Source organism: Salvia hispanica, chromosome 2 (assembly GCF_029641045.1).
Source record: "Salvia hispanica isolate PSC_SH4W2 chromosome 2, Shi_PSC_v1, whole genome shotgun sequence".
In the NCBI taxonomy this organism is placed as follows: domain Eukaryota; kingdom Viridiplantae; phylum Streptophyta; class Magnoliopsida; order Lamiales; family Lamiaceae; genus Salvia; species Salvia hispanica.
The window spans coordinates 38,861,674-39,005,852 of record NC_142693.1 but is presented as its reverse complement, the minus strand read 5'-3'; the positions used below and the strand labels follow the sequence as shown (position 1 = coordinate 39,005,852).

At 38.7% G+C, this 144,179-nt stretch overlaps 7 protein-coding genes, 2 long non-coding RNA genes, 2 other non-coding genes and 4 pseudogenes across 13 annotated transcripts; 8 read left to right on the top strand and 7 right to left on the bottom strand.

The window, feature by feature from the left end:
- Positions 1-9,870: 9,870 nt before the first annotated feature.
- On the bottom strand, positions 9,871-11,860 carry LOC125201391 (3-hydroxy-3-methylglutaryl-coenzyme A reductase-like). The gene has a single exon (XM_048099475.2). The coding sequence runs from the start codon at positions 11,777-11,779 to the stop codon at positions 10,097-10,099; it is 1,683 nt and encodes a 560-aa protein (XP_047955432.1). The 5' UTR covers positions 11,780-11,860; the 3' UTR covers positions 9,871-10,096.
- Positions 11,861-25,031: 13,171 nt separating this feature from the next.
- LOC125207128 (FCS-Like Zinc finger 3-like) lies at positions 25,032-25,434 on the bottom strand (annotated as a pseudogene).
- A 1,696-nt stretch (positions 25,435-27,130) lies between these two features.
- LOC125198417 (3-hydroxy-3-methylglutaryl-coenzyme A reductase-like) lies at positions 27,131-29,090 on the top strand. The gene has a single exon (XM_048096764.2). The coding sequence runs from the start codon at positions 27,250-27,252 to the stop codon at positions 28,930-28,932; it is 1,683 nt and encodes a 560-aa protein (XP_047952721.1). The 5' UTR covers positions 27,131-27,249; the 3' UTR covers positions 28,933-29,090.
- Positions 29,091-33,106: 4,016 nt separating this feature from the next.
- On the bottom strand, positions 33,107-35,082 carry LOC125198418 (3-hydroxy-3-methylglutaryl-coenzyme A reductase-like). The gene has a single exon (XM_048096766.2). The coding sequence runs from the start codon at positions 34,999-35,001 to the stop codon at positions 33,319-33,321; it is 1,683 nt and encodes a 560-aa protein (XP_047952723.1). The 5' UTR covers positions 35,002-35,082; the 3' UTR covers positions 33,107-33,318.
- A 7,231-nt stretch (positions 35,083-42,313) lies between these two features.
- Positions 42,314-43,015, top strand: LOC148932367 (secreted RxLR effector protein 161 pseudogene; annotated as a pseudogene).
- An 11,452-nt stretch (positions 43,016-54,467) lies between these two features.
- On the top strand, positions 54,468-54,574 carry LOC148932366 (small nucleolar RNA R71). Its single transcript, XR_016136081.1, has one exon. It is a non-coding gene; the product is annotated as a small nucleolar RNA R71 (small nucleolar RNA).
- A 6,662-nt stretch (positions 54,575-61,236) lies between these two features.
- LOC148932365 (3-hydroxy-3-methylglutaryl-coenzyme A reductase-like) lies at positions 61,237-63,149 on the top strand. Its single transcript, XM_089065368.1, has one exon. It carries the CDS (start codon positions 61,315-61,317, stop codon positions 62,995-62,997), a length of 1,683 nt encoding a protein of 560 aa, XP_088921494.1. The 5' UTR covers positions 61,237-61,314; the 3' UTR covers positions 62,998-63,149.
- A 24,948-nt stretch (positions 63,150-88,097) lies between these two features.
- On the top strand, positions 88,098-90,054 carry LOC125201139 (3-hydroxy-3-methylglutaryl-coenzyme A reductase-like). The gene has a single exon (XM_048099090.2). It carries the CDS (start codon positions 88,220-88,222, stop codon positions 89,900-89,902), a length of 1,683 nt encoding a protein of 560 aa, XP_047955047.1. The 5' UTR covers positions 88,098-88,219; the 3' UTR covers positions 89,903-90,054.
- Positions 90,055-105,859: 15,805 nt separating this feature from the next.
- On the bottom strand, positions 105,860-107,821 carry LOC148932364 (3-hydroxy-3-methylglutaryl-coenzyme A reductase-like). Its single transcript, XM_089064718.1, has one exon. It carries the CDS (start codon positions 107,692-107,694, stop codon positions 106,012-106,014), a length of 1,683 nt encoding a protein of 560 aa, XP_088920844.1. The 5' UTR covers positions 107,695-107,821; the 3' UTR covers positions 105,860-106,011.
- A 2,223-nt stretch (positions 107,822-110,044) lies between these two features.
- LOC125211792 (uncharacterized) lies at positions 110,045-114,557 on the bottom strand. Of its 3 annotated transcripts, XR_016135069.1 has the most exons (5): positions 114,127-114,557; positions 112,978-113,308; positions 112,512-112,822; positions 111,500-112,441; positions 110,045-110,819 (listed from the first exon to the last, which is right to left on the bottom strand). It is a non-coding gene; the product is annotated as an uncharacterized LOC125211792 (long non-coding RNA). The 3 variants fall into 3 exon arrangements; XR_007174566.2 differs by having other exon boundaries at positions 112,512-113,308; positions 114,127-114,556; XR_016135068.1 differs by having other exon boundaries at positions 110,045-110,799; positions 112,512-113,308; positions 114,127-114,556.
- A 1,030-nt stretch (positions 114,558-115,587) lies between these two features.
- On the top strand, positions 115,588-116,333 carry LOC148932363 (cyclin-dependent kinase G1-like; annotated as a pseudogene).
- A 3,989-nt stretch (positions 116,334-120,322) lies between these two features.
- LOC125205173 (Protein kinase superfamily protein) lies at positions 120,323-122,467 on the bottom strand. The gene is made up of 3 exons (XM_048103999.2): positions 121,759-122,467; positions 121,602-121,685; positions 120,323-121,511 (listed from the first exon to the last, which is right to left on the bottom strand). Exons 1-3 carry the CDS (start codon positions 122,465-122,467, stop codon positions 120,454-120,456), a joined length of 1,851 nt encoding a protein of 616 aa, XP_047959956.1. The 3' UTR covers positions 120,323-120,453.
- Positions 121,372-122,747, top strand: LOC148932362 (uncharacterized). Its single transcript, XR_016135159.1, has 2 exons — positions 121,372-121,501; positions 121,682-122,747. It is a non-coding gene; the product is annotated as an uncharacterized LOC148932362 (long non-coding RNA).
- A 3,062-nt stretch (positions 122,748-125,809) lies between these two features.
- Positions 125,810-135,160, bottom strand: LOC125194765 (uncharacterized; annotated as a pseudogene).
- On the top strand, positions 134,911-135,017 carry LOC125202874 (small nucleolar RNA R71). The gene has a single exon (XR_007173211.1). It is a non-coding gene; the product is annotated as a small nucleolar RNA R71 (small nucleolar RNA).
- Positions 135,161-144,179: the final 9,019 nt, after the last annotated feature.

Here is a 144,179-nt window from a genome sequence, read left to right as displayed (position 1 = left end):
ATAAAGAGTCTTTAGGTCTAGTTTTGTTACGACATGATCCCCTTAGTGAAAGTAATTGAAAATAGGAGGTATTTCAACTTAGAAGCCTTTTCCTTTAATAAGCCAAGTCAATCTGAGTGAAGCGAGAACGATAGAGGATGCCTTTACTTACTTAGTTGTGAAGCCCTACTGTAATAGCGAGTTATAAGCCTTAAATAACTTCGAGCTAACACATGTTAAAGGGCCGCCACTGAATGCTTAGGGAGAAAAGTTGTGAAGGAGATAAAATAGGGGGATTGGGTTATGAAGGTATAAGCTGGAGGAAGTCCAGGGTAAGGTGTTATAAGCTGGACGAAGTCCAGAAGAGAGGAGGAAAATGGAGGAATAAGCTGGACAAAGTCCAGAGAAAAAAAAGGAGGGGGGGGGGGGGGGAAGAAAAGAAAAAGAAAAAAAGAGGGGAAGAAAAAAAAGAAGAAAAAAAAGGGGGATATAAAAAGAAGGAGGAATAAGCTGGACGAAGTCCAGGGGGAAGGTTTTTAAAGGGCAGGAACAATAATAACCTGACCCAGGAAAAAGGAGGAACTCTCATAACCCGACGCTTCAGTGGCGTGACAATAACTTAAGAGAGAATAGATCCTAACATCCCTGGTGAGGAATGAGTGATCGAGTGAATCCAATAATTGGGTAAGTAAAAGGCTATCTTGACGAACTGACAGATTGGCTAGGTAGAGGAAAGGAAAGGGCCTATTTGGAGGAGTGCAGCCTGTTGGATTGACCTTAATCTTGTGGGGACGGTTGCCTAAAAGTTGAAGCTAGCTCATGCATATGTGTTTGTGTGTTTATGTGTTTGTATGTTTTTCTTTAAGTGTTTAGTTTCAAAATTGTGTCTAAGTCTAGGAGTCTGTCTAGAGTCTAAAGAGTCGGTCGGGGGATAACCTTGCTTGAAATTCGCCTTATTCTTTTTCTTGTCTTTATACTTGAGGACAAGTATGGTTTAAGTGTGAGCAGTTTGATAAGGCTAATTTCATGCATCGGTTATATAGTGAAAAGCATTACATTTTGCTGGGTCTAACACAGTTTCTAAGCCAGGTGTGTGACAGAATCGCTAGATCCAGGGGATGCTGAAGGAAACAGTCTAGCGAAGAAATGAAGTAAAAGTGAGCAGAATCTAAGGAAAAGAAGGCTAGAAGAAGGGAGTCAATAGCTGAGGGCAACAAAGTCTATCTATACCTCGTTGGGCCCCACTTCAACGCCTATAAATAGAGGAGCATGCAACACACAAGATATCACTCTTTTTCGTTCACTCTTAGCTCACACACAACACACACTTGGGAAAAGGGAGTTCTGGGGTAGTTTTAGGTTTCAAGGGGTCAATTCTTCAGAGAAATTCCGTCGTAAAACCGTCCGCGTGAGGGCGAAGATACAATCGATTTACTTTCAGTTCTTTTGCACTTTTTTTTTCGTTCGAACTTCACTTTTGGAAGTCGATTTGGCTGTTGATGTTACTGATTATCTATGCATTTCTTAGTTTTCATTATATTTGTGTTATTTCGTGTTGATCTACGTTGATCCTGCTGTTAAGAGTTTTTGTTTCGGCGAGTTGTATGTTGATTTCTTTTTCTGTCATTTTGGTGCTCGATCTGGGAATTTGGCTGTAGATCTGCGGTGTTGTTGTTGATCGGAGGTTGTTGGTTGAATCTGAAGTTGTAAAATGTTTCTGTTGGTTGGAGTTTGTGTCGGATGCTTGGATCCGGAGTGGATTTAGCGTCCGAGGTTGGATCTGAACAGGGGAAGTCGAGTTATGCATGGATTTTGAGTTTTCTGTTTGCTTTCTGTTTTGCTTCGTCTAGGGGGATTGGGTTATGAAGGTATAAGCTGGACGAAGTCCAGGGTAAGGTGTTATAAGCTGGACGAAGTCCAGAAGAGAGAAGAGGAAAATAGAGGAATAAGCTGGACGAAGTCCAGAGGAAAAAATAAAAAAAGAAAGCAAAAGGGGAGAAAAATAAAAAAATAGATATGAAAAGAAGGAGGTATAAGCTGGACGAAGTCCAGTGGGAAGTTGTTTAAAGGGCAGGAACGATAATAACCTGACCCAGGAAAAAGAAGGAAACTCTCATAACCCGACGCTTCAGTGGTGTAGCAATAACTTAAGAGAGAATCGATCCTAACATCCCTGGTGAGGAATAAGTGATCGAGTGAATCCAATAATTGGGTAATTAAAAGGCTATATTGACGAACTGACAAATTGGCTAGGTAGAAGAAGGGAAAGGGCCTATTTGGAGGAGTGCAGCCTGTTGGATTGACCTTAATCTTGTGGGGACGGTTGCCTAAAAGTTGAAGCTAGCTCATGCATATGTGTTTATGTGTTTGTATGTTTTTCTTTAAGTGTTTTAGTTTCAAATTGTGTCTAGGTCTAGGAGTCTGTCTAGAGTCTAAAGAGTCGGTCAGGGGATAACCTTGCTTGAAATTCGCCTTATTCTTTTTTTTCTTGTCTTTATACTTGAGGACAAGTATGGTTTAAGTGTGAGCAGTTTGATAAGGCTAATTTCATGCATCGGTTATATAGTGAAAAACACTACATTTTGTTGGGTCTAACACAGTTTTTAAGCCAGGTGTGTGACAGAGTCGCTAGATCCAGGAGATGCTGGAGGAAACGGTCTAGCGAAAGAATGAAGGAAAAGTGACCACACACCAGTTCACGTCTCTTCATCCATACCTGTTGAAAATATTGGCCCGTAGAAATTTAGCTACCTCATTTGACTCGCAGGTGGGTGTAGCCTTTGCTTCTATCCATTTGGAGACGTAATCCACAACAACCAAAATGTATGTGTTCCCATATGAAGGTGGGAATGGGCCCATGAAGTCCATGCCCCAAACATCGAAAATCTCACAAACTATTATCGGATTCTGCGGCATTTCATCTCTCCTGGAAATTCCCCCGGTCAGTTGACATCTTTCACAGACTTGACAAAACTCAAAAGAGTCCTTGTTCAGGGTCGGCCAATAAAATCCACTGTCCAAGACTTTCCTGGCGGTTTTCCTAGGCCCAAAATGTCCTCCACAAGCTAGAGCATGGCAATGGTTCAAGACATCTTTCTGTTCCCACTCCAGAATGCATCGTCGGATAACCTGGTCTGAGCACATTTTCCATAGGTAGGGATCATCCCGGAAGTAGTATTTGGCGTCACTCTTTAGCTTCATTCTCTGGGCCCGGGAAATTTCATGGGACCCTGGTAGTTCTCCAGTGACTAAGTAATTCGTCAGGTCAGCGAACCATGGCTCTGCATTCATCAGGCGCTTCCCTTTGTCCGATGTTCCTAGACCTGTTGCTGTGAACACTGCTTCCCAGTCAATACACCCGGTATGGCTTCGTCTGTATCCCCATAGAAAATTCGGCTAAGATGATCTGCAACCTTGTTCTCCGTTCCTTTTTTGTCTTTTACTTCCCAATCAAATTCTTGCAGCAACAGCACCTATCTAATCAACCTTGGCTTAGATTCCCTCTTGGCAGTAGGTACTTAATCGCAGCGTGATCAGTGTAGACTATCACCTTCGACCCTAGCAGATATGGTCGAAATTTCTCGAATGAGTACACCACTGCCAGCATCTCTTTCTCTGTGGTATCATTGTTCTTCTGAGCCTGGTTAAGGATCTTCGAGGCATAAAAAATGACATAGCTTTTCCCGTCAATTCTTTGACCCAGGACTGCTCCCACTGCAAAATCACTGGCATCGCACATTACTTCAACATCTGGAATGCCTTCTTGCATCCTTCATCAAAATCAAATTCTACATCATTGTGCAAGAGATGCGTTAGCGGTTGGGCGATTTTTGCAAAATCCTTGATGAACCGCCTATAGAAACCTGCGTGACCCAGGAACCCTCTAACCTCCTTCTGATTTGTGGGGTAGGGTAGTTTCGAGATGACATCCACCTTAGCCTTGTCCACTTGAATCCCTCTCTCGGAGACTACATGACCAAGGACTATTCCTTCTGGTACCGTGAAATGGCATTTTTCAAAGTTGAGGACTAAATTCTTCTCTTGACACCATCTTAATACCAGATCCAAATTTGCCAAACATGCATCGAAAGAATTCCCATACACCGTGAAATCATCCATAAAAATTTCAATGCATACCTCCAACAGGTCTGAGAAGATGCTCATCATACAGCGCTGGAACGTTCCTGGTGCATTGCATAGTCCAAACGGCATTCTTCTGTATTCATAAGTACCAAATGGGCAGGTAAAAGTTGTCTTCTCATGATCCTCTGGATCCACATATATTTGGAAGTATCCACTGTATCCATCTAGGAAGCAAAAATATTGCTTTCCAGCCAACCTCTCCAACATCTGATCAACGAATGGCAAGGGAAAATGATCCTTCTTAGTGGCTTCATTAAGTTTCCTGTAATCAATGCACATCCTCCATCCAGTTACCAATCGAGTAGGCACCAATTCATTCTTATCATTCTCCACAACTTGTATTCCTGATTTCTTTGGTACCATATGAACTGGGCTGACTCATTCGCTGTCTGGAATGGAATAAATGATCCCTAAGGATAGAAACTTCAATACTTCCTTCAGAACTTCTTCCCTCATGTTTGGGCTCAGCTTGCGTTGTGGGTCTCTACGCGACTTCGCACCTTCTTCCAGTCGGATGTGGTGCATGCAGAGATCAGGGCTGATTCCCACCAGGTCGGAGAGCGTCCACCCTATGGCTTTCTTGTTCCTCCGGATTACTTCCAACAAATCATTCTCTTGTTCCGCTGTCAAGTGACTGTTGATTATCACTGGGAATGTTTCATCTTCTCCAAGGTAGGCATACTTCAGTGTCTCAGGTAGTTTCTTCAACTCCTTCTTTGGTGTGATGGCTTCATGGGGCAGGGGTTTTTTCTCCAGACACTTTGTTGCTATCTCATCCAAATTCGTTCCTTCGTCTGGACCTTTCATCTGAACAGTTCCCGTAGACTCGAATGACAGTGGTTGGTGGCAGAATGCCATGATCGCTTCATTGATCTGCTCATCTGTCAGGTTCCGAGTCTAAAGGGTTTCACACCATCCCGCCACCTCCTTATCAACAGACTGGCTCAGCTCCGAATTATCAAACTGTTCCTGCATTAATTCAGTCTCAAGATATTCTTGGACCAGGGGGTTAATGATATCAATAGAATGCAAATTCTCAACATCCAAGGGTTTCTTCATGGCTTCATCGATGTTGAATGTATATTTCTCCCCATGATAATCCAGGCATATTGTTCCATCAAACACATCTATTATAGTCTTAGCGGTGCGTAAGAATGGTCTCCCTAATAGCACTCCGCTAGACTCAGCAGACTCGTTATCACTCATTTTTATTACATGAAAATCAGCTGGGTACAGGAAATCATGCACCTTTACTATCACGTTCTCCAGCACCCCTTCGGGTGAAATGCATGTTCTATCGGCTAACTGAATTACCACTTTGGTATCCACCAGACTTACTCCTATCAACTTCTTATATATCGAAAGTGGTAACACATTTATCGAAGCTCCTAGATCACACATAGCATGCTCAATTTTTATGTCACCAAGAGAAATAGGCAAAGTGAACATACCTGGGTCTGTGCACTTTGATGGCATCCTCCTTTTCTGTATCACCGCTGACACATTTTCTCCAATTACTATCTTCCCGTCGGGTTTGTTTTTTCCTGCTATGAACTCCTTGATGAACTTACTGAATGTAGGCAGCTTCAAAGCTTGTAGGAAGGGCAGGTTGATCTCCAGCTTGCCGAAAATCTCCATGAAGTCTTCGGTGTCGTCCTTCTTCTTTTTGGCTTCCCCTCGATGAGGGAATGACTTTGTACGCTTCAACGTCCCTGCCAGACCTGAGACGGATGGCTCACCGACTTCTTTCCTTCCTTCCTCAATCTCCACTTCAGGCTCCGGGTCTAAGAAGAATAGATCGGCCATTCGAGGTAGTGGTTTCTCCAGATCCCCTTTTTGAAGACCGTCCTCCATCCTGACATTGCTCACCTCAGGCCCCTCTAGATCGAGGGTATTGCCTTCCTTGCCCATTGATGGAGGTGTATTTTCATCCTTTCTCATCTCCAGACCCTCATAGCCCCGTCCTGACCTCAAAGTTATCTGACTAATATTTGCCCGGTCGGGTGGCTTTACTGAAGCTGGTATCCTTCCTTCATGTCCCCTCATTTCATTCAGCGAAGTGGCCAATTGTGACATTTGCTTGGCTAACATATCCATGGCAGACTTATGCTCCTGTTGAGCATCTTGGATTTTGTGTACCACATCGTTGTTTGCTTGCATATTGTTCTCCATGTGTTGTTGTGAGTTGACTAGGTCATGTACCATCTCATCCAGGTTCCCCGGCGGTTTGCAGTTCGACAGGTTCCCCTGATTGTGGCTCGGTCCGCTTCCCTGATTTGAGCGATAATTACCCTGACCTCCTTGACTGTAGTCGAACTGGTTCCCTGACCCTTGATTCCCTTGGTGTGCATGCTAGAAATTCTGATTGTTTCCGGTGGCGTTCCTCTGATGTGGCGGCACATAAGAGTTCCCTTGATTACTCTGGCTCCTGTTGTTCCAGCTGGGCTGGCCCCCTTGGTTGCGATAACTCCAGTTGTTTGGTCCTTCCTGGTTTTTCCATGACCAGTTTGAATTATGCTGGGGTCCATCCTGACCTCGGCTAGGCCAGTTCTGCTGGGTCTCTGCTGGACCTGGGTACTGTAGCTGGGGCTGTTGATTTCCATCTGCCCATCTAAAACAAGGGTTGTCTCTCCATGGTGCCTCCTTGATCTTCCACTGATTCCAGTTTGTATTCTGATTGCCTTGATTCCAATTCCCCACAGCGTTTGCCTGGGCTTGGAACTCTCCATCGGGCGGTGGACCGTAATAGAGCTGGAGTTGATTTTCCTCTGGGCCTGGCGGTTTCTCTTTCTCCTGCGAGGTCAGGGAACTCTTTTTCTCAATCGCACTAAGAAGTGCCTTCTCCAGCCGATCTATCCTGTCCCCCACTCCTTCTCTCTCTTGTTCCTTGATCGCGTTTGCCGAACCTCTCCTCATGATACGCGGTTGATCATAGGCCTTCTTTGCGTCGATCAATCTTCCCAAAATTTCTCGTGCTTCACTTGCCTTGTTCTTTGTGAAATTCCCACCGCTCGAGGAATTCATTAGGTCCTTTGACTCAGGATTAGCTCCTTCATAGAACAAGTAAAAAGTTTCAGCCTCCATCATCCTATGGTTGGGACAGGCGTCGAGTAGCCCCTTAAATCGAGACCAGTATTGACTCAAGGACTCATCGTAATCCTGTTTGCATTCCTGAATCTCCTTCTTCAGGGCATTTGTTTTGTTGGACAGGAAAAAATAATCCAGGAATTACAGCTTGAAATCCTTCCATGTGTTGATCGAGTCTGGTGGGAGCCTCAGCAGCCAAGTGTTAGCCTCCCCCTTTAGGGCAAACGGGACTGCACGCAAACGGTAGTCCTCCTCAGTAGCCTTGTTGGGTCGCTTTTGGATACTGGACAGCTTACTAAACTCGTTTAGGAATTCGTAGGGACATTCATTCCTTCGTCCAGAGAATGTAGGTAAAACACCCAGCACATTTGTCTTGATATCAATAGACCTCTGGCGCTGGTTCGAAACTATGGCACGGGCGGGCTCACCATCTAGATGCGTGGTGAGTGAACCTATCTCCGGATCGGGATCCTCCAAGTGTGCCATATGTACGTCTTCCTCTGTTTCAGAGTTCTCTGTTTCTATAGAGGACTTCGGGTCCTCTCCTCCTGACGAGTACCACTCCTTCTCACTTTCTGATTCGAATGGGAATGGATCTACTGTCGTAAACCCTGATCTGGTGGTGATGGTGGATGCCGATTCCTTAACCTGACCTGAGCGTCCTTTGATCCAGACGGTTTGCTCCAGTTCCCAAATCGTGAGCCCTTTCTCATAAACTGTCAAGAAAAACAAATAACATAAATTAAACTATATACACCAAATCGTCAAACACGTGAACAATTTCGCCATCCATCCCCGACAATGACGCCATTTGAAGTTCCCTTGTTTAGACTGTGTGCACAGTAAGGAATATCAAGCTTCCTGAGTCCAGCGAATCCACTAGATCACAGGGTCTAGGAACTCACGGATCGTTGAAAGATCTCGGTCGTCGGACACACAGAATACCGCTTCAAAACCCTCAACCACGTATACTAAAATTAGCACATGGAAGTAGGGATCGATCCCACAGAGATGAATGCGCAAATAAACATGTTCAAAGACTCGGGAACTATTTTTGTTGGCTGCTGCCACGCATTTTTAGGGTTGAGCTTTACTTCCTAGACTTGGTAATAGAAATATGTTACTCTAACAGCTAGATCTAGGCAAAAAAAGGAAACATGCATGTAAACTGGAACAAGCGAGACAATTACTAGATCTAAGAAAACTATTCCCTAAATTACCCAGACCTAAGAAAACAACTGAATGTGGGGACCATTTTTTGAAAAGGTAGAGTACGATTGAAAAGCTGCAAAATATCTAACTAAAGGACCAACTAACAGCGACATCATCTTCTTCAACATTTACCAGGAAATAACCAGTTAAGAAACAGAGCAAAAACGTAAATCGACACGAAGCAGATGGAATTAAAAGCAGTAAAAACGAAGAATAGTTAAAACTAAGGCAGATCTACGGCTACTAGACGAGGTAAAACGAGAATGCAGAATTTAAACAACTAAATGAAACTTCAAACAAACAGATCCAGCCACGGGATGCTTAATCCACTCCAGATCCAAGCCATCCACAACAACCAAACATCATTTCCACCTCAGATTCTCACTGATCTACGTAGATTTTCCCGATCAACAACAGATTTCTCACAAACCAGCTTCAAACTCAGATCAACCAACAAAGATCAACACATCGATCCCAAAACAACACAACAAGATAAACGAAACATAAACAGAAATATCCATTGCAAAATACGAAAATATCCAACGATAGAAACAACACAAAAGCCGAGCCTCGAACAGCGAAGACTCGGCGAGTACCAAAAGTAGAAAATAAAGGATAATTGTTTCTTCGCCCCCGTAGAGACGGTGTTGCACCCAAACATCCTATGAAACGAGAACCCCCCCAGAAAATTTCCCCCAAATGAGTGTGTAGAAAAGTAGAAAACTAAGCTAGGAGCTGGAAAATGTGACGATCGTGTTTTCTCATGTTGGTTGCGTGCTCCTTTTATAGTGGATAAAGCTCTAGACTGTTCTTGTGATTCCTATTTTTCCCCTTCAATCGATGCTCCTCAGTCTAGTGGCTTTTCATCCTTCTGCTTAATTTTCCTTGCTAGCTTCCTTCACCAGGTGATCTCTATCTTCTTCCTGGGGCTGGCATTTTCTCTACACACCTGGCTCAAAAAAGTTTGTTAGACCTAGGAAATCATAGAATTTATCCTTATAACCAATGTATGAAATTAGCCTTATCAGTAAGACGTTACGCTAAAGTCATAATTTATCTCAAATAACATCATAAATGCAATAACAATATTGAAGAATACTTAGCTAATGTTGTTGATGAAAGAAGTAAAGAAGTTTGGATAGAGAATAGAAAGAGGAAAATAACATGATGTCTATCAAGCACTTTGAACTCAGCCCATAAATGAATGTCATTTCTTTCATCACTCACCCAAAAGAATTGTTCATCCCATGTGGATTATTCTCGAGCTTTTTTCCCACACTTAGTTGATTATATTTGTTGATAATCAGTAGAAAATTATTTGTATATTCTTGGTCTTATGGAGGGTGAGGTAGGAGAATGCAAAGGTCAGACTAGGTGAAGAAGTTCTTCTCCTCTCCGTTTTCCATAAAAGTTGTTCGTATCATCCTATTATCTCAAAAAACACAGTAGCTTAAATATTCGCACATAATGAAATTGATAGTGTTCCTTATAAAAAATAACAAAAGTAATTGACACAATTTACCAAAGAATAACTGATTGAATAATTGAATCAATAATAAAATTAAAAGTTCTAAGCTAGTACTATTTGATTGAGTCTATCCCCTTCATTATTACAACGGTTAGCATTGTTATTGTATGAAAACAAGAGTCTCACTGGTCTTTTTCATTCAGCAGCTCAAGACTTGATACTAGCAACATCTTTATTAGACCTGTTGTACTTCATATGGCTCTTGACTAGTTGGCCGGCTGCGATGGCAGACATGAGAGACAATTCTCCTGCAAGAACTGAGCCGGCGACAATGGTTGCCAAAAGGCGGGCGTTGGATCCAGGAGCCTCCTTATTGGCTCCCTTGACACCGAGCAGATTGAGGCAAGCGGACTGAGAGGCGAGTTGAGTCCCACCACCTACGGTCCCAACCTCAATACAAGGCATGGTGACAGAGACGTGAAGGTCCTTGCCATCGTTGACAGCTTCCATCATGGTTATGCAGTGGGAGCTCTCAATGTTTTGTGCTGGATCCTGTCCGGTGGCTATGTAGATTGCAGAGACAATGTTGCTAGCATGAGCATTGAAGCCCCCAAGAGCTCCAGCCACGGCAGAGCCAGTGAGATTCTTGAGCATGTTAAGCTCCACCAAGGAAGCAACATCAGTCTTGAGCACCTTATTGACAATGTCTCCTTGGATTACGGCCTCACACACAACTGACTTGCCACGGCCCTCAATCCAGTTGACTGCAGCAGGCTTCTTATCGGAGCAGTAGTTTCCAGAAATACCCATGACATCCATATCAGGGAACTGGTTGGTAAGGAAGTCCAAGGTGTTTTGAACACCCTTAGAAACCATATTCATTCCCATGGCGTCGCCCGTGCTGCATGAGAATCGAATGTAGAGATTCTTGCCAGCGACGGCGCATTTGATGCTCTGCAGCCTGCCGAATCTGCTGGAGCTGTTGAAGACGAGGGAGAGGGTCTCAAAATTAAGAGGATCTTCAAGGAAAAGCTTAAGCTCAGCAGCCCTCTTGGCAGAGCCGAAGCGGACGACAGGAGCCCTTGTCATGGCGTCTCTGTAAAGGGAGCTGGTGGCCCCTCCGGAGGCATATATAGCTTTACACCCTCTGTTGGTGCTGGCTACTAAACAGCCCTCTGTGGTCGCCATTGGAACAGAGTACTCACATTCGTCCAACAACAGCGGCCCAGCAATGCCCACTGGAATCTGCACATACCCCACTGGCATTTCACAGCACTGTCCAAGGATCGACTCGTAATCCAAGCCCTCCAAGGGAAGCCCCTCCAGGGATTTTCCTGTGATGCGTTGCAATGCCTCGCGGCGGATGGCGGCCGCACGGTGGCAGTCTCCCAGCTTTGATTCTAGAGCATAAGAGGGGATCTTCCCCTCCACCACCGACTTGATAATTTCCTCGTCGTCGGCGCTAACCTCAGTCTTCTTAAGAATATCATCATCGGATTTGGGAGCGGGAGCGGCAGCGCAGGGGAGTTTTGGTGAATCTTCCTTCACCATCAAGCGGTCGAATTCTTCCTCGTCATCTTCTTCGTCAATTGGAGCGCGGGGAATGACGATGGACTGGACGAAGCCGATGCCGAAGAAGCCAACAAGGTAGATGAATGAGGCCACGAACGTCACGATGGCTCCAATATCAGACAGACTAACCACGTGGAGAGGTGTTGAGTTACGGATCTTTTCCCGCCACCGGAGAAGCAGAAAGTATACCACCGAGAAGAACACAGTGAAGAAGAAGGCGTTTGTCAGGTATACTGGTACTGATACGGCGTCGGATGCCTTCTCATCAGCGGCTGCGGCTTTGGCTTTAGACTTTGACGGGCGGAGGCGGCCTTCCATTTTTGAATAATGTCACTTAGTTAGAGGGAGAGACCGTTGGTATTTGTAGAATAGGCTGCACTCCCACTGTTGGCAAACTTAAGTTGTAGTGAATTGAATTGAATGATTAGTGATGTATTTATATGGTAACTTTGTTGGTCAAAAGGAAGGTGCAATCCAGTTTCAAATTGTGGAGTAATATTTAAATGAATTTGCGCGTCAATTAAATGCACTCTTCTTGTATATGTATTGAACTCCGTTTTTTGGCGTGCTATAGTAATGTTAAATTAATTCAATAATCTATTTAATTGCATGCATTCAGCGTGGATACATAGTTTTAAATTTGCTAATATAGAAAGCATCTAACTTAGTGATGAGTGAGGGTTATTATAGACTGCAAGTTGAGCAATTATTATTGTCACCCATTCAACTATAGGTAAATATGTCCAAAACTAATGCTGCCAAAAACTAATACTTTTATTTTCGTTATAATTCTCCACTAAAACAACCACAATTCATTTGAATTTAAAATTTCAATCAGGTAGAGTTAATCGCACAAATCAATTAAATATGTTTTACATGCATGTCCAAATTTGATATAATTTTTATTCATTTTTAATTGATCTACTAGATTTTAATTAGTCAAACTTCTTATATGCTTACAATCCAAATTAAATTGATGAACATTACGTACTTAATTAGCATCTTCCAATTCTAATACAATGGTGAATGTAACTAGCATAATACATGAAATCAACTGACATTATATATGTAGTAATTAAATTAGAACCACCTCTAAAATATTAGTACGAAGAACCAATATTATTTATTTGATTTATTGATCTAACGATATCGAAACATATCATATGTTAATATTTTCTAATTAATTTAAATAGAAAATGATACAATTGTCCATATTGACCGATATAGTTTCTGTGTACATGATAGGCCTATTTTTATCAATTGATTTGATCACTGTTTGTGCTTTAAATGGAACTAATATGTATGAAAAGATTATAATTTAGAAGGAACTGAAGGCCGGTGACGAGTGCACAAGAAAGAAGTAGAAAGAACGAGAAGCAAGGGAAAGAGGAAGAAAAATGCCAAAAGACTATACTATTGAAGAAAGAAAATATATGTGTCTCAACTGCCCAAGCAGCGAAGCTGGGCAATTTGGTTATTAGGGCTATTAATGATGAAGTTCTTCAACTGCAGCTGTCTACAAGGTCCTTAGCTCTAATAAGGATTTGTTGCATGCAATATCATGCCAAATAAAAAATGATATACTTAAAGTGAGACGGAGACGAGAAAGTATTACTTCCTCTGTTCGTAAATATGAGTCTCATTTTTTTTCGACACGAGTTTTAAGAATGTTAAGAAAAAAGTGGGTAGAAAAAAAATTAGTAGAATATAAGTCATGCACTCATGCTTGTATGTGTATTACTCCCTCCGTCCCGCAATTGGAGTCATATATCTTGTGTAGTGTCGGTTGATTTCTAGCAGTGCTAGGATTGCTATTATATTGTAACGCGCGTCTGATGAGTCTGGTTTGATAATGTCTTCAAGAGGAGCTCGAAATAAGGTTTTATTATTTGGAACCTAGCTAGTTGGAATTTAATTATCCTATGAATAATAAATAAGTATCTCTTGCTAAGTCCACTCTTGGAATTAATAAGATGTTAATTAATTACGTCTATAGCAGATATTAATCAATTAGTGGACATTTCTATCTCAAGCGCGAGAAATAAATCTTTAAACAAAAGAGGAAACCCGGATTACTTGTAATTTCGGATTTGGATGGACAGTGCAATATTATTATTGTAGTAGCTGATAATAATATTTCAATATAAACTTGTATTAAATTGTGGGTTCAATTTAATTAGTAAAGCTAATTGGGTGAGGTCACATACAAACCTCTATAGATCTCAGGAAGGGGCCCAAATATGAAGTTAATATAAATAGGAGAATAAAGGAGAGACAGAAATACAATTTATTTTTATCAATATTTTCATCCACTCCCTTCTCTCTAAGAGGGATGATTTTTCCTCCCTCTCCTACTTTGTGTGGAAGTTTTGTCTTCTTTATTTAAGTCCTAGTATCCTGATAAGATCAGCCCACACTGATTTTAGAATACAGTTCGGAACCAGTTAGAAGATTCGTGGTTGAGTATTGAAGATCATCACATGGAGAAGCAACAAGCCATCTTTGATTCTTCAAAGAATCAAGAAGGTATAATTTCTATCTTCGTAGAAAAGCATGTTATAGGTTTCAATTAATCAAAAGCATGTTTTGATTCAAGTTATGAGCATGATACATGTGATAATTACGGGAATAGAATTTGTCTGAATAATCTACTAAATAGATCTAATTCTACGATTTATTTGTGCTTCCGCTACAAACCTCATCATGGGCCTCAAGTGTTGTAAAGAAAGTCAGGATGGTTGGTTAGACCCTCTCTTGAGTGCATCTAACGCGTTGGTCAGCCTCTAATGTCAGAGTCTCCTCCCTACTAGTCAAAGTCGACTCCTAAGACCTACAGACTCAAGCCCTCTCTCTAGCACATGCATCTCTCGATCACATGGGTTGCACGGAGTTGTTGATTACACATCTATCCTAATCATGCATTTCCCATTGACAACAATTAAGCAAAAAGATGTATCTAATTAGTAGCTAAACAATTAGATAAGGAAAACTCAATAATCAACAAAACAAACAAAATGGGATGGATAAGCATTCAACCGTAGGATCTATCCATACAATCCATCCAAACTTCACCAATTTCCTACTAGAAACTTAGCTACTCATGATCAAAGTCAAAACAAAAAGGAAAACAAAGAAATCAAAGCAAAACATGGATGAAAAATGAAACTAGAACTCCCTATAGGTGGAATTGATGTTGGGGAGTCTTCTCCTTCAATCTCTTGAGAGGGGGACCTCATTGCCTTCAAATCCTCTTCAATCTCTAGATTTCTTGCTTAATTTTGGTAGTGTGGGAGTTAGGGTTCAAAATATCAGAATTCCCTTTTGAACTCGGAGTGAAAAATGGGCGAAAATGGGCATCCATTGTCATCGCTTGGTCGGGCGATGTGTAAGTGCGAAAATGCCCGGCCGGGCATTTCCTCAACATCGCGATCTCATCTCCAAACGCGTGACCGGACGAACTTTCTGGAATCCGCGGCGGTACGACCGGGTCGTGCGTTTTGTGTCTGAAAAATGCTCGACCGAGCGAACTTCTGGAATCAACCCGTTCCCTCCGTTTTGCCCGTTTCAACCTATTTTCACTTCAAAACTCCGACAAACTCATTACTTCTTCTAATTGGTGACTAAATGGGTGTAAACCTATAATAAACACCTTTATTCAACAAAAACATGAGTTAATCACCTCTAAAACAATCATAAACTATGAGTTTTCCATAAACAAAAACATGAGTTAATCATCTTCTTGCCTTAAACTTCCCTAAGTATTTGATCTTTGAGAGTTGATATCTAATGTTGAATTTGATCTTGAATGAGATATTTATCTGGCTGAAATCGTCCTCTTCGAATTTGTTTAAACTTGGAATGCAAATGATAAGATAGCTTCAAATCCTAAACGAAATCGGATATGTTTGACTGAGTCAACGAACCACTAAGTTCACTGCGCGACTAACTTGATGGACCGCTGGCATATCTCCTTTTTCGGCGACTCCCCAGTGGATCACTGAGTTCGGCGATGTCCGACTTGGAGGCAAACCAATAAACTGCATCATGCCATCAGCTTGGCTCCAAATTTCCAATCTTTGTTATGTACTTAATCTTGTTTTAACCATTTTTACTATGAAAACTTGATAGATTCATGATTAATCATAATACCAAAAGTTAGAAGTATAAACTAAAGCGCATGTAATTCAGATATGATTTGTATTCATGTTTTTATAATGTACTAGGATGGCTCAAAGCAATAGCAACATCTAGGTCTGCTTATTCGGCCGGTTCCAATTCTAATCGGACCGATTGACCCGTTAACCGATTTCAATTTTTATAAATCCTAGAAGCGGAACCGGCTAGTTTTGGTTTGGAACCGACCGATTTCGGTTCCGAACCAGAACTGATATGTAATTTCAATCCAAATTTATTTATAATTTTAAATCTTTCGATACAAATGAAATAATAATCCAACATCTGGATATAAAAGAAATAATACCTAAAAAATCAAATAAATACACTAAAAATACAAACAAACAATACAATAATATTCATATATGGATAAGAGTGATGCCAAGTGTAGTAGATCGGACTAGTTTATGTTGGCAATTTTTTTATAAAAAAATGAGTTCTAAAATTTAGCATTTTTTTAAAAGGAGTTTTAAAATTAATTTTCATTTTCCTTTTTTTTCCAAATAAATATTCAATGAAATTTCCAATACTAATTGATCTTGTTGTTGATACGCTCAGATTTTTCACTGTTTTAAGATCATTATTTGGTCTATTTTTTATGTCAAAATCACATTACATGTTCATTATTTGCATATTTTATACATTTTGGTATTTTGACGTGTTTGTGTGAAATGTGCATATTTGAGCCGAAAAAGGGAGTCAAAACGCAAAGTTTGAAAATTTGGAGTTCAGACGCCGACCGGCGACCACCGCAACATGTACGGCGACCGCCGACGCCCGGCGGCCAGTGAAGTGTAGCGCCCGCCTTGGAAATTTGTGCTTGAAACGGAGTCTCGTCCGGCGAGCACCGGAGGACGCGCGGTGGCCCGCCGCCTAAGAGGCAGAGACTCTGGTCTACCGCGCGGCGATCGCAAGCAATTGTGTGGCGGCCCTCCGTGGAAAGGCGGCGAATCCGATTGCCCTAGATTTGGCTCCAAGATTTACCATATTTTGAAGATCTTTTCATTCTATGACGAGGAGTGACTTTCCCCTATAAATAAAACCTTAAGCTTCATCAAATCAGAGCCTCTTTTTGCAACATAATTCCCAGAGATTAAAAGCTAGAATACTTCATTGTGCAAGGAGTTGAAGGATTCAAGAACATCAAGAACGACAATGATTCAACCTACGGATTTTATTTGTTTTAGTTTTATGTTCCAATTGTTTTCCCTTCAATCTATGTGTTTAGATTATTCCATTATGTGTAACTAAACTCATAGGATTCTAGGGATGTATTAGTAACGACTTTGATTATACAATTCCTTGTTCTATTTAATATCTGTTTTGTTTTTACTTTGTTTCTTACCTAAGTTATTCTTAACGCTTCACGTTTGAGTGACACATCCTGTGTTGATCCAACATAATTTGCTTCAAAACTGTGGGAGAATTCTAGCGAATTAGCTCCACTTAGTAGACACTACAATTAGCTTCCTTTAAAACGACATTGTTAATTGAGAGTGAGGACTTTTTAAGGGTCTTAGGAGCTTTTCGGAGTTACGTGTTAGGATTGACAACTCTAATGTTAGTAATCAACGTTCGCATCGCATGAGCATAAGTTAGATGACTCGTCCTATCAAAGTAATAATTGTGCTAGGGTATTGTAGTTTGGAATTCGTATAACCATAACTGTGAACGCACATCCCTGAAATTCCCTTATCTCTATATTTTATCTTTGTGTTTTATCTGCATCAAGTCGTTTATTGCTTTCTATTGTTTTCAGTTTTTAAAAGTTTTCAAAAATCTTTCGGTTCTCCAGATAGTAAATGAGTCTCAGTAGAAGATAGACATTCCGTGTTTGTTTTCCCCGTGTTCAATATCGAGGTACTAACCTTTAGCTATACTGTTGCTACTCTGTATACTTGCAGGTATTAATATTGCTAAAAAATAGTGCATCAGTTGTGACTTTTTGGTTTAATACGAAACTGTTAATAAATCATTCACAAACATGTTAAAATAGTATATTAAATGAATTGTTACATAAATTTGTTATAGAGTTAAATTTCTATCATATGAATTATATTGTTGTATAGTTCTTTTGGAAATTAAAAACAAACTTATGATGTTCTACACATAATAGTTAGTTCATAAAAAATGGATTGGGAACTAATTGTAGATTCAAAGAATCACGGTATAAACATTTTAAATACATTAGAAAACAGAGCTTCCAAATTTAATATTATTTAAATCTTAAAATTACTTGATGTTTCAAATTATTTTATTTCAATTCAATATTAATTCAATTAAATTAGATTTATTAGTATATTAACATATAAAAAAAAATTGAATTGTATTCTGGTTCCCGATTAGGAAACCGAAACCGATTTTATATAAAAAGTTGGACCCAGTTCCGGAACCAGAACCTGTTATAAGATTCCTGGTTCCTCAATTAACCGGCCGATTCCGGTTAAGCGAGAACCAGGGAACCGTTTAAGCACCCCTAGCAACATCCTATATTGAATACTTCTCCCTTGACGAAAAGTATCGCTAAAATATGGATCACCAAATCATGCTATTTTAGAAGTCCAAAATGTTGGCCTATTTCTATCCTTGAACTTGTAATACTCCCTTCATTCCAAAATGTCACTTATTTTCATTTTTCATCCGTTCCTAAAAATTATCATCTTTCATTTTTACGATTTATGATAATGTACTTCACATTCCACTAACTCATTCTTAATCACATTTTATTATAAAGCTAATATATAAAAGTATGACTACATGCCACTAACTTTTTCAACTCACTTTCTAATATATTTCTTAAAATTCATGCCGAGTTAAATGATGACAAAATTATTAAGGACGAATGGAATACTATTTTCTAATTTTTGGGAATGAAAATTTTTCATTTACATAATAATTTTTGATTGATTTTGATCGATCTCAATAATATTTGAAACTAGGTAATTAAATCAAAAAAAATTTAAATGAGATTTTATTAGTCAAGTGGAGAGAGTATATACATTATGAGTATACAAATCAAATACTCCTTCCGTATCATAAACATAGGGACACTTTTCTCTTTCGTTCATTACATAAAAATAGCTTATTTATTTAAAGCTCTCCTCAACTCATTATCCTTATATATCAATTTATTTACAACTTATACCATTGGGGTCCACCATTAAACACGAATAATAATGTGGATTCCACTATCTACCAACACTATTTTAACTACCCTTCTCCTCCTCTTTCGTACTTTACTAATTATGCGTTAATTCTCGTGTCGTCCCAAATTTCTCTATTTATGGAATGGAGGGAGTATGTAAATTTCACAAGTATCCGTCACGCTCTTTGTGGCTTTGTCCCCATTATATATGTCGACTTTCCATTTTTGGTTTGTCCCTTATTAATAGTAAATCATTTTTACTACATTTTATTATAATACTAATAGTATATAAAAGTAGAAATCATGTACTGCCTCCGTCCACAAAAAATAGGGCAATTGGTGTATGACACGAGTTTCAATGTAGAATTGGTAAAGTAAGAGAAAAAGTAAGAGAGAAGGAGAAAAAGTAAGAGAGAAGGAGTGTTAGTGTAAGAGATTAATTTTTATTCTAATGGCATAAGTGGTAAATAAAATGATGTGTAGGCTTATTATTTTGTTGAAAACTTTCCATAAATGAATGTACTCTATTTTTTGTGGACGGCCAAAAAATTGGTAAATGTACCCTATTTTTTGTGGATGAAAGGATATATGCTAATTTTTTTAACCTACACCCTTTTGTCCACCTCAAAGATTTCCATTTTTGATATTTCAAAATAAATCACACCCTTCTCATTAAATATTCAACTACATTTTTCTCTATACTTATTCTACCTAACAACTCCTCCCACTAAAAAATGTGGACATCTTGAGTGGGACAGAGGTAGTACTTTTTCTTATACTCTCTCTGTCGCTCAGTAGTTAAGTAGTATTCCTTTTTGGGTTGCCCCACTGTAGCTAAGTCATTTCCTTTTTTGGCAAAAAGTATTATACACTCTCTTACTTTACTCTTTCTTCATTTATATACCTTTTTCCTTCCTACTTTATTCTCCTTTTACTTAAAACATTTAAACCAATTTTCTAAAATCCTGTGTCAGAAAGAAACGCCTCTACAACAGAGGGACGAAGGGAGTATTTCTTACTCCATTTGTTCCATAATAGTAGAGCCATTTTGTAATTTTGGTACGTTCTATAGTAATGGACTCATTTCCCTTTTTAGTAAAGTCAAAACATTTCCTTTCACTTACTTCTTATTTTATTCTATCTTCATCTCTCTACCATTTTCATTTTCTATTTTGTTATTCCTTTAATGTAACTCACGTAACATAATTTTTCTTAATTTCCATGCTGGAAAGAAATGCCTCCACGAAGGAAGTAAAATTTATGCTTGATCAAAGTGGATAGGTACTGGGGCACAGAGAGAGTTATATTGACAAGTAGACCTGTCAAATTGAGTAACCGTGGATATCCGATCCGAAATTTTAGGGTATCTGATCTAGAAACTCCTAAAATCCAATACCCAATACCCGACCCGAATTTGATTTCGGGTACCCGGATTCCCGACTCGGCTATCCAGCCCCGAAAAAATGGGTATCCATTCACGATTGTAATTTTGATTTTTTTTTTTTTTTTTTGAAAATTAACTACAAAGATTTACAATTTACTTTAATAGTATTATTTAGTTCTAATTTAATACAAAGTTGAAGTAATATTCAAGAGAAAATAACTACAAACTTTTAGACATGCATTAATCTTGTAGTAGTCGAATTTAAGAGAACAATAACTACAAACTTTGAGAAATACAAAATTCATAAGTTATAGTAACATGGAATAACATCTTTCATCCATCCAAAATAAGAAAATAAATTACATTAAGAAATTAAATTACGTATCACCATCTTTCATCCATCCACATATAATTAAGGAATTAAATTACATTTTTCATCTTTCATCCATCCACAATAAGAAATTAAATTATATTATATTACATCTTTTATCCATCCACATGTAATTAAGAAATTAAATTACATTTAATTATAATAAATACATAATTTATTAATTTAAAAAAAAAAACAAATCGGATTATTTGGTTATACCCAAATTGGTAACCCGATACCGATCATCCAAAATTCTCACCACCCGATAATGATCCGATAACCGAAAAATCGGATTCAGGTATCTAATTATCCGACTTTTTCGGGTTTGGATATCGGATATCCATTACCCAATATCCATTTTAACAGGCCTATCGACAAATCATATTATTGTATTCAATCTAAACATAATTGTTAATGTTAATTATATAACTGAATGCAAACTATTTCAAATTAATTTTCTTTCAGTTAGTCTCTTAAAAGATAGTACTACATTTTTTTTTAAATAATTATTTTACATCAATATATAAAATTACATTTTCTCTTCATTTAACATTCAAATAATATATCTTCAAATCTTCACAATATGATACACCTTCCATAAGTGAATAGAAATTTCATTTCTTTTTGGCAAAGATTTTAAGAAATGTTAAGAAAAGTGAGTGTAAAAAAGTTAGTGGTATATGAGTCTCCTTTGTATTTATTACTCCATCTATCCCTGAAAATTTGTTACTTATTTTCATTTTTGGCCGTCTCTAAAAATTTTTCATCTTTCACTTTTACCACTTTTGGTAGTGGACTTCGCATTCCACTAACTCATTATCACCACATTTTATTATAAATCTAATACATAAAAGTATGACCCACATGCCACTAACTTTTTTCAACCCATTTTCTATATATTTCTTAAAATTCATGTCGGGTCAGCCGATGACAAATTATAAGGGATGGATAGAATAGTTTTAAATGAAATGTGAGTTGAATGAGTTAGTGGAAAGTGTTTATATTATAAATAAATCATGACTTCTATTCATGAACGTTTTCTTTTTTTTTTTTAAATAATTATTTTACATCAATATATAAAATTACATTTTCTCTTCATTTAACATTCAAAACAATATCTCTTAAAATCTTCAAATATGATACACCTTCCATAAGTGAATAGGAATTTCATTTCTTTTTGGCAAGGATTTTAAAAAATGTTAAGAAAAGTGAGCGTAAAAAAGTTAGTGGTATATGGGTCTCATTTGTATTTATTACTCCATCCGTCCCTGAAAATTTGTTACTTATTTTCATTTTCGGTCGTCCCTAAAAATTTTTCATCTTTCACTTTTACCACTTTTGGTAGTGGAATCCGCATTCCACTAACTCATCGCACCACATTTTATTATAAAACTAATACATAAAAGTATGGCACACATGCCACTAACTTTTTCAACCCACTTTCTATATATTTCTTAAAATTCATGTCGGGTCATCTAATGACAAATTATAAGGGATGGATAGAATAATTTTAAATGAAATGTGAGTTGAATGAGTTAGTGGAAAGTGTGACATATTACTTTATATCTATCCAATATATAAAAGGGGAGTTTTGAAGAAATTTACAAGATTGCCATTTAATTTAAAAAATTATTTTAAAATAAATATATATACATATATAGAGTTGCGATCAATGTCGAACCCTTCTTAAAAACCGAACTAGAGACTAAATCTCATCCATGCATTAATCACATCTAATGGTTATTAATAATTTCTGAATTTTTTACTCAATTAAATTGGTAAAGGGTAGTTTAGTAATGTGCAGCTCATCCTCACTTCCCAATTCCAACCAACTTCTTTCTCTACAATTCTCTCTCATCGTAGAGAAGGCGCCACCATATCCTCTTCTCTAGCTCTCTTTCTCTCCCTCATTAGTGCTTCTACGACCACCGCTCCCTCCACCTCGCTACTTCGCTGCCCGCTTGCCACCGCCAGCCTGGCCGCTTCGCTATTGGAATTCTCATCGGATGCATCCTTGCCTCCGCTCAATAGCTCGGTGAAGGAAGCAACATAAGAAGATTTCTCTTTCTCATTTTTCTTAACCGTCTTCTCAGATCTGGAAATCGAGGTCTCGAAGCTGCTGCTACCACCGACCGCCGCCGGAAAGGGGGAATTGATCGGCGGCAGCTCTGCAATCGAGCTAGCTGCTGCCGCGAGCAGCCACTCCACCGCCTTGCTCGGCTGATCGTAGCCTAATCGGTCCTGCAAATCATAGAATTCGATCGCGGTGTTAACCGCTAATCGAACGCAGCGGTCTCTTAGCCCTCGCGATGTCAGGACCTTGCTGTGGCTGTCCTTCCCGCCGGTGGCCGTCAATTCGCTTTAAAGTAATAATACATAAAAATGAAGTAAATCACAGTAAAAATGAAGTAATAAAATATTATAATGAAGTAACATCTTTAACTGATGTGTTGTTTGCACATTAAAGTATGCCATCAATTCGACTCTTATTGAACTAAATTGTTGTTACAACACATTAAAATGAACTACATATTCTTTTTGATAAAATAGTAAATTGATAAGATGAAGTAATAAATTATGATAATAAAGTAATATAAATGATCTGTTTTCTTATTAACTATAATCTAGTTAGTATGAAGTATTGGATTCATACAATGAAGTAATAAGTTATGATAATGAAGTAATATAAATGATCTATTTATACAGTAGGTTTTATTACTAAAATGAAGTAATAATACATAATAATGAAGTAAATCATAACAAAAATGAAGTAATAAAACATTATAATGAAGTAACATCTTTAACTGATGTGTTGTTTGCACATTAAAGTATGCCATCAATTCGACTCTTATTGAACTAAATTGTTGTTATAACACATTAAAATGAACTACATATTCTTTTTGATAAAATAGTAAATTGATAAGATGAAGTAATAAATTATGATAATAAAGTAATATAAATGATCTGTTTTCCTATCTACTATAATCTAGTTAGTATGAAGTATTGGATTCATATAATGAAGTAATAAGTTATGATAATGAAGTAATATAAATGATCTATTTATACAGTAGGTTTTATTACTAAAATGAAGTAATAATACATAATAATGAAGTAAATCACAACAAAAATGAAGTAATAAAACATTATAATGAAGTAACATCTTTAACCGATGTGTTGTTTGCACATTAAAGTATGCCATCAATTCGACTCTTATTGAACTAAATTGTTGTTATAACCAATGTTTTAAAAACCGGACCGGACCGGCCGGTTCGACCGGTCGGACCGCGAACCGGTAGGTAGTCCGGTCCGGTTCACTCCTTTAAACCACCAATGCATTGAACCGCCGTGAACCGGCAGAACCGGCCGGCCGGACCGGTTGGACCGTGAACCGGAAACCGGTTTAATATTGTTTTGTTTAAAAATTTTTAAAATTTGTTGTTGGTAGGGGTTGAACTCATGACCTCTCTTCTACATAAGAAGACCTCTACCACTCCACCACATGAGCTCATTGAACAATTTGAACATCAAATATTTTTATACATTAACCATTAAATTTTTATCTACAAAAACTAATAATTCGTTTTAATTTTATATTCTTTAATATAATTGTTAATTATAATATAAATAATTATCATCCTCTATATTTTAATGATGCTCTACTTACCATCTATATTATTATTAGTACCATATAAGATTCATTATTTACTATAAATAAATTTTTTATATTACATACTTAATTTATATACCCTAGCTTTTGACATCAATGAATATTTTTATCTAAACTTAATACCTAATTTGTATTTAATTATAATATTATTTTACGAAATAATTTTTCTTAAATTAATAAACATCATCTATTTTAATACATAAAAATATTAAATTTCTTAATTATATATAATATATGTGTTTATTATATATTCCGGTTCAACCAATGGTTCGACCAGTGAACCGGTTGAACCAGTGAACCAGTAACGACGCCGGTTCGCCGGTCGGTCCGATTTTTAAAACATTGGTTATAACACATTAAAATGAACTACATATTCTTTTTGATAAAATAGTAAGTTGACAAGATGAAGTAATAAATTATGATAATAAAGTAATATAAATGATCTGTTTTCCTATTAACTATAATCTAGTTAGTATGAAGTATTGAATTCATATAATGAAGTAATAAGTTATGATAATGAAGTAATATAAATGATCTATTTATACAGTAGGTTTTATTACTAAAATGAAGTAATAATACATAATAATGAAGTAAATCACAAAAAAAATGAAGTAATAAAACATTATAATGAAGTAACATCTTTAACTGATGTGTATGCCATCAATTCGACTCTTATTGAACTAAATTGTTGTTATAATGAAGTAATAACACAACTGAATGAACTAAATTGTTGTTATAATGAATCCAGTTGTTGCGAATTCACCGATGAACTTATCAGTAGTCTCTTCTCAAATACTGTATACTTAATTATTTGGAATCAAGTTTATAATCTCAGGCCACAGCCACTACTCCAGTGCGTACAGCTTTATTGATGTCAGATTCGTCGGAGCTCTGTCTCGCTGCGCTCGATCTCTTGGAGGAAGAAGACCTCTTCCATTTCTTCTTCTCCATCGCCTCATCCATCTATATCTGTTCCTGCCTGCACTCCTGGCTACAGAACGGCGTGTTCCCTCTGCAAAAATCCACCAAATTAGAAACTCCGCTAACCAATTCAGCTCCAAATCTCTTGGATTTTCACCTAATTTTACCTGTACATGAAGATGTCGTTGTTTTGGCAGAGCGATCTGCCGCAGAGGGAGCAGGAATCGAGGAAGTGCGGCTCGTAGTCGTGTTCGCATCCGGTGTAGTAGTATGCTGCTGCTGCAGCTGAGCTCATCGGAGGAGGAGGAGATTCAATTCAATTGATGATAAGATCCGTTGATTTGCAGAAGATTCATCGATTTGTAGAAGAAATTCGTCGATTTTGGAGAAGAAGATAAAGAGAGAATTGAAAATGAAGAAAATCACGTGAATTGCATGAAGGTTGCTGCAAAATTTTTACCCTAAATGTATTTTGGCCAAAATACCCCTGGATTGAAGTAAATTGTTTACCTAATGAAGGAGTGAAATTAATAAAGCATGGTCTATTCTCATCCATTAAAAACTACATCTAAGGGCCCAAATTTAGTCTCTAGTTCGGTCATTAAGAGATGATTTGTGAATAATGGGACTCTATATATATATATATATATATATATATATATATATATATATAATTTAAAGGCTAATCATATGATTAAGTGGATCCAACCGATAAAATTAAAATAAATTGAATTGATTTTAGATTCTCTACTGCCTAAATACTCCTCCACTACCTAAATAACCGCTTCCCACTTTTCCCATTAGTTTGTAATTACCACCCCACTAATATGTCTCACTAATGACGAACGAACAAAAAAAAAATAGTAAAATGAAAATGGGTAGAGCCATTGCGCTCCTTTTTGTGCTTGTGATAGCTCCGGCGGTGTACGGGCAGACGACGCACATCGTCGGCGACTCCACCGGTTGGGACAGCAGCGTCAACTACGTCAACTGGGCAAGGGGCAAAACTTTTACCGTTAGGGATTCCCTTGGTATGTTCATGCTCTATTTTCGACTTAATTAATTTTCAACTAAATTATTAATATACTAAGTCATGTTTAGTATACATGTTTCACTTTTATTCTGATTTCACTTTTTATACCTATATTTTCTAGATCTTGTATGGATGAAACTTAAAACATTTATTCTGATTTTAATTTTTATACCTATATTTTCTAGATCTTGTATGGATGAAACTTGGAGCGTTGCTTGCTTGCTTGAATTTGATTAGATCAATTGTATTTTGTACCTCGGTGGCCATTTGCAATATAATTATTTATCAATGTGATCTTTATCTTCCTGCTAGATGATTTAATATTTAAATATTATAATTATATTATATGATTTGTTTCAAAATTTATTATTTTTTATAGATGTTTTATTCTTATATAACTAAAACATTATTACTTATATTGTTCATTGTTAATATTGATTCTAATTTTATTTAATTAATTTAAAATTGAAAATTAATATTTTAAAAATATATTAATCTGTGCATAGCACATACGTGATACTAGTTATAAATAAATCAGAACTTTTATACATGAACGAATTAAAATATAAAATGAGACTCATATTCATGAAAGGCTGGAATACTTTTCTAAAATGGAGGGAATACTTATTTAATGATTACGTAGAAGTCATCCACTCACTCAATAGTCACTACATCAGTTACTTGTTTTGAAAATAATGGACTCCGACTATCTGAATGGACTTTAATGCATTTGAATATTCATCAAATTCCATTTGCAAGCAGAACCAACATCAGCGCCTTCCTTTTGACCATCCTGTAAACAGATAGTCATAATTACACGTTTAATACACCGATTATTTAATTTCATTCACACCCAAATTTCATTTAAAGACTACAAATTAAATTGCAGCACAACTTTCAAGGCCACGAACGAGCTCAGCACCTTCCTTTTGACCACATATTCATCATAGTATAAGTAGATCATCATTAAGCATTCAATTCAATTCAATCCACACCAAAAATTTCCACTTAAAGCAGCGTTAGCAGTGCAGTCCGGCCTACTCTGCACTCCCTTTCTCTGCAACACACAAACATACCTCTAAACATTATTCAAAAATGGAAGGCCGCCTCCACCAGTCAAAGTCTAAAGCCAAAGCCGCAGCCGCTGATGAGAAGGCATCCGACGCCGTATCAGTACCAGTATACCTGACAAACGCCTTCTTCTTCACTGTGTTCTTCTCGGTGGTATACTTTCTGCTTCTCCGGTGGCGGGAAAAGATCCGTAACTCAACACCTCTCCACGTGGTTAGTCTGTCTGATATTGGAGCCATCGTGACGTTCGTGGCCTCATTCATCTACCTTGTTGGCTTCTTCGGCATCGGCTTCGTCCAGTCCATCGTCATTCCCCGCGCTCCAATTGACGAAGAAGATGACGAGGAAGAATTCGACCGCTTGATGGTGAAGGAAGATTCACCAAAACTCCCCTGCGCTGCCGCTCCCGCTCCCAAATCCGATGATGATATTCTTAAGAAGACTGAGGTTAGCGCCGACGACGAGGAAATTATCAAGTCGGTGGTGGAGGGGAAGATCCCCTCTTATGCTCTAGAATCAAAGCTGGGAGACTGCCACCGTGCGGCCGCCATCCGCCGCGAGGCATTGCAACGCATCACAGGAAAATCCCTGGAGGGGCTTCCCTTGGAGGGCTTGGATTACGAGTCGATCCTTGGACAGTGCTGTGAAATGCCAGTGGGGTATGTGCAGATTCCAGTGGGCATTGCTGGGCCGCTGTTGTTGGACGAATGTGAGTACTCTGTTCCAATGGCGACCACAGAGGGCTGTTTAGTAGCCAGCACCAACAGAGGGTGTAAAGCTATATATGCCTCCGGAGGGGCCACCAGCTCCCTTTACAGAGACGCCATGACAAGGGCTCCTGTCGTCCGCTTCGGCTCTGCCAAGAGGGCTGCTGAGCTTAAGCTTTTCCTTGAAGATCCTCTTAATTTTGAGACCCTCTCCCTCGTCTTCAACAGCTCCAGCAGATTCGGCAGGCTGCAGAGCATCAAATGCGCCGTCGCTGGCAAGAATCTCTACATTCGATTCTCATGCAGCACGGGCGACGCCATGGGAATGAATATGGTTTCTAAGGGTGTTCAAAACACCTTGGACTTCCTTACCAACCAGTTCCCTGATATGGATGTCATGGGTATTTCTGGAAACTACTGCTCCGATAAGAAGCCTGCTGCAGTCAACTGGATTGAGGGCCGTGGCAAGTCAGTTGTGTGTGAGGCCGTAATCCAAGGAGACATTGTCAATAAGGTGCTCAAGACTGATGTTGCTTCCTTGGTGGAGCTTAACATGCTCAAGAATCTCACTGGCTCTGCCGTGGCTGGAGCTCTTGGGGGCTTCAATGCTCATGCTAGCAACATTGTCTCTGCAATCTACATAGCCACCGGACAGGATCCAGCACAAAACATTGAGAGCTCCCACTGCATAACCATGATGGAAGCTGTCAACGATGGCAAGGACCTTCACGTCTCTGTCACCATGCCTTGTATTGAGGTTGGGACCGTAGGTGGTGGGACTCAACTCGCCTCTCAGTCCGCTTGCCTCAATCTGCTCGGTGTCAAGGGAGCCAATAAGGAGGCTCCTGGATCCAACGCCCGCCTTTTGGCAACCATTGTCGCCGGCTCAGTTCTTGCAGGAGAATTGTCTCTCATGTCTGCCATCGCAGCCGGCCAACTAGTCAAGAGCCATATGAAGTACAACAGGTCTAATAAAGATGTTGCTAGTATCAAGTCTTGAGCTGCTGAATGAAAAAGACCAGTGAGACTCTTGTTTTCATACAATAACAATGCTAACCGTTGTAATAATGAAGGGGATAGACTCAATCAAATAGTACTAGCTTAGAACTTTTAATTTTATTATTGATTCAATTATTCGATCAGTTATTCTTTGGTAAACTGTGCCAATTACCTTTGTTATTTTCTACAAAGAACGCTATCGATTTAATCAACTCCATAAAAAAAAAAGAATTAAATTGCTAGAAATAGGAAATTCATCGTCTAGAGAATTAAAATCCAGACAATTCATACTACAAATTAGAAGTAATCCAAAAAATTAGCCACGCATGGCCTAAATACAAATACCACCGTGGACAAATATTCTGTTGGATGGGATAAAGACCAGTTTCGATTCTTTCTTGTGTGGATCCCTGGGTTCTCCGTCTGGGAGTGTAAGATAAAAATAAAATAAGAGAAAAATATGATGGAATGGGAGATTGAAAAAAAGATGTAAATTATGAACCCAAAGGACCCTTTTTATAAAGGTGAAAAAGGTCTAGATCTCATAGGATTTGAATTCTTGAAGTTATCTCAAGTAGGAAAAGATTGGGCTTCGAAAGGCATGTATATCCTTATATCCCAAGTTTTCACCAAAATTCTATTACTAGTTAACTATAATGCACAACTTTCGTAAAACAACTATAATTTTCTCTACCGAACTTCAATTGAGCGGTGCAAAGTACCTACGTGAAGATATTTTGAAGATGATAGATTCATTGTCTTATAAAAGAATTTAGAGATCATATTGATACTATTTTCATGCACGGAGGAAGTAATTAACATTTCATCCAACACAAGAGTGGTTGTCACTTTTATACAAGAAATCCCCAAATTATTATTAAATTGATAGAGTTCCTTGTAGAAAATAACAAAGGTCATTCGTACAGTTCACCAAAGAATAACTGATTGAATAATTGAATCAATAACAAAATTAAAAGTTCTAAGCTAGTACTATTTGATTGAGTCTATCCCCTTCATTATTACAATAGTTAACAATGACCCGTATATCTAGTACGCATTCTCTAATTTTTTTCCTCTCATTATTTATCTCTCTTGTAACTCTCCATTGCTCATGTTGCAACAATTCTCGACCACGTCGACACTAAAAAAATACTTAAAATTTGGGCCCCCCAATATAAAATTTTTGGCTTCATCGTGACAATAATTTCATCAATACCTCTTGAATTTTCCCCTAACTTGCTAGAAGAGGGCTTGATATTGTTCCACATGTTTCTAGCATATTTCAGCCCTAGTTGGATCTTCCCATAAGCCGTTTTAAATCAATGTATCACTTTATTGTCAGCAAAAGTGCGGTTAAATGTGAGGCCTTACATATATCCTCACTATCAAAATTAGAAATAGAAAAACAAGTTAAAGAGATGCTTTTGTTTGGGTAATTGACTTTAGATTTAAAGACCGCGCCACTGAGGACTCGAACTTGAGACCTTTGGCCTCAAGCGTTGACCTCTCACCGCTTGCCCAACTCACACACTCAATCAAAGAGATGCTTTTGCATAACATGATTTAGGTAAGTCAAATTGCATTTTGTTCTCCCGTATTATTTGTCTGCAGAATGTATGGTTCTTCTCGCATGTGTATCAACTATAGGGCACCAAATGCAGTCACAAACCATGATAGGTTTCACATCACTACATCAACAGTCGAAATCCATGATAGGTTTCACATCCCTACATCGATGAGTTGTTTGGTGAGATGGCATTGCAGGTCAATTCATAAAGCTTAATTTAGGATCTAGATATCACGAAATGTGCATGAGACGAAAGGATATTTACAAAACAACATTCAAAACTCATGAAGACCATTTTGAGCTCTTGGCGATAACACTTACTTGTCAGGCGTGTATGAACCATTTATTCTCCCCATATTTGCGAAGTTTGCCATCATCACTTTGGTGTACAATGCAACTATAACATTGCACTTGGAGAATTTCGACCGCAGTTTTCAAGGTATATGAGGAGCAAAACCTTTTAGTAAAAATTACTAAATGCTTGTTTTTGTTGTCAACCAGAGTTATTCTCACCTATTCATAATTTTTCTCCGTTGCTCTCTTACTTTACTAACTTATATGCTCCATCTGTCCCACGTTACATGAGTCAAATTTTTTTGGCACTCGTTTTGGAAAAATGATACTCCCTACGTCCCAACAAAGTTGAGTTGTTTCCCTTTTTGACAAAAAACAAAACATCTAATCACTCTTATATTTTTTCATCATCTACTTTACTCTCTCTTATTTCTCTTACTTTTTTCTCTTTCCTATTTTATTTTACTTTCATTTAATCTATTCAACACAATTTTTTAATCTCCGTGCCCAAAAGTTTCAACCAAGTTAGTTGGGACGAAGGGAGTAATAAATAGATAAAGTTGAGAAAGAGTAAAGTAAGAGAGAGACTAACCTAGAGAAGAGTCTTCTCATTCATATTTTCTCTCTTGTGTTACTCTCTCTCCACTTAACTATTTATTAGTATAATTTTTTTTAAAATAAATACAAACGACTCAAATAACTTGAGATAGAGAGAGTATGTAATTCATAAAATGCTTAAAAAAACGTAAAACAGATCCCAAATCTTCAGGTTTGAGTGGTTCCATTTCTTAACTACTCAAACCATTAATCTTTCCAAGCATCTGAAAGCCACAGACAAAAAAACCATCACACAAAAAAACCGAATATTTATTCAATTCAACCCTGCAAAAATTCTAAAAAACGTATAAATTCACTGACAAATTTTTATAAGGAAGATTCACCTTATAATCGAATTAGCGTTATAGAATGGCGACTTGTGAACAATTTGAGGTCGTCGTTTGTCAAAATTTCTTCTCCTTCTTGACCTATCAACTATCTGTAATTTCAAGGGTGAGGGAATTAGAACTGACTTTGCCGCTGTGGAAGAGTGGGCGGCGGTTTATCTCAATTACTAGGTTTGCCGATTGCCGCTTATTTCTGTAATTATGAAACTAGATGCATTAAAATTTAAAAACTAGTCCAAAACTTCATAAGTACTGTACTTTAAAAATATACATGTCTATATTTTTGTCTTACAATGATATGTGTATATTATACTATGATAAAATAATAATATAATATTTAAGTTAATTAATAAAGATCTACATTTTACAGAAATCATAATCGTCAATTTTTAAAATAATACTACTAAGTTATTTCTACTGTATGTATATATTACTCTCTTTGCCATATAATTTTAGAAGAATTATTATTTGTTTCAAGTAAATTTATAAATACTAAGAAGTACCAATGCAATTTAGGTCAATACTAGTATTATTTTTAAGTTAACCATAGTTTACGTTAAATACCAAATTTGTTTACTTACATACTCCCTCCGTCCCGGAGTATTAGACTCACTTCTTTTGGGCACATGATTTAAGGAATTGATATTTAAATAGTTAAAGTGGAGAGGGTAAAGTATGAGAGAGGGAAAAAGTAGGGGAGAGAAGAGAGAAAAAAGTAGGTGGAGAATAAAATAAGATAGATGCTTTTTGCTAAAAAAGGAAATGAGTCTAATATGTTGGGACATCCCAAAAAGGAAAGTTGGTCTAATACCTTGGGACGGAGGAAATACTATTTTTTCAATAAAATTAATTTGTAAAATTGCGTGTGTGATTTTATATTACTAGAATTATAAGATACACGATAAGTGTAAGTACAAGAGTCTTACCCTGGCATTTTCTCTGATATGCAATATCAGTATTTTGATATAAATGCAACAGAACGATGGTGTGGCGATCGAATATTTGTGATGGCACCTTTAGTAAGGTGTTATAAGTAAAGTGTAAGGATATCCAATTTTTCTAGTAGTGTTATATGTAGGCAATATTTCGTGGACGGAGGGAGTATTTTCATGCAGTCTTTCATTTCTCTATTTTTGGGCCATGGGCTGAGGCGAGTTAATATGGGCCAGGTACTTCGGGCCAATTACGTTCACCATGATGCTATTACTGGCAGTTGAATGTTTAAGTTAATGATTATAAAAAAAGGGTATTTATTCTTAATTACCCTATATAAAATACATTACACTTTATTTTACTTCCTCCGCCCTAAAAGAATATGCATTTTGGGTTTGGCACGGGTTTTTAATGCAAAATTGGTAAGTAGTAGAGAGTTTTGTACAAGGAAAATCCAAGATATATTATTGAATTGATAAAGTTCCTTACATACAATAACAAAGGCCATTGATACGGATTACGAAAGAATAATCGATTGAATGTAATCAAAGTGAAAACAAAAAGTTATAAGCTCCCCTTCGTTATTACAATGGTCAGCATTGTTATTGTATGAAAACAAGAGTCTCACTGGTCTTTTTCATTCAGCAGCTCAAGACTTGATACTAGCAACATCTTTATTAGACCTGTTGTACTTCATATGGCTCTTGACTAGTTGGCCGGCTGCGATGGCAGACATGAGAGACAATTCTCCTGCAAGAACTGAGCCGGCGACAATGGTTGCCAAAAGGCGGGCGTTGGATCCAGGAGCCTCCTTATTGGCTCCCTTGACACCGAGCAGATTGAGGCAAGCGGACTGAGAGGCGAGTTGAGTCCCACCACCTACGGTCCCAACCTCAATACAAGGCATGGTGACAGAGACGTGAAGGTCCTTGCCATCGTTGACAGCTTCCATCATGGTTATGCAGTGGGAGCTCTCAATGTTTTGTGCTGGATCCTGTCCGGTGGCTATGTAGATTGCAGAGACAATGTTGCTAGCATGAGCATTGAAGCCCCCAAGAGCTCCAGCCACGGCAGAGCCAGTGAGATTCTTGAGCATGTTAAGCTCCACCAAGGAAGCAACATCAGTCTTGAGCACCTTATTGACAATGTCTCCTTGGATTACGGCCTCACACACAACTGACTTGCCACGGCCCTCAATCCAGTTGACTGCAGCAGGCTTCTTATCGGAGCAGTAGTTTCCAGAAATACCCATGACATCCATATCAGGGAACTGGTTGGTAAGGAAGTCCAAGGTGTTTTGAACACCCTTAGAAACCATATTCATTCCCATGGCGTCGCCCGTGCTGCATGAGAATCGAATGTAGAGATTCTTGCCAGCGACGGCGCATTTGATGCTCTGCAGCCTGCCGAATCTGCTGGAGCTGTTGAAGACGAGGGAGAGGGTCTCAAAATTAAGAGGATCTTCAAGGAAAAGCTTAAGCTCAGCAGCCCTCTTGGCAGAGCCGAAGCGGACGACAGGAGCCCTTGTCATGGCGTCTCTGTAAAGGGAGCTGGTGGCCCCTCCGGAGGCATATATAGCTTTACACCCTCTGTTGGTGCTGGCTACTAAACAGCCCTCTGTGGTCGCCATTGGAACAGAGTACTCACATTCGTCCAACAACAGCGGCCCAGCAATGCCCACTGGAATCTGCACATACCCCACTGGCATTTCACAGCACTGTCCAAGGATCGACTCGTAATCCAAGCCCTCCAAGGGAAGCCCCTCCAGGGATTTTCCTGTGATGCGTTGCAATGCCTCGCGGCGGATGGCGGCCGCACGGTGGCAGTCTCCCAGCTTTGATTCTAGAGCATAAGAGGGGATCTTCCCCTCCACCACCGACTTGATAATTTCCTCGTCGTCGGCGCTAACCTCAGTCTTCTTAAGAATATCATCATCGGATTTGGGAGCGGGAGCGGCAGCGCAGGGGAGTTTTGGTGAATCTTCCTTCACCATCAAGCGGTCGAATTCTTCCTCGTCATCTTCTTCGTCAATTGGAGCGCGGGGAATGACGATGGACTGGACGAAGCCGATGCCGAAGAAGCCAACAAGGTAGATGAATGAGGCCACGAACGTCACGATGGCTCCAATATCAGACAGACTAACCACGTGGAGAGGTGTTGAGTTACGGATCTTTTCCCGCCACCGGAGAAGCAGAAAGTATACCACCGAGAAGAACACAGTGAAGAAGAAGGCGTTTGTCAGGTATACTGGTACTGATACGGCGTCGGATGCCTTCTCATCAGCGGCTGCGGCTTTGGCTTTAGACTTTGACGGGCGGAGGCGGCCTTCCATTTTTGAATAATGTCACTTAGTTAGAGGGAGAGACCGTTGGTATTTGTAGAATAGGCTGCACTCCCACTGTTGGCAAACTTAAGTTGTAGTGAATTGAATTGAATGATTAGTGATGTATTTATATGGTAACTTTGTTGGTCAAAAGGAAGGTGCAATCCAGTTTCAAATTGTGGAGTAATATTTAAATGAATTTGCGCGTCAATTAAATGCACTCTTCTTGTATATGTATTGAACTCCGTTTTTTGGCGTGCTATAGTAGTGTTAAATTAATTCAATAATCTATTTAATTGCATGCATTCATCGTGGGTACATAATTTTAAATTTGCTAATATAGAAAGCATCTAACTAAGTGATGAGTGAGTGTTATTAAAGACTGCAAGTTGAGCATTATTAGTGTCACCCATTCCACTATAGGTAAATATGGCCAAAACTAATGCTGCCAAAAACTAATACTTTTATTTTCGTTATAATTCTCCACTAAAATACCATAATTCATTTGAATTTATTATTTCAATCAGGTAGATTTAATCGCACAAATCAATTAAATATGTTATACATGCATGTCCAAATTTGATACAATTTTTATTCAATTTTATTTGACCTACTAGATTTTAATTAGTCAAACTTCTTATATGGTTACTATCCAAATTAAATTGATGAACGTTAATGTACTTAATTAGCATGTTCCAATTCTAATACAATGGTGAATGTAATTAGCATAACACATGAAATCAACTCCGACGTTATAAATGTAGTACTAATTAGAACCACCTATAGAATATAACTAAGAACCAATATTATTTATTAGATGTATTGATCTAATGATATCGAAACATGTCATGTGTCCATATTTTCTAATTCGTTTAAACAGAAAATAATACAACTGTCTATATGGACCGATATAGTTTCTGTGTGTGTATATGATAGGCCGATTTTTATCAATTGTTTTAATCACTGTTTATGCTTTAAATGGAACTAATTTGTATGAAAAGATTATAATTTAGAAGGAACTGAAGCACAAGAAAGAAGTAGGAAGAACGAGAAGCAAGGGAAAGAGGAAGAAAAATGCCAAAAGACTGTACTATTGATGAAAGAAAAAATAAGTGTCTTAACCGCCCCAGCAGCGAAGCTGGGCAATTTGGTTACTTGGGTTATTAATGATGAAGTTCTTCAAGTGCAGTTGACTACAAGGTCCTTGGCTCTAATAAGGATATATTGCATAAAATCTCATTCCGAATAAAAAGTGATCTACTTAAAGTAAGATGAAGTTTTACTTTCTCTATCCGTGAATAAGTGTCTGATGCACTATTTATTAGTACTAAAAATACCTGCAAGCTTACAGGGTAGATCTAGTATAGCTAAAGGTCAGTATCGGGATATCGAACGCAGAGAATAAGATTGTTACTGACTATCATATACTAAGCGTCATATACTATTTAGAGACACAGAGTTTTTGGTTTGATTTTATAAAAACACATAAATAAATAAAAAGTAAAAGAAAGCATAAAACAAATAATACAAACAGTCGAAAGAATGTAGAGTTTCAAGATCCAACTACTACGACCTAGTGATGATTAATCTCACAGAACCCTTACCTTTATATGTCTCTAGGATTATTAGGAAAGTCGCGATTCTAGGATAAGCCCTCTCTCGAGTGCACCTGTCCAGCAGATAGACTCTAACTATCAAAGTCTCCTTCCAATAGATTAGATTCTAACTCCTTAAGTTCCTAAGACTCAAGCCCTCACAAAGGATCCCCTCTCTCGAGTGCAGATAAACCTATGTGTTGTACTCGTTCGTTTTACCACGTAAAACTAGCTATCTCTCGATTAATCTAGTTGGACGGACATAGTTCTAAAGTTGGCCAGACAAAAAAACAATAAAAGCACAAGAACAAGCAAAACAATCATAAGAGCTAGGAAAAGGTTCAATTCAAATGATGTTTAACTACTCATAGACAGGTAGTAAAAACAAAAATAAAAGTACCAGACATGAAAGAAATTGATAAAAGCCAAGGTTGAATCTTCAATCTTCAGTCTTCTCTTGCCTGGATCTGCAGAGCTCCGCTCCAATGGAAGATGATGAATTATGTATGGAAGATGGAATAGAAAAATGTGTAGAGGGGGAAGGATTGGAGGCTCTGAAATAATGATTATGAATTAGGTTTGGGTATTTATAGGAGGAGAAAGGTTTATTTTTAATGATTTTCGTGCCCTACAAATAAAAGGGAGAGATTTGGGCAACAATTTATTTTATTCCTTAAATTTCCGCCTATATTTCCGCCAGCTTTGACTGTACTGCGCAATGTTTGTAGAAGTCATAACTTTCTCTACAAAACTCTTATTAAGACGTTCAACGTATCCACGCGAATCTATTTCAAAGAAGAAGAGAATGGCATGTAGTAAGCACTGATTGGACTTCAAACTTGCTGGAAAAATAGGCTCGAACAGAGGCTGTTGCACCTTAGCCTTTTTACATTTTTTTTTCTATCATTTATCAACACACACATAAAAAATACCAAATTGTTAGATTTATTGGGTGGACTTTTATTTGGGCTGTGTTATTATGTTAGCCCGGATGTGATTAATTGGGCAGAGCCCAATTACAAGTCCCCTTGCACCAGATGCTGCCACGTGCCCCCTCACATGGATCCTGCTCCTCAGCCGTTGGATTTAGGGTTGTGTTTGTTATTGAGAGAAGGCTATGCGCCGTTCTCATTCACTCTCTAAACTCTCTCTCTCTACACTCGATTCAGTGTATTCTCTCTTCTCTCTCTTCTTCTCCGATGAGTTTCCGGCCATCTCTTGGTGATCTCTCACGGTTCTTTGAGTGGTTGATCTTTTGTGAGTGCTGGTATGAGGCAATCTCTTCGATTGCTTGTTGCTGGAGAAGAATTAGGGTTTGTGAGACTCAGAGGCTCTGTGCTGAGATTTGTTCGGTGGAACCTGATCTGGTGTGAGGGGACTTTCTGGTTGAGGTATTGGTGGTCCGAGGGTTTACTCTATCTAATCCATCTGTGCTCCCTTGGATCTTGTTCTGGTAGAATAGATCAATGTTGTTGTGGCGGGTTCTGAGCCAAGAATATTTGATCTATTGTCATTCTCGTTGTTCTTAGTTAGTAATCTGTGTTTAGATCCGAGAGGATACTTCTTGTTATTACTACTATTTTGTTAAGTGTGCAGATTATAGAGCTAGCAAGGATAATAGCTTAGATCTATTCAAGATCTTGCCATAGCTAGGGTTCCTAGTTTCTTGTACTTAATCTGTAATACTTTGGTTCGAGTTGTAACATCAGCCGCGTGGGTGAGATTTTGACTGAGCTCTCTTGTACAAGAACAAAGAGGTCTCGGTAATTAGTGAATCTAGACTAATCTGATCCCTACAGTGGTATCAGAGCCACGGGGGGATTAGTCTAGCACGCCGAGTCGCTTAAGGAGGTGGGCCAGTGGAATCCTCCTTCGAGAGGGGATTCACTCTGGTAAATTGGCTGAATCTTCCTTGTTTTACTTTTCTGTTTAGTGCCATATATAGGCTTGGGATCTTGTTTTCTGGTAGACAGTCTCTGGCAAAGACTTAGGACTTTCTGTGCTTTCTGTTTTGTGTTGCTTCCGCTGGTTCTTGTTCTCTGTGATCTTGTGATCTCATTTTACTTGACCACCAAGCATCTTGTACTGCCCAAATGACCCCCGCGCCCTCCAGTAGTGAGTGATTGGGAGCTAGGACAGCCTTGGCCAATTTTGCTCGTGACAGTCAAGGATTTGAGGTCCTATCTGTTGTGTGAAAGCTGTGTGTTTGTTCTTGTGTTGCTTGTGTATGTCTCTGTGTTTTCAGGTGTGTAAGGCTTTGTGTTCCTGCCTTGCTTCATGTGTTCTTGCAAAATTTCTTGCTAAAATGTCTCAGCCTGTTGGTTTGGTTCCCTATAATGGTAAAAATGATTTTGCTATTAGGAAACAGAAAATAAAATGTGTTTTGATTCAACAAAAAGTTTTCAAAGTTATTGATGGTACTTTACCTGAGGATACTGCTCAGGATAAAATAGATGAAATGAATGAGTTGGCTAGGGCTACTATTGTGTTAAATCTGTCTGATTCTGTGATTAGGAAAGTTGATCATGAGGAATCTGCTGCTGAAATATAGAAATTGCTTGATACTCTGTATACTGAAACCTCTATGTCTTCTAGAATGTATTTTCTTGAAAAGTTGTTCAAATTTAAGCTTGATCTTGCAAAGGATATTGATGACAATGTGGATAGGTTTCAGAAGCTTGTTCAGGACATCAAGAGGTCAGGTGATAAAACTATAGATGAATACACTAGCATAGCTCTTATGAATGTCATACCTGATTCCTATATTGATGTTAAGGCTGCCATAAAGTATGGTAGGGATTCTGCTCCTCTAGACCTCATCATTAGCCCCCTGGAATCTAAGGAACTTGAACTTAAGGAGAGAGCTGCTGATAAGAATGCCTATAATAAGGTTTTGAATGTCAGAGGAAGATCTAAATCTAGAGGGGGCAATAAGCCCAGTAGTGGTTCAGGTAATACCTCTAACTCTAGGAAAAAGTTTAGGTCTAGGTCTAGAAGTAAGGATCCTAAAACCTATAGGAAGTGTTTCAACTATGGAGATGTTGGGCACTATAAGAAAGATTTTACTAAACCTAAGAAGAATAAGTTTCCTAACAATAATGCCCAGGTTGAAACCCTTGTCAATGTTGCTACATATGATAATGTAAATGATTCTGTGTTCATGGTGCATGATGCAATTTGTGAATGCCTCTCCTTCTTGCCCTTTTACATCTAATGATTGGCTATGTGATACTAGATGTACTTATCATGTGAGTCCTTTCAAGGAAGTGTTTTCTGAGCTGAAACTTGTAACCAAAACTTTTGTGTCAATGGCTGATGACAAGAAATGTGAAATTCTTGGTATTGGCACTGTGTGTTTGAAGTTTGGAAATGGTTATGTGCTCAACTTGAAGGATGTGAGATATGTTCCAGATCTGTGCTATAACTTGATGTCTTGTACTGCTCTTGAAAATGAGGGTATGGGGGGAAAGTATGGGGGAAGGCTGTAGGAAAATTTGCAAAGGATCTATGTGCCTTTTCAAAGCTAAAAGGAAATATGGTTTATATGTCTGTACTGTTGTGCCTCTTACATGTGAAAAAGCTTATGCCAATGTTGTTAAATCTGATAGAACCATGTTGTGGCATAATAGGCTAGGTCACATGAGTGCTATAGGCCTGAGTATTCTAAAAAAGCATGCCATCCTGTCTGATAATGATGTTCATAGTGAGTTTCCTTTCTGTGATTCTGGTGTGCTGGGTACATGTATTCTGGAATATTTGCATATGGATGTTTGGGGGCCTGCTTCTGTGTCTTCTCACTCTGGATGTGTCTATTTCTTGTCTGTGATTGATGATTTTTCCAGAAAAGTGTGGTGTTTTTTGATTAGACATAAGTCTGAGGTGTTTGAAAAACTGAAAACCTGGAAAATTTTGATTGAAACTCAGACTAGCAAGAAAATCAAGGCTATTAGAACTGATAATGGCCTGGTGTTTTGTAATAATCAAATGGATGACTTGTGTGATGGTTTTGGAATAAAAAGACATAAAATTGTGTCTTATACCCCACAACAAAATGGGGTTCCTGAGAGAATGAACAAGTCTCTGCTTGATAAAGTGAGATGCATGCTTTCTAAGTCTGGTTTGTCAAAAAAGTTTTGGGATGAGGCTTTATTAACTGCTACTTATTTGGTAAATAGGTCTCCTTCTGTGCCTCTGGTTGGTCAGTGTCCTGAATATGTGTTTTATGGAAAGCCTCTTAACTTTTCTCACCTAAGGGTTTTTGGCTGTACTGCTTTTGTGCATACTAAGTCTGATAAACTTGAGCCTAGATCTAGGAATGGTGTTTTTCTAGGTTATCCTGAATGTGTCAAAGGTTATAGAATCTGGCTAAGAGATGAACCTGGGTTCAAGGTCATAATAAGTAGGGATGTGGTCTTCAATGAAGATGAATTCCCCTGCTTAAGATTGAAAAGTAACCTAGATCCTATAGATGTGGACAATGAACCCCTCAATGAGGTGGAGTCCTCAAGTACACTAACTGGAGTGGAGCATCCCGGTGATGCTCCAAGTGAGGTGGAACAGCCATTCTGGAACACTTATCCAGTATTTACACCTAATGAGACACCTAATGAAGGAAATCCAAATGTGATACATGATAATCCTGCCCAAAATGTTGCTGACAATGTGCCCAACATGCATGATAGTCCTGTTAGAAATGCTCCTCCTGTTCCTGCCCAGAATGTGATACATAGCCCTAGTGGCATTCAAAATGCTATTGATAATACTAATTTGCAGGATTATGTGTTATCTAGAGATAGAACTAGAAGGGTCAATGTCAATAGACCTTCTAGGTTTGATGGCTTTGTTGGTTTAGTTGCTCTTATAAATTTGGCTTTCAATGTGTATGAATCTGATGGGGATGAGCCCCAAACTTATTAGCAGGTTACTAAGTCTAAATTCTGGAGTCAGTGGCTTAAAGCCATGTTGGCGGAGATGCACTCTCTGAAAATTAATCTTACTTGGATTCTTGTACCTTTGCCTCCTGGTGCATCTATGGTTGACTGCAGGTGGCTTTACAAACTGAAAAATGAGGTGGAGGGCCTTAGGTATAAGGCCAGATTAGTGGCAAAGGGTTTTACTCAACAAGAGGGGGTAGATTACACAGAAATTTTGCCCCTGTTGTTAAATTTACTACTGTCAGGATGATGCTTGCTTTGTGTGCTTATTTTGATTGGAAATTAAAGCAATGGATGTTAAAACTGCCTTCTTGCATGGTGATCTTGATAAGCCCATTTACATGAAACAACCAGAGGGCTTTGTTGATCCCAAGTTTCCCAATCATGTATGCTTGTTAAAAAGGCCTTGTATGGTTTAAAACAGTCTCCTAGGCAATGGAATATCAAGTTTAATACATGTATGCAGAAGTTAGGCTTTGTTAGAAGTACATTTGATGCATGTTTATATGTTAATATCTTGATGCTTTGCCTGTGTTCTTGCTGTTATATGTTGATGACATGCTTATTATGAGTCCCAGTTTGAAAACCATAAAAGGTGTGTAAGCTACTTTGAGTGAGAATTTTGACATGAAGGATCTAGGTGATGTTCAGAAAATCTTAGGGATAAGTATCTTTAAAGATAGGAAAGCCTCTACCCTTGTGTTGCATCAAGAGCCTTATGTGTACAAAATTCTGAAGAAATTTAACATGTTTGATGCTAAGCCTGCTTCTGTGCCTTTAGCTGCTCATTTTATGTTGAGTAAAGATCTGTGCCCTAAGTCTAAGACTGAAATTGATGCTATGAAAAGAATTCCTTATGCAAATGCTATTGGATCTGTGATGTATTTGATGGTTAGCACTAGGTCTGATATTGCCTATGCAGTTTCTTGTCTTAGTAGATATATGTCCAATCCAGGTCCTGTTCATTGGGAAGCTCTGAAATGGCTTCTTAGATACTTGAAGCAAACTGCTAAGTATGGTTTGTGCTATTCTAAATGTGATGATGGTGTCTTACTAACTGGTTTTGTGGATTCCAATTATGCTAATGACAAGGATAAGAGGAAATCAACTACCTCCTATGTGTTTACAGTTTGTAGGTCTTGCATAAGTTGGAAATCCCAACTGCAGCATATAGTGGCTTTGTCTACTACTGAGTCAGAGTATATTGCTATCACTGAGGCATTGAAAGAGGCTGTATGGTTGAAGGGAGTACTTTCTGAACTTAAGTTTGTGAAAACTTCTCATGTTGTGTTCTCTGATTCTCAATCTGCTATTCAGTTGTGTAAAAATCATGTTTTCCATGATAGAACAAAGCATATAGATGTAAGGTTTCATTACATTAGGGATATTATAGAAAAGGGTGAAGTTTTTCTTCAAAAAGTGCATACAGATAAAAACCCAGCTGACATGGGAGCTAAGCCTTTACCATTAGGAAAAACATCTTTTCTGCATTAACTACTTGCATTTTGACCTAGGATAGGTTGCATGTCCCGGGGGTAAGACCTCAGCCACCTTATCAGCTGTGGTAAGGGTGGTAGGTGGCTGGAGGCATGAAGTCCTTTTAGACTAATGGGTGTTAGCCCCTCTGGTGTCTAAAGGCAACCTGGTGGTTCCCAAAATGCTTGTGGACTTAGTCCTTTGGTGCTGAGGGATCTGCCTTGTAGGCTGTGATGAAAATGCCTTAGCCTGTAACACTTGATTTGTTTCCCAGAATAAAGTCCAAGGTGGAGTGTGTTAGATTTATTGGGTGGCATTTTATTTGGGTTATGTTATTATGTTAGCCCGGATGTGATTAATTGGGCTGAGCCCAATTACAAGTCCCCTTACACCAGATGCTACCACGTGCCCCCTCACATGGATCCTGCTCCTCAGCCATTGGATTTAGGGTTGTGTTTGTTATTGAGAGAACGCTATGCACCGTTCTCATTCACTCTCTAATATCTCTCTCTACACTCGATTCAGTGTATTCGCTCTTCTCTTTCTTCTTCTCCGATGATTTTCCAGCCATCTCTTGGTGATATCTCACGGTTCTTTGAGTGGTAGATCTTTTGTGGGTGCTGGTGTGAGGCAATCTCTTCGATTGCTTGTTGCTGGAGAAGAATTAGGGTTTGTGAGACTCGGAGACTCTATGCTGAGATTTGTTCGGTGGAACCTGATCTGGTGTGAGGGGACTTTCTGGTGGAGGTATTGGTGGTCCGAGGGTTAACTCTATCCAATCCATCTTCGCTCCCTTGGATCTTGTTATAGTAGAATAGATCAGTGTTGTTGTGGCAGGTTCTGAGCCAATAATATTTGATCTATTGTCATTCTCGTTGTTCTTAGTTAGTAATCCGTGTTTAGATCCGAGAGGATCCTTCTTGTTATTACTAACTGTTTTGTTAAGTGTGCAGATTATAGAGCTAGCAAGGATAATAGCTTAGATCTATTCAAGATCTTGCAATAGCTAGGGTTCCTAGTTTATTGTACTTAATCTGTAATACTTTGGTTCGAGTTGTAACATCAGCCGTGTGGGTGAGAGTTTGGCTGAGCTCTCTTGTACAAGAACAAAGAGGTTTCGGTAATTAGTGAATCTAGACTAATCTGATCCCTACACAAATGTATAACATATGTAATTTAAGAACATAATTTGCATAATTGACATTTAAAATTAGTCAAATCTAGCCCTTAAAAACATGCAAAATCCATATTTGTCATTGTCTCATTTCTTTTCGTCACGAGAAAGTGGGTAGAAAAAGGAACATATGTCTCACTTTTATATATATATTAGTTTTAAATGAAATGTGAGTAGAATGAGTTAAAAGTGAAATGTGACACCTATTACTATTTATAGGGAAAAAATGAATCGGATCTTCTATTCGCAAATAGGCCGAAATATAAAAATAGGAATCCTAATCTCGAACGAAAGGAATACTATTTATTCAATTTTTATTGATCTACTAGATTTTGATTAGTCAAACTTAGTTATACGTTTGGTGTCGAAATTAATACATCAAGATTAGTGTCTTATTGTGTTCCAACTCGAATACCATACTGAATTTAATTAGCATAATACTTGAAATTAACTCTGATTATACATGTAGTAGCAATTAAATGAGACCACCTCTAAAATAGAACTAAAAACCATTCATATTTATTGGATTTATTGATCAAAAGATATCAAAATATGTCAGGTGTCAATAATTTCCAATTAATTTAGGGGCGTGTTTACTATAGGAGATTTCCATTTCTAACATTTGGAAGAATTAAATCTTCCAAGAATTGAGCAATAATTAGCCACATTTATAATTCTTTTCACTATTTTTAGTATCCTAGAATTGGCCCAAATATTACCCAAAATAAAGACTTTGACCTAATAGAATTATGGATTGACAAATTTATCCATCCAAGTGGAAAGATGGAAAAGTGGGACAAATGTGTAAAACCAAGTCCATTTATTGGTGCACTTTTCATGCACAAACAAATCTTTACATATATGACAAGATTCCAATTCTTCCTCAATCAGTATGAACAGTGCGGGCCGACTCCAAATTGTAAGGCCCCCAACAATTAGTAAGTGAAAGGTGAACAACCATAATTCCCCCAATTGGGCTAAGAATTGCCCAATTCTTACATAGTGAACACGCCCTAAAGAGAATTGCATACCACTTGGTCATTTAGTAGTTTGTCATAATATCAAACGCATTATCTATAGTGACAAATAAAACTGTATATAAAATCAGATATTGATATCATAAATAAATACTCCATTTGTCCTATAAAATACACTTTACATTTCTGTCTGTCCAATAAAATTGAGCATTTTCATTTATTGAAAACTGCCCCCAACTCATTATCTATATACAATAATTTATTTACAGCTTATGTCACTAGAGTCCACCATTAAATACTAATAACAATCTAAGTCTCATTATCCACTTTTACTATTTTAACTTCTCTTCTCCTCCACTCCTACTTTACTGATTGTGCATTATTTCACGTTTCATTTGAAATACACATATTTTTAAAGAACAGATAGAGTAATTAAAAGAACATAAGAGTAGCTACTATCAAATCCTAGAATTCTATAGTTAAAAACATGTCGATTTGGTTTTGAGTATTTGATCTTTGATAATTAATATTTAATGTTTTTGATCTTGAATGAGATATTTATATGGATGGAAATTGTCCTCTTCAAATTTGTTTAAACTTGGAATACAAATGATAAGATAGCTTCAAATTCTGAACGAAATCGGATATGTTTGACTGACTCAGCGGACCACTGAGTTCACTGCGCGACTAACTCGACGGACCGCTGGCATAATCTCCCTTTTCGGTGACATCCCAGTGGATCGCCGAGTTTGGCGGTGTCCGACTTGGCAGCAAACCAATAAACTAACTCGACGGACCGCTGGCATAATCTCTTTTTGAGAAGGAAAAAATTTCATTTACGTAATAATTTTTTATTGATTTGATCAATCTCAATAATTTTTAAAACTAGGTAATTAAATCATAATTTTTTTTAAATGAGATTTTGTTAGTCAAGTGGAAAGAGAATAAAGTAGAGAGGAAAGTAACAAAGATAAGTACTTCAATAAATAAACGCTTTAGATTTAAGTGTGTATATACATTATGAGTATACTAATCAAATACTCCTTCCATACCATAAAAATAGGAACACTTTTTTCTTCCGTTCGTTACATAAAAATAGCTTATTAGGAATTATGGAAAGCTCTCCTCAACTCATTATCCCAATGTATCAATTTGTTTACAACTTGTACCATTAGGGTTCACCATTAAACACTAATAATAATGTGGATTTCACTATCCACTAACATTATTTTAACTACACTTCTCCTCCTCACTCTTACTTTACTAATTATGCGTTAATTCTCGTGCCGTCCCAAATGTCCCTATTTATGGAATGGAGGGACTATGTAAATTTCACGATATTCGTTACTCCCTTCGTGGCTTTGTTCCCCATTATATGTCTCGACTTTCCACTTTGGTTTGTCCCTTATTAATTGTCCACTTTATTATTATTAATTTTAGTAGTGAACTTCATATTCAACTAAATCATTTTTACTCACATTTTATTATAATACTAATAGTATATAAAAGTAGAATTCATGTAATCCCTCCGTCCCTCAAATTTTGACACAGTTTACTATTTTGATCCGTCCCCCAAATTTTGACACACTTCACTTTTTTACCATTTTTGGCAGTGGACCCCATATTCCACTAACTCATTCATACTCACATTTTATTATAAAACTAATACTTTAAAAGTAGGACCTACATCCCACCAACTTTTTCAACTCACTTTCCATTACATTTCTTAAAACCCGTGTCGGATCAAACCGTGTCAAAATTTGGGGGACGGAGGGAGTATATGCTAATTTTTTTAACCTACTCCCTTCGTCCTGATGCACTTTTTATTTGCACTATAAATACCTGCAAGTATACAGAGTAGGTATAGTATAGCAAAAGGTTAGTACCGGGTATCGAACACGGGGAAGATGTACACAAAGTGTCTATCTTCTACTAGAACTCAATTACTATCTGGAGAAACAAGAATTTTTGGAAACTTTTGAAAACAGTAAATATTAAAAACAGTAAACAACTAAATGCAAGCAAATCACGGAGAGAAAAGTATAGAGATAAGGGGAATTCCAGGGATGTGCTTTCACTTTTATGGTTATACAAATTCCAAAACTACAATGCCCTAGCACAGTTAATACTTTGAAAGGACGAGTCACCTAGCTTATGCTCATGCGATACAAACGTTGATTACTAACATTAGGGTTGTCAATCCTAACACGTAACTCCAAAAAGCTCCTAAGACCCTTGAAAAGTCCTCACTCTCAATTAACAGTGCCGTTTTAAAGGAAGCTAACTGTAGTGTCTACTAAGTGGATCTAACTCGCTAGAACTCTGTCACAGTTATGAAGCAAGTTGTATTGAATCATACATAATTGTGTCACTCAATTATGAAGCATCATGATTAACTTAGGGAAGAAACAAAGTAAAAACAAAACGGATATTAAATAGAAAACGGAATTGTATAACCAAAGTTGCTACTAACACATCCCTAGAATCCTATGAGTTTAGTTACACATGACTGAATAAAGTAAAAACATAGATTGAAGGGAAAACAATTTGAACATAAAACTAAAGCAAATAAAACCCGTAGATTGAATCCTTGTCGTTCTTGATGTTCTTGAAATCCTTCTCCAACTCCTTGCACAATTGAAGTACTCTAGCTTTTGATCTCTATGAATGTTGCAAGTCGTCACTCTCTTTCTCTATGAATGTGTTCTTGTTGTGTGAAAACTCTTTTTGATGAAGCTTGAGGTCCTATTTATAGGGGAAGATTATTCCTCATCATAGAAGGAAAAGATCTTCAAAGTTTGGTAAATCTTGGAGCAAATCTAGGGCTGGTCGGATTCGCCGCCTTTCTCCGGCGGGCCGCCGCACCTTGGCCGGCGGTCGCCGCGTTGGAGTCCAGAGACTCTGACCCTTCGGTGGCGGACCGCCACATGTCCTCCGGCGGTCGCCGGGCGAGACTCTTCTCCTAGCGTAAATTTCCGAGGTGAGCCGCCACATAGCTCTGACCGCCGGGCGCCGGCGGTCGCCGTACAACTTCGCGGCGGTCGCTGGTCGCCGTCTGACTCCAGATTTCCAGACTATGCGTTTTTACTCCCCTTTTCGGCTCAAATATGCACATTTCTCACAAAACACGTCAAAATACCAAAATGTATAGAATATGCAAATAATGGACATGTAGAGTGATTTTGATAACAAAAACGAACCAAATAATGGCCTTAAAACAGTGCAAAATCCGGGTGTATCAACTCCCCCAAACTTACATTTTTGTTTGTCCTCGAACAAAACACTAAAGACACAAGAATAGACGCACGGAATGCACAAGGACTAGACGTCATAATTGCCTCAAAAGATGAAAGAATAGATTAAGCATGGATTAACACAATCAAATCAAGCAAGACTTAATAGTGCACTTTCATTACTAACTCGTGGAACACCTTGAATTCCAGCACTCACATGTGGCAAACTTCCAAAGATGGGAAGTGTTCTTTCTCTCACTCTCAAAGTGTATAAAGGTAAAGTGTAAATCACTCAAATCATGCATCATGCAAAGTTTACCATAGGCTTGCTCAAAGTCTAATCCCTCATCTACTCAATGTGATTAAGCATCAAAAGTTCGAAAGGTCTTTCTTTTCGGTTGTAACGTAGGCTCTTTGGTAGGTGAGGAATATTTGGCTAAAAAGTGACTCAAATATAAAAATATCCCAAGTAGAGTTAAGATGACTCCACTTTTCTAAAACTTAAGGCACTTCTAACACTTTATTTTTCTCCTTCAATTTACTTTCAATCCTTTGATTTTATTTTCTTTTCACAACCTTTCACACATTTCTTTTTTCTTTTTTTTTTTTTTTTTTCTTTTTTTTCTTAAAACCAAGCACATATTTGGAATTTTTCTCAATTTCACAACTTGTACTTTCTTAATATTAAGCACACTACTTTTTATACTTTCCTCCTTATCTCTCCAATTCCTTTACAAAAGAAGATAACAAAAACTATACTAACCCAAGGAATTGTCCCCCCATTTATTTTGGCTTCCAAAGAAAAGGCTCAAAGGCTCAAAATTGGCTCCAAAGGAAAAATTTGAGAGGGTCGAAAATTTTGGATATAAAAGTAGCTAAGAAAAGACGGCCTAACATCCTCCTAAATCAACTTAAACACTATGTAAACTTAGGCAGACTAGGAGCAAGTTCTAGAAACATATACATGCATACAGATAAATCACACAAGAAAGAATTTAAGGCTCAAATCTCACAAGGTAAAAGCACGATTCAAGGCGAACAAGCAATTCACTAATTATGCACCTTTTCACCCAACCATCATATCAAAACGTTAAGCCACACTTAAACATAGATGGAATATAATATCATTGGCAACTCGGTCTAATGTGTCCCTAAGCATGCGTGTTTCTAAGTTCTTCATGTTATGTTCATGACATGGATTCAAGAAAACATTTTTAGAACACAAAAATCTCCTACGGGTTTTTGGAAAATTAAAGCAAAAACAAACTAACAACAAAAAGAAAACCCTAAACTCACGGTCCACCACTTCATCCCCCCAAACTTATTTACAACAAAGTGTAAAATAAGTTTGTAGAGTCGGTAGGGACGTGAGTATACTACTGAAAAAAAAACATACCCTGAAAAATTTCGCGTAGAGGTTGAGCGGGGCGAAAATTCGAAGAATTTCGAAAAATCGCGCTGGAAAATTGTGCCCAGGTGGCGGTCCGCCGCAGCTGTTCGGCGGTCGTCGCACGTCAAAGATGCTTTCCAGCGTTCAGGTGGCGGACCGCCGCAGAGCTTGCGGCGGTCGCCACAGAGAGGTCAGAACCTGCGAAAATTTTTGCAAAGCACAAAATTAAACCAAAACCAAAAATACTTAAAATTAAAGCAAAAATTGTTAAAACAAGGAAATAAATCGTCTCAAAAATATCCAAAAACATGGTACAAATGCTCATTTAAAGTCATCGAGCTTGACTTCTTCAATCTTGAGGAGGTGGAGGGAAACGGGCGCTAAGATCCTCGAAAGCTCCAACGAGGTACGTGATATCACTCCTCATTGTCTCTCGTTCCTCTCTAGCTTCGGCGGCCATCCTTCGGAGCTCTTCATATTGTTGACGCCGATGAACGTCTTCCAAACGTTGTTGCTCCCAAAATTCTTGCTTCGCCGTGCGCCAATCGCCTTGAGCCGTCCACCCTTGGCGGTTGTAGGCATTCTCCGCTTGTTGCTCCGCCCATCGATTGTCCCAAGCGTTGGACATGTTTTGCATATAGGAGAAAATTTCTCCTAATTGGGCGGAGGTGTTGACTTGAAACTCCTCTTCCGGATTTGGCCTCCCGCGGCGGCGGTTCGCTCTTGTCCGGCGGCGATGTCCTTCCACTTCCTCTTCTTCTTCTTCCTCTTCTCGTCGTGGTTGGGATTGCGGTGGTGGCGGTGCTTCACTCCTTTGAGCTTGTGAATGCTCCGCGCCTTCTTCATAGTTATCAATGGCATCAAATGCGGAATCCTCATCGGGCTCAAATTGAGGAATGCGAGAGGGAATGTTCCTCTTTCTAAATTCCCCATTGACGGGGTTAGCCTCGATAGTGATAAACTTTTCTCCACCATCCTCCATCATACCGACAAAAGAGACCCCCAAATGTTCGCCAATTGCCGTAATCAATCCCCCACAACAAATGACGCCCCCGTCTTTCTTCGTGATCCTATCCACATAGTAAGTAAAGAGGGTCCCATAATCGATTCCCTTCTTGTTGAGTAGGCACCACATCACGTTGAGCTCCGTTTGGGAGACACTTCCCCCATCGATACGAGCAAACATAAGCTGAGTCATAGCACGATGGAGGTACCTCAAGACGGGGTTGCGAATTGATGAAGACTTGGCATAGCCCGCTGCATGCTCTTGCTCATTTGTCATCGCCCCCCAAACCTCGGAAAATTCATATTCATTGTCCTCTTCGGGGTTGGGGTCGAAGCAATGGAAGATCCCACTAAGCTCTTCCATGGTGAGCGAGTGCCAACGGTTCCCTAGGCGGAAATCGATGCTAAGTGGAAAATTTTGGCGGCGATCCTTAGTAACCTTTAGCGAGCTGAGGAACTCGAGAGTATACTTTCGAAACGATGGCCACTTCCTTTGGAACATGTAGACGAGGCCATTCCCATCACCCACGTCGCACAACTTCCAAAAATCCTCCATGATCCCCAAAGTTTGGAGAGGGAAATCGTGGGGATATCTAGAAGGTGCCGTTTCTCGGGCCGACACTTTCTTCCACATAGCCTTTTGCTCTTCCGTGGCAAGGCTAATGCCAAAGTTCTTTGCATTCTCCGGTTTCCCTTTTGATCCCATTATCCTACAAAAGAAATTACACTCTTAAAAGAGCATCAACAAGTAGGAGATCAAAAGTTCCCCCAAACTTGCATTCAACCAAGTAAAAATCAAGAGATAAGAACTTATATGCAAGCTTGGGTAAAATAGCATCCTAATTTTTAGCATAATAACATTTTAAGCAAAAACAACCAAATTAGGACACAAAAAATCATCCCCCAACGTGAATTCATCCCCCATGCAGAGACGTATCAACCAAATATCCATAAAAACCAACAATCTCTACAAAATCACAAATATTGCAATTCATGGAAGTAATAATAGCCTCACAATGCTATGAACATGATTGCTACTTTTAAACTCTAAAAACCAAGAGAGAATCATCATTCACAACTTAATAATCACCAACCAAGCAAATTTTTAAACCATAGAATTCAAAAATTCATACACATAATCATCCCCCATCATGAATTAAGAGATTCTACCGAACAATTCACCCAAAATAAAGCACAATCCATGGAAGAAGTAAAGAAAAACCCAGAAATTGAGTTAGGATTCATACCTTTTTGTGGAGAAAATTTGTAGAAGAAGAGCTCTAGACTTTGAGAGAATTGAGAGAATGATAGTGTGGGTGTGTGAATTTGGTGATTTATATAGGTGGGGGTTGTGTGCAAGGAAGGAATTGGAGAAGGAATGTGAAAAGGAATGGAAAACATACCTTTTATGGTGGAAATCCCGTCTCTGGACTGCGTGTGGCGACCGCCGCGTCTCTCGTGGCGGGCCGCCACACGGGCCTTCATAAACAGCAATCCTGGCGGGCCGCCGCGGCCCGTGCAGCGGTTACTCTGGCCCGCCCTAAGCCTGCCCTAGGCCCGATCCTTCCTGCACATGTTAACACACGTGTGTGCGGCGACCGCCACCAATTTTTTTTTTTTTTTTTTTTTTTTTAACATAACATAAAAAAAAAACGAGAAAATAAAAAAAGTAAAAGAAAATTGGGTTGCCTCCCAATAAGCGCTTTTGTTAAAGTCGTTAGCTCGACTTGAAGTGGCCCACTAGTTGGGCGGATCAATAACTCGAGTGTTGAAAATTGGCATAGGGAGCAATTTGGTCCCTAGCTTCTTCCACCACTTGTACTTCCCCTCTTTCGTTTTGATGACGTATATCTCGGGGTCCTCTTTGGGTGTTTTCTTTCTCTTCTGTTTCTTCTTCTGTGGAGCAGATGTAGAAGAATTAGCATCACCCTTTTTAGAAGAGTGTCTTACCTCTTTGACAATGCAGATAGTGGAGGTAGAAGGATCCTCCGCTTCAAAGGGATCTTTGGACTTGGTCAAGTCGGTAGCCATGACTGCTCTGCACTGTTGTTCCATTTTTTCCCGCTTTGCCTCCTCAAACTTTAGTATCTCGCTCTCGATCTTATAGGTGGATTGACCATGATTATCACTGATTGTGATCTCGCCACGACCTACATCAATCAAAGCTTTGCAAGTGGCAAGAAAATCTCTCCCTAAGATTAGAGGGACGTTCTTGTCTACTTTCATGTCAAGCACAATAAAGTCGGCAGGAAAAATAAAATCATCAACTTTAACTAAGACATCCTCAATCATACCTACAGTCTTGATGGACGAGTTATCGGCCAACCTGAGTGTTACATCTGAAGATTTGAGTGGCCCGATGTTGAGCTTTTCGTAGTACTTCAGTGGCATGAGATTGATGGACGATCCTAAGTCGCACAGTGCTTTGTCAACCTTCCCTTCTCCAATTCGGCACCTAATGATGAACTGGCCCGGATCTCTTTGCTTCACTGCCCTTTCCTTTTGGATGATCTCGTTGCAATGATGCGGTAGCTTAAGGTCGGCTTTGGTCGACTTTTTTTTCCTCATTACCGCCTCCCTTAGTAGCTTCGCATACTTTGGTATCTCCTGCAACGATTCAACAAGTGGAATGTTAGTATGGACTTTGCAAAACATGTTAAGGAATTGCTTGAACTGCTCTTCAAGCTTGAACTTCCTCTTTGGCTGAAAAGGGAGTACAATCCCGTTGTGCCGCACAAGCTCCTGCTTAGTGGACGATTCTGCCTTCTCAGTGGCGGGCCGCTACTGGGTGTGCGGCGGTCCGCCGGCGACTGGGCAGTCCTGCGTGGTTGACTCTGCCGTCTCAGTGGCGGGCCGCTGCGGGGTGTTCGGCGCTCCGCCGGCGACTGGGCAGTCCCCAGATTTCTGCTTTGCCACCCACTTCTTGTTAATATCATCCACTCTTGCTGCTGCCTTTGCTCTATCCTCATCTAACTTCTTCTGAATTTGCTCCATTTGAGTGGTAATATTGGTTACAGCTGTCGAGATTGTGTTCATTCCTTGCTCGAGGTTGTTTATCCTTGCTTCGACCACTCCGATCTTGGTGTCATTAATCTTCCTATCTTGCGTAATTACCTCCAAAATCTTCGTGATTCCTTGTTCATACTTGTCTTCCTTCTTCATCGGCTCAACCACTCCTCCTTTGCTAACATTAAATCCTGCAGGGGGTTGCAAGTAATTATTGTTAGAATAAGAAAGATTTGGGTGCGGACGGTTCCCATTATAATTATTGAAATTACCGCCCCCCTGATTAGGGCGATAATTGTTATTGTAGTTTCTGGGACCGCCTCCTTGCATGTAGTTGATTTCTTCTACAGTTGATATGGCAGTTTCGGGTGCCTTGACCGCCACTATGGAAGTTGCCGGAATTGGATCTTCCTTCCTCGAGATGTCCATTTGATCAATCCTGACTCTAAGTTCTGCTAACTCCTTAGCAAAAGAACTTTCTTCGGCCTCTTCTATGGCTGCTACTCTTCTCGTGGCATGCCTTTCCTTCGACCACCCCCGACTGTTGGTGGCGAACTCCTCGATCACCGCCATGGCATCCTCTCATGTCTTTCTTAGAAATCCTCCATTTGCCCCTGAATCAAGCATAACACATATTTTCTCATTAAATCCATTATAGAGGATTCCTACCTGATGGTCTATGGAAAAACCATGGTTTGGGCACTTTCGAAGAAGAGCTTTGAAACGAGCAAATGCCTCATAGAGGGGCTCGTCATGGCCTTGTGTGAACTGAAAGATCTCACTTTTGAGCTTCAAAATAGTGCCTGGCGGGTAGTATTTGTCGAGGAAGGTAGCTACGATGTCCTTCCATGTGGAGACCTTTTCTGGTGGCATACACTCAAACCACTCCTTAGCAGAATCAATCAATGAGAATGGAAAAAGTCTTACCCGTATGGCATCGTCGTCGACACCATTTAATTTCAGAGTGTTTGCGATTTCCACGAATTTGGAGAGATGGCGGTTAGCATCTTCAGTCGCCCTACTTGCAAAAGGAGTTTGCTCGACCCTTTGGATAAGGGGCATGTGTAACTCAAAATTGTTAGCATCAATACGAGGGCCGTTAGGAAAAGTGATCATATTTCCATGATTGAACATGTTCATCACAGGTAATGTTTCTCTGTTCTTCTTTTCCATGGCTTCTCGGGCTGCTCTCTCCGCATCTCTCTCATCCATCAGCAACTTCACCATCTCCTGTAGCTTCTCAATATCTGTTCGGTCACCCATTGTTCCTGATCCTTTTTCACTTCTTATTATTCTACGAGTTCTTTCAAGTTCTAAATCAAGCGGCTCTAAGATGTACTTCCCAGAACGCGTTCGCATACAAAACCTGCAAGACTCGAAAACAAAAAAAAAAAAAAAAAAAAAAAAATCAAAACAAAAAGCAATAAAAATCCAAAGTAGTAAAATTATCGTTTGAAGATATCACTCCAAAGTGAATTGTCTTCCCCGGCAACGGCGCCAAAAACTTGATGCACTTTTTATTTGCACTATAAATACCTGCAAGTATACAGAGTAGGTATAGTATAGCAAAAGGTTAGTACCGGGTATCTAACACGGGGAAGATGTACACAAAGTGTCTATCTTCTACTAGAACTCAATTACTATCTAGAGAAACAAGAATTTTTGGAAACTTTTGAAAACAGTAAATATTAAAAACAATAAACAACTAAATGCAAGCAAATCACGGAGAGAAAAGTATAGAGATAAGGGGAATTCCAGGGATGTGCTTTCACTTTTATGGTTATACAAATTCCAAACTACAATACCCTAGCACAGTTAATACTTTGAAAGGACGAGTCACCTAGCTTATGCTCATGCGATACAAACGTTGATTACTAACATTAGGGTTGTCAATCCTAACACGTAACTCCAAAAAGATCCTAAGACCCTTGAAAAGTCCTCACTCTCAATTAACAGTGCCGTTTTAAAGGAAGCTAACCGTAGTGTCTACTAAGTGGATCTAACTCGCTAGAACTCTGTCACAGTTATGAAGCAAGTTGTATTGAATCATACATAATTGTGTCACTCAATTATGAAGCATCATGATTAACTTAGGGAAGAAACAAAGTAAAAACAAAACGGATATTAAATAGAAAACGGAATTGTATAACCAAAGTTGCTACTAACACATCCCTAGAATCCTATGAGTTTAGTTACACATGACTGAATAAACTAAAAACATAGATTGAAGGGAAAACAATTTGAACATAAAACTAAAGCAAATAAAACCCGTAGATTGAATCCTTGTCGTTCTTGATGTTCTTGAAATCCTTCTCCAACTCCTTGCACAATTGAAGTACTCTAGCTTTTGATCTCTATGAATGTTGCAAGTAGTCACTCTCTTTCTCTATGAATGTGTTCTTGTTGTGTGAAAACTCTTTTTGATGAAGCTTGAGGTCCTATTTATAGGGGAAGATTATTCCTCATCATAGAAGGAAAAGATCTTCAAAGTTTGGTAAATCTTGGAGCAAATCTAGGGCTGGTCGGATTCGCCGCCTTTCTCCGGCGGGCCGCCGCACCTTGGCCGGCGGTCGCCGCGTTGGAGTCCAGAGACTCTGACCCTTCGGTGGCGGACCGCCACATGTCCTCCGGCGGTCGCCGGGCGAGACTCTTCTCCTAGCGTAAATTTCCGAGGCGGGCCGCCACATAGCTCTGACGCCGGGCGCCGGCGGTCGCCGTACAACTTCGCGGCGGTCGCTGGTCGCCGTCTGACTCCAGATTTCCAGACTATGCGTTTTTACTCCCCTTTTCGGCTCAAATATGCACATTTCTCACAAAACACGTCAAAATACCAAAATGTATAGAATATGCAAATAATGGACATGTAGAGTGATTTTGATAACAAAAACGGACCAAATAATGGCCTTAAAACAGTGCAAAATCCGGGCGTATCACGTCCCCATCCAATATGTTTGTCCACCTTTCTTTTTTAGTTTGTCTCATTCGAAGATGTCCATTTTTAATATTTCAAAATAAATCACTCCCTGCTCATTAAATATTCAACTATATTTTTCTCTATATTTATTCTACCTAACAACTTCTCCCACTAAAAAATGTGAACATCTTGAGTGGGACAAAGGTATTACTTTTTTTATACTCCCTTCGTCGCTATGTAGCTGAGTCGTATTCCTTTTTGGGTTGTGCCACTGTAGCTGAGTCATTTCCTTTTTTGGAAAAAAGTACTGTGCTCTTTCTTATTTTACTCTTTCTTCATCTATATACCTTTTTCCTTTCTACTTTATTCTCAGTTTACTTAACATATTCAAAACCTTTTTTCTTAAATCCCGTAACAGAAAGAAACGCCTCTACTACAAAGGGATGGAGGGAGTATTTCTTACTCCATTCTTCTATAATAATGAAGTCATTTTGTAATTTTGGTACGTTCCATAGTAACGGACTCATTTCTCTTTTTAGTAAAGTCAACACATTTCTTTTCACTTACCTCTCTTACTTTATTCTATCTTCATCTCTCTACCATTTTTATTTCCTATTTTATTATTCCTTAAATTTAACTCGCTTAACATAATTTTTTTCTAAATTTCCATGCTGAAAAGAAATGCCTCCACGAATGGAGTAAAATTTATGATTGATCAAAGTGGATAGATACTGGGGCATATAGAGAGTATCATATTACAAGTCATTTTGTTGTATTCATCCGAACATAATTGCTAATGTTAACTGAAAATTTGTTACTAATTTTCATTTTCGTCCGTCATTAAAAATTTGTCATATTTCACTTTTACCATTTTTGGTAGCGGACTCTGATACAGATCAAATGTGAGAACTCATCCCAAAAGACTAGTTTGTTAGGAGAGAGAGTCCATTTAACCTATATACCCAACAACAGTCGGTCTCACAGCCGATGTGGGGATTGAGTACATAACATTCGATCCTCCTTTAAGGGCCAACGCCCTCGTTGGTCACGGTTGGTTCTTTGCCAGACCACCACTCCGAGTTCTCGTTGGTCACGGCGGATTCTTTGCCCGGCCACCACTCCGTTAGTCACCACTCCAGTCGGCCCCAAACATACTCGTTGGTAAGGGGAGTACGTTGCTCGGCCACCACTCCGAACCGTTTGAGCTCTCAATGAAAGCACCAATTGATACAGACCAAATGTGAGAACTCATCCCAAAAGACTAGTTTGTTAGAGAGAGCCCATTTAGCCTATATACCCCACAACAATCGGTCTCACAACCGATGTGGGAATTGAGTCTGTAACATTCGACCCTCCTTTAAGGGTTAACATCCTCGTTGGTCACGGCTGGTTCTTCGCCAGGCCACCACTCCGAGTTCTCGTTGGTCACGACCACGTTGGTCACGACGGATTCTTTGCCAGGGCACTGTTGGAACATATATACTAAAAAACATTTTTCGAGTTTATTATGAATTTGACAAATGGCTTGTATATTGTAAACTCTCCTTATTTAATGAGAATAGTAAATGTTTTCTTCATGATGTGTATTTTACTTTAAATGGTATTGACCGTATTAAATTATATAATTAAAACGCCGGAAAGTAAAATCAGTCTAAGTCTTCTACATTGAAGGCTGGGTCATGGAACAGGTCATCACAATAGGTGGCCCAGCCAGAACCTTGTAGAAGTAAAACTTTTTCACAACCTAGATAGGCTTTGGCTACCTATCGCGAAAGGTTGCAGTGTCCATCCGAAAGTCGTCTTTACCTTGAGAATTACTAGTGACACTGATGTGGTATAGCATTAAATGGATCTAAAGTTTGGACACGTCTTTGTTGCTATCTACTGTAAGACGATGTCTTGGAGAATTAATATTTATTAATCTTTGTAATAATATAGGACACGCGTTATTTAATCATACTCTTCTTTGACTTATCAATAGGTGCGGGTTTTTCGCAACCCAATATTCCTGATATCTTGGGTAGTAGTAATTAATAACTAGTATGGTGTCAGTTTTATTGTTACATTGAATCGTGTGCCTGCGTGGTTTGACTATATCCCAAGAGGTGTTCGAGAAAAGTTCTATTATTCGAAAACCGGCCGGTTTAGATTTAACCCAAGAATAAATAGAAAAGGAATGTATATTTTGATATACATGCCGTACTAGACAAACTCTTGGAAATAAAAAGATATTAATTAATTTAAAGTCTATAGCAGACTACAAATTAATTAATGGATATAGAAAGTCTTAGACACGGGAAATAATATATTAAAGATGTTAACCCGGATTGCTTGTAATCACGGATTGGATGGGCGGTCAGTATTTCTTCGATAGTGGCACAAGAAATATTCCATTGACCATATATTGAATTATGATTTATAATTTAATTAGTAAAGAAGGTACAATTGGGGAGGCCTAATCCAAGCCCCATAGATCCCTAACCTAATCCATCATAAAATCTATAAATAAGGATGTAAGGAGAGGAGACAAATACACAACACAAAACCCTAGCCTCCACATTGGGACTCTCTCTATAGGGAATTCGAAAATTCCATTTTATGTGTTCTTGGCTTTCTTATGTTCTACTTTAAGATCCTTAGAATTTCTAAGAGATTTCTCCCACAAGAAATTTATATCTATAGAGCAGGATCATAGGTTAGAAGATCCTTGGTCTTGCAATCACAATCAAGCTTCAAGATCTACACGTGGAGAAGTAGCAAGCCACTTCGATTCTTTGGAGATCATAATTGTAAGTATTCAACATCATAATTTAATTATAAATTATATGATTAATTGCGCAATAATAAGTCTCTACATGTTCAAGCATGATATTGAATCGATCCACATAATCTCCTAAATAGATTCTTTTGTAAATTTATTTAATTTGCAATTTCCGCTGCGATATCCCCAACATGCACCACTCTGTAGGTCACCACTCCGAGTTGGCCCCAAACGTACTCGTTGGTCACGGCGAGTTCATTGCTCGGCCACCACTCCGAGCCATTTAGGCTCTCAATGAAAGCACCAATTGTTAAGAGATAATTTCCCATAACAAGATTTCGGCGTCGCGATTGCGATTAACGTAGGGATAAAAGGTAGTCGCGGTAGCTTTGCCCATCGATCAAACAAAGAATAATAAAGAATTAAATAAAGCGTGAAAACAAAATAAGATAATTGTATTTCTTCAATGATTGAGGAGGATACAATGACTCCTATTTATAAGATAGCCCTAACTTAATGAACAAGAAAATAAAGATACTAAGAATATATGGAAAGATAGACTATATTGGTGGATGGACGAAAATAGCAAAATGAGACAATTATTGATGGATGGAATAGATATACACAGAGACTATATTGGTCAATATAGACAACTATTTCCATTTAAAGTACAAAGTGTGATCAAAATAAGTGATACAAATCTGCCTATCATATACACATAGCCTATATTGGTCAATATAGACAATTGTATCATTTTCTATTTAAGCTAATTCGAAAATATTAACACATGACATGTTTTGATATCGTTAGATCAATAATCAAACAAATAATATTGGTTCTTAGTGACTACTCCCCCCGTTCCACAAGAATATATTCTCTTTTCTTTTTTGTCTGTCTCACAAAATATGTACTTTCCAATTTTGAGAATTCTTTTTCTCTCTAATGAGGCGAGACTCATTCCATACTAACAATACTCTAATTACTTTTTCTCTCTATTTCTCTCTTATTTTACTAATTTTGTATTAAAACACGTGTTGAATCCAAAGTGCATATTCTTTGAAAACGGAATGAGTATGTTTTAGAGATGGTTCTAATTCAATTACTACATATATAATGTCAGAGTTGATTTCATGTATTATGCTAATTACATTCACCATTGTATTAGAATTGGAACATGCTAATTAAGTACATTAATGTTCATCAATTTAATTTGGATAGTAACCATATAAGAAGTTTGACTAATTAAAATCTAGTAGATCAAATAAAATTGAATAAAAATTGTATCAAATTTGGACATGCATGTATAACATATTTAATTGATTTGTGCGATTAAATCTACCTGATTGAAATAATAAATTCAAATGAATTATGGTATTTTAGTGGAGAATTATAGCGAAAATAAAAGTATTAGTTTTTGGCAGCATTAGTTTTGGCCATATTTACCTATAGTGGAATGGGTGACACTAATAATGCTCAACTTGCAGTCTTTAATAGCACTCACTCATCACTTAGTTAGATGCTTTCTATATTAGCAAATTTAAAATTATGTACCCACGATGAATGCATGCAATTAAATAGATTATTGAATTAATTTAACACTACTATAGCACGCCAAAAAACGGAGTTCAATACATATACAAGAAGAGTGCATTTAATTGACGCGCAAATTCATTTAAATATTACTCCACAATTTGAAACTGGATTGCACCTTCCTTTTGACCAACAAAGTTACCATATAAATACATCACTAATCATTCAATTCAATTCACTACAACTTAAGTTTGCCAACAGTGGGAGTGCAGCCTATTCTACAAATACCAACGGTCTCTCCCTCTAACTAAGTGACATTATTCAAAAATGGAAGGCCGCCTCCGCCCGTCAAAGTCTAAAGCCAAAGCCGCAGCCGCTGATGAGAAGGCATCCGACGCCGTATCAGTACCAGTATACCTGACAAACGCCTTCTTCTTCACTGTGTTCTTCTCGGTGGTATACTTTCTGCTTCTCCGGTGGCGGGAAAAGATCCGTAACTCAACACCTCTCCACGTGGTTAGTCTGTCTGATATTGGAGCCATCGTGACGTTCGTGGCCTCATTCATCTACCTTGTTGGCTTCTTCGGCATCGGCTTCGTCCAGTCCATCGTCATTCCCCGCGCTCCAATTGACGAAGAAGATGACGAGGAAGAATTCGACCGCTTGATGGTGAAGGAAGATTCACCAAAACTCCCCTGCGCTGCCGCTCCCGCTCCCAAATCCGATGATGATATTCTTAAGAAGACTGAGGTTAGCGCCGACGACGAGGAAATTATCAAGTCGGTGGTGGAGGGGAAGATCCCCTCTTATGCTCTAGAATCAAAGCTGGGAGACTGCCACCGTGCGGCCGCCATCCGCCGCGAGGCATTGCAACGCATCACAGGAAAATCCCTGGAGGGGCTTCCCTTGGAGGGCTTGGATTACGAGTCGATCCTTGGACAGTGCTGTGAAATGCCAGTGGGGTATGTGCAGATTCCAGTGGGCATTGCTGGGCCGCTGTTGTTGGACGAATGTGAGTACTCTGTTCCAATGGCGACCACAGAGGGCTGTTTAGTAGCCAGCACCAACAGAGGGTGTAAAGCTATATATGCCTCCGGAGGGGCCACCAGCTCCCTTTACAGAGACGCCATGACAAGGGCTCCTGTCGTCCGCTTCGGCTCTGCCAAGAGGGCTGCTGAGCTTAAGCTTTTCCTTGAAGATCCTCTTAATTTTGAGACCCTCTCCCTCGTCTTCAACAGCTCCAGCAGATTCGGCAGGCTGCAGAGCATCAAATGCGCCGTCGCTGGCAAGAATCTCTACATTCGATTCTCATGCAGCACGGGCGACGCCATGGGAATGAATATGGTTTCTAAGGGTGTTCAAAACACCTTGGACTTCCTTACCAACCAGTTCCCTGATATGGATGTCATGGGTATTTCTGGAAACTACTGCTCCGATAAGAAGCCTGCTGCAGTCAACTGGATTGAGGGCCGTGGCAAGTCAGTTGTGTGTGAGGCCGTAATCCAAGGAGACATTGTCAATAAGGTGCTCAAGACTGATGTTGCTTCCTTGGTGGAGCTTAACATGCTCAAGAATCTCACTGGCTCTGCCGTGGCTGGAGCTCTTGGGGGCTTCAATGCTCATGCTAGCAACATTGTCTCTGCAATCTACATAGCCACCGGACAGGATCCAGCACAAAACATTGAGAGCTCCCACTGCATAACCATGATGGAAGCTGTCAACGATGGCAAGGACCTTCACGTCTCTGTCACCATGCCTTGTATTGAGGTTGGGACCGTAGGTGGTGGGACTCAACTCGCCTCTCAGTCCGCTTGCCTCAATCTGCTCGGTGTCAAGGGAGCCAATAAGGAGGCTCCTGGATCCAACGCCCGCCTTTTGGCAACCATTGTCGCCGGCTCAGTTCTTGCAGGAGAATTGTCTCTCATGTCTGCCATCGCAGCCGGCCAACTAGTCAAGAGCCATATGAAGTACAACAGGTCTAATAAAGATGTTGCTAGTATCAAGTCTTGAGCTGCTGAATGAAAAAGACCAGTGAGACTCTTGTTTTCATACAATAACAATGCTGACCATTGTAATAACGAAGGGGATAGACCTAATCAAATACTAGCTTAGAACTTTTTGTTTCACTTTGATTCCATTCAATCGATTATTCTTTCATAATCCGTATCATTGGCCTTTATTATTGTATGTAAGGAACTCTATCAATTCAATACTATTTCGGGGATTTCTAGTACTATAAAACTTGACAACTTCTTTTATGTTGGATAAAATGTTAATTACTCAGCTTCGTGCATGAAAATAGTATCAATATGATCACTAAATGTTTTTATAAGACCATCAATATCTTCATCTTCAAAGTACTTTCACGTAGGTACTTTGCAGGCCTCGATCGAAGTTTAATAGAGAAAATTATGGTTGTTTTGTGAAAGTTGCGCAGTGTAGTCTACTAGTAATAGGATTTTGGTGAAAAATCAGGAATTAGAGATATCCACGCCTTTCGAAGCTCAATCTCTTTCCTACTTGAGATAGACTTCAAGAATTCAAATCCTATAAGATCTAGACCTTTTTCACCTTTATAAAAAGGGTCTTTTGGGTTCATAATTCACATATTTTATTTAATCTCCCACAACATCATATTTTTCTCTTCTTTCTTTTTCTCCTACGCTGCTAGACGAAGAACTGTAGGGATCCACACAAGAGAGAATTGAAACTGGTCTTTATCTCATCCAGCAGAATCTTTGTCTCAAGCCATGTGTGGCTAATTTTTTGGATTACTCTTAATTTGTAGTATGAATTGTTTGAATTTTAATTCTCTAAACGATGAAATTCCTATTTCTAGCAATTTAATTCTTTTTTTTGGAGTTTATTTTTATTCGTATGATTTTGCATGCAACTTTTTAAAGTAGTAGTGTCCTTAACTCTGGTGTCTCTTCAACCAAGAATAAGGAACAGACATAGTTAATAAACTGTAGGCTAAAACTGTACAGTAGGATACGCATAATATATATATAAACACTTAAATCTAAAGCATTAATCATTGAAGTACTTATCTCTGTTACTTTCCTCTCTACTTTATTTACACTTTTACCGTATTCTCTCTCCACTTAACTAACAAAACTCTATTTAAAAGTTATGAGATTGATCAGAAGTCAACCAATAATTATCATGGGACGGAGGGAGTATTTAAATGAGAATTTTCTCTTTCCAAAAATTAGGATTACTCACTCCGTCCCACAAAAGTATGTACTTTTGGTTTGACATAGATTTTAACACAATTGATAAAATAAGAGAGAGATAGAAAGAAAAAGTAATTAATGTAATGTTAGGGAAGTATGAGCCCCAATTCATTAGAGAGAAAAGAGTTTCTAAAATTAGAAAGTGCATATTGTTGTGGAGGACTAAAAAGAAAAAGAGTGCATACACTTTTTGAGATAATAGGAGTACAAGTTAAAGAATAGAAATAGGCCAACATTTTGGACTTCTAAAATAGCCATGATGTGGCGATCCATATTATAGCGATATTCGCGGCAAGGGAGGAGTATTCAATACAGGATGTTGCTATTGCTTAATCCTGGTACATAATAAAAACTTGAATACAAATTACGCAAATTACGTGCGCTTCAGTTTATATTGCTATCTTTTGGTATTATGATGAATCCATCGAGTTAGCATAGTAAAAATGGTTAAAACGAGATTAAGTACATAACGAAGATCGGAGATTCGGAGCCAAGCTGATGGCATGATGCAGTTCATTGGTTTGCCGCCAAGTCGAAATGGTCCGCCGGGAAAAATATGAGATCACGCCAGCGCTCCGTCATGTCATGTAGTGAACTCAGTGGTCCGCTGAGTTAGTTGAACATATCTGAATTCGCTCAAAATTTGAAACTATCTTATCCTTTGCATTCCAAGTTTAGACAAGTTCGAAGAGGACAACCATATAAATATCTCATTCAAGATCAAGATTCAACATTAGATATCAATTATCAAAGATCGAATAGTCAAGGAAGTTCAAGTCAAGAAGACTGAGGAACTCAAGACTGAGTCGACATGTTTTGTCTAGTAGTACTAGTTTATTTATATTGATGTTTTTAACTATGGTTTTTGTTTATGAAAAACTCATAGTTTATGATGGTTTTAGAGGTGATTAACCCATGTTTTTGTTGAATTAAGGTGTTTATTATAGGTTTACACCCATTTAGTCACCAATTGGATGAAGTGATGAGTTTGTCGGAGTTTTAAAGTGAAAACAGGTTGAAACGGGCAAAACAGAGCGAACGGGCTGATTCCAGAGAGCCGAGCATTTTGCAAACACAAAATGCCCGACCCAGGCGTACTGGTGCGAATTCTAGAAAGTTCGTCCAGTCTGGCGTTTTGAGCTGAGATCGCGATGTTGAGGAAACACTCGGTCGGGCATTTTCGCACTTACATATCGCCTGGCAGGGAGATGACAACGGATACCCATTTTTGCCCATTTTCACTCTGAGTATAAAATGGAATTCTCATATTTCGAACCCTAATTCCTACACTACCAAAATTAAGCAAGAGATCAAGAGATTGAAGAAGATTTGAAGGCAATGAGCTCCCCCTCTCAAGAGATTGATGGAGAAGACTATCCAACATCAATTCCACCAATATGGAGTTCTAGTTTCATTTTTCATCCATGTTTTGCTTTGATTTATTTGTTTTCCTTTTTTGTTTTGACTTTGATCATGAGTAACTAAGTTTCTAATAGGGAGTTGGTGAAGTTTGGATGGATTGTATGGATAGATCCTATGGTTGAATGCTTATGAGCTTATCTGTCTCATTTTATAAGTTTTGTTGATTATTGAGCTTTCATTATCTAATTGTTTAGCTATACATCTTTTTGCTTAATTGTTGTCATTGAGAAATGCAAGATTAGGATAGATGTGTAATCAACAACTCCGTGCAACCCATGTGATCGAGAGATGCATGTGCTAAAGAGAGGACTTGAGTCCGTAGGTCTTAGGAGTAGACTTTGACTTGTAAGGAGAAGACTTCGACATTAGAGGTCGACCAACGCGTTAGATGCACTCGAGAGAGGGTCTAACCAACCATCCCGACTTTCCTTACTGCACTTGAGGCCCATGATGGGGTTTGCAGCGGAAACATAAATAGATCATAGAATTAGATATATTCAGTAGATTATTCAGAAAAATTCTAGTCGCCAATTATCACATGTATCATGCTCATAACATGAATTAAAACATGCTTTTGATTAATTGAAACCTAAAACATGCTTTTCTACGTAGACGCAAATTATACTTTCTTGATTCTCCAAAGAATCGAAGATGGCTTGCTACTTCTCCACGTGATGATCTGCAATACTCAACCACGAATCTTCTAATTGGTTCCCGAATGATTTCGTGTGGGCAGGATACTAGGACTTAAATAAACAAGACAGAACTCCCACACAAAGTAGGAGAGGGAGGAAAAATTGTCCCCCATAAAGTGAATGGATTGGACGAAAACTTTGATAAAAATAAATTGTGTTTCAGTCTCTCCTTTATTCTCCTATTTATATTAAGTTCATATTTTGGCCCCTTCCTGGGATCTATGGAGGTTTGGATGTGACCTCATCCAATTAGCTTCACTAATTAAATTGAACTCACAATTTAATACCACCTATGTCCGCCATTAGGAGTCTCATTTCTTGGCGGCACAGGTTTTAAGAAATGTTAAGAATAGCGGGTGAAAAAAAGTTAGTGGAATATGGAATCTCACTTTTATATATTAGTTTTAAATGAAATGTGAGTATAATGAGTTAGTGGAAGGTGGGACCTTATTACCATTTATGGTAAAAGTGAACTGGGACTACTATTCGCGGAAGAACTAAGATGGAAAAACGGGACTTCTATTCGCGGATGGAGGGAGTACAAGTTTATATTGGAATATTATTATCAGCCACTACAGTAATAATATTGCATTGTCCATCTAAATCTGAAATTACAAATAATCCGAGTTTTCTCTTTTGTTTAAAGATTATTTCTCGCGCTTAAGATTGAAAAGTCCACTAATTAATTAATGTCTGCTATAGACGCAATTAAATAACATCTTATTAATTCCAAGAGTGGACTTAACAAGAAACACTTATATATTATTCATAGAATAATTAAATTCCAACTAGCTAGGTTACGAATAATAAACTTGTTTCGAGCTCCTCTTAAGGACATTATCAAACCAGACTCACCAGGCGCGCGTTACAATATAATAGCAATCCTAGTACCGCTAGAAATCAATCGACACTACCCAAGATATAGGACTCCTATTGCGGGTACATACAAGCGTGAGTGAGTGACCTATATTTCAATAACTTTTTTTTTTACCCACTTTTCTTAACATTCTTAAAACTCATAAAGGGAAGAAATGAGCCCCTTATTTGTGGATGGATGGGGTAATACTTTCTCATCTCGCTTTAAGTATATCATTTTTTATTTGGCACGATATTGTATGCAACAAATCCTTATTAGCTAAGGACCTTGTAGTTAGCTGCACTTGAAGTACTTCATCATTGATACATCAAAACACCAAATTGCTCAGCTTCGAGTGGCCGAGACACTTATATTCAGCAGTAGATCCAGGTGGGGTCGGGCGGGGTCGGCCGACCCCACTGCCGGCCAAATAAGGCTGGGGGGAATTCCATTAGTTCTAGCTTATAAAGCTGTCGCCGATCCCACAGTGCGCCAGAGAAGGAAAGAGAACAAACAACATTCTTGGTGGCCATAAGTGTGTGAGACGAGAAATTCACAGGAAGAGAGAGTTATTTGAATATTTGAGAAGAATTAAAAAAATTGAGTTGCAGAGAGTGAAAATGGAATCAACGGTGATTAGAGCTGGGAAAGAAGACGACGAAAAGGAAAAATACTCATTGTGGGGCTGAAAAGCTCAGCTCAAGGCTATGTTGGTGTGTTCAACTGATCAGAAGAAGACTACTAAGCTAGTTGCATCGCTGACACTATGACCTCAAACCTTGGTTTCAATAAATACCTCAACCCACTTCTACTGGCTAGTATAGTGGATGTAAGGGTCGAATCCCACGGAGATAGATGGATGCAAGTTAGAAATGTGGTGATATTCTAGAGGTTTGGTTAGGTACCACGCTTGGTTTGAGGTTTTTACCTAGGCGGAAAACTAAAAGTGGACCTGGACTCTACTGACTGGTAAGACTATTAATATCTGGGTAAGGCGGTCTATGTGAGAAAGTAGAAGTACTCTACTGGAGTGCATGTGAAAAGTAGAAGTTTACTAAAAGTAATTAAACAAAAGCTGGAGTGAATATCCTAACGAACTGGCTGATGTAGATCTGCAGAAAGTCTGACAAAAGGGAAAGGACAAAAGGAACAGCAGCTGAAAAGTAAAAGTGGTCCACAGACCGGATGTTGATGTTGTCTTCTCCAACAAGTATGCATAAAACTCAGGTAAACACAGAATCCATGGATAACAACTCAGATCAACAAATTCTACAACTAAGATTCACAATTAAAATACTAAAACTCATGGATTAACAACCGATAAACCTAGAATTAAATATACTAACTAACAAGCAAGGTGACAACAGTCACGTAATCACAAATCTCATGCATTATACCTCAAATCTGACGATCAAAAACTTAGAAACTTAACTAACAGGTTCAGATCTAGCCTACTCTCGCAAACAACTAGATCTAACTATGCTAGGCAGAATAAAACACGATAATAACGAAAAGATGAAATAAAAACAACTTTCATATCATATCGTTTGGATCCCAACAAAAGACTTCAAAAGCAACAAGAGGTTTAGTTCAAGCAAAGATCCATCGAAATAAAACTAAGTACAAATTAAAATAGGGAGCAAATAAAGATTGTTTTTGCCACTCCGGGCGATGAAACAGTATTCTGGCGACTACAACGGCTGGTGGAGTTGACGGTGAACTATCTGCTGGGGTTTGGTGCCCCTTGCACAGCGGAAGACTTGTACAAAATAAATAAATCAGATACGGATCTATTTGACCAATTATGCGATTAATCAATTCACATGTTAAACAGATAATTGCATGATAGAACGTAAATAATTCATGTTCATAGAAAGTAAATCCAAAGCATGATTTCTACGGTTTAGAGTTACCGATTTGATTCTCCAAAGAATCGACGATTGGTCGCGCCTTCTCCACGTGATGATCTTCGATACTAGACCACGGATCTTCTCTCTGGTTCCCGAACTATATCTCGATATCAGGGTGGACTGATCTTATCAAAATACTAGGACTTAATAAAAAGAGATAGAAAAATCGATTTCACTGAGGAGAGCTGGAGAAAAAAAAGCCGACCCCTTCTCTGTGATACAGTGGACGAAAATTTTAAGAAAATAATAATGTGTCTTTTCTGTCTCTTTTATTCTCCTATTTATATTAAGTTCCTGTTGGGCCCAGACAGGGATCTATGGAAGGTTTTGGATATGGGCTCCCCCAATTAGCTTTTTACTAATTAAATTGAACCCACAATTTAATACTCCCTCTGTCCCATTAGAAATGCAACGTTTTCCTTTTTGAGTTGTCCCACTAAAAATGAAACGTTTCCTAAAATGAAAACATCATTCTCTCTACTTTTTTCTCTCTCTTATTTTACTCTCTCTTCATTAACTCACAAAACAACACTGCATAAAATCTCGTGCCGGAAATCAAATGTTTCATATTTATTGGGACGGAGGGAGTATAATTTTATATTGGAATATTACGAGCAGCCACTACTGAAGTAATATTGAACTCTTCCCATCCAAATCCGAAATTACAAGTAATCCGAGTTTCCACTTTGTTTATTATTTATTTCTCGCGCTTAAGATATAAATATCCATTAATTAATTAATGTTTGCTATGGACTTAATTAATCAACATCTTATTAATTCCAAGAGTGGACTTAGCAAGAAACATTTATTTATTATTCATAGAGCGATAAAACTCCAACTGGCCCGTTTTCTGAAATAATAAAACCTTGTTCGAGCTCCTCTTGAGGATATTATCAAACGAGACTCACCTCGCGCACATTTCAACAATAGCAATCCTAGCACCGCTAGATATTAATCACCACTACCCAATATATCAGGATTATTGGGTTGCGAAAAACCCGCACCATTTGATAAGTCAAAGTAGTACATAATCAATACCGTATGCTCAATGCTAACTTATGTAGATTAAGAAATAGTGTTTTATCAAGACCTAGTCTTTCAGTAGATAGCATAAAGACACGTCTTGCTGTTAGATCCGTTCAGTGCTATATCACACCAATGTCATCTATTTCAGTAAGGCTTAGAAATATGCAGACTGACATTGCAACCTTTCACGATAGATAGTCTAAGCCTATCTAGGTTGTGAAATTCTTCATTTTCTTTTGCAAAACATTGCATAGACCTGACCGTGTTACCTTAAAGTGGACGACGCCCACAACCGGTCTACTAAGCAAAAGACTTAGACTTTGTTTGCTTCTTATACATTTAAATGTTTATAAAACATCTTATAAATGCACAAGCAAACACAATGTAATAATATACTGATTCTATTCGTGCAAAACTGCTCGAATAATACTGAATCGGGTTAAAAATGGATTGTAGAGTTTTTCGTATACAAGCAAGATTCAATTCGCTCGAAACTGCTCGAAACATGCTTTTCAGTATACCAAACCTAACAATCTCCCACTTATACTCAAAACATGCTTTCGAATATACCCACTGCCAAAAACTCTCCCACTTATACTCAAAGTAGGAAACTGGTTGTGGGAGATTGTTAGGTTTGGTATACTGAAAAGCATGTTTCGAGCAGTTTCGAGCGAATAGAATCTTGCTTGTATACGAAAAACTCTACAATCCATTTTTAACCCGATTCAGTATTATTCGAGCAGTTTTGCACGAATAGAATCAGTATATTATTACATTGTGTTTGCTTGTGCATTTATAAGATGTTTTATAAACATTTAAATGTATAAGAAGCAAACAAAGTCTAAGTCTTTTGCTTAGTAGACCGGTTGTGGGCGTCGTCCACTTTAAGGTAACACGGTCAGGTCTATGCAATGTTTTGCAAAAGAAAATGAAGAATTTCACAACCTAGATAGGCTTAGACTACCTATCGTGATATGAAAGTTGTTTTTATTTCATCTTTTCGTTATTATCGTGTTTTATTCTACCATATGTAATGCACTTTCAACTTCCTTGTGCTTACAGCACTGTTAAGGACACAAGTCAAATTCCAAATATTTGACAATTTTGATAAAACACATATACTTTGATTTAGATGCTTGCCTAAGACCACGAAGGTCTATATAAACTTCTAATCATGCGTTTCTTGCCCTGAATTACTTATTCATTAGAATGTTCTAGTAGATGATTTCCTCAAGACTTCTATTTATAGAAGGCTGTCTTGACAATCATAATACATACATTCTAATTTATGTAAGTTCTAATAGACAATATGATCGAATAAATCCTGGCACAATGATAGCGAGAAGATAATTCTCTTTGGGCATAACCCATTGTCATTGTCTAGCCATTTGAGATCCACATTTACACTTGCAAAGATACTTGCTCCCACTGACTGACACAACCTGTAGGTAGTATTGCAATTCTTGTAAAACATGTTGTCTATCTTAGATTGTAATATGGAATCTATCACCTTTTCAAAGATAATTATCCAAATTAACCAATACTACATTGTAGTTAAAGGGATTATGTTCAAGTTAATCTAAGACGGAGTCTTACGACACTCTTAGACCCATGAACTTGTTGTGTTCCAGTGGAACGCTCCCACTACGATATGGATCTTACAATCTTAGGTACTGAAGTTGATTTTATTAGTGCAAAAGTTTCTAATGGTATGACTTCTTGGTAATGTGGAAAATCCGATATCTCTCTCTCTTTATTTTGAGAGTTATCACGCTGTTAGGTTTGTAGTTCATCTGTTGATCTTCATACAAGAATTATATCTTTGAAGATTACACAACTTATAACCTTACATCATTTGGGACAAACCTTAAAACATGCCTCAGTACTCAACTCCAATTTCTTAGACACTTTTCCAACACGTGTTGGAACAACATTATACCTTGAGATGTGCTAGACTAGAGACGCTCTAGTCCACAACTCGTGTTTTGTAGAAGGTATTGATGTTGGTAGTTTCTTTAATATTTATCCCATCAATGATAAGATTTTAATGAGTACAACTCATCACATAATCAAAATTGCCTTAGAAAGACTTCGATTCCTTCTTACATAACTATCCTATTCATTAGATGAATGCTTGGATTCGTTAATGGAGATTAGACTCCCACTACTGATCATAACCCTTTGCTCGTCTCCTTATGGTGTAAACCATTGAGACTTGCTAGTCTTTCTATGATACGAGAAGACTCGTATCCCCGGCGAAACGGTATCGCCGGAAGGGTTCCGCCGCGCTAGGTTTGGCGGCTGCTTGTGCGAAAAGAAAAATAGATTTAGGAATTTCTGTTGTATTGATTTCATAAGATCTCAAGGTACAGAATTCCTATTTATACTAAGGACCCTAGGTTTGGTTCGACTCGATCATTTCGGGAAAGAACCAACAAGAAAACCCGAAATGGAGCTTATAAATTGCTCGACTCAATAATTCAAAATAAATAGTTCAAAAATAATATAAGGCAATAAATAAAGCTGTAAAATTTAACTAATGATAATTCTAGCGTGAAACATAGTCCACGAACCAGGCTGGTCTCTTCCTCTGCCTCTGCGGCCGTCCCGGCTCGTTCAACTCTTCATCGCTACTCTGTTCCAACTCCGACTGCTCATGCTCGATCAGCGGCTCATCCCGTGGTGGTGTAACCTCCGTTGGACGAGGGGTTACACTCGTATCAACCCCCTCCCCGTTAAGAAACTCCTTGTCCTCAAGGAGCGAAGGAAAACGCTCCTTTATCAAACTCATCGGCTCCCAGGAGGCAAGAGAATCGTCCTCCCCAGACCATCTGACCAACACCTGTTCCACCGGCTGGCCCTCCCGCAGCGCGATACGCCTTTCAATAATTCCGATCGGAGCAGCCACAAAGCGATCACCAACAAACTCCTCAGGCAGAGTTCCATCCCCCACCGATGACCCACCCTCAATAAAGGGCCGAAGCAGACTTACATGGAACACATCATGGATTCGAGCTCCCGGTGGAAGCTGTAACCGATAGGCGACGGGGCCAATCCGTTCCCTGACCAAGAAGGGGCCATAATACCGCCGCGCAACTTTCGCAGACAAAGGCTTTGCAACAGAATGCTGCCTATAATGTTACAGCTTGAGAAGAACCTTATCCCCCACCTCAAACTGCACACTACGGCGGTGAACATTCGTCGTCGAACGCATACGCTGCTGAGCACGCTCCAGATTGCGTCGTAACTCCACCAAAAGTGCTGGGCGTTCTGAGATCAACGCTGCGACAGTGGGCTCGTGCCAAATGCGCCCCGCGGAAGGCTGTGTCGCCACCAAGGGAGGCGGTTCTCTCCCATAAAGAGCTCGGAAAGGCGACATACCTATACTCTCATTGTGGAAGCAGTTTAATGCAAGCTCAGCCCAAGGTAGAAAAGCTGTCCACTTCGTTGGACGATCAGCCACAAAGGCTCTCAAGTACTGCTCCAAGCCCCTATTTCGGACCTCCGTCTGGCCGTCCGATTGCGGGTGATATGCGGTAGAAAAGTGCAATGTGGTGCCACTCAGACGCAACATGTCCTTCCATACATCACTCAATAAAATCGGATCACGATCCGACACCAATGTCTTCGGAAAGCCGTGGTGCTTCACCACCGTGTCGATGAACAAACGCGCCACTCGAAGCGCATCAAAACGGGTCGGCAAAGTAGCAAAATGGGCATACTTCGAAAGACGATCCACAGCGACCATAATTGTAGTGTACCCCCTAGACGAAGGTAAACCCACGACAAAATCCATTGAGACATCCTCCCAAACCTGCGTCGGAATCGACAAAGGCTGCAATAACCCTGCAGGTTTCTGCGTGGAGTACTTAGTGGTTTGGCAGGTAATACAAGCTGCAACAAAAGTCTTGACATCCCGTCGCATATTAGGCCAATAGAAAGAGACATTCAACCGACGCAGCGTCCGATCGAAACCCGGGTGGCCCGCTAAAGGTGTGCTGTGGTGCTCGTGGAGGAGCACCTCGCGCAGAGGCGAATTGGAGGCCACTACCACCCGACGCCCTTTATAGATCAAACCATCCGCCAACGAGTATTGTGGATCCGCCGTACCCTTTTCAATCTGAACGCCCAATGCCACGAGCTCCGGCAAAACCGCTGTCTCTTCTCTCAACAGCCCCAACAAATCGGGTAAGGGGTGGGCTACGGCCGATAGCAGGGCAGCGTCCCCCTCGGCTCCCTCATCACGGCGCGAGAGCGCGAGAGCCACCCGATTGGCCGCCCCAGCCTTGTATTCGATCGTGAAATTGTACCCCATTAACTTCCGGACATAAAGATGTTGCTCTGGGGTTTGAATAACCTGCTGTAGGAGCTCCCTCAAGCTCTTCTAGTCACTTCTAATAACGAATTCCCGTCCCAGTAGATACTGGCGCCACTTCTGGACTGCCTCGACTATCGCATACAACTCCTTATGATAAGTCGAAGCGCTCCGGCGACGAGGTCCCAATTTCTTACTGAAGAATGCCAGTGGGTGCCCGTTTTGCATGAGAACCGCACCTATGCCAAAATCGGATGCATCGGTCTCCAAGACAAAGGTCTGCGAAAAATCCGGAAGATGGAGAACCGGGGCAGCCGTCATCGCACGCTTGAGCGCCTCGAAGCTATCCATCGCGGCCTGAGACCAAGAGAACGCCTCCTTTTTAAGGAGATCGGTCAGCGGGCCGGCTATAACCGCGTAGTGTGCGATGAAACGACGATAGTAGCCGGTGAGACCCAAAAACCCACGAAGCTGGCGCACCGAGACCGGCGTAGGCCACGCTACCATCGCTTCTATCTTTGCAGGATCTGCCTTCAGCTGCCCTTCCGAAATCAGGTGACCCAAATAATCCACAGTGGTGCTACAAAACGAGCATTTAGACAACTTCACAAAAAACAGGCGAGATTTCAGAATAGATAAAACATGATCCAAGTGGTCACAATGGGTTTCCAAGGTCGGGCTATAAACGAGAATATCATCAAAAAATACAATTACCGACTTCCGCAAAAGCGGTTGAAAGATGCAGTTCATCGCAGATTGAAATGTAGATGGAGCATTAGTTAGGCCGAAAGGCATTACCAAGAACTCAAAATGTCCATCGTGTGTTCGGAATGCCGTTTTAAACGCATCCGCCTCATGCATCCGTATCTGATGGTAGCCCGAACGAAGGTCCAATTTGGTGAAAAATCGCGCTGCGCCCAACTCATCAAACAACTCATCTGCCGTTGGAATCGGGAAGTGGTCGGGCACCGTGGCTTTGTTCAAGGCCCTGTAATCGATACAAAAACGGAATGTGCCATCCTTCTTGCGAACCAAAAGAACCGGTGACGAGAATGGGCTGTTACTCCGCTGAATCACCCCCTGATCCAACATCTCCTTGACCTGCCGTTCGATTTCATTCTTCTGGAAGTAAGGGTATCGGTATGGTCGTACATTAATCGGCTTGCTTTGCGGCATGAGATGGATACGATGATCAAACTGTCTGGACGGTGGTAGACCGACGGGAAGGCGAAAAACCTCGTGATGTAGGGCCAAAACGTCGCTGATCGCCAGCGGTAAATCCGAGGGAAATTCCACTGCTGTGGCCGGCTGCCCGGATGCGGCGTCTGGTGGAGCCGGAATCAGCTCATATAGTTCAAAGGCTGACGAATGCGACATAAGTGTGGCGAAAGAGTTTAAAGACAGCATGGTCGGCGCCCGCAATGCACCCGAAAGGACTACCAATTTATCATCCTTTACAAACTCAACTGATTTAGAAACGAAGTCCGTCGTCACGCGGCCCAGAGACTCCAACCACTCCATGCCCAGGATGACATCAGGGCCATGAATCGGGAGGACATGTAGATCAATAGAGAACGGTGTGTCTTGCAGGGATAAGCGCGTGGCCTTGCACATATGAGAACACAATAAGGAGGCACCGTTCCCCACATATACCCGAAAAGGTCGAATTTCAGGCAGGGGAAGGCGCAATTTCTCTGCCACCCGTGGATGTAAGAAGTCATGAGAGCTGCCGGTATCAATCAGGACCTCCACTGGCTCCGTGTCAATCGTCCCCGAGAGGGTTAAGGACTTTGATTGCCGATCACCCTCAAAAGCCATTAAGTGGGAAAGGTCTGCTGTGATGACCTCATCCGTACTGTCGCTTTCCGTCGTCTCCACAGGGTCATCCTCGTCCTCGCATACACCCACATATGCCAACAATCGACTTTTGCAAACGTGACCCGTGACCCACTTCTCCGGACAGTAGAAACACAGGTTCAAGCGGCGTTTTTCCGCTTTCTCTGCTGCAGAAAGCCGAATAATCGGTGTAGTGACCGAATCCTGCGGGCGTGGCACGGATAGGGTAGCACGGTTGACCGGGGCCGGCGATGCCTGGCTGGCGGTTACCTGCTGCTGGTGCAGACCGCGGGAGTCCCTAGGTTGCCATTGGCGGCGACCATAAGCGGGCTGTGGTGATGGAGTGTCCCCTCTGCAAGATGCCAGCTGCAAGGCCATAGCAAAGGCTGCCGCAAGGGAAGCGGGGTGGTGTAGGAGGACCTCGTCCTGTATCGGTTGCCTCAGTCCGGCAACATACAAATCAAGTAAAACGTGGTCAGGGACACCGACAACCTTAGTCTGTAATTTCTTGAGAAGGCCTACGTGGCTGACGTAGCACTGGGGGTCGAAGCGTCGTCGAACATCATCCAAAAATTCTGGCCACGTTACAAATTCATGGCTGGAGATATAGTTCCATATCCAATCCGCGATTGCCGGTTCGAATAACATGATCACATAGTGTAAACGCTCCGCCTCCGGAGTTCCCACATGATCAAAATAAAACTGAATACCGCGAATCCAGTTATTAACCTCTGTCCCGTCGAACCGCGGTGGGTCCATCTTGACCTTCGGACGTGTCTGTTCTGCCTGGAAGGACCCGAACGTCGTGGATGGGCGTGGAGGACCCCAACACGATGCAGCACCCACCACGTTAGGACGCGAAATAGGCAAACGATCCATCGATCGCTGTTCCGGCTGGCTGAACTGCCACTGCTGCGAGATTGGTTGCTAGATCCTGATTGGTGTGGGTATGGACCCCCCGACGTCGTGGAACCCGAATTGTTGCGTCGATATCTGCTGCGTGGATTGTAGGGGAAGTGAAAATCCTGACGGCAGCGAAGTTAGTGGACGGGTCTGCGTGGGTATGCTCATGGCCGTTGTTGGAGTGTAGGTGAACATCGGAAAACTGCCCGATGTGATCGGCGATGAAGGTATGATGAAAGGCGGCACTGATGGTTGTCGGCCAAAGAACAAGGGCTCGACTGGGCCATCGAGTCTGGCGCGCATCTCACTGACCATAGCTGTAAGGTTGTCCACCTGAGACAATAAGGCGGATACCGCCGGGTCCGACGTTCCAATCGGTGGTGGCGGCGGCGAAGTAGTCGTGCTCAGGGATTCGATGCGTAAAGCACCCGAGCTGCTGTTCGACATATGGAACGGAAGGAAGAGATCCGGTGAAAGCACCAGATGATATGAGAAGACTTGTATCCCCGGCGAAACGGTATCGCCGGAAGGGTTCCGCCGCGCTAGGTTTGGCGGCTGCTTGTGCGAAAAGAAAAATAGATTTAGGAATTTCTGTTGTATTGATTTCATAAGATCTCAAGGTACAGAATTCATATTTATACTAAGGACCCTAGGTTTGGTTCGACTCGATCATTTCGGGAAAGAACCAACAAGAAAACCCGAAACGGAGCTTATAAATTGCTCGACTCAATAATTCAAAATAAATAGTTCAAAAATAATACAAGGCAATAAATAAAGCTGTAAAATTTAACTAATGATAATTCTAGCGTGAAACATAGTCCGCGAACCAGGCTGGTCTCGTCCTCTGCCTCTGCGGCCGTCCCGGCTCGTTCAACTCTTCATCGCTGCTCTGTTCCAACTCCGACTGCTCATGCTCGATCAGCGGCTCATCCCGTGGTGGTGTAACCTCCGTTGGACGAGGGGTTACACTCGTATCATTCTATGTTGCACTTCTATAAGTATTCTGAATCTCTTGAAAAATCAAATGATTCTAACTCATAGTGCATCAAATAGACTTTCTCAACTCTCAAGCTATTTAACGAAATGTTAAAATCTTGATAGTCTAGATCAGTTCGAACAATTTCTAAGTATTTTCTTGGCCTTAAGGCTAAGAGCCATAAATACTTTATCATTCAATGATTAAGAAGTTGATGTGTTGTTGAATACTCAACTTTGTCGCACTTATATTATTTTAATACTATGATGCCTTAAGCATCAACCATAAAACAATAGTTGAGCATTAATAGCTCACACTGCAACAAAAACCTAACTGGATTAAGATCTCTTACTTAGAAGTTGCATTGTCATGTAAGTCATTGTCCTTCTATAAAATAGGTCAATCCAACTCACAAAGCATCTTTTCTCGCTTTAAACAAACTTCGATGACAATCCAGGCTCTCCCATTTCCATATCTAGTCTTTTGTTCAAATGAACTAGGACTTAAGAAAAATGCAGCCTTTATGAATTCGTCATCTATCATGTTACTTTCCTCTATCAGTAACATAACGACTATTATTCTGAAGATTTTCTACTTTTCAGTTAAACCTTCTTGTAGTCATATCTTGTTACTTTAGGCGATGACTTGTGTCAGAAACTATTTGAGTGATCAAAAGATCCTCAAAACATTATGTCACTCTAGGATATTCCAATCAAATCATCTTGACAGATTCTATTGATATCCATCTTTCGTCGTCATTAACCAAGTCTTGTCGAGCTACTTAAAGGAAAATAGCTTGACCTTATTCCTCAAAGAGCATGTCAAGTACATGCATAATGCATTCTCGAACATTCTTCGTGGAGTTATGTCAAGGAAATGGAGGACATGAATCATTGAGTATAAACTCCAAGCTTTCAGCGATGAGAATCTTATTCATTTTTGTTTCCGGTCTACATAATTTAGGCATTCGAGTTTACTTTCTTTAAGGATCGCAGACAAATATTAAATGACATAATGAAGATTTGACAAATAAACTTATTATCACATACTCATGCTCAATACATAATCACAAATAACCACAAAACAATTACGTATCTTACAACAACAAAATTAAAAAATTGTAACCTCCAAAGGAGGTTTATACGCATTAAAATTTTGACTTTTACTGGTCACAACACCGACGAATAGTCCAGAGACCACAAAACATGGCATGGCTGCCTAATGTTGCTTAAGCAAGACCATCAGATTTAGCATTACAGAATTTTATCTCTACAACACACTCACATGACAATGTTCATGTGCTGATGACAAAATCAAGCTATCTCATAAATTCTGATTGAACCCTGAAACTCGTAGTTCCTTAGGATTATTGTCCCCACAAAGTGGGTGGCGATAATATTAGAAACTAGCTTCACAGAATTTGGCAGACCAACCGATGGAGACCGTATACAACGCATTTGTTGTAATCACCACTTAGATATTTTGTATGGTTTTTGCATAATTATCACATAAGCAGATAATCCACTTAAAATAGATAAACACCAAATAAACAGATAAATCCATTTAATGCATGGCATTTAAACACACAGGATAATTAACTACAATTATTTAATCTAGTAAAGGGAGAATCAATTAAATATCTAAGTGATGATTACAACAAATGCGTTGTATATGGTCTTCATCGGTTGGTCTGCCAAATTCTGTGAAGCTAGTTTCTAATATTATCGTCACCCACTATCTTGGATAATGTTTATCCAATTCATTTAGGATTTATCAAGATAGTATTGACTATCTAAACCCATTTAGGATTATTCTAGATTTTATTTCGATAAAATCAAATCCTACAATCCAAGATAACGTTGATCTATGATTATTATTATTTAAATCGTACTAGGATATTACTGGATAGAAACAATTCCACCATTATACATAAGATAAAAATAAAATCCTATCAACCAAGATTTATACAAATCTTAATTCTATTTAGAATAGACATCCAGAATATATCAAACATTTCTTAGGATTTCTTAGATAAATAAATTTATCTAAATCCAATTAAATAAGGATTTCTTATGTATCATCTTTATCCTAATCTATCTAGGATATAAATCCAAATGATAAGGATAAATTGGATTAATACTTATTTTAATCCATCATATCTAAGATTTGTCTTAATAGAAGTAAATTAATGTAAATGTTTATCCTAATTCATCTAGGATTTATCTTGGAATAAATTCATACAAATCCATAGAATAAGATAATATTATATTATAATTATTCAAATCTATCCAAGATTTATCTAGGAACAAATCCATATAAATCTATATGATAAGAATAAAATATTACATTATCACTATCCAAATCCATCTAGAATTTATCTATGAATAAATTCATATAAACTCATAGGATAAGAATAAAATAATATTATTATTATCTAAATCCAACTAGGATTCGTCTAGGAATAAATTCATATAAATCCATAGGACATAGATAAAAGATTAGATTATTAGTTTCCAAATATAACTAGGATTCATCTAGGAATAAAATCCATACAAATTCATAATATAAGGAAATAGTCTAGTTAATCCATGATTTAATTCATAATTAAATCTCATATAATATATAAAATCCACAAAAGATATATCCATATCTTATTTCCAAATTAATCATGAATTATTTCCAAAATTAATTCCAAGGTTAGGAAACCTTAATTCAATTTTGGAAAGTGAAGTCAATGGACGAAGATATATTCAAACCCGCGCGAGCGTCGCGCATAGGGTAAGCCATAATCTAGCACGCCTTTGGACTCCTTTTCAAACTTCACGGCTGCTGCCCGTGGACTTGCGAGACTCCCAGCCTGCTCCAACCCCGGCTGTTCACGACGGCACGCTGTCTTTTGAGCCCGGAAACCGCCCATGAAGGGCTCCCACTCAGACCGCCATCGCTGCCGGCATCCCGCTGGTCTGTCTTCTCCGTCGCACGCAGCTTGCTGCGCAGCATCTACTCACAGCGGGCGCTGGATATCGCCGACACTGCTGCGTCGATGTCGCACCGCCGGAGCTGCTGTCACTGCGTCACCGCTGCTGCTTCGTCGTCGCAACTGCGATGGCACCTTCGCAGCGGTTGCTGCGTCGTTGACGCTTCGCCGGCGCTGGCGCTGCCCCGAACACCACTGCTCCGCGTGGACACGCGAGGAGCTGCCCTCCGGACGCCGCTGTTGTCGGGGATGACTCCAAATTGCCTCCGAATTGAATCGATTTTGCATACATGGGGAGTCATCAACGAATTGATTCAAGACCAAAATAATTGGAGCAATCATAACACGTAATGATGATGTTATTTTGACTACATGTCTTGGCTAATTAAATTCCACATGTCACGGCTGTTCAATTCTTCGTTCATACGTTATATTCATTAATTCGAAAATTAACAACCACACAACGAAGAAAAACATGCATTCAAACAATTCACATAACATGAAATTAATCCACATAATCAGAGCCAAAAATTGGCTCTGATACCAATTGCTGGGGTTTGGTGCCCCTTGCACATCGGAAGACTTGTACAAAACAAATAAATCAGATACGGATCTATTTGACCGATTATGCGATTAATCAATTCACATGTTAAACAGATAATTGCATGATAGAACGCAAATAATTCATGTTCATAGAAAGTAAATCCTAAGCATGATTTTTACGGTTTAGAGTTACCGATTTGATTCTCCAAAGAATCGACGATTGCTCGCGCCTTCTCCACGTGATGATCTTCGATACTAGACCACGGATCTTCTCTCTGGTTCCCGAACTATATCTCGATATCAGGGTGGGCTGATCTTATCAAAATACTAGAACTTAAATAAAAGAGATAGAAAAATCGATTTTACTGAGGAGAGCTGGAGAAAAAAAAAACCTTCCCCTTCTCTGTGATGGAGTGGACGAAAATTTTAAGAAAATAATAATGTGTCTTTTCTGTCTCATTTATTCTCCTATTTATATTAAGTTCCTTTTGGGCCCAGACAGAGATCTATGGAAGGTTTTGGATATGAGCTCCCCCAATTAGCTTTTTACTAATTAAATTGTACCCACAATTTAATACAAGCTTATATTGGAATATTACGAGCAGCCACTACAGAAGTAATATTGAACTCTCCCCATCCAAATCCGAAATTACAAGTAATCCGGGTTTTCACTTTGTTTATTATTTATTTCTCGCGCTTAAGATATAAATGTCCATTAATTAATTAATGTCTGTTATGGAATTAATTAATTAACATCTTATTAATTCCAAGAGTGGACTTAGCAAGAAACATTTATTTCTTATTCATAGAGCGATAAAACTCCACTGGCCAGTTTTCTGAATAATAAAACCTTGTTCGAGCTCCTCTTGAGGACATTATCAAACGAGACTCACCTTGCGCACGTTTCAACATGATAGCAATCCTAGCACCGCTAGATATTAATCACTACTACCCAATATATCAGGATTATTGGGTTGCAAAAAACCCGCACCATTTGATAAGTCAAAGTAGTGCATAATCAATACCGTATGCTCAATGCTAACATATGTAGATTAAGAAATAGTGTTTTATCAAGACCTAGTCTTTCAGTAGATAGCATAAAGACACGTCTTGCTGTTAGTTACGTTCAGTGCTATACCACACCAATGTCATCTTATTTCAGTAAGGCTTAGAAATATGCGGATTGACATTGCAACCTTTCACGATAGGTAGTCTAAGCCTATCTAGGTTGTGAAATTCTTCTTTTCTTTTGCAAAGTATTGCATATATCTGACCGTGTTACCTTAAAGTGGACGACGCCCACAACCGGTCTACTAAGCAAAAGACTTAGACTTTGTTTGCTTCTTATACATTTAAATGTTTATAAAACATCTTATAAATGTACAAGCAAACACAATGTAATAATATACTGATTCTATTCGTGCAAAACTGCTCGAATAATACTGAATCGGGTTAAAAATGGATTGTAGAGTTTTTCGTATACATGCAAGATTCTATTCGCTCAAAACTGCTCGAAACATGCTTTTCAGTATACCAAACCTAACACTATCTTCGGTGGAACTCCGAGGTCTTCAAGTGATCATGACTAGTGGCGAGGAACGAGAGGTATGGAGCTAGTATCCGCTTGAACTTCCGAGAGTGATTTCTTTGCAAGCGTGTCTTCTTAGAATGAGTTGAGTCTCTCTTCACTCTTCATGTGACCTTCTATTTATAGGGAGGCTTGCCCTAGGATTAGGGTTGTATCTTCATCGTACATTGTCGCTTTTGCCCCCGCTAAATAGTTGGTTGTCTTCTAGCAATCCTCTCCTCTCCATCTCTAGCATTTAGGCATGCATCCTGGTCAATATTGCACCCTCCTGGCGTCCTTTTTCTCTTGAACTCTCTGGGTCTCTTCCGACTTGTACCCTTTCCTGCACACTTATGCAACTTCTTTTGCAAAATATGCATGTTAAGCTTATCATACTGACCAATAACCAAGGCCTAGAATACGACTTCAGGACCTAACTTTTAGTTTATTAATATAGCACTTCTACCTTTTGTTGAATGCGTATTAAAGTATTCAAAATTAGCAAAATAGTTTTAATATTTCAGATTATTCTCTCAAATTAACATTTTATAAGTAGTAATTAATTAACTGTGATGGCCTCCTCTAGTATCACATCAATACCAAGAAATTTAATTACTTTACTATTTTTTCATATAATGATTGATAATTATTTATACATACCTACTAGTCTTATTTCTTAAAGGGAACAAAAATACATGATTTCATAATATTAAAAGGTTGTGTTTAATAATTTCATAAACTTTTAGTAATAAGTTATGAAAGGCAACATATTATTTTTGTCTAATTTAAACAAATGTCAAATATCAGTTTTTAATATCGATATATTTGTCCATCTTACTACTCTTTATTCGAAAGACTTTTTATCGAGTTTACGATTTCACATTAACAATGAAGTAAAAAAAAAGATACAATGTTATTTAGTAGGATTTATGAAGACGACAACAGAGGAGGAAGCAACAAAAAGGACGACAACAAAGTCGAGAAAAAACGATACCATCAGAGTCGAGAAATAAAAATAATAATTCCGACCCCACGAATTTCATTTTCTGGATCCGCCATTGCTTATATTTTCTTCCTTAACAGTATAGTCTTTTGGCATTTTTCTTCCTCTTTCCCTTGCTTCTCGTTCTTCCTACATCTTTCTTGTGCACTCTCACCAGCCTTCAGTTCCTTCCAAATTATAATCTTTTCATACAAATTAGTTCCACTTAAAGTACAAACGGTGATCAAAACAATTGATAAAAATCGGCCTATCATGTACACAAAAGCTATATCGGTCAATATAGACAGTTGTATCGTTTTCTATTTAAATGAATTAGAAAATATTGACACATGACATGTTTCGATATCATTAAATCAATAAATCTAATAAATAATATTGGTTCTTAGTTATATTCTAGAGGTGGTTCTAATTACTACATATATAACGTCAGAGTTAATTTCATGTATTATGCTAATTATATTCACCATTGCATTAGAATTGGAACATGCTAAGTACATTAATGTTCATTAACTTAATTTGGATAGTAACCATATAAGAAGTTTTTGGTTGAAAGCCAAAAACACCAAGAGAGGTCCTTTTATTTTATTAGAAGATCTAACATGTCTTTTAATTAATGTTGTTCTGTCCCACATCGACTTGGTGAAGATCTCATCTAATCTATATAAGTGTGGATAATCCTCCCCCTATAAGGCCTTTTAAGGGGTGAGTAACAAATTTCTAATAAATGCAAAGAAGAATATCTCTAGAATACGAAATATAGGTCATTTATTCACTTTGGAATCCAAAGCCAATTTAATGTGTATTCTGTTGTAGTTGTTGATCCCAGATATAACACGATTCTGTTGCATCCGTTTGAAATTCTAGTACTACTTTTATATGTTATAGCAACTACATTAGGTCGAAGGATATCATCTCATTCTCATGATTTGAACATCCAAACTACATTACTTCTCATGTTAGATAAAGCATGCTCTATCGTGGAGATCTCAGGTCCACCACTCGTGCTCTTTGAAAATGAATCATGCAAGAGCTACTTAAACTTTTTGCATGATGTACAAGTGAACAGCCCATCTTTATCGAGGGAGAAGAATGCTGAAGGCGAGCTTGTGTCTGTATGTAAGAAAGTGTTGCATATATATACCTTGAGTGTAGCGGAGTTGAATGTGTCACATAAAAACTTAGGGCAAACTGCCTTCTTCCATTAGGCTCCGCAAAGGAGGAGGAATAGCAGCTCGAATGCCTCTAATTCTATCAGTTATGCGGATTTTGGGTAGTCTAGAAAGGGTATCATTCAGGAGGCATGTTTCTCAGCTGTTTCCATTGCTGGTGGATCTCGTCCGAAGCGAGCACAGTTCAATGGAAGTGTAACGAGTTTCGAGCAGTATATTTAAGTCATGTATAATAGGTCCTCTAGTGTACAGAGTGTAAGTTGAGATTTTCTTGCTTCACTATCGGTTCTTAGGAAATTGTTTTGCTGTATAGGAATATTCCATCTGAGTACAGTCATTTTGGAACTCGACTCTTTAGAAATGTATGCACCTATACTAGTGTGGCTACGCAAGACTTTAATTCCTTCAATTTTCCTTTTATTCAATTATTATTCACAATGCAAATGTCACATATTCAATTAGTTCAGTCTGAATATTATCTATCCTACTTCTTTACGCAAATCTTAAAGTAAAATGGTGAGTGAATAAATTTCATTGGTGCAGTACTAGAGTAAAGGTTATTCTTTATGATATGCAAAAATCATGAGGTTCGTATGAAATTAATGAATCAACAACTTGTGTTATTGATAAATATTTTTTAAGATGAATAAACTTTTCTGAAAAATCGTGAGGTAGTTTAGATATAAAAAATCAACTTGCAATGAAGCTAATACAAAAGAAAACTCGTTTACTCAATGTCAACTTTTAGGAATTAGTGTATAATCTGATCTCATGATATAATTTGAAGTCTCTCGACTATTTTATACCTTATTCACATGTAGAATCTGATTTTGTTCACATGTATCTATGTATATGTGCGTGTTTGTTTTGAATTATGATGTTAAACTATAGAAGTGTTTGAAAAAAAACTATCAAGTGCATGAACATTTAATAAAAAATACTATGATCTTTACTAGAAATTGATTGTAACTTTAATGGAAGTGGCAGGTCAATTCTTCTTTGGACTGGGAAATTTCAAAGGAATTTTTTTCTTTTTTAGACAATTATTTCATAGGATTAGTTAGTCTAGAGTTTATATTAGAAAAATCAAGTCCGCACCAAAGAACAAATTGGAAAAAAAGAGAAAAAGTAAAACTGAGTCGCGATAATGCAAAAGGGCATTTATTTCTGCAGTCCAAGTAGGACCAGAATAATTTGGCATTTCACATTAACATTTTGTTAGGACTTATTGACTCAATGAAAATCAATATTTTATGATCAATGGAGTGCTGTCTACCATTTTCGCACTTGATTAAGTGTAAGAGTAACTGAATTCATTTGTTATATGGAGTAGTACTAAATTATAACTGAAATTTTGATAATATCCCTAATTTTCAAATGAAAATGGGTTGCTAACAATAATTTCAGCACCAGTTGTTTTCCACGTTCTGAATGGTCCATTACCATATTAATATTAGCGACTAACAAGTCAAATTCGAGATGCTATACCAACTAAAATATGTGATGGTGGACCCGTAAATTGAGGGCCTAATTGATCATAACTTGGTCATCAAATATTATGCATAAGATTTGAAGAATTTAAAATTAGTTTGAGTTAAAACAATAATGCAATGACATCTTACCATTCAATTCAAACACCTAATAACAATTACGTAAAATCAGAACGTATCGTACCAAAGAAATTTAAAAATTTATGTTGTCCTCTCATCTTTGTCAATATAGGCTTTAAAGTATAAATATAGCAGTAATTTAATAAATTACTATCAATTATCATAAAATCTACGTAGGGTTTTTTAAATCTCACGGAACAAATTACTGTAAAGTGGGTCAAATGACTTTAATTTAAAGTTTTCTTAAAACATATTTAAGGGTAATGTAATTCAAAACAACCTAACTAGTTAATGGAATATTCCCTTCGTCCCAGAGAAATATGTCATATTTTCTTTTTCGTCAGTTCTATAGAAATAGTCCGTATTCATTTTCTCATTTTTCCTTTATTATATATGGATTCCACGATCCACTACCCAATTTCAACTAATTTTTTTTTTATTCCTTACTTGTGTAAATCCCAAATGACCTATTTCTATGGAACGGAGCCAGTACAATAAAAGATGTTCAATTTGAGAAACAGACGGAATTTTCAAAGCAAAGTGCGATGACCAAACTCAAATGAATAGGCGATTAGATAATTACTACTACTACTACTACTACTACTACTACTTGGTTTAAGTGGGAGAATACACATTTTTATCGATTAGATAATGACCTATTTATATGATGTCTTTGCACGAGCGAATATATGTTATCTTAGTCTGTAAGCAATTTATAGAAGTACACAAGATATGTACCTGGGTACTGAACAAATGAAGTGAAAGAAATGTTAATGTTTTAAGATAAGAAGAAGCATTGTAATTGGCAGCAATATACCAAAAGTTAGAGCTATGCACGCGTATTCAATGAAGTAAACTATTGGTCAGAGTTATACGTGTAATGCATTTGACTATTGAATTGACACACATGGCACTACGCCAATTCACTTGCTCTTTCGTAATATTCGCTCCCAAAAATCCAATTAAAGATTACAAATTGCAGCACAACTTTCAAGGCCACGAACGAGCTCAGCACCTTCCTTTTGACCACATATTCATCATAGTATAAGTAGATCATCATTAAGCATTCAATTCAATTCAATCCACACCAAAAATTTCCACTTAAAGCAGCGTTAGCAGTGCAGTCCGGCCTACTCTGCACTCCCTTTCTCTGCAACACACAAACATACCTCTAAACATTATTCAAAAATGGAAGGCCGCCTCCACCAGTCAAAGTCTAAAGCCAAAGCCGCAGCCGCTGATGAGAAGGCATCCGACGCCGTATCAGTACCAGTATACCTGACAAACGCCTTCTTCTTCACTGTGTTCTTCTCGGTGGTATACTTTCTGCTTCTCCGGTGGCGGGAAAAGATCCGTAACTCAACACCTCTCCACGTGGTTAGTCTGTCTGATATTGGAGCCATCGTGACGTTCGTGGCCTCATTCATCTACCTTGTTGGCTTCTTCGGCATCGGCTTCGTCCAGTCCATCGTCATTCCCCGCGCTCCAATTGACGAAGAAGATGACGAGGAAGAATTCGACCGCTTGATGGTGAAGGAAGATTCACCAAAACTCCCCTGCGCTGCCGCTCCCGCTCCCAAATCCGATGATGATATTCTTAAGAAGACTGAGGTTAGCGCCGACGACGAGGAAATTATCAAGTCGGTGGTGGAGGGGAAGATCCCCTCTTATGCTCTAGAATCAAAGCTGGGAGACTGCCACCGTGCGGCCGCCATCCGCCGCGAGGCATTGCAACGCATCACAGGAAAATCCCTGGAGGGGCTTCCCTTGGAGGGCTTGGATTACGAGTCGATCCTTGGACAGTGCTGTGAAATGCCAGTGGGGTATGTGCAGATTCCAGTGGGCATTGCTGGGCCGCTGTTGTTGGACGAATGTGAGTACTCTGTTCCAATGGCGACCACAGAGGGCTGTTTAGTAGCCAGCACCAACAGAGGGTGTAAAGCTATATATGCCTCCGGAGGGGCCACCAGCTCCCTTTACAGAGACGCCATGACAAGGGCTCCTGTCGTCCGCTTCGGCTCTGCCAAGAGGGCTGCTGAGCTTAAGCTTTTCCTTGAAGATCCTCTTAATTTTGAGACCCTCTCCCTCGTCTTCAACAGCTCCAGCAGATTCGGCAGGCTGCAGAGCATCAAATGCGCCGTCGCTGGCAAGAATCTCTACATTCGATTCTCATGCAGCACGGGCGACGCCATGGGAATGAATATGGTTTCTAAGGGTGTTCAAAACACCTTGGACTTCCTTACCAACCAGTTCCCTGATATGGATGTCATGGGTATTTCTGGAAACTACTGCTCCGATAAGAAGCCTGCTGCAGTCAACTGGATTGAGGGCCGTGGCAAGTCAGTTGTGTGTGAGGCCGTAATCCAAGGAGACATTGTCAATAAGGTGCTCAAGACTGATGTTGCTTCCTTGGTGGAGCTTAACATGCTCAAGAATCTCACTGGCTCTGCCGTGGCTGGAGCTCTTGGGGGCTTCAATGCTCATGCTAGCAACATTGTCTCTGCAATCTACATAGCCACCGGACAGGATCCAGCACAAAACATTGAGAGCTCCCACTGCATAACCATGATGGAAGCTGTCAACGATGGCAAGGACCTTCACGTCTCTGTCACCATGCCTTGTATTGAGGTTGGGACCGTAGGTGGTGGGACTCAACTCGCCTCTCAGTCCGCTTGCCTCAATCTGCTCGGTGTCAAGGGAGCCAATAAGGAGGCTCCTGGATCCAACGCCCGCCTTTTGGCAACCATTGTCGCCGGCTCAGTTCTTGCAGGAGAATTGTCTCTCATGTCTGCCATCGCAGCCGGCCAACTAGTCAAGAGCCATATGAAGTACAACAGGTCTAATAAAGATGTTGCTAGTATCAAGTCTTGAGCTGCTGAATGAAAAAGACCAGTGAGACTCTTGTTTTCATACAATAACAATGCTGACCATTGTAATAACGAAGGGGATAGACCTAATCAAATACTAGCTTAGAACTTTTTGTTTCACTTTGATTCCATTCAATCGATTATTCTTTCATAATCCGTATCATTGGCCTTTGCTATTGTAGGTAAGGAACTCTATCAATTCAATACTCCCTCCATTTCATTGTAATAGAGGCATTTCATTTTCTGCACTCGTTTTGAAAAAATAATATTAAATAGTTAAAGTGGAGAGAGTCAAAAGTAATAGAGAGAATAATGTAGAGAAGAGTCTTATCTACAATATTTTCTCTCTTACTTTACTTTTTCTCGACTTTAACTATTTATAATTATTTTTTTAAAATGAGTGCTCAAAATGAAATGCCTCTATTACTATGGAACGGATGGAGTACTATTTTGGGGATTTCTTGTATAAAACTTGACAACCTCTCTTGTGTTGGATGAAATTTTAATTATATTTTTAGCTTAATTTGCTCAAACAACTACAAGTCTACAACTAAAGTTATTTTTACGAAAGGAATTGAATTAGAGAACTTCTTCATCCATCTTATTTCATCTTTGGAGAACTAACCAAGACCGGGTGATTCTTTGTGACTAGTTTGTGTTGTGTTCATGCACAGTACCTCCTCCGAATTCAAGAGTGTGTATTCTCCATTGATAGCGATAATTCCTAACAAAAGATTCACATGTAATCTACTCCTTCCGTTCCATGTTAATTGAGTCATTTTTCTATTTTGAAAAGTTTCAAGTTAATTGAGTCATTTCTATTTTTACTAAAAAGTAACTCTTCCTTTTACTTTACTCTCTCTTTATCTCTCTTACTTTACTCTCTCTTACTTTTTTCACCATCCATTTAACACACTATGTTTAAACTCCGTGCCGAAAAGAAATGTCCCTATTAACAAAGAGTGGAGGGAGTATGTTAAGGGTGAAGTTCCCTTAACACGATAAAAGGCAGTCGCCGGAGCTTTGTCGGTCGTTCAAACCAAGATTTAAGATTGCAAAACAATAAAAGCTAAAAAGATAATTTCATATTTCTTCATTGAATGCGATAGAAGAATACAATATCTCCTATTTATAAGACTAATTCTCTAATACCCTAACTTAGTGACCAAGAAAATAATCATAAGCATATATGGAAAGATATATGACAAATAATTGATAGACAAATTAATAGAGATATGGAGATATCTCGTATCAACTCCCCCACGGTTAAATTCCACCTTGTCCTCAAGGTGGGAACACGAAAAGCAAAGAAGAGAGTTGCTGATAACATAAGCTCGACGAGATCTATCTCCTCCTGGATCAAACACACATCGAATAGGGAAGCATCTCCCTTCATCATCCCTATCAAAAATCATCAAGGGAGGACCAATGTGATTGTCAAAATTCAGCGCTAAAATGGATAGCTTGTCCACACGTCCAAGAACACTCACACATGGCGTGTCATTGCGTGGCGGGATCAACCGTGCATCACCATCAAGCAATGTTGGTCGATGATTCATTCTTGCAACAACATCACCATGAAAATCCTTATAGAGAGAGACAATTTCCTTCAAACATATTGAAAAGGCATCTGCCACTTTATTTCCATCAAGTGCATATAGATAATCACTGTCCTTCTCAACCAAGCAATGCTCAACATCTTGGGATGACACTCGAGCCACATTGAATGATGTTATGACTGTCTTCACTTCCTCAACGGAATCAGCCTCCTTTTTGTCGTCTAATAGTGCTTCCTCCTCTCCACTAACATTGGGGACGCACTGCGGAGAGATCAGACTTGGCGGGGGCAGGTTCTCCAACAATTCGTCTTCCTCCCTACTGATATCGGGGCTGCAAGGTGGAGCTAGTGGGGACATATTCAAAGGCGGGAGCACAGCTGCAGCGGGCAGCACCGGTGCTGCTGAACAGTTATGGCTTGTCGGGCTCCAGGAGGACGGGTGCTGCAGTGGTGGCGGCGGGACAATCACTGCAGTAGGTAGCAAGCTACTCGATGGATCGTGATGGAGATAGGGACGAGAGAGGCTCCGGGATTCAGCGGAGTCCCAATAATCATCCAAGTCACCTATGGAATTACTCCTTCCCTCACCAATAGTTGCTAAACGTTGGGTACCATAGGAAAGGTATAGATTGAGAGGCGGCTGATCATATGGTGTGTATTCTTGTGGCGTGTACAGTCTCGGTGGGTCCCAACAGGTCGGCGGTCTAGGAGGCAACCGGTTGAAGGGTGGGTAGCTCAGATGTTGGCGCTGTTCGGGGAGATCCCAGCTCGTTGGATGGCGAGGTTGTGTGGCTGGCAGCGTCTGTATAGGACCTTGTGGGTACCAGCGCATATAAAGGTCAGAGCTCGGCGGCTGTTGCTGCCAAGTGTAGGGCTGGTGCGTAGGAAACGATGGCTGGTAGGGTGTGTAAGGCGGCTGTGTGGTGGCGTTCAGCGGCGGCCCATCTGGTGGGTCAGGTTCGGGGCGCGAATAGTACCCCGATGCAAGCCTTGGTGCGCTCAAGGGGGGGCGCAGGAATTGGGTGTGGCGTCACCTGTGTTGTGCCTACTCGAAGAACAGCAGCATCAAGTCGAGCCTCTAATTTGTTGAGTGCAACTGCGACACGCTCAAGCTGCGAGGTCATGAACTCTTCCGGTGAAGCCTCCACCCGCGGCGATGACTCTCCCGGTCGTGGCATTCCCCAAGGTTGATGGTGTCGATTCTCATCGGTATGAGCCATGAGTTCGAAAATGGAAGCACCAATTGTTAAGGGTGAAGTTCCCTTAACACGATAAAAGGCAGTCGCCGGAGCTTTGCCGGTCGATCAAACCAAGATTTAAGATTGCAAAACAATAAAAGCTAAAAAGATAATTTCATATTTCTTCATTGAATGCGATAGAAGAATACAATATCTCCTATTTATAAGACTAATTCTCTAATACCCTAACTTAGTGACCAAGAAAATAATCATAAGCATATATGGAAAGATATGACAAATAATTGATAGACAAATTAATAGAGATATGGAGATATCTCGTATCAGAGTACTACTTTGAACATTGAAATTCCAAGAAATAATCAAAAGTCCATATTGTTACATGTTTAATTTCTGAGGCACTATTTAAACTTTCATAAATTACCAATTCACTATTTTTCTACGTAAATTATGCAACCGACATTCTATTTATAAAACAAAAAGTATCGGTCATCTTCGATGGGAAGACTTGGGATATTGCGAGGGTGATCTCTCAGTTTAAGGAAGCCGCCTATAGTACTTTGAACTCACGTTTCTCCCACGATCAGGTTGTTCTCCACCTCCAAGATAGATGATGATGGTGACTGTTTTTCAGGTGGTATTAAAATTTTGGTACGTCTTGAGTCACTCATCATAGTACTCTTTTTTTCCTTTCCCATGGGGTTTTATTCCCAAGGGGTTTTAACGAGGCCCTCCCACACTGGGTTACAGTGGATTTTGTTGATCTTTTATTTCTTCCATGAGCTTTGCCCATGTTATTTTGGTATGCTTAGTCTCCTTGTTGGCTAGTTGTTGATGTTTCTCCTCGGGTATGCCCGAGAGTATGATGTAAACGATAAGTTCTGATGATATTCTATTTATTAATTCATATAAAAAAAACACAAAGTATTTTCGCATATATTTATTCCCTACAGTTCTACAAAAACTATATATTACATTCATACAAAAAAATAGTTTAGTAGTGAATTACATACTCCCTATGTCCCACGCTAATTGAGTCATTTACTTTTTGTACTCGTTTTGGTAAAATTATACTAATAAATAACTAAAGTGAAGAGAGAATAACGCAAGAGATGAATATGAACGAGAAGACTCTCCTCTAAATTATTCTCTCTCTTACTTAACTCTCTCTCCATTTCAACTAAGTATTTATTATCATTTTTTCAAAACGAATGCAAAAAAGAATAGACTCAAGTAACGCGGGACAGATGGAGTATATAAGTTGGTAAAGTAAGAGAGAAAAGGAGGAAAAAAGTAGTTAAAATTTTTTTAGTGGAAAATGAGACCTCACTTAAGAGATATATACACTATGAATAGGTGAGAATAATTCTGGTTGATGACAAAACAAGCATTTAGTAATTTTTACTAAAAAGTTTTGCTCCTCCAAAACCTTGAAAACTGCGGTTGAAATGCTCCAAGTGCAATGACAGAGTTGCATTGTACACCAAAGTGACGATGACAAACTTTCGCACATATGGGGAGAATAAATGGTTCATACATGCCTGACAAATAAGTGTTATCGCCAAGAACTCAAAATGGTCTTCATGAGTTCTGAACGTTATCCTTCTACCTCATGCAAATTTCGCGATATCCAGATCTTAAATCAAGCTTTATGAATTGAGCTGCAACGCCATCTCACCAAGCAACTCGTCGATGTAGGGATATGAAACCTATCATGGATTGTGACTGCATTTGGTTCCCTATAGTCGACACATGCAAGAAGAACCATACATTCTGCGGACAAATAATACCGGAGAAGAAAATGCAATTTGACTTACCTGAATTGTGCTATGCAAAAGCATCTCTTTAATTATGTGTGTGAGTTGGGCAAGCGGTGAGAGGTCAATGCTTGAGGTCAATTACCTGAGGCCAAAGGTCTCAGGTTTGAGTCCTCGGTGGCACGGCCTTTAAATCTAAAGTCAATTATAAAAAAAAAAAAAAAGCATCTCTTCAACTTGTTTCTCTATTTCTAATTTTGATAGTGAGGATATATGTAAGACCTCACATTTAACTGCACTTTTACTGACAATAAAGTGATACATTGATTTAAAAAGGCTCATGGGAAGACCCACCAGGGGCTGAAATATGCTAGAAACATGTGCAACAATATCAAGCCTTCTTCTAGCAAGTCAGAGGAAAATTCAAGAGGGATGGGTGAAATTATTGCCACCTGTATCATCAAAATTTTATAACAATCCACATAATTTGACGTTGCATGCATAGCCATCAACTTATTAAAGGTAATGACCTTCAAAAGGATATCATCTCCCTTTAATATCACAATAGTCCTTTTTTCCAATTTAATTGCATGTGTAATTCTGTTAAGTGAGTGTTTTTTTCTTGCGAGATTTAGATGTGCAAGTGTATTGTAAACTGATAGCAGGCAAACGGGTCTAGGGGATTTACTAAACCGCAGGGTCTAGCAGATCGGAAACCTATCTGGAATGTCGTTGGGTGCACTCTCAAACCACTTCAAAACCTCAACCCATTATAATATTGGCTACTCTATGGAAGTAAGGATCGATCCCACAGAGATGGATGAATTTAGATTGTATTCGGAGGATCTGGAAAATGGTTGGTTGCTGCCACGCAACTCATGGGTTAAGTTTAACTACTAGGCTCAACGGAATGAAAAGAAACTAATCTATCTACTAGACTTAGGAAACAGGGAACGTACGCATGCATGCATGACTTAAGAAACTTAACTCAACTAGAAGAACTTAAACAACTACAACTACTGGGTCATGTTGAGGATTTCCTAAAACGACTAAACAAACTTGCGAAAACCAGTGGAGACCATTTTCCCAAATCAGCTACAATGACAGAATAAGCTACAAAAAGTAAACAAACTCTTCCACAATGCAGATGTGATCCCTAATTACTAACTGACTTCATCTTCTTCAGTAAACTTAAACGAAACAGAGCATTAAAACAGAGCAAATGCCGATCTGAACTTAAACATGGTGATTAAATAGAAAACTACCAAATCTAATCTACTAGGTCGAGCGGAATTGAAAACAAACAGTGAGAAGCCATAATCATGCAGAAGCCAAAACAGAAACATTCAGGTCCACCATCTTAAACTCAATTTCAACACGATTCAACACAATTAAACCAGATCACACATCACCACCATCAGTCCCATCCTACTTCATTCAGATCAACAAAAATCCAGCTCAAATTCACCGATTCGAAATCCAAACTTCGATCAATTGCTAAACGCATCCGAATCAGAAAAAACCAAACATCAATGCATCAAAACCAAACGAAACACAAACTGAAACATTCATAATATCAGAATCAAGTGCAAAAAAGGAGTAATCAGCGCCGAGCTTCAAAAACAATGAAGTTCACGGTGTAAAATGACATAAACTGAAATAGATTGTATCTTCGCCCCCACGAGACAGTGTTACTGCTAGAACTATTCAGACAACGACCCCAGATTATCAACCCATTTTCGCCAAGTGCGAAGAGAAAAATATGAAGTGAGTTATGGAGAGGAGTGAGCTGCGAACGTAGACTAAAGTGGAGCTGCCTCTCTTCAAGATAGTTGTCTCCTTTTATAGTTGAGGCTCGGATCCCTAGCGCATTTTTCTTTGCTACTTTTATGCTTGTGCCCTTCGAAAAAAGATCCTTTAAAAGATGCTCTTCGCTTCTCATTCAACTCTCGCCATCGCTCCTGTGCTCCTCCTAGGTCAGTTTGTGAATTGGCATACTTCACTTCAATTGTTCTTTGATTCCATTTGTCTGGTAAATTTGTATTAGCTTCCTGAGTCCGGCAGATTCTCCCTACGCACCTAAACTTATAAACACGTGTTAGTTCATTGAAATAACAGAAATTCACCTCATAACCAATGCATGAAATGAGCCTTATCATTCTGCATAAACATGAATGAGAATACCTAATGTCTTCGGCCATTGTATGCCCAAGACAACATCTAAACTGAGGATATTAGAACAAATAAATTAATATCAGATGTATATTTTTATAAGTTTAGAGCAATAATGAGCACATAGTAAAGATTCACCATTACCAACATAGATACGAAATGAGATAATTGGAGTGACACCCAAATTCAATGTTTGTACCACATATGGTCGTTTGAGATTATGTGAGCTCTAACTGTCTATCAAAATAGTCACATGAACATCTAAAATAGAACCATCAATCGTATTGATCAAGGATGAGAGGTAGTAGCTAAGATAGTTAATAACTTAATTTAAAATCTTCGTCTTCAATTTATATAAAATGCGTATAATTTATAATAGACTTAGGAAAAATTATACTAATAAATAGTTAGAGTGGAGAGAGAATAACGCAAGAGAAGAATATGAATGAGAAGACTCTCCTCTAAATTATTCTCTCTCTTACTTAACTCTCTCTCCATTTTAACTAAGTATTTATTATCATTTTTCCAAAACGAGTGCAAAAAATTCAAGTTCTATTGATTCGAATGTTCTTGAGGTCATCATGCATAAAAATAAACAATAAAATACAAGAACATGCTTCATAATCAAATAACACATGCATACATGAATTTCGCAAAATTTAAATCCAAATAATCAGAGCCAAAGACTGTCTCTGACACCAATTGAAGGAACTGGCAGCGGAAGCGAGCGGTTTTTACATGCATTGATTATCATAATTTAACAATTATTAAATCGAGCAAATAAATCACATAATAATCAGATCTATTTAGCATATTATGTAGACAAAATCTATTCGCGTAATTCTCACATGTATCATGCTCATAACTTGAATATACCATGCTTTAAGAATATTGAAACCTAAAATATGTTTTTCTACGGAGCATGAATAATACCTAGTTAATTCTCCAAAGAATTGATGATGGCTAGCAACGTGACACTTTGAATACTAGACCACGGATCTTCTCTCTTGTTCCCAAACTGTACTCCAATATCAGTGTGGGCTGATCTCACTGGAATACTAGGACTTAAATAAAGAAGAAAGAAATTCTACTCCTAAGAGGAGACGAAAAATTCGAACCCTACTCTATAAGGGGGGACAAAAATTTTGGTGTAAAAAATTATATTTTTTGTCTCCTTTATTCTCCTATTTATATTAAGTTCCTTTTGGGCCCAGACAGGGATCTATGGAAGGTTTTGGATATGGGCTCATCCAATTTACTTTTTACTAATTAAATTAAACCCACAATTAAATATAAGCTTTAACTGGAATATTACGAGCAGCCACTACAGAAGTAATATTGAACTCTCCCCATCCAAATCCGAAATTATAAGTAATCCGGGTTTCCGTTTTAACTTTCATTTCCCGCGCGCTTAAGATAAAAATGTCCATTAATTAATTAATGTCTGCTATTGTCTTAATTAATTAATTTCTTATTCATTCCAAGAGTGGACTTAGCATGAAACGCTTATTTATTATTTCATAGAGTGATCAAACTCCAACTAGCTAGGTTCTGAATAATAAAGCCTTGTTTCGCGCTCCTCTTGAGGACATTATCAAACGAGACTCACCTCGCGCACGATTCAATATAATAGCAATCTTAGCACCGCTAGATATTAATCACCACTACCCAATATATCAGGATTATTTGGTTACGAAAAACCCGCACCATTTGATAAGTCAAAGTAATGCATAATCAATACCGTATGCTCAATGCTAACCTACATTGATTAAGAAACAAATATTTATCAAGACCTCGCCTTTCAGTAGATAGCCCAAGGACAAGTCTTGTTGTTAGATCCGTTCAGTGCTATACCACACCAATGTCATCTTATTTCAGTAAGGCTTAGAAATATGCGGACTGACATTGCAACCTTTCACGATGGATAGTCTAATTCCATCTAGGTTGTGAAATTCTTCTTTTTCTTTGTTTAGGATTGACCGTGTTACCTTAAAGTGGACGCCGCCCACAACAGGTCTAGTAAAACAAAGACTTAGACTTTGTTAAGTTAACTTATACATTTAAACATGCAATTAACATCTATTAAATGTAAAACATAACAACATTATGACAAAAATAATCTGTTTTATTCCTTGGAAAATAAAATAAGAGTTTTACAGTATTCAATCACTCGAAACGTGATTTCTAGTATACAAACTCTAACAATTCATACCTAGGGCCAAAGTCAGTATAGAAAAACAATCTAGAGGCAAAACTAGCAGTCGCAGGCTCGTGAAGGGGATGAACTCAGTTTCGAAGCATAAGCACATAGACTGCTAATCGAAGGATCAATATGGGGAGAACAAAGGCTCTAAAGATTCAATATTTGCATGACATATAGTTATATAATCCTAAGTCTATTATAAATTATACGCATTTTATATAAATTGAAGATGAAGATTTTAAATTAAGTTATTAACTATCTTAGCTACTACCTCTCATCCTTGATCAATACGATTGATGGTTCTATTTTAGATGTTCATGTGACTATTTTGATAGACAGTTAGAGCTCACATAATCTCAAACGACCATATGTGGTACAAACATTGAATTTGGGTGTCACTCCAATTATCTCATTTCGTATCTATGTTGGTAATGGAGAATCTTTACTATGTGCTCATTATTGCTCTAAACTTATAAAAATATACATCTGATATTAATTTATTTGTTCTAATATCCTCAGTTTAGATGTTGTCTTGGGCATACAATGGCCGAAGACATTAGGTATTCTCATTCATGTTTATGCAGAATGATAAGGCTCATTTCATGCATTGGTTATGAGGTGAATTTCTGTTATTTCAATGAACTAACACGTGTTTATAAGTTTAGGTGCGTAGGGAGAATCTGCCGGACTCAGGAAGCTGATACAAATTTACCAGACAAATGGAATCAAAGAACAATTGAAGTGAAGTATGCCAATTCACAAACTGACCTAGGAGGAGCACAGGAGCGATGGCGAGAGTTGAATGAGAAGCGAAGAGCATCTTTTAAAGGATCTTTTTTCGAAGGGCACAAGCATAAAAGTAGCAAAGAAAAACGCCCTAGGGATCCGAGCCTCAACTATAAAAGGAGACAACTATCTTGAAGAGAGGCAGCTCCACTTTAGTCTACGTTCGCAGCTCACTCCTCTCCATAACTCACTTCATATTTTTCTCTTCGCACTTGGCGAAAATGGGTTGATAATCGGGGGCCGTTGTCTGAATAGTTCTAGCAGTAACACTATCTCGTGGGGGCGAAGATACAATCTATTTCAGTTTCTGTCATTTTACACCGTGAACTTCATTGTTTTTGAAGCTCAGCGCTGATTACTCCTTTTTTGCACTTGATTCTGATATTATGAATGTTTCAGTTTGTGTTTCGTTTGGTTTTGATGCATTGATGTTTGGTTTTTTCTGATTCGGATGCGTTTAGCAATTGATCGAAGTTTGGATTTCGAATCGGTGAATTTGAGCTGGATTTTTGTTGATCTGAATGAAGTAGGATGGGACTGATGGTGGTGATGTGTGATCTGGTTTAATTGTGTTGAATCGTGTTGAAATTGAGTTTAAGATGGTGGATCTGAATGTTTCTGTTTTGGCTTCTGCATGATTATGGCTTCTCACTGTTTGTTTTCAATTCTGCTCGACCTAGTAGATTAGATTTGGTAGTTTTCTGTTTAATCATCATGTTTAAGTTCAGATCTGCATTTGCTCTGTTTTAATGCTCTGTTTCGTTTAAGTTTACTGAAGAAGATGAAGTTAGTTAGTAATTAGGGACCAGATCTGCATTGTGGAAGAGTTTGTTTACTTTTTGTAGCTTATTCTGTCATTGTAGCTGATTTGGGAAAATGGTCTCCACTGGTTTTCGCAAGTTTGTTTAGTCGTTTTAGGAAATCCTCAACATGACCCAGTAGTTGTAGTTGTTTAAGTTCTTCTAGTTGAGTTAAGTTTCTTAAGTCATGCATGCATGCGTACGTTCCCTGTTTCCTAAGTCTAGTAGATAGATTAGTTTCTTTTCATTCCGTTGAGCCTAGTAGTTAAACTTAACCCATGAGTTGCGTGGCAGCAACCAACCATTTTCCAGATCCTCCGAATACAATCTAAATTCATCCATCTCTGTGGGATCGATCCTTACTTCCATAGAGTAGCCAATATTATAATGGGTTGAGGTTTTGAAGTGGTTTGAGAGTGCACCCAACGACATTCCAGATAGGTTTCCGATCTGCTAGACCCTGCGGTTTAGTAAATCCCCTAGACCCGTTTGCCTGCTATCAGTTTACAATACACTTGCACATCTAAATCTCGCAAGAAAAAAAACACTCACTTAACAGAATTACACATGCAATTAAATTGGAAAAAAGGACTATTGTGATATTAAAGGGAGATGATATCCTTTTGAAGGTCATTACCTTTAATAAGTTGATGGCTATGCATGCAACGTCAAATTATGTGGATTGTTATAAAATTTTGATGATACAGGTGGCAATAATTTCACCCATCCCTCTTGAATTTTCCTCTGACTTGCTAGAAGAAGGCTTGATATTGTTGCACATGTTTCTAGCATATTTCAGCCCCTGGTGGGTCTTCCCATGAGCCTTTTTAAATCAATGTATCACTTTATTGTCAGTAAAAGTGCAGTTAAATGTGAGGTCTTACATATATCCTCACTATCAAAATTAGAAATAGAGAAACAAGTTGAAGAGATGCTTTTTTTTTTATTTTTATAATTGACTTTAGATTTAAAGGCCGTGCCACCGAGGACTCAAACCTGAGACCTTTGGCCTCAGGTAATTGACCTCAAGCATTGACCTCTCACCGCTTGCCCAACTCACACACATAATTAAAGAGATGCTTTTGCATAGCACAATTCAGGTAAGTCAAATTGCATTTTCTTCTCCGGTATTATTTGTCCGCAGAATGTATGGTTCTTCTTGCATGTGTCGACTATAGGGAACCAAATGCAGTCACAATCCATGATAGGTTTCATATCCCTACATCGACGAGTTGCTTGGTGAGATGGCGTTGCAGCTCAATTCATAAAGCTTGATTTAAGATCTGGATATCGCGAAATTTGCATGAGGTAGAAGGATAACGTTCAGAACTCATGAAGACCATTTTGAGTTCTTGGCGATAACACTTATTTGTCAGGCATGTATGAACCATTTATTCTCCCCATATGTGCGAAAGTTTGTCATCGTCACTTTGGTGTACAATGCAACTCTGTCATTGCACTTGGAGCATTTCAACCGCAGTTTTCAAGGTTTTGGAGGAGCAAAACTTTTTAGTAAAAATTACTAAATGCTTGTTTTGTCATCAACCAGAATTATTCTCACCTATTCATAGTGTATATATCTCTTAAGTGAGGTCTCATTTTCCACTAAAAAAATTTTAACTAATTTTTTCCTCCTTTTCTCTCTTACTTTACCAACTTATATACTCCATCTGTCCCGCGTTACTTGAGTCTATTCTTTTTTGCATTCGTTTTGAAAAAATGATAATAAATACTTAGTTGAAATGGAGAGAGAGTTAAGTAAGAGAGAGAATAATTTAGAGGAGAGTCTTCTCGTTCATATTCATCTCTTGCGTTATTCTCTCTTCACTTTAGTTATTTATTAGTATAATTTTACCAAAACGAGTACAAAAAGTACATGACTCAATTAGCGTGGGACATAGGGAGTATGTAATTCACTACTAAACTATTTTTTTGTATGAATGTAATATATAGTTTTTGTAAAACTGTAGGGAATAAATATATGCAAAAATACTTTGTGTTTTTTTTATATGAATTAATAAATAGAATATCATCAGAACTTATCGTTTACATCATACTCTCGGGCATACCCGAGGAGAAACATCAACAACTAGCCAACAAGGAGACTAAGCATACCAAAATAACATGGGCAAAGCTCATGGAAGAAATAAAAGATCAACAAAATCCACTGTAACCCAGTGTGGGAGGGCCTCGTTAAAACCCCTTGGGAATAAAACCCCATGGGAAAGGAAAAAAAGAGTACTATGATGAGTGACTCAAGACGTACCAAAATTTTAATACCACCTGAAAAACAGTCACCATCATCATCTATCTTGGAGGTGGAGAACAACCTGATCGTGGGAGAAACGTGAGTTCAAAGTACTATAGGCGGCTTCCTTAAACTGAAAGATCACCCTCGCAATATCCCAAGTCTTCCCATCGAAGATGACCGATACTTTTTGTTTTATAAATAGAATGTCGGTTGCATAATTTACGTAGAAAAATAGTGAATTGGTAATTTATGAAAGTTTAAATAGTGCCTCAGAAATTAAACATGTAACAATATGGACTTTTGATTATTTCTTGGAATTTCAATGTTCAAAGTAGTACTCTGATACGAGATATCTCCATATCTCTATTAATTTGTCTATCAATTATTTGTCATATCTTTCCATATATGCTTATGATTATTTTCTTGGTCACTAAGTTAGGGTATTAGAGAATTAGTCTTATAAATAGGAGCTATTGTATTCTTCTATCGCATTCAATGAAGAAATATGAAATTATCTTTTTAGCTTTTATTGTTTTGCAATCTTAAATCTTGGTTTGATCGACCGGCAAAGCTCCGGCGACTGCCTTTTATCGTGTTAAGGGAACTTCACCCTTAACAATTGGTGCTTCCATTTTCGAACTCATGGCTCATACCGATGAGAATCGACACCATCAACCTTGGGGAATGCCACGACCGGGAGAGTCATCGCCGCGGGTGGAGGCTTCACCGGAAGAGTTCATGACCTCGCAGCTTGAGCGTGTCGCAGTTGCACTCAACAAATTAGAGGCTCGACTTGATGCTGTTGTTCTTCGAGTAGGCGCAACACAGGTTACGCCACACCCAATTCTTGCGTCCCCCCTTGAGCGCACCAAGGCTTGCATCGGGGTACTATTCGCGCCCCGAACCTGACCCACCAGATGGGCCGCCGCTGAACGCCACCACACAGCCGCCTTACACACCCTACCAGCCATCGTTTCCTATGCACCAGCCCTACACTTGGCAGCAACAGCCGCCGAGCTCTGACCTTTATATGCGCTGGTACCCACAAAGTCCTATACAGACGCTGCCAGCCACACAACCTCGCCATCCAACGAGCTGGGATCTCCCCGAACAGCGCCAACATCAGAGCTACCCACCCTTCAACCGGTTGCCTCCTAGACCGCCGACCTGTTGGGACCCACCGAGACTGTACACGCCACAAGAATACACACCATATGATCAGTCGCCTCTCAATCTATACCTTTCCTATGGTACCCAACGTTTAGCAACTATTGGTGAGGGAAGGAGTAATTCCATAGGTGACTTGGATGATTATTGGGACTCCGCTGAATCCCGGAGCCTCTCTCGTCCATATCTCCATCACGATCCATCGAGTAGCTTGCTACCTACTGCAGTGATTGTCCCGCTGCCACCACTGCAGCACCCGTCCTCCTGGAGCCCGACAAGCCATAACTGCAGCTGTGCTCCCGCCTTTGAATATGTCCCCACTAGCTCCACCTTGCAGCCCCGATGTCAGTAGGGAGGAAGACGAATTGTTGGAGAACCTGCCCCCGCCAAGTCTGATCTCTCCGCAGTGCGTCCCCAATGTTAGTGGAGAGGAGGAAGCACTATTAGACGACAAAAAGGAGGCTGATTCCGTTGAGGAAGTGAAGACAGTCATAACATCATTCAATGTGGCTCGAGTGTCATCCCAAGATGTTGAGCATTGCTTGGTTGAGAAGGACAGTGATTATCTATATGCACTTGATGGAAATGAAGTGGCAGATGCCTTTTCAATATGTTTGAAGGAAATTGTCTCTCTCTATAAGGATTTTCATGGTGATGTTGTTGCAAGAATGAATCATCGACCAACATTGCTTGATGGTGATGCACGGTTGATCCCGCCACGCAATGACACGCCATGTGTGAGTGTTCTTGGACGTGTGGACAAGCTATCCATTTCAGCGCTGAATTTTGACAATCACATTGGTCCTCCCTTGATGATTTTTGATAGGGATGATGAAGGGAGATGCTTCCCTATTCGATGTGTGTTTGATCCAGGAGGAGATAGATCTCGTCGAGCTTATGTTATCAGCAACTCTCTTCTTTGCTTTTCGTGTTCCCACCTTGAGGACAAGGTGGAATTTAACCGTGGGGGAGTTGATACGAGATATCTCCATATCTCTATTAATTTGTCTATCAATTATTTGTCATATATCTTTCCATATATGCTTATGATTATTTTCTTGGTCACTAAGTTAGGGTATTAGAGAATTAGTCTTATAAATAGGAGATATTGTATTCTTCTATCGCATTCAATGAAGAAATATGAAATTATCTTTTTAGCTTTTATTGTTTTGCAATCTTAAATCTTGGTTTGATCGACCGACAAAGCTCCGGCGACTGCCTTTTATCGTGTTAAGGGAACTTCACCCTTAACATACTCCCTCCATTCTTTGTTAATAGGGACATTTCTTTTCGGCACGGAGTTTAAACATAGTGTGTTAAATGGATGGTGAAAAAAGTAAGAGAGAGTAAAGTAAGAGAGATAAAGAGAGAGTAAAGTAAAAGGAAGAGTTACTTTTTAGTAAAAATAGAAATGACTCAATTAACTTGAAACTTTTCAAAATAGAAAAATGACTCAATTAACATGGAACGGAAGGAGTAGATTACATGTGAATCTTTTGTTAGGAATTATCGCTATCAATGGAGAATACACACTCTTGAATTCGGAGGAGGTACTGTGCATGAACACAACACAAACTAGTCACAAAGAATCACCCGGTCTTGGTTAGTTCTCCAAAGATGAAATAAGATGGATGAAGAAGTTCTCTAATTCAATTCCTTTCGTAAAAATAACTTTAGTTGTAGACTTGTAGTTGTTTGAGCAAATTAAGCTAAAAATATAATTAAAATTTCATCCAACACAAGAGAGGTTGTCAAGTTTTATACAAGAAATCCCCAAAATAGTACTCCATCCGTTCCATAGTAATAGAGGCATTTCATTTTGAGCACTCATTTTAAAAAAATAATTATAAATAGTTAAAGTCGAGAAAAAGTAAAGTAAGAGAGAAAATATTGTAGATAAGACTCTTCTCTACATTATTCTCTCTATTACTTTTGACTCTCTCCACTTTAACTATTTAATATTATTTTTTCAAAACGAGTGCAGAAAATGAAATGCCTCTATTACAATGAAATGGAGGGAGTATTGAATTGATAGAGTTCCTTACCTACAATAGCAAAGGCCAATGATACGGATTATGAAAGAATAATCGATTGAATGGAATCAAAGTGAAACAAAAAGTTCTAAGCTAGTATTTGATTAGGTCTATCCCCTTCGTTATTACAATGGTCAGCATTGTTATTGTATGAAAACAAGAGTCTCACTGGTCTTTTTCATTCAGCAGCTCAAGACTTGATACTAGCAACATCTTTATTAGACCTGTTGTACTTCATATGGCTCTTGACTAGTTGGCCGGCTGCGATGGCAGACATGAGAGACAATTCTCCTGCAAGAACTGAGCCGGCGACAATGGTTGCCAAAAGGCGGGCGTTGGATCCAGGAGCCTCCTTATTGGCTCCCTTGACACCGAGCAGATTGAGGCAAGCGGACTGAGAGGCGAGTTGAGTCCCACCACCTACGGTCCCAACCTCAATACAAGGCATGGTGACAGAGACGTGAAGGTCCTTGCCATCGTTGACAGCTTCCATCATGGTTATGCAGTGGGAGCTCTCAATGTTTTGTGCTGGATCCTGTCCGGTGGCTATGTAGATTGCAGAGACAATGTTGCTAGCATGAGCATTGAAGCCCCCAAGAGCTCCAGCCACGGCAGAGCCAGTGAGATTCTTGAGCATGTTAAGCTCCACCAAGGAAGCAACATCAGTCTTGAGCACCTTATTGACAATGTCTCCTTGGATTACGGCCTCACACACAACTGACTTGCCACGGCCCTCAATCCAGTTGACTGCAGCAGGCTTCTTATCGGAGCAGTAGTTTCCAGAAATACCCATGACATCCATATCAGGGAACTGGTTGGTAAGGAAGTCCAAGGTGTTTTGAACACCCTTAGAAACCATATTCATTCCCATGGCGTCGCCCGTGCTGCATGAGAATCGAATGTAGAGATTCTTGCCAGCGACGGCGCATTTGATGCTCTGCAGCCTGCCGAATCTGCTGGAGCTGTTGAAGACGAGGGAGAGGGTCTCAAAATTAAGAGGATCTTCAAGGAAAAGCTTAAGCTCAGCAGCCCTCTTGGCAGAGCCGAAGCGGACGACAGGAGCCCTTGTCATGGCGTCTCTGTAAAGGGAGCTGGTGGCCCCTCCGGAGGCATATATAGCTTTACACCCTCTGTTGGTGCTGGCTACTAAACAGCCCTCTGTGGTCGCCATTGGAACAGAGTACTCACATTCGTCCAACAACAGCGGCCCAGCAATGCCCACTGGAATCTGCACATACCCCACTGGCATTTCACAGCACTGTCCAAGGATCGACTCGTAATCCAAGCCCTCCAAGGGAAGCCCCTCCAGGGATTTTCCTGTGATGCGTTGCAATGCCTCGCGGCGGATGGCGGCCGCACGGTGGCAGTCTCCCAGCTTTGATTCTAGAGCATAAGAGGGGATCTTCCCCTCCACCACCGACTTGATAATTTCCTCGTCGTCGGCGCTAACCTCAGTCTTCTTAAGAATATCATCATCGGATTTGGGAGCGGGAGCGGCAGCGCAGGGGAGTTTTGGTGAATCTTCCTTCACCATCAAGCGGTCGAATTCTTCCTCGTCATCTTCTTCGTCAATTGGAGCGCGGGGAATGACGATGGACTGGACGAAGCCGATGCCGAAGAAGCCAACAAGGTAGATGAATGAGGCCACGAACGTCACGATGGCTCCAATATCAGACAGACTAACCACGTGGAGAGGTGTTGAGTTACGGATCTTTTCCCGCCACCGGAGAAGCAGAAAGTATACCACCGAGAAGAACACAGTGAAGAAGAAGGCGTTTGTCAGGTATACTGGTACTGATACGGCGTCGGATGCCTTCTCATCAGCGGCTGCGGCTTTGGCTTTAGACTTTGACTGGTGGAGGCGGCCTTCCATTTTTGAATAATGTTTAGAGGTATGTTTGTGTGTTGCAGAGAAAGGGAGTGCAGAGTAGGCCGGACTGCACTGCTAACGCTGCTTTAAGTGGAAATTTTTGGTGTGGATTGAATTGAATTGAATGCTTAATGATGATCTACTTATACTATGATGAATATGTGGTCAAAAGGAAGGTGCTGAGCTCGTTCGTGGCCTTGAAAGTTGTGCTGCAATTTGTAATCTTTAATTGGATTTTTGGGAGCGAATATTACGAAAGAGCAAGTGAATTGGCGTAGTGCCATGTGTGTCAATTCAATAGTCAAATGCATTACACGTATAACTCTGACCAATAGTTTACTTCATTGAATACGCGTGCATAGCTCTAACTTTTGGTATATTGCTGCCAATTACAATGCTTCTTCTTATCTTAAAACATTAACATTTCTTTCACTTCATTTGTTCAGTACCCAGGTACATATCTTGTGTACTTCTATAAATTGCTTACAGACTAAGATAACATATATTCGCTCGTGCAAAGACATCATATAAATAGGTCATTATCTAATCGATAAAAATGTGTATTCTCCCACTTAAACCAAGTAGTAGTAGTAGTAGTAGTAGTAGTAGTAATTATCTAATCGCCTATTCATTTGAGTTTGGTCATCGCACTTTGCTTTGAAAATTCCGTCTGTTTCTCAAATTGAACATCTTTTATTGTACTGGCTCCGTTCCATAGAAATAGGTCATTTGGGATAAAAAAAAAATTAGTTGAAATTGGGTAGTGGATCGTGGAATCCATATATAATAAAGGAAAAATGAGAAAATGAATACGGACTATTTCTATAGAACTGACGAAAAAGAAAATATGACATATTTCTCTGGGACGAAGGGAATATTCCATTAACTAGTTAGGTTGTTTTGAATTACATTACCCTTAAATATGTTTTAAGAAAACTTTAAATTAAAGTCATTTGACCCACTTTACAGTAATTTGTTCCGTGAGATTTAAAAAACCCTACGTAGATTTTATGATAATTGATAGTAATTTATTAAATTACTGCTATATTTATACTTTAAAGCCTATATTGACAAAGATGAGAGGACAACATAAATTTTTAAATTTCTTTGGTACGATACGTTCTGATTTTACGTAATTGTTATTAGGTGTTTGAATTGAATGGTAAGATGTCATTGCATTATTGTTTTAACTCAAACTAATTTTAAATTCTTCAAATCTTATGCATAATATTTGATGACCAAGTTATGATCAATTAGGCCCTCAATTTACGGGTCCACCATCACATATTTTAGTTGGTATAGCATCTCGAATTTGACTTGTTAGTCGCTAATATTAATATGGTAATGGACCATTCAGAACGTGGAAAACAACTGGTGCTGAAATTATTGTTAGCAACCCATTTTCATTTGAAAATTAGGGATATTATCAAAATTTCAGTTATAATTTAGTACTACTCCATATAACAAATGAATTCAGTTACTCTTACACTTAATCAAGTGCGAAAATGGTAGACAGCACTCCATTGATCATAAAATATTGATTTTCATTGAGTCAATAAGTCCTAACAAAATGTTAATGTGAAATGCCAAATTATTCTGGTCCTACTTGGACTGCAGAAATAAATGCCCTTTTGCATTATCGCGACTCAGTTTTACTTTTTCTCTTTTTTTCCAATTTGTTCTTTGGTGCGGACTTGATTTTTCTAATATAAACTCTAGACTAACTAATCCTATGAAATAATTGTCTAAAAAAGAAAAAAATTCCTTTGAAATTTCCCAGTCCAAAGAAGAATTGACCTGCCACTTCCATTAAAGTTACAATCAATTTCTAGTAAAGATCATAGTATTTTTTATTAAATGTTCATGCACTTGATAGTTTTTTTTCAAACACTTCTATAGTTTAACATCATAATTCAAAACAAACACGCACATATACATAGATACATGTGAACAAAATCAGATTCTACATGTGAATAAGGTATAAAATAGTCGAGAGACTTCAAATTATATCATGAGATCAGATTATACACTAATTCCTAAAAGTTGACATTGAGTAAACGAGTTTTCTTTTGTATTAGCTTCATTGCAAGTTGATTTTTTATATCTAAACTACCTCACGATTTTTCAGAAAAGTTTATTCATCTTAAAAAATATTTATCAATAACACAAGTTGTTGATTCATTAATTTCATACGAACCTCATGATTTTTGCATATCATAAAGAATAACCTTTACTCTAGTACTGCACCAATGAAATTTATTCACTCACCATTTTACTTTAAGATTTGCGTAAAGAAGTAGGATAGATAATATTCAGACTGAACTAATTGAATATGTGACATTTGCATTGTGAATAATAATTGAATAAAAGGAAAATTGAAGGAATTAAAGTCTTGCGTAGCCACACTAGTATAGGTGCATACATTTCTAAAGAGTCGAGTTCCAAAATGACTGTACTCAGATGGAATATTCCTATACAGCAAAACAATTTCCTAAGAACCGATAGTGAAGCAAGAAAATCTCAACTTACACTCTGTACACTAGAGGACCTATTATACATGACTTAAATATACTGCTCGAAACTCGTTACACTTCCATTGAACTGTGCTCGCTTCGGACGAGATCCACCAGCAATGGAAACAGCTGAGAAACATGCCTCCTGAATGATACCCTTTCTAGACTACCCAAAATCCGCATAACTGATAGAATTAGAGGCATTCGAGCTGCTATTCCTCCTCCTTTGCGGAGCCTAATGGAAGAAGGCAGTTTGCCCTAAGTTTTTATGTGACACATTCAACTCCGCTACACTCAAGGTATATATATGCAACACTTTCTTACATACAGACACAAGCTCGCCTTCAGCATTCTTCTCCCTCGATAAAGATGGGCTGTTCACTTGTACATCATGCAAAAAGTTTAAGTAGCTCTTGCATGATTCATTTTCAAAGAGCACGAGTGGTGGACCTGAGATCTCCACGATAGAGCATGCTTTATCTAACTTGAGAAGTAATGTAGTTGGGTGTTCAAATCATGAGAATGAGATGATATCGATGAAAAGATTCCGAGTACTATGGTGACAACATTTGCAGACAGGGACGTCCAGTGGATCCTGTATATAAGAGTCACAGCCTGTGAGCAGGGAGAAAGATCAGCATGAAACTTCGACCTAATTTAGTTCCTATAACACATAAAAGTAGTACAAGAATTTCAAAAGGTTGCAACAGAATCGTGTTATTTCCGGGATCAACAACTACAGCAGAATACACATTAAATTGGCTTCCGAAGTGAATAAATGGCCTATATTTCGTATTCTAGAGACATTATTCTTCGCTTTAATTGGAAGACATGTTAGACCTTCTAATAAAATAAAAGGACCTCTCTCGGTTTTTTGGCTTTCAACCAAAAACTTACCAGAGTCGGGAACATTCTACCAATTTTTATGCTTATACTCACGTGGTGTATTGCAGTAAGTACCAATGCCTTGCTTCCAATAAGCTATCAAATTTGAGAATTGAGTTTTTAGCATCAGACATATTGGTATATTCTTAAGTAGGACTCCTACTTAATGGTATGTAATTTGTACACATAAGAAAAAGGTTATGCACAGCGTATAATGAAAAAACAAAGTCTCACACTGAGGACATATAATAGGCTCAAATGAAAGTCAAATCAAACTGCATACCATACAAACTAATAGTATTTGCGCGCCTGAGACCATCCATTTCATAGTTGATACGCTTAACAAAGGTAAGCACCAGCACAATTAACACGATAACAGTTCAAATGCATGTTTGAGAGAGAGCATTAACCTGTATAACAAGTAGCTGTACATTAATATGGACATTCATCCTTGATAAAATATATGCTACCATTTGAAAGTTTTCGTTATCATCCTCAGAGCCATCTCCATGGTCCGTAGACAGTTCCATATCATTATTTGGATGAGAAACATCGGGAATCTCGATGCTGTCCATGGTTTTCAGAAGTTTTGCAAAACCAGGCAAACTAGACTCAGCAGCCTCTTTCAAACAAAGAATGATATCTTGCCCCTCGTCTTCAGAAAGTTTGCTCCCTAAATCAGCAGCCAAACGCATCAATGCAGCTACTTCCGCGCTTGAGGTACCTTGACCTGGACTTTTCATAAATCCTACTAAATGGATACTAAACAAACAGCTTCTCGGTCTGGACACTCCCAGACTCTGTGTGGGCAAACGAGAGGTTCACCAATGCCTTGTGCATGTAGCGCAAAACCGGGTTCCTTATTTCACTACTCTTGGCTCTTGAAGGGTTGAACCTGGCCGTGGAGTCCCGCTGACGTGTGATTGCCAGCCAGAACCAATCTCTATCAAAGTCCTCCGGCTCTTGCCAAATGGCTCTGTCCTGATCTCCGTACACTTTGAATATAGCGTTGAATTGAGCCGGAGTTAGCGTGATCTCCTTTTTGGTGTGCCGAAATGTGATGGCCTCCAACTCCTCCTCATCACTGTAAATCAGTTGCAATGTGCTGAGGAACTCCACTGTCAATGCCTTATATGAGCACACTTCTCATGGAAAAGATGGTAAAAGCCTCCCTCTAACCAATGTATCCCAGCATTGCTGGATGCCGAGACCCTTTATGACAGCCAATGAGGAGTATCTTGAAGGCTGGCTAGTGGGGGGTGACAGGTTCTTCAACTGTGCTTTCTCTTTGTCGTTCCTCAAAGTCACTCCAACACTGCGAGTGGACATGGATGCCATAGGAAGAAATGTACCTAAAAGGGGAAGTGTTAGTACATCATTTCTTCAACCGACACTATGGAAGTTAAAGTATTAGAAATGCACCTTATCCATCACCATACGATTATCGGCGTCATTATTGAGCATTAGGACTGAGTAAGCAAGGACATAAGCTGTATCTGCGCTGGTGAACGAGTTTGGATTGCATTTACAATAGCGCTCCGCAAATTTTTCCATGATGCGGTCTATCTTTTTCAGAAAATGGGCCACTTCTTCTAGGGAGCTACCAACTTTTTTGGATTTTATCAAGAATTCAATTCCCTTGGATGATTTTCTATTGAACAGTGCAGTGCCTTTCGGCATCCATTACACTGACATAATCACTAAAGTGTTCCAAAATCATAACAACTCTGCCACTAAATAAATTATTAGACTATTAAGAGATTAGACAGCTAATTTTACATTATAAATGCTTGTATTCTTAATGCAACCCTGTTCTCATGTTTAGATTAGACAGCTATTAAGAATTCTTGAGGGAATAGATTTGCTTGAAGTGAAATCATAAACAAACCTGAATTTCCAACTTATGAGCTCTAAGCTAATCCAGTGTTGCAGCATCATATATTTCAGAGTTTGCTTCTAGGTGTGGCTCATAATCAGCATTAGTTGCATCATCAGTGTGGTAACTGAGACTCTCAGCCACGTTTTCATTATCAGAAGACTTTGTCGGATTATGTTCTCCAGCTTTCAGTTGTTGGTCCATCCATGATTCCATTGATTTAATTATCCTAACCAGGCACTTAACTGATTCATAACGACATGTCATATCTTGGACAGGTGATAAGGAGGAAACTGAACCAGGTGGTGGACCTAGAGCAGTTTTTTGGAGGCCATTGCGAGATCTGCAAATATCTAGGGGTGTTAAAAATCTGCACAAGCTATATAATGACACAAAAGGTTATTAAAATCCTATATAGCTGAGAGGTAATAATATGCACACGCTTCATACAAAAACACAAAAAGGCTATTAAAAATTGCACAAGCTATAAAAAATACTCCCTCCGTCCCAAGATAAGTGACCTACTTCTTTTGGGCACCGGATTTAAGGAATGGTATTTAAATAAGTTAAAGTGGAGAGAGTAAAGTATGAGAGAGGGAAAAGTAGAGGAGAGAAGAGAGAATAAAGTAGGTGGAGAATAAAGTAAGAGAGATGACTTTTTGCTAAAAATGAAAATAGGTCACTTATAGTAAGTGGGACACCCCAAAAAGGAATACAAGTCACTTATCTTGGGACGGAGGGAGTACAAAAATATGCAAAAAAAAAAATATATACACATACCATAAATTTCTTGGGACAGAATAGATTTAAAAAAAAAAACCACAGCAAATTTGTATAGCTGAGAGGTAAAACAATATATGGAGTGAGAACTAGAAAAAAAGCTTGATCATATTATGAATGATATGCATGGTTATAACTGACAGCAAAAGACCTAAATCCATGATACAACATGCATAACCAAAGATGCCTAATCAAAAAAGATAATCAACCAGATCAATCAGCAAAAACTTTCCAGAAACAATCTTTACTAATTAAGACTCATAACCTCAAATATGAGATGAGGAGGCAGTGAGGCACATCAAGGTGAAATACACTCAGACTGCGTTCAGCAAGAAAAAATAGCAGAGCAGCATCAAAATGAGGGCCAGAAAGTAATCATACCGACGACAACTTAAGCTGTTTTCCACTAGTTAGCTCAAATGTAGGATGAGGAGGTGTCAGGACCCGGCTCGACGACCTTGGGGTAGGCCGAATCGAGGGCGGAGATGAGTGGCTGAAGCTGGAAGTCAGCAAGAGGCGGGATCGGAAGGGTCGTCGGCAGAGCAGATTTGCAGGAGGAGACGAGTTGGGAGTGTTTCCTTCCTCCAAGCCACATTCTTATGATCTTGTCGAGCGAAGGCCCCAGCACCCAACCACAGCGGGACGCCCCGCCTAGGGTTTGAGACGCCGCATCGACCGCCCTACCTCTCCAATTCCGGAAACCACATTCGCCGTCTAGATAATGGATTTGATTGTCAGGATTCAGAATCTCAAGCTCAATGCAGATAATGGATTTGACTGTTAGAATTTTAATTTTGTTTGCATAATTAAATCGACAAATTTGTGAGAGAAAAGATGGATGTAAGAATTAAAATAGCAAGAGAAAGAAAGATGGAATATTTTAATAGGTGTGAAAGAAAGTGATTGAATGTGTTAATTGGAGAGGAAAATTATTTTTAAAAAAAAAGAAATATGTCTTCTTAATTGGAACAAACTAAAAAAAAAATATCATTTTAAATGGGACGGAGGGAGTAATTTTAGAAACACTGCGTAATCTTTTACTATGGTCAGGTTGCCCAAATAGAACTACGGGTACTCAATTAATTTTATAGTAAGAAAATAAAAATAAAAATTCAAGTACCTAGAATTACTTCATATGTCTATTAATTGTCATTAGTTTTTTTTTTAAGTCAATACTTGTCATATTTATTTTTTACTTCTTTCATCGGTCATTAAAGGCCTTATTTTTCTTTCTCGTATGTCCGTCAATAAGCATTCCATTTCACTTTTATTACTCCCTCCGTTCCTGAAAATTTCTCACCTATTCTCTTTTTCTTCCGTCCCTAAAAATTTGACACATTTCATTTTTATTAATATTTGTTAGTGGACCTCATATTCCACTAACTCATTTTCACTCACATTTCTTAAACTCGTGTCGGGTCAAATGGTGACAAATTATGGGAGACAAAGGGAGTACTATATTTAGTAAGTTGGTCATACATTCTACAAACTTATTTAATTTACACTTTATTATAAAACTAATATAGAAAAATAGGTCATATATTCCACTAAATTTAGGGTCCGTGAAGATTTATCCTAAATTTACTTACCATAATTGAATTAATTTATTCTATCCACTAATGTAATACTGATCTGACAACAAAAGAAATCAGGCGCGTTAACCCTAATTAAGAGCTTAATTAATGAGTTGTAATAGGATTAGGAGTGGGACTCTAAACTAGATAATTTGTGCTTGATTGTAGTATATATGTAATTAATCGATCATTCTGGCTGGTCATTTCACAAAATTAATCTGAGTTTGTTTGTTGTGTTTCGAAATTGGAATTGATTGGTATGGCAATAATGGCCGGATTAGGAACTGCTTATTTGGTGGACTACACGTATTCGAGCGATGATCCGAACGACGACGAATACTTGATTCTGGAGGAGATCAGCCGGGGCACTTACGGTGTGGTGTACAAAGCTCGGAACGAGAAAACGGGAGAGATCGTGGCGATGAAGGAGGAGGTGGGCGGGCTGTGCCCCTCCACCTTAATGGAGATCAGTATCCTGAAATCACTACCGCGCCACCCATGCATCGTGGGGTTCAAGCAGGCGGCGGGTGGTGAGCGCGCCTACGTGGTGATGGAGCACATGATGTCGGACCTCAAGCGGTGGAGGCAACAAACCCTACGCGCTCTTGGAGATCAAGTACATAATGGAGGAGATACTCAAGGGTGTTGCCTTCCTCCACCATAACGGCATCATCCATAGGGATCTCAAGCCCTCCAACATCTTATTGGGCCACAATATCGATGTCAAGATCTGTCGACATGTGGTCTGTGGGGGCCACCATGGCGGAGCTCCTGCTCGATCGGGTGCTTTTCCGAGGGGAGTCCGAGTGCCACCAGCTTCTTCAGTGCATCAAATGGACCATAAACCCGCTCTTCAGTTTTCTCCGGAAGGAATTGGCGGCGGCGTCTCCGAACCTGGCCGTGGCGGCGCTGACTGAAGTCGGATTTGACTTGCTCCAAAGGCTTTTGGCGTATGAAAAAGAGGATAGGATAACTGCCAAAGACGCATTCAATCATGCTTGGTTTGCAGAATAACGCTCGACTTTGATTGTACATAATATATAATTATCTTCACCATGTCATAATAAAATAAATACAAGTTTCTTTAATGGAATATTGTTTTTGTGTGGTCGACTGTAAACTAATTCAAAATAAAGTGCGATAGAAATCCATGGGTTCCATCCTAAAACCAATTGGTGATAGGAGGAGGGCCCATGAGATTTATATACTAGTTTCAGTATCACCAGGAGGGCCCATGAGACTTATATACTAGTTTCAGTTTTCTCTTGACACCGATGTGGGACAGTCATATGTTATATTTTTTAGTTTCAATTGCCAACACCCTCCCTCAAACCCTTCAAGGTTCTCTTGACACCGATGTGGGACAGTCATATGTTATATTTTTTAGTTTCAATTGCCAACACCCTCCCTCAAACCCTTCAAGGTTCTCTTGACACCGATGTGGGACAGTCATATGTTATATTTTTTAGTTTCAATTGCCAACACCCTCCCTCAAACCCTTCAAGGTGAACCTTGGAGGGGGTTGGACTTTTTTCTGATCGATTTTGGACCACTTGGCCCAAATTTTAAGTCCAGATATACTGCTGGGTCAGTCATTTTTTCGGTTTCGGCCCAGATATACTGCTGGGTCAGTTAAATTTGACCCATAGTCGGCGACCCGCTCTGATACCATGATAGAAATCCATGGGTTCCATCCTATAACCAATTGGTGATAGGAGGAGGGCCCATGAGACTTATATACTAGTTTCAGTTTTCTCTTGATACCGATGTGGGACAGTCATATGTTATATTTTTTAGTTTCAATTGCCAACAAAGTGTATGCAAAATACTTATTCTACCAAGCTTCTGTCTTAAATTTCTTCTTGTCCTTCAAATTTAATTAGGGTTGAGACTGCCTTTGAATTTCTTATCTTCATATTCAACGAATTTCTTCAACTTCGTATTCATCGAAGCATTTGCTCACTTCATGGAAAAAAATCCCCATAAATTTTGTAAAGCGTTTCTTAAGCAACATAATGAATGCTTCAATTGTTAGCCAAACAATCAATAGCATCAATGACGTACCCAGAAAATAAAATACGTGGGATCGACATTTTTCAAAATTTAATAATAAATATAATATTTAAAAAATATATTTTTAAAATAAGGGTATATTAGAACAATTTAAGTGTCATCAACTTATATATCAACTTATATTGTGAGCGATAATTAATTCAAACAATTATTTATATCTTCAAAATGTGTCAAAGCTATTTCATTAGATAATAAAGATGAAAGCTCTAAGAACTTAAACGATTATATTGATTTATTCTTTTATTAATATAAAATTTGGAATGATCAACTGATGGAATATTAAATCTTTAAAGTAAAAATAACTAGAAATGAAAACTATTTAATAGTACTATTTTTAAAAAGTAAAGTTGAGAAAATTAAAAGAACAGATAAATAGGATACAGTGAAATTTTAAACATTAAAACAACTATATCATTTTTATTATTATTAATTATTATTGTAGGACCCACCCCCACCAAAAGATATACCCCTCTCGCCCCAATTCCATTCTCTCTTCAACTTCTCCTTCCACAGTATCAATGTAACTCTGTAAATGTATTCTCTCCCTTTTATATTTCAACCTCAATATTAGTAGAACTCCTTCTTTCTCGTTTCTTACTAGTCAACGTTCAGAGATCCGGTGATTGGGGCGGAATTTCAAAATGGTGGGGTCGACGATAGTTTTTATGTTAAAATCCTAAGAATTTTCCGGCGCTTATCACCGGCGGTAGGGTCAGCGGTGGGGTCGGTCGACCCTACCCGACCCCACCTGCATCCGTCTCTTAGGAACATGAAGTATTAAAATCAAATATGATCTAAATAATAGATTAATAATCAAAATAATATCAAAGTCAACTATTCTGTAATCCTATAAAATGAAACTTATTCATTTTTTTCCAAAAAAACATTATTGAAGTCATCACAATATAAGAACAAGGAAAGATGAACAATCTTTATCAATATAATTTGTTTTAACAATAAAAAAATATACTCCCTCTGTTTCATAGTAATGGAGGCATTTCTTTTCGTCGCGAAGATTAAGAAAAATTGTGTTAGGTGAGTTAAGTAAATGGAGAATAAAGTGGAAAATGGAAAAAGGTAGAGAGATAAAGAGAGAAAAAAGTAAGTGAGAGTAAAGTAGGTGTGGAAAAATGTGTTGACTTTTACTAAAAAGGGAAATGACTTTATTACTATGGAACGTACAAAAATGGCAAAATGACTCTATTACTATGGAACGAAGAGAGTAATAAATAGTACTCCATCTGTTCCAAGGTGGTTGAGTTGTAATCTTTTTTATGTTGTCCCAGGTAGTTGATTCATTTCCTTTTTTATCAAAATCATTTTTATGTTGTCCCAATCATTCTCATAGTTTATTCTTTCTTCATCTCTCTTAATTTATTTTGTCTCTTACTTTACTCTCTTCACTTTAACCTTTAACAGATCAATTTCTTATATTTCGTACCCTAAAGAAATCTTCAACTACCTTGGGATGGAGGAAGTATATATGTTGTTATTTCCTTTACTTCTTAGTTCTATTTGCTTTGTTTATTTAATCTGTATGAGTACCCTTTTAGTATAAATGTATATATGAATTAAGGGTAATGATAAAATACAAACTCTATATATTATACTCCCTCCGTCCCGGTTAAGATGACACATTTCTTGGCCGGCACGGAATTTTAGGAGTTATTGGTAAAGTATTTAATTGGAGAGAGAAAATGTTGGTGTACGTATTAAATAGAGAGAGAAAGAGAGATAAATATTTTAATAGGAGTAAGAAAAAGTGGTTGGATATATTAATTGGAAAGAGAAAGTTAAAAAAAAAAAGGAAATGTGTCATTTTAGTTGGGACAAACTAAAAAGGAAAACGTGTCATCTTAAGCGGGACGGAGGGAGTACTTATAAACTTCAAACTCCTTAACACAGTGTAAAATTTCAAAATTTTGATTTCAACATAGTGTCAATGCATTGTCAACAAAGCGTCAATCGTTGACGCTATGTTAACAACTTTTTTGCTGTTATTTTGTTATCTATTAACATTTTCTAATGATCCAAATCATGGTTTGGAGTTTTTACAATACTTATAATTTGCATTTAATTAAATCTTTATTAACCAAATGGTTAGAATCTTCTCTTAACTTATTAGATTATAAATCAAGAGATTTAACCGATGTGTTTTCAAAATTAAACTTTGTTAGTTAGTATAGTTTATATTTCGGAATATTTATCGCATTTTTTTATGAACTAATTTATTCTTCTTTTAAAAATTCTGATATAATAAATTAATTTTTAAAGTTGGATCCAAAAAGAAAACATTGGAATAAATTTATAAATTCTCTATAAGAATGGTCATATAATTGGGCTTATATTGATGTTATCTATACAACATCCTTTACTGTGGAGGATTTAGAGAATTTGTTGAATTAATATACTCCTTCCATCTCATAAAAATAGACTATATTTGTTATTTGAGATATTCCTTAATACTCCATTCGTCCTACAATAAAAGTTACACTTTGTCATTTTAGTCCGTCTCACAATAAGAGTCACACTTCATTTTTACCATAAATGGTAAGTAGATCTCACATTCCACTAACTCACTTCACTCATATTTTATTATAAAACCAATATAAAAATGTGGATATCATATTTCCGTAACTTTTTCAACTCATTATTCTTTATATTTCTTAAAACTTGTGTTCACAATAAGAGTGATCCTATTATGGCCGGAAGTAGTATCATTCAGTCTATTTATATGGAACAATTTGAGTATGTGACACTTAGTGATCCATATCACTATATTACTATATTTGGTGACAAGTGATACTACTAGTTTCATCCGCGATAAAAATGTCATGTTTTTATTTGATGTAACGAAATTGAAATGTTGTAACTAAACTTTATATCCCCATCCAATCATGTTCACCGGTAACGAAATTGAAATGTTGTAATTAAGATCTAAACGTTCAATTTAATTAGTAATTCGTTTTTTTAACAATAATACATTTTTCATTTTGTGATATACACCGCAGACAGTAGACTCCAAGCTAGCTAGGAAAAATCCTTACATGAATGTAAATGATCAATTATACATATGATCTGGCCTGGCTTGCGATTGCGATGGCACGTGGATTGAATCCGGCGACATCGATATCATCTGAAGGAGACTAGAATTCGAAAACGTCTCCTCCAACGCCGGTCCCCTCCTGCTACCTCCATCCACGCAGTCCTTGGCGATATGCAACAGCTCCCTCGCCACGTCCACCATCCCAAGCTTGGCGTCAGCTCCAAATAGCAGACACCGCGTGGCAAGGTCCACCACTATCTGAATCTGCTCGCGCCTCGACGATGGCTGCTCGTGGTAGTACAGGCTGGGGTCCACCATCTCCTCAATCTTCCCCTTGTGCAGAGCCGCGGTGGTGCAGTCCACCACGGCGTCCCCCGTGATGATCTCCAGAAGGACCAGGCCGAGGCTGTAGACGTCGTTCCTCCTCCTCCCGCTCCCTTCGTCGTTGAGCAGATCGAAGCCGGCGAGCTTGACGGAGAAGTCGATGTCTAGGAAGATGCACGCGGAGTGGAGATCGTGGTGGAACAGGGGAGGCGAGATCTCGTTGTGGAGGAATGCGAGGGTGGATGCGGTCTGCGCGGCGACGCTGAGCCTCTTGTGCCAGTGGAAAGGCACGTTCTCGTATCTGGCGCGGCGCAGGTGGTCCATCAGGGTTCCGTTTTGAGGGTAGTCGTAGACGACGAGGGGAGTGGAGCCGGCATTGATGGACCATCCGATCACGCGCGCCATGTTTCTGTGGGAAACAGCGGAGAGTCTCTCGAGCCTGAGCATGATTTGAATGAGGTCGCTTTCAGTGTCACAATAGTCGACTTTCTGCACTGCGACGCGCGATCCCCCTCCTACGACTCCGTGGTAGAGTGTGGAGGGGGAAGAGCTGTCGACTATCTTCTGGCTGTCTCCGAATCCCCTGGTTGCCTCCTCGAGCTCGTGGTATGTGAACAGCCTGGCCTTGTGAGAGGAGATGTTGGCTTGGAAATGTGGCTGCTCTGTGATTAATTTATCCGATCTGATGCGGCGTTTCATCAGGAAAAGTGCCGTTAACGACACGACAGACAGAGTTGAGGTCAGTACCCCTGCATCAATCATAACATATTCAAATTGGTGTCAGCATTTATTCATGCTTATCTACAACTGTTTCGTTTCTAGGAATACAATAATCATACCGGCTAAAATGATTGCCTTTTTTCGTCCATGTTTAACCTGATAGCACTCACTTCCATCAACTTCCTTTCCATCCTTGAAGCAGGCTGTGCCGGATTAGGAAACACACATTTTAGATCATTTTTGGTCGTATAACTATAAGATAGACGAGTTGCTTACATTTGAGACATCCTACTCCGGAAGGGAAGCCGTCGCCGGAGAATCCATCGGCGCATTGGCATCTGAAACCGTTAGCAACGGAGGTAGCATTGACGACATTGGCGTTGGGGGCACAGGCGGCGTGGGTGGAGTTTCTGGGAACAGCCCATTCGAGCTTAACACCCCGCAATCCGGTGCTGCTGCCGGGAATAACAACCCAAGAGGAGAATCCCCTGCAGCCGTATTTGGAGAAAGCGGTGATGCTATCGCCGGGGCGCCAGGAGGTGCGGTCGGAGAGGGGATAGCAGCAGGAGGGGTAGCCGGCGGGGCGGCCGTCGCAGGAAGGCATGAGAGAGGTCCTCTCGCAGACGGGTTTGCAGAGGGAGGAATCTTCGCAGTCGTACAAATCGAGGATGTTGTCGGAGGAGATGGCGAAGTGCTGATCGGCGGCGAAGGAGAAGGACCTGAGGTCGTTGTAGTGGCGGCAGAGGGTGGTGTTGGGGAAGTCGAGGAGGAGGCCGTCGGGGAAGAAGCGGAGGATGCGGTAGGAGCGGGAGGCGATGGTGAGGAAGAGAGAGGAGGAGTTGATGCAGGAGAGGTGGAAAGCGTCATGGAGTGGAGGGGTGGAGTTGAGGTAGAAGGGGAAAGGGATGTGGAAGGTGCCGCATTGAGAGGCAGCGAGGATTAGTGGAGTGTAGAGGAGGAAGAGAGAGAAGAGCCACGGCGACATGGCATGGGTGAAATGGAGAGAGGAAAGGTAAAGGGAAATGGAAATGGAAAGAAGATGAAAGGGAAATGGAGAAAAGGGAGTTGTTGGAGTGAGGGAAGAGAAGACGGTTGGTCTGCGGAATGGGACGCATCCGTACCTATGCAATTGTGCTATTCCCGTGCGTCGCGGAACTTGGGACTTGGGACTTGGAAACACGCCCACCAATTCGATTTTCTCTTCTCTCTATTATACGCTTACTATACTACTACTCCTTACAAGTCACTTTTTAAATTTTAAGCTACTCATTTTGCTTTAGAGTAGAAAATAAATTTACATAAATTGGAGTATATATATAATTAGATATTTTAGGTATTTTATATTTAAATATACTTTTAAATTGATTAAATCTAAATTGATCATTAAATCGATTTTTTAGTATACTCTACATCTTCACGCAATAATTATGAAACAAAATTAGATAATCTATATCTATACATATATAAAAGGCGAGTTTTGTCCTTATTTTAAAATATTTATAAATTTTGTCCTTATTTTAAAATATGTGTAAGTTATGGAATGAATTTGTGATACAATTATACAATTCATAATGATGTAACTGATTTTTCTCAATAATTATTGAATTCATTATCCATTAATTAGAATAAGTGAAATTATTATAATATGAATGATTAACCATTAAAATTTATGATGAGATAAATTGCTTGCACTAACTACAAATATTAACTGTTGTAACCGAAAGGTTTAGATTATATCAATGTTTATAATAAAAAAAAAAACAATTTTTTTTTGTTTTCTCCTTCAAGTGATGAAATATATATAGAGACTTGATGAAAAGGACGTGACAACACATTTTTAATATTATCTGTCAACATATAAAAGATGAGTTTTAGCCTTATTTTGAATATTTAAAAGTTTTGGAATAAATTTAAATATGTATAAATAACTATCATGAATATTTATTTAGATTACAATCAATAATTGGCGATTAAAAATCTTAAATAGGATAACAAGCATTAAACAAATTTTGTAACCTCTAGTGTCTTAATTTTATAATTTATGGTTTTTAATTCCATGATCTGTCAAGTCCCAATTTTGTGCCTATAAAAGGCAAAGACATAGAGTTGTGCATGAATTACACACCAACAAAAGCACTCTCCATTCACTCTCAAGTTCTCAACATTTTATTACATTTTAGTAACATTGTATTGCATGATTTTTGGAGTACCATCAAGTTCACCGGTGTCTAGCGGGTTTGAAATGTTATATACGCTAGGAGGAAGTTGTTTCATCTCTAGGGATAATACGTCAATCCATGAGCATTAACCATGATGTAATTTGTCTTGTGAAAAGAGGATTTTTCTCTACAAGACTTATTGCAATAGTTAGAGTATCGCGTGTTATGGTTCGAGAATTTTATTCCAATATTTCTAACAATTCTTAGAGAGGGACAAATTATAGTAACATCCTTAACTCGAAACATGCAGTTCTTGATTCTCGAATATAGTTATTTTGTTAAAAGTGTGATTCATTATTTTTAGTAGAGTGATATGAAGGATTGTGTTAAACATATTTTTCAAATGTGTGATATATACTCTCTTCGCTCCCCCAAATAATTGTGTTTTTTCTTGATTCTATTTTAAATATGTTTAATTTTATGTCTTTAGACTTTAGGTGTGAAATGAATTAGGAGTATAGGTTTATTGAATTGTTATTACTATTGTCACGACCACAACTCCCTAGTGCTAGTGAGCGTAGCTATTTCGCCACTAATATAAGTTCATCAAACATAAATTAAGCATAAAAGAGACAATTTAACTCGAGGAAATAGTTTCGAAGGCGAATGGGTACATAGTAAAAAGAAAGTCAGAACGTCAACCCTAAATTAATACATTCCTAGAACATAGGTTCTACTCAGCGGAAGAGTCCAAGACAAAAGTAGTATGTATGAAGACATACTACTTTGGGCTACCTAACTACTTATTTAATGATCGTTCCCAACACCTTCGCCTCCTCGTCCACGTTCAACCTGCACATTTGAAAATAAATATGCAGGGCGGAGTATTTGGTATACTCAGTGGGCACATTGCCAAAAACAGTTCTATTTTATTTGTCAAGCCACAGTTGAGTGATCACGGGGTTTTTATTTAAAAGGCCCGAGTCACTAAATACTTTCCTTTCATAAAGATTTTGGTTGCGCAATCACATTACTTAAGTACCATATCTGAACTTTGTGTGAACCGGGAATGTGGCCACATTCCACGACGGTCACTAGACCGGCCAACTCCTATGTTAGCTCACGGTCCCCTTATGTGTATACTAGTCCGAGTAGGGTTTGTGGCCCTACTGGGACCCGAATTCGATTTAACTAAATTGGCATAGCCAAACAGATAGGTAGTCATAAAACAAAACATGGCATGACAAATATACTTGAGTAAAGATTCACAGTTTCATACTAAAATCACGTTTTGAAATAATGTCCACCTCAAAAGCTAAATCTCTTTCCGTAAATTTCTTTAACTTGACCTTAGATGACGTGCGAAGACGTCCCTTTAGAAAATAAAATAATACTTAATTAGGCTTTAAGAAGTCAAGAAAATTAAACGTGAATGCATCCTAAGTGCATGATCATTTTATTCTTCCTCTAATTCTTCTAGAAAGGAAAATTCTAAGATCCTCGTACATTAATTAAATCGGGAGTTTTAATTTATTGTGGAGGCCTAAGAAGTTATTCGTTTATTTTGGAATCATTACCTTCCATGTATCTCGTTCGAATTTAATTTATCATCTCGGGATTTAATTAGCGAATCATCACTTAGTATTAATTATTTGATTGAGCAACTTAGGAGGGCTCATGATTTAATTAGGCAAGGCCCAATTCCTACTTTATTTTAATTATTAGCCCCAACTTCGTAGATCATTAAAAGAATCAGCCCATTTCTCTATTTAAAACCTTAGTCCCCACTTTTATTTTTAAGAGGGCCAAAACAATTTAATAGTCGGGCCAAGTATTAAATTAAGAGAAAGGCACAAACATCTTCTTCCCATCTCCATTGGTCTCTACTCTCTCCCTCATTTCTCAAAATCCCCAAATTTCTTAATCCCTAAATTGAGGATGAAACGGTGGCTTTATCTCTCACATTTCTCTCGGTGGCAACACAGTGCAGCTGCCACCGTCGCGACAGTCAACCGCCGGCTCCAGCTCCTCGGCGTCACAGGGTCGTCGGTACCCTCCGTCTCCGTCCATCTCTGCGACAGCACAGCGCCATCACAGTCATTTCGCCGGCGCTGGGCCAGCTACGGCGTCGCCGACGCCCACGTTTATGGTTGTCTGATAACTGTGGTCTACATTTCATCCCAATAAAACAGTGGTCTACATTTCTTTCCATACAATGCTTCATATGGGGCCATGTTTATGGTTGTCTGATAACTGTTGTTGTAAGCAAACTCTACAAGTGGTAGTACTGGCTCCCAATTTCCTCCATGGTCGAGCATTACGGCTCTCAGCATATCTTCCAAAGTATGGATCGTTCTTTCAGACTGCCCATCAGTCTGTGGATGGAATGCAGTACTGAAATTCAATCTAGTGCCCAGCTCTTGTTGTAGGCTTATCCAAAATCTAGAAGTAAATTTTGGATCACGGTCTAATGTGATTGTTACCGGTATTCCATGTAAGCGTATGATCTCTTGCACATAGATTCGAGCTAATTTGTCTGACCCGTAAGTGATACGGATTGGTACAAAGTGAGCACTTTTGGTGAGGCGATCTATAATTACCCAAATAGCAGTGTTTCCTCGTTGCGACTTTGGCAATCCTGTCACGAAATCCATCGCAATGTGCTCCCATTTCCACTCGGGAATTTCTAGGGGTTGCAATTTCCAATAGGGTCGTTGATGTAGAGCCTTCACTTGTTGACATGCTAGGCATCTTTCTACAAACGATGCTATGCTCTTCTTCATGCCATCCCACCAAAATTGTTTCTTCATATCTTGATACATTTTTGTACCTCCTGGGTGGGCAGTGTATGGTGTTTCATGAGTTTCACTCATGATCTCATTTCTGAGTGCCTCGTCCTTGAGCACACACGACCTTCCATCAAAAGTGATGGCTTTATCCGCCTCCTCGCGGGAACTCTCTTATTTTCCCGTCCTTACTTTAAGACGAATTTTCTCCAATCCTGGCCCTTAAGTCTGGTTCAATCACCAAGGTGGCGATCCTACTTTCCACCGTCTCCGGTGCTCTCACTACTTCCAGTCGCATCTTAGCAAACTCACGTAGGAGCTCCGGGGCGTAGCCTTCCTGTTCAAGGCATCTGCCACTACATTGGCCTTGCCTGGATGGTAATTTATACCACAGTCGTAATCCTTGACTAATTCGAGCCATCTGCGTTGTCGCATGTTCAAATCCTTCTGCTCGAAAAAGTACTCAAGGCTCTTGTGGTCCGTGAAGATCACACATCGAACTCCGTAGAGGTGATGTCTCCAAATCTTCAAGGCATGTACCACTGCTGATGCGTATTTTAGAGTATCTGATTCAGTTCACACAAGATATCAAGTTTAAATAATTAACTCTAATAATACTACGATACTGAAAGATTACAGCGTCGCTAGTAATATTTCAAGTGTCGATCCACAGGGAGGTAGAAGATTGTTTAAAACTTAAAAAACTTTAAAAGATGTAGCATAAAGATTTGATTTTTTTGGTTTGGAAAGATGTTGACAAAATAAAGCTTCAAGTTAACTAAAGAAAGACTATTCAAATGAGAAAATATGCCACTCCAAGTTGCTCACTAAGCTTGTATTGTTCTACACCTATACAACGAAACATATGAAGGGATTAAAACATCAACCTAATTACATACACTGAACATGTACACGATGAGTAGTTCACAATTAGCTGAACACATAACCTATGAACCAATTTTCAATGTTTATAAACTCCTGTGGAAGCGCTGGAGAAATAAACATCTACTATTATCACCTACTTAATCCACTATCAAATTATCCTCTGAACAATTCTAATTCAATAGCATGCCAACAAACAAACATTCCTAAACTATGTTAAAGAGACAATAGCAAAGGAAAGAACAACACTACATTATTAGCCAAAAACATAGTGTATAAACATTGAGTACATTGTTGGTAACAAACACATGAGTTCAAAAGTGTAGAAACATCCATACAAAGCCTAGATTACCACTTGGAGCAACATAGAGAGTTTAGCCTAAACACATGGTGGAATTTGCAATAAAAACCATAGGAATCATGCTCTCGATGAGTGGAATTGGGATGTGGAGACGGATCGTCGGAATGTTGGCCGAAATTTCTTTCTTCTCTTCCTCCTCCTCTCTTTCTCTCTTTTCCTCTCCGTTTTCTCCCTTTCCCTCTCCCTTTTCTCGTCCAAGAATGTCTGAATCTCCCTCTCAAAACCGCCTCCAAACTATATGAAAACTGAATTTGGAGGTTAATTCGTCTTCGTACCCGGCCGGGTGCATTATTGGGCATTAAAATCACTCGGCCAGGTGGCCAATTTTTAGGGCTTTCTGAAATTTTCGTATTCTGAACATCGTACCCGGCCGGATGTAATTATTGGGCATAAAATTCACCCGGCCGGGTGCCTCATTTTGAGAGCTTTCTGGACTTACGACGCAGACTGGGCAGTCTGTCAACTTGGGCAATCTGTCAACTTGGGCAGTCTGTCAAATTGGGCATTTTGCACGACTTTTTCAGTGACATCCAAGCTTCATTCCACGTTTCGTTTCACCATTAATTCCTCTTCCTACAACATAAAATATACTTTTGCAATCATCAAACTATATAAATCATGTAAAGTTATGGGAATAAAAATGTACAATTTGATTCGCATCAAATACCCCCAAACTTATTTGCTTGCTCGTCCCCGAGCAAGATCACTTAAAGCACAACATTTTATAGCTCAACTCACAAAAGTTTTCATCACAAAGAATCAAGTATGTAAGGATGTGAATGACAAAATCTAAACCCCCAACATTTCCAATCAAGATTTCCCACTCTCAAGAACAATCACTCGTCCACCTAGAACTTTAAGTCAAGGTGCACTTCAAAGTAAGTCCAAGCATAAGATCCTACAACTCAAACCGTCGTTATTGACTCATCAAGCAATACTTATCACATAGACCCGCGGATTTCAAATCAAATTTCTTTAACTCTACCAAGCCATTTACAAAACCCCCATAATGCATCATCAATAAAGTCCAAGGTCTTTATTCAAAGGTTGTAATGGGGCTAGGGATGAGGTAGGATAAATATGGATAGTAGCTCAAAAATTACATATTTGAGTACCAAACAAAATACATTTCACAACCCAAACTTTCATTCCCCCAAACTTGAGATCTTTTCTAGACAAGAGTACATCTTTACAAAGCAATGGAAGTTCTACTTTATTACACTTTTTTTTTTAAATTTCTTTTCTCTCTTTTTTTTTTCTTTCAAAGGCCTCGACTTTTACAATTTGAAGGCCGTCTTTTTCCTTTCAAAGAACTTCATTCTCAACATTTATACATAACATCAAATCTGAAAAATCTCTAAACTTTAATAAAACACCACCCAAAACTTACTACACAATCAAACTTGTATTTAGCACCCAAATAGTAGTAAGGTTTATTGATGAGGCTAAAATGAGGCTTATTTTTAGTAGCTAAGTGATTGGATAAGTATTTGTACACAATAAAAGGGATTAAGCTCAAAGTGGCTTCTAGGGGATCATTTGTTGGACTAGGCATGTGATCATTTGGCCATGTAGTTCATCCTAGTTCCTTATCATCCCTTATCATTAACACATATGAATGCAAGCACGCAACTCAATAAAGCAAAGCGATCCAAGATAATTTCCACAAGACATATGACTTTCATACTCTCCTCGACTCAAGAAATTGGTTGTAGTCACAAAATGCTCTTTCAAATAAATCAATGCACAAATTCCATCCATCCTAAGCTTCAAAGATCAAGTAAAATCAAGCAAGATTTCCAAACTAGAAAGCCGAAGATAAAGCATGCACCCGTCAATTACATTAATTCAAAACACCTTTAGCATACAATACACTCAAGAAAACATGCATCGTGCATAAAATTCGTTCAAACTCAAACAAACCCCCCAAACATGAATGATTCATTGTCCTCAATGCAAGCAAAGAAGAAAATAAAAAGTAAAGGGATAGAAGACTCCCCCAAACTTGGCATGAAATCCGTAGCATATGGGTGGGAGGGTGGGTGTATCTTCAATTTGTAGGTGTGCTCTATCATAAGCTCCAATGTGCTCCTACAAAACAAAACAAAACAACACAAAACAAAACATAAAGAAACACTCAATTCAAAATAAATGCTAGAGGAAAGAATTGAACAAACAAAACCTCCAACATATGAAAATAAAAATAAAGAAAAATAAATAAAAACTTGGTTGCCTCCCAATCAGTGCCTTTGTTTATAGTCGTTGGCTCGACCTTCTTCATCTTTGGGTCTACACTTGTGAATCTTGTAGTACGACCGCCTCCCTTTCTTCCTTCAACAGGTCACCGCCTAGATAAACCTTCAACCTCTGACCATTCACCTTCCATACATCATTGGACTTAGGATCACGAATATCCACTGCACCATAAGGATACACTTTGTGCACAACAAACGGACCCCACCATCTTGACTTGAGTTTTCCCGGAAAAAGCTTCAACCGAGAATTGTACAATAGGACCAACTGTCCTTCATGGAATCGACGAGGTTTGATGGCTGCATCATGAATCTTCTTTGCCCGCTCCTTATAGAGATCAACACTCTCATAAGCATTCAACCTAAACTCATCCATGATATTCAACTCAAGCATCCTTTTGTTAGTTGCCGAATCATAGTCTAAATTCAACATTTGCAAGGCCCAAAACGCCTTATGCTCAAGCCCAACCGGCAAATGACATGCCTTTCCAAACACCATCTTGTAAGGGGAAGTTCCAATAGGAGTTTTATAAGCCGTTCGATATGCCCATAAAGGCATCATCTAGCTTTTGAGACCAATCTTTTCGCGACGGCTTCACCACCTTTTCAAGAACTCTTTTAATCTCACGATTGGAGACTTCCACTTGGCCACTTGTTTGGGGATGATAAGGGGTAGCAACTTTATGTTGAACACAATATTTTCCAAGGAGGTTTGCAAACAACTTATTGCAAAAATGAGTACCTCCATCACTAATCATGGCTCGATGTGTTCCAAAACGGTTGAAAATATGAGACTTGATGAATCTCAATACCACTTTAGCATCATTGGTAGGCAATGCCTCAGCCTCTACCCACTTAGAAACGTAGTCCACCGCAACTAAGACATATTGCTTCCCATTAGACTTGGGAAAAGGCCCCATGAAATCTAATCCCCAAACATCAAAGAGCTCCACCTCATGGATATTGTTCATCGGCATTTCATTCCTCCAAGAGATATTCCCGGTTCTTTGGCAACTGTCACATCTCTCTACATATGTTTTAGCATCCTTGGAGATAGATGGCCAAAAGAATCCGGATTGGAGCACTTTAAATGCAGTTCTACGTGCTCCAAAATGGCCGCCATACTCAGAATCATGGCAAGCAGACAAAATCTGAAGGTGCTCATGCTCTCCAACACACCTTCGAATGACTCCATCACTACAAATACGGAAGAGAAATGGATCTTCCCAAACATACATGCGGGTATCACTCAAAAATTTCTTCTTTTGGTTAGAAGAAAACCCTTCGGTTATAATGCCCGTGACAAGGTAGTTTGCCAAGTTAGCAAACCACGGCACATATGTTTCCCGAGCTTCCAATTGCAACACTTGCTCATCGGGAAATTTTTCATTGATCCTTTTCTTTTTCTCATCTTCCGTTTCTTCCGCGCCTTCTAATCTAGAAAGATGATCAGCTACCAAATTCTCGGTCCCATTTTTATATTTGATTTCCACATCAAATTCTTGTAATAATAGGACCCATCTCACCAAACGAGGTTTTGCATCTTTCTTGTTCATCAAATATTTGATAGCTGAATGGTCCGTGAACACTACCACCTTCGTGCCAAGTAAATATACACGAAACTTCTCAAAAGCATACACAACTGCTAACATTTCCTTCTCCGTCGTGGTGTAGTTCAATTGGGCATCGTTGAGTACTTTGCTAGCATAGTAGATGGCATGTAGGACCTTCTCTCTTCTTTGGCCTAAAACGGCTCCCACGGCGTAGTCCGAAGCATCACACATCAACTCAAATGGTTTTGACCATTCAGGTGTGATAATAATAGGAGCTTCGACTAGCTTCTTCTTGAGCAAATCAAATGCCTCAAGGCATTTATCATCAAAGACGAACTTGGCATCCTTCTCAAGTAGATTGCAAAGAGGTTTTGCAATTTTTGAAAAATCTTTTATGAATATTCGGTAGAATCTCGCATGACCAAGGAAACTACGGATGCCCTTCACATTTGTTGGAGGAGGTAACTTGGAAATTACTTCAATCTTAGCCTTATCCATCTCCAATCCCAACTCCGACACCTTGTGCCCCAAAACAATACCTTCCTTCACCATAAATTGGCATTTCTCCCAATTAAGCACTAGGTTCGACTTTCACATCTTTGTAGCACACGACTCAAGTTGTGTAAACAACAGTCAAAAGATGAGCCAAACACGGAGAAATCATCCATGAAGATCTCCATAATGTCCTCATTCATATCGGAGAATATTGCCATCATACAACGTTGAAATGTAGCTGGGGCATTGCACAACCCAAATGCCTTCCGGCGGAAGGCATAAGTACCAATAGGGCAAATGAATGTCGTCTTTTCTTGATCTTCCGGGGCAATTGCAATCTGATTATACCCCGAATATCCATCCAAGAAATAGTAATGAGAATAACCAGCAATCCTATCAAGCAACTGATCCAAAAATGGCAACGGAAAATGATCTTTTCTTGTCGCCATATTCAATCTTCTGTAGTCCATACAAACTCTCCATGAATTCACCAATCGAGTTGCTAAGACTTCATTCTTTTCATTGACTGTCACGGTTATTCCTCCTTTCTTGGGTACACATTGCACCTGGCTAACCCACTCACTATCGGATATAGGATAGATCATCCCAAATTTCAACAATTTCTTCACTTCTTTTTCCACCACTTCTTGCATAAGTGGGTTCAACCTTCTTTGTCTCTCTCTTACCGGCTTAGCTCCATCTTCCATCAAGATTTTATGCATGCATATCGCTGGGCTAATTCCTTTGATATCGGCTATAGACCATCCTAGAGCTTGCTTGTGCAACTTAAGTAGCTCTATTAACTTGGATTCTTCTTCATTATTCAACTCAGCCGATACCACAACCGGTAAAGTTTCATCATCACCAAGGAAGACATATTTTAAATTTTTCGGGAGGGGCTTCAATTCTAGCTTTGGTGGTACTTTAATTGAAGGTTTCAAATCTGTCACAAAAGTATCCACCACACATTCATTTTCCAGATGTGGTTGATCAACTTGATAATCTTTTGTTTCATCAAAATTTACTTTGATTGTCGAACCAAAATCTCTCTCCAAGCTCCCTTTCTCATATACACTTCCTTCAATTCTTGATGAGCAACACATCTTGTCAAATATGCATTTATCGAGGACATCAACTCTAAAACACGCATTGGCATCACTAGGGTGCTTCATTGCCTTCTCCACATTAATGGTCACTTGCTCACCATTAATTCTGACTGTAACAGAGTTGTCTTTTACTCCAAGCAACACATCTCCCGTGGCAAGAAATGGTCTACCAAATAGAATTGGTACCTCTTTGTCCTCGGGCATATCCAAAACTATAAAGTCAACAGGGATGATGAATTTGTCGACTTTGACCAAGACATCCTCTACTATTCCACTAGGCTTCACTATCGAGTGATCGGCCAATTGTAGAGCAATGTCTATAGGCTCCATCCTATCCTCTAGTCCAATGGCATGTGCAGTTTTCAATGCCATAAGTGAGATCCCCGAGCCTTGATCCAATAAGCATTTTGTGAAGATTGTATTGCCGATCTCACAAGGAATCACACAACTTCTGGGGTCCCTCTTCTTCATTGGCATCATTCCTGAAATCAATTGTGAGCAATTCATGCTCAAAGCAACTATCCCCTCATCTTGTAGTTTCTCCCTGTTTGCCATCATATCCTTGAAAAACTTGGAGAACTTGGGAAAATTAGTGAAGAGGTCCACTAATGACACATCCACATTCACTTTACGGATTACATTCATCATCCACTCAAAACTTTTCTCTTTTGGGACTCTTTTCTTCCTCTTAGGTGGATATGGTGGAGGAGGAATATGATCTGGGAAGTTAAACTTGCTCTTAGGATCTTGTGCCGGACTTGTCATCATCTTTCTCTTTGATTCCATCTCTACTATCTTCTTTCCTTTCTCATCTGCTGAAAACTTTCCACTAGAATCGGATTCTTCACCATGTTCCTTGCTGCCGGATGCAGCCTGTTCTTGACCATGTTGGGCCCCATGCACCAACTCGGGACTTCCCTTACATGCCTCGTCCGCCCCTGCGTGCTATGAATGCAAGCCTAACATCTCATCCGCCCCTGCGTGTGAGATGCCGAAAGTACCTTGGCCGTCCATTAATGGTGTAGAACCCAACTCACGACCACTTCTCAATGTAACTACCTTGCAATGTTCGTTACCTTTGGGATTGGGCACAGTATCACTCGGAATAGTTGCAGGAATTCTTGTATGAGATGCTGTAGCAAGCTGCCCAATTTGAGTCTCAAGAGTCCTCATAGTAGCCTCAAGCTGTCCAAACTTCTCCACAGTTTTATCTCTGAAATTCTCATCCTCCTTTATAAAAGAGAAAATCTGTCCCAATTGATCTTCATGTGATAACTTCTTCTCAAAACCCGAAGGTTGGGTATTGCTCCTCCATTGATTTCCTGCAGTGTTGCTAGAACTGACTTGATTCCAGTTTCCTTGTTGAGGCCTCCAGTTTTGTTGATTCCCGTACTGATTACCTTGTTTAAAACCTTGACGGTTACCAATATAATTTACATCCTCCACTGGTGCTCCTTGCAAACTAGGACATTGATCTGTATAATGTCCTCCTTGGCACACTCCACATTTCATCACAGGCGCAGCTTGAGGTTGGGGAGTCAATTGCAAGGATTTGACAGCTTTCGTCATTGAAGATATTTGAGTACTAAAATCAGCCATTTGAGCCTCTATAGTTGATACTCTTTCCGACTCCTTAGTTGCACCAAATGTATCTCCTGCACCCCCCTTTCTTGGATTATGCCAGTTCCTTTGATTGTTAGCCAATCTCTGAAATAGTGCCCTCACCTCATCATGTGTCAAATCGTCCAAGTTCCCACTTGAACCTGCAGTAACCAAGCATGTGCCTTCATGATTAAGTCCCTTGTAGAACTTCAAAAGATCATGCCCCGGAGCTAGACCATGACTTGGGCATTTCCTTAGCAAGTCTGTAAATCTCTTCCAAGCTTCGGCAAATGACTCATCGTACTTTTGCCGGAATGAAGTGATCTTTTCTCTCAACTTATCTATCTTCATTGGAGAATTGTACTCCAAGAGAAACTTCGACTTCAATTCCTCAAATGTTGCAATGTTGTAGCCCGGTAATGAGTCAAAGAGAAAGGGAATAAAGCTCTTTTGATCCGGTGATGCTCCACATTTGGCGGTCGGTGAGAAATCCTAATCACTAAACTAAAGATTAGAAAGATATCACCTAATATAAACACTCCTTAGTCTTCAAGTCCAGACGTGGTAGATGGCTATTGCCCCTAAGAACACGAAGCAAGTACCTACAAAATAAAAAATAATCAAATAAAATAAAACAAAAAATAAAACTACTAAGTATTAAACAACCTATTGCCTCCCCAGCAACGGCGCTAAAACTTGATGCGTATTTTAGAGTATCTGATTCAGTTCACACAAGATATCAAGTTTAATTAATTAACTCTAATAATACTACGATACTGCAAGATTACAGCGTCGTTAGTAGTATTTCAAGTGTCGATCCACAGGGAGGTAGAAGATTGTTTAAAACTTAAAAACTTAAAAAGATGTAGCATAAAGATTTGATTTTTTTGGTTTGGAAAGATGTTGACAAAATAAAGCTTCAAGTTAACTAAAGAAAGATTATTCAAATGAGAAAATATGCCACTCCAAGTTGCTCACTAAGCTTGTATTGTTCTACACCTATACAACGAAACATATGAAGGGATTAAAACATCAACCTAATTACATACACTGAACATGTACACGATGAGTAGTTCACAATTAGCTGAACACATAACCTATGAACCAATTTTCAATGTTTATAAACTCCTGCGGAAGCGCTGGAGAAATAAACATCTACTATTATCACCTACTTAATCCACTATCAAATTATCCTCTGAACAATTCTAATTCAATAGCATGCCAACAAACAAACATTCCTAAACTATGTTAAAGAGACAATAGCAAAGGAAAGAACAACACTACATTATCGTCGATTGCTTGCGCCTTCTCCACGAGATGATCTTCGTACTCAACCATAAATCTTCTAATCTGTATCCCGAACTCAGATAATGACCTTTGGGTGGGCAAAGCTTGTCAGAATCGAAAAGGGCTTGATTAGAAATAAGACAGAACTTCAGTTCTATGAAGAACTGAGAAAACCGTTCACTCCAGAGCGGGGAGAACGAAATTTATGTGATGAATCACGTTAAATCTCCTTTCTAATCTCCTTTTATATTGAGTTATGATGGGCCAGATTAGGGATCCATGGAGGTTGGACTTGGGTCAAACCTGTTGGTCTTTTACTAATTAAATTGAGCCCCAATTTAATATAAGCCCAAACAGAATATTATTATCATCCAATATAGAATAATAATATTGACTGCCCGTCCAATCCCAAATTACGAGTAATCCGGACTTTACCTCTTTAATTTATTATTTCCCGTGTTTAAGATATAAATATCCATTAATTAATTTAAGTCTGCTATTTGACTTTAATTAATTAATATCTTTTTCCAAGAGTTGTCTAGTTTAAAATCTTTATTTATTATTCTGGAATAAAATTCCAACCGGCCGGGTTTCTGAATAATAAAACCTTTTCTGAACACCTCTTGATGATATTATCAAACTGGACTCACCCAGCACACGATTCATTGCAATAACAATACTAGCACCTCTAGACATTGATCACCACTACCCAAGATATCAGGATTCTTGGATTGCAAAAAAATCCGCACCATTTGATAAATCAAAGTAGTGCATAATCAATATCATATGCTCAATGTTATGTCAACAATGATTAAGAAATAACAATCACCGAGACCTCATCTTTCAGTAAATAGCAAGAAAGACTTATCTCACTATTAGATCCTTCAGTGCTATACCACACCAGTGTCGTTTATTTCCTAAGGTAAGGAAACATGCGGAGTGACACTGCAACCTTTCACGATAGGTAGCCAAAGCCTATCTAGGTTGTGAAATTCTATTTCTCTTCTACAAAGAACCGACTGCGTCACCTTCTGTGAACGTCGTTCACGACCAGTCTACTATGTAGAAGAATTAGACTTATTTGCTTCTTATACATTTAAATGTTTGAGAAACATCTTATAAATGCACAAGCAAACATCAATGCGATAAAATTACTTCTTCTCGCCTTGGGTTAAAAGTGGATTGTAGAATTTATTGTATACAAGCAATTCTATCCGTGCAACATGCTCAAAATATGCTTTTCAGTATACCAATCCTAACAATCTCCCACTTATACTCAAAATCATGCTTTCGAGTATACCCACTGCCAAAACTCTCCCACTTATACTCTAAGCAGGTCTCGGACCATGATATATCGAACTACCATACTTTTCACCTCATGTGTAAAACATGTTGCCATATAGGCATTTTGTGAATAATTCTGTCAGGTTGTTCTCTGATGATATTTTGGTAACCATAATGTCACGCTGCGCACTTTTTCCTTAATTAATTTCATACTTCCTCTCTATATGATTGCTTAGCTTTATCAGATCGTGTTTCCCTCGAGTTAGACACATGTCTAGAGTAACCATAATAAAATATAATACTCATAGGCATACTCGGAATCACGGTTAAAGCTATTAGGAAGTTACTGAGATAAACAACTACCTTAGTAGTTTCCTATGAAACCACACTTGTAATTATCATGATAGAGCCTGACAGCCTGTGATGTAATCACACTCCTTCAAGACTCAGTTTTCAACTCCTAACGTGAACACATAGTCAGAGGATAACTCGATCACCGATCAATAATAAAATCGAGTCGATGTAACCTAAAGGACATAACATAGATGTCTGGTAAACTAGAGCATACCGTTTAGCCTTCTTCAAGTACTATAGTATATTCTTTACCAATCCAATGTCCTTGGCCATGGTTAATATGATATCAAGCTTTTATGCCAACGACAAAGCTAATATCTAACTTAATTCACATCATAGCATACATGAGACTTCCGATTACAGAACTTGTCTCATTCTTCTTGATCTCATTCAGTGTCGAAAAACACTTGACTAGAGACAAGATAATTCCATCCAGAGAAGTAAAAACTTTTCTTGGAATTTTGAATGCTAAAGTGTCTAAGTATGATGTAGATGTAGGATTCTTTAAGAAAACTTAACATTCTTTTTCTAGCAATCTAATGACTGAGATGCTTAGAATGTAATTAGTTTATCTTAAATCCATCATCCTAAAACTGGGTAGACGACCAGTTTCCTACGCTAGATAACCCTCTGAGTTGTTTATCAACTTTTATAGATGTCATCATCGTAGAGTACCAAGAATACCAAATATAGTGCACTTTCAACTTTCTTGTACTTGTAGCACATAACCATTAAGATGCTCCATGTAGATGATCTCCTCAAGACTTCTACTTAAAGAAAACTGTCTTGACAATCACAATACATACATCCTAATATATGTAAGCTACAATAGATAATATGATACAGATCGACTTAGGCAGAATGGCAGGCGAGAATATGATTCTCTCTAGGTGTAACCCTTTAGCCATTATTCTAGCCTTTTATGATCCATGTTTACACTTGCAGATCCACTAGCTCCCACTGGCTAAAATAGTCTATGGGTAGTATCGCAAGTCTTGCAAACATTCTTGTCTATCTTAGATTATTATTCAGAATCTATCATCTTATCAAGAATGATTATCTGAATGAGTCAATGCGTCCTTGTAGTTACAGGGATTATATTCAAGTCGATCTAAAACTAAGTCTAAAGACTCTCTTAGACCCATGAATTTGTTATGTTCGCAAGGAACACGCTCCCACTACGACATGACTCTTATAATCCTAAGTACAAATGTTGATTTTCTAAGTGCATAAGTATCTAATGGTATGACTTCTTGGTTAAGATGGAAAATAGATATTCTCATTATCTTGAGAAGTATCATGCTTGTTAGGCTTGTTGTTTTTCTCATAATCTTCATCATAGAATCTAGTATTCGTGTAAACAAACACCTATCTTGCCGTGAAGATTATAGAACCCGTTCCTTATCTATCAATTGGGACAATCTTAAAACATACCTCAGTACAAAACTCCAATTACTTGGACACCTTTTCCAAAACATGTGTTGAAATAACTCCACACCTTGAGATGTGCTGGACTAGACTTACCTCTAGTCCACAACTCGTGTGTTGTAGAAGGTACTGATGTAATGGTAGTTTCTTTAAGATAAAATTCGTTGTTTCCAACGTAAATCCCATCAATGATAAGGTATCATTGAGTGAAATTGTTCCCATATCGAACTTGTCTTAGAGAGACTTCGATATCTTCTTATATGACTATCCCATTCTTTAGAAGAATGCTTGGAGTAGTCAACTAGGATTTAACTCCCACTACTGATCTTAACTCATTGCTCGTCTCCCATGGTGTAGACCATTGAGACTTGCTAGTCTTTCTATGTTGCATCTCTATAAGTATTCTGAATCCCTTGAACCACCAAAGGATCCTTACTTATAGTGCATCAACCAGACTTACTTGACTTTCGAGCTATTTAACAAGCAAGTTGTTAAAATCTCGATAGTCACTTGAGTTAGACAAAATCAGTTTGAACAATTACTAAGTACTTTCTTGGCCTTATGTCTAAGTGCCATAAATACTTTATCATTCAATGTATAAGAAGTTGAACTGTTGTTCGAAACTCAATCTTGTTGCATTTATATTGTTTAGATACTATGATGTATAATTTGTTTTTCTATGGTACTATGATAGATATTCGAATCACATTTCTTAATAATGCACGCATTATAAAATGACATCGAACATCATTTAATCATAAACAAGTTTAGAAACTGAAACTGAATTCTTTCTAAACTAAACTGTACCAATAAAACAAAACTCTAACATCAAAACAAAACAATTAAGTGATCATAAATAAATAGCTCCCACTGCAACAACTGCCCAACTGGATTGAGATCTCTCCTTTAGAAGTTACATTGTTATCTAAGTCATTGTCCTTCTTTAGAAGAGGTCAATCCGACTTGCAATGCATCTTCACTTTGCCTTTTCACCTAATTTATCTTGCCTTTCTTGCTTTCAGCAGGCATTGATGACAATTCAGCTCTTCCCTCTTTCCATTGCTAGTCTTTTGTTCGATTGAACTAAGACATAGGAAAGATGCAGCTTTAACGAATTTGTCATCTATCATGTTATCTTCCTCTATTATTAATAAAGTGAATATCATGTAGAAGGTTTCCAACTTTTAAGTAACATCCTTCATACTATCACTTCCTATTACATTTGATGAAGAACTGAGTATAGAAACTATTTGAGTAACTGAATCAGAAGATTCCTCAAAATATTCTATCTCTCGTGGATATTCCAATAGAATCTGGACATCGTCCTTATTGGATATTCTTCTTTCATCAATATAAACCAAGACGTGTCTTACTACTTAAAAGAAAGTAGTTTGACCTTCTATCTTAAAGAACTTGTCATGTACATGCATGAAATGCATTCTTGAACTTTCTTTATAGAATTTTGTCAAGGAAATAGAGGACATGAATTGGTGAATATAAACTTTAAGTTTTCAGCAATGAGAATCTTATCCATTTACATTTTCAGTCTACATAATTTTGGCCTTCGAGTTTGATTTCTTTAAGGTTCGCAGACATTATTAAGAATTTGGCTGAGAAGAAATAAAACTATTTATCACATACTATGCTTGATACATAATCGCAAACAACCACAAAACAATTTATGTATCTCGCAACTGCCAAAACCAAAATAAGTACGCCTCTAGGGAGGTCATACGAATTCGGATTCCAACAATTTCCTGGTCACAATACCGACGAATAGTACAGAGACCACTAAGGTGGCATGGCCGCCAAATATTGCCTAAGCTTTTACCATAAATATTTGCATCTAGGAATTTCATTTCTGTTTTGATACTCCTTCTAGGGAAGGTCGTACGCCACTAACAAAATTCCATAGCTATCTTATAAATAAGTTTAAACAAATGAACTTGCAATTTCGTAGGATTATGGCTCCCACTAGGGTGGGTCGCGATAATATTAGAAACATGCTTCTAGTTTAAACAATTTACTATTAAGAAGTCTAATCTTATGACCTTGCTATTTCGTAGGATTATTGCTCCCACTAGGGTGGGTCGCGATAATATTAGAAATTGCTTCATATATAGACCAATTTATGGAGACCATATACAACGCACTGTTGTAATTATCGCTTAGTTATTTTCAACATGACTTTTGCATAATTATCACATAAGCAGATAAGGCAGATTAATCCATTTATAATAGATAATCACCGAATAAATAGACAAATCCATTTACTTCATTGTAAATAATCACACTGGATAATTATTGAAATTATTTAATAAATCTAGGGAGATTTAATTAAATAATTAATTCCTTATCTTATCCAAAATAGAAATTTCAGATTTGATAAATTTATTTTGGATAATGGTTATCCAAATTTATTTAGGTTTTACCTAGATAGAATTTAATCTATCTAAACCCAATTAGGATATTCTAGATTTTATATGAATAAAATCAAATCCTAAAATTCAAGATAAACTGATCTTGGATTATCATTATCTAAATCATCATACCAGGATATTTCAGGATAGAACCAAATCTCTCCAAATCCATAAGACGAAGATAAAATCCAATCATTCTAAGATTAAAAAAAATCTTAGATTATTCAGAATAAGAAACTAGAATATATCAACTCTATTTGGATTTATACTAGATAAAACTAATTTTATCAAAATCCAATTAGATAAGGATTATCTTGTATTATCTTTATCCAAATTTATCTAGGATATTTTCTAAATAGAATAAATCTATTTATATCCATAAAATTAGGATAAACTAGAATTAATATTAATTAATTCAACTAGGATTTAACTGGATAGAACTAAATCTATCTTAAACCCAAAAGATAATTACAATATTGGATTAACAATTATCTAAATCTTCTAAGATATATTCTCGATAGATATAAATCTATCAATATCTATAAGATACAGATAAACTTAATTATCTAATTCAACTAGGATATTTTCTAAATAGAATTAATTCTATAAATATCCACAAGAAAAAGATAAACATGGATTTTACCTATCCAAATCTACTAAGATATATTCTAGATAGACATAAATCTATCAATATCTACAAGATATGGATAAACATAATTAAAATTTATCTTAGTCTATCTAGGATTTATTCACATAGAATTAAATCTATATAAATCCATAAGACAATAAATTAATTACTATCCAAATTTATATAGGATTTATCTAGATATAATTAAATATATCTAAATCCATAAAATAAGGATAAATTCCCACTAATCCATAATTTAATTATTTTAGATAATCCATATATTCAAATCATATTCTAAGTTTTATCTTGAATTATATCCAAAAATGAATCCAAGGATTTGGAAACCCTAATCATTTTGGAAACTGAATTCGCGGACGAGGTGATGTGACGTTGCGCATAGGGAAACCCTAATCTTGCGCCGTCGTACTCTCACTGAAAACCGCATCTCTTGCTGCCCGGAACTCAACCGAAACATCATCTCGGACAACGCCGTTGTTGCTGATCACCGCAAACTGCCGTTGCCGGAGATGTCGCTGCTTCAGCAAACTGCCCTGCATCGCAACAGCCTTCACCGCGCTGCTGCCCCGTTACTTCATATTCACGCCGCCATCTTGGTCAAACAGCCCAACCCGATAGCTAAGGGCAGTTAGCGTCTTTCTCTCGTCACATCCGGATTGGACGGCGCAAACCGCCATGACTCCAAACAAATTGATTCGATTATTTCAATTCTTTAAGAATTGAATTAAATTTACGTGAACAAGTAATAATTCCTAACTCCAATTCACGTAAGCAATCACATAATTAAAAGGAATCATGACATTTTAGAAACATTTAGGAATCAGTTTCCAAAAACACGCCTCCAATACACGTATGCATACAATTGCAAAAGAAATACAAAAACGAAACATGTATTATGCAATCATTGTGACAACATAATGATTATGTAAACAGGAAAAAGAGAAATCACAGAATCAATTTGGAATTGATTCCCACCAACTTCGCAGCGCACATAATCACCATTCTTCGTAGTTCGTCGTTTATCCAATTACAAAAAAAACAACAAACACCCAACGAAGAAAAATATGCATTCAAACAATTCGAAAACATGAAATTAATCCACATAATCAGAGCCAAAAATTGGCTCTGATACCAATTGCTGGGGTTTGGTGCCCCTTGCACAGCGGAAGTCATGCATAAACAAATAAATCATGGATCCAGATCTATTTGACTGATTATGGGATTAATTATCTACATGTTAAACAATTCAAATTGCATTCAAGAACACAAATAAATCATTTTTAAGGAATAAGAACCCTAATTCATGATTTCCTACGGTTTAGAATTACCGATCTGATTCTCCAAAGAATCGTTGATTGCTTGCGCCTTCTCCACGAGATGATCTTCGTACTCAACCATAAATCTTCTAATCTGTATCCCGAACTCAGATAATGACCTTTGGGTGGGCAAAGCTTGTCAGAATCGAAAAGGGCTTGATTAGAAATAAGACAGAACTTCAGTTCTATGAAGAACTGAGAAAACCGTTCACTCCAGAGCGGGGAGAACGAAATTTATGTGATGAATCACGTTAAATCTCCTTTCTAATCTCCTTTTATATTGAGTTATGATGGGCCAGATTAGGGATCCATGGAGGTTGGACTTGGGTCAAACCTGTTGGTCTTTTACTAATTAAATTGAGCCCCAATTTAATATAAGCCCAAACAGAATATTATTATCATCCAATATAGAATAATAATATTGACTGCCCGTCCAATCCCAAATTACGAGTAATCCGGACTTTACCTCTTTAATTTATTATTTCCCGTGTTTAAGATATAAATATCCATTAATTAATTTAAGTCTGCTATTTGACTTTAATTAATTAATATCTTTTTCCAAGAGTTGTCTAGTTTAAAATCTTTATTTATTATTCTGGAATAAAATTCCAACCGGCCGGGTTTCTGAATAATAAAACCTTTTCTGAACACCTCTTGATGATATTATCAAACTGGACTCACCCAGCACACGATTCATTGCAATAACAATACTAGCACCTCTAGACATTGATCACCACTACCCAAGATATCAGGATTCTTGGATTGC

Excerpts from the sequence above, each read along its gene's own strand:
- LOC125201139 (XM_048099090.2), top strand. The coding sequence starts at position 88,220 with ATGGAAGGCCGCCTCCACCAGTCAAAGTCTAAAGCCAAAGCCGCAGCC.
- LOC125198418 (XM_048096766.2), bottom strand. The coding sequence starts at position 35,001 with ATGGAAGGCCGCCTCCGCCCGTCAAAGTCTAAAGCCAAAGCCGCAGCC.
- LOC125198417 (XM_048096764.2), top strand. The coding sequence starts at position 27,250 with ATGGAAGGCCGCCTCCACCAGTCAAAGTCTAAAGCCAAAGCCGCAGCC.
- LOC125201391 (XM_048099475.2), bottom strand. The coding sequence starts at position 11,779 with ATGGAAGGCCGCCTCCGCCCGTCAAAGTCTAAAGCCAAAGCCGCAGCC.
- LOC148932364 (XM_089064718.1), bottom strand. The coding sequence starts at position 107,694 with ATGGAAGGCCGCCTCCACCAGTCAAAGTCTAAAGCCAAAGCCGCAGCC.
- LOC125205173 (XM_048103999.2), bottom strand. The coding sequence starts at position 122,467 with ATGTCGCCGTGGCTCTTCTCTCTCTTCCTCCTCTACACTCCACTAATC. Across the intron at positions 121,686-121,758 it reads CGGAGTAGGATGTCTCAAAT|CCTGCTTCAAGGATGGAAAG; the intron begins GTAAGCAACTCG and ends AATCCGGCACAG. Across the intron at positions 121,512-121,601 it reads AAAGGCAATCATTTTAGCCG|GGGTACTGACCTCAACTCTG; the intron begins GTATGATTATTG and ends TGATTGATGCAG.
- LOC148932365 (XM_089065368.1), top strand. The coding sequence starts at position 61,315 with ATGGAAGGCCGCCTCCGCCCGTCAAAGTCTAAAGCCAAAGCCGCAGCC.